This window comes from Ostrea edulis, chromosome 10 (assembly GCF_947568905.1).
Source record: "Ostrea edulis chromosome 10, xbOstEdul1.1, whole genome shotgun sequence".
In the NCBI taxonomy this organism is placed as follows: Eukaryota; Metazoa; Mollusca; class Bivalvia; order Ostreida; family Ostreidae; genus Ostrea; species Ostrea edulis.
The window spans coordinates 12,852,659-12,996,837 of NC_079173.1; the positions used below are offsets into that span (position 1 = coordinate 12,852,659).

Here is a 144,179-nt window from a genome sequence, read left to right on the forward strand (position 1 = left end):
GACGCGTTTCATACCAATTGTTAGACTCTTCTTTTCATACTAGTTTTGACTGCGGTTTGTTCCTTTTACCTGGTCGTGATATAGGTATCCATGCGGGTGTGACAAGTCGGCTCCTCCTAGGCACCTAACACTTCAGGTCTTTCCAGGGGTCCGTGCGTAGGGGGAACGGACCACAAGCAAAACTGTTGAAATCGTGCAATATCAACTTACATATTTTTCAGTAGCCTGACTCGGTTTAAAAAATGATCATACGCAGTGCATGCTCTCGCGTATCGAATCAGTTGAAACACATAAACACGATGTCCAGGTGATGATAGACTATTGCAGCATAAGTATGAGAAGTTAACGATGAAGAAGCTGAAGTCATCCCGTTTGTCATAATGTGAAATACATGCATCTAAGAATGAAGCAAATGTGAAAAAACTCTGTGGTGTCGTTTACTTCGAGTTCACGTGTATATATCGAATCAACATATGAATAAAAATGGGTATTTTTAGTAGATAAAACGTCGTGAATCTCATGTAGCACCTTTTGAAGAAATTCTGCCTAAGATAAAAACAAATCAGTAAATGAAGGGGCAAAATTCTTGCCCATGGGAATTCCACCAGACTTTTGGAAGACCTGACCACCAAAGACTAATTAGATATTGTCAATGAGGAACTCCAGCATCTCTATGATATTAACTTCAGAGTACTTGTGCGTAGAATCAGAATGGCGTTTAACAAAGCAATATTTTTGAATGACTGATCGCAAGATATGAATGTTTGCATGTTCCATACGATGGGGAAAATATGCGTGGTGTAAATTTAAAGTTTTATTATATAATTATTTGTATGACACAATATTTATTATCCTTGACACAAACATATGCCCTTCATTTCACGACTTTCATCAGCACACATTAGTTTACCATTTGTCTCGCATTTTATTATTCGTTATAACGATCTAGTTTGCCAGTACAACCTATCATTGGGTCAAATACTGTATGACGTGTTTCATACCAATTGTTAGGTGGCTCTTGGTACACTGATTTTGACTACGGATAATTCTGTTTACCTGACCAAGATAAAGGGCTCACGGTGGGTGTGACCGGTCGACAGGGGATGCTTATTCCTCCTAGGCACCTGATCCCACCTCTGGTGTGTCCAGGGGTCCGTGTTTATCCAACTCTCAATTTTGCATTGCTTATAGGAGTTATGAGATTGATCACTTCGTTATCTTCACCTTTCATTATATAGTTTTAAACGCTTCCGCAGTGTGTATATGCATTGTATTGTATTTGGATATAGTGAAAAGAACAAAGTGTTATGCTCAACAATTAAAATAGACTTGCTCAAGTCTCTACGTTATTAAGATGTTTATAAAAAATCTTCCCGATCACTCTCTGTGGCGGTTTATTTGTTCTAAGGTATGATAGGGAGCAGATACAGGACATTTAAAGAAAACAATACAGAGGCTTGAGTAAGTTTTTGATTAAATATTTGAATTATGGACATTATTTTCAAATACCTGATAAAACCAACAATACGTGTGGGCATCGGTACGACACCCTATACCAACCCTCCACTAACATCAGCCCTCGAACTCCGTTTGTTTTGGAATGTGATACATATTTTACCATGATTGATTGATTGTATCTTGCTTAACATCTCGCTCGAGAATTTTTCACTCATATGGAGACGAGAATTTTTCACTCATATGGAGACGTCACCAAGACCGGTGACGAGCTTCAAATTTAGGCTATGCTCGGCGCTTACGGCCATTGAGCAGTGAGGTGTTTTTTTTTTTAGCGTGCCACACCTACTGTGTAGGTGGGTCATCCGTTTTTAAGGTCATCTCCGAGGACCCGTGACATTCAGATGCCGAGCGTTTGGCGATGGAACTCTCACTACCTGTTTTTTATCGACTTAGGTCTGTCGCGGCCGGGATTCGAACCCCGGCCTTCCACATGCGGGGCGAACGCTCTAATCTCTCGGCCACCGCGGCGGTTCATTTTTTTTTTTGCACTACTATCTACTAGTATTTTTTCCTTACTAAGAACGACCTCACCATATGGTGGGATACTATGATCAAATACTACGATATGTAAAGCCGGTCAACTCTATATAGAATCATTTCAAAATGCACTGTTACAATCGACATGTGTCTGTGCTGCTTAGTTGATGTAAAAACAACAATTCTTGGTACATGCAAGTCCGAAATATATACGAATATATCTATAACAAATTATCAATAATTTTAATTTCCATCATGTTCTTAAATCTAATCATGATATGTTTCGTAGTACGCTACTTTTCCCTGGATTAATTACTCAATATATTTTCAATATACCCCAATTTCCATATCATATTTGCTTCATAGAGCAAATTCACGTCAGGAAACAATAAAAATAAGATTTATCGACACATCCTATTGTTATTGTTAGAAATGATGTAACGTGTGTAGCTTTACTCACACTAAAACACATGACTTGATATACCGCTAATTGATCGTTTTGGAAACAGGAATAATTGTCACACTTTAAAAGTCTTTGTCAGAGTGCTTGGGTCAAACCTGTCACACCCAATTGCAACGATCACGAACTAGGACTCGTATGCATGACTCTTGCTTCGGTGCTTTGAAAAATGTTTGGTGGAAATATCTTAACATATTTTTCGATAACGGATAATGAAATTGACCAAAGCACAATTTCCTTTAGCAAAACTTTTACAAAGAGGAACTGTTATCTGGGGGCGAAAAAAAATGCTCCGTAATACATTTTGGAAAACCCTAGTCATGATGGCAATTCATTTTCACTGGGATCACGATTTTTAACAAAATGAAGTGTTTAGACTAGACAGCTTAATTTTATTAAAATAGATACACTGAATGACTTTTGTGTTACTCCGTGGGACCAGCGTAACAGGTTTGTGTATACACACAGATATTTAATTTCATTAATCATGTCCGTCTTGTCCCCATGTGTAATTATCATAATTCCTCTATCAAGCTTTCCACATATTTTCTTAACTCCACCTTCATTTTAAACTTCTTCAGTTAAATGGGCTAGCAACAGATGGCGAATATACGTCTGCCCGAGATGGACTTTTTATACAGTGCTTTGCTCTTTCTCACGTTTTGTTTGCCTTATGGTAAGATTTTAATTTTATGTTAGCTTCCCTTTAATTAGCATACAAATATTTTGCATTTACATATTAGCGATTTAATTAACGTGCAACATCATGCAGACAGATTTCAACTTTGGTATCCAACAATATCACTTGAATTTACACCGAAGTTAAACCATTTTAAAACCATTTTTCTCGAAGGGTAAGACTCTTTTCTGGTCTATTCGTATTAAACCAGTACTGTTGGACTATAAAGTATGAATTGCATACAAGATGAAATGCTTACAATAAATCGATATATTCATTGCAAAAAGAATTACATATGCAATTATTTAATCATAGATAATGATCATACCTTTTTAATATAAAAAAGAAAAACTTAATTTTACATTACGAACCTGAAGTTCATTCGTCCTAGAGAGACATACCGCGAAATAAAATTTGGAAAACGAAAAATATTCATCATCTCCAAATGTTCCTTTGAAACATTCTCAATTATACGTTGAATCAAATCTAAACCATTTATATATTTCCTGTCTTCCAAATGTTTCGCGCTTGCGCGAGGTTCTCTGATTATATCTAAAGACATCTCTTTTTAGCAAATAAGGCAAAAACATTCCGCGAAATGTCATTCAGGTACAGGTTGGTAACGGAGATTGTGTCCGACATTTTGATTCAGCCAACGTTATCGATGATCTGACTCGTTTATCCTGCCTTGCACTATGCCCGTTTTGAATGGTATATTATCCTACTATAGTTTTCTAAGTAATAATGACTTATTATCAGTCCATGGATATAGACTTTCTGAAACAAAAATTCTTTTGATGCTGATTTCATGAACAGTTATTTAATATTAACTGAAGATTTCACGAACTGTAAAGTATAGAGTATATACTATGACATTAGACCTGCCGAGTACCACAGCCATTCCCGATCAGCGGAGAGTGGGATAAATTAGATCCGCCGAGTACCACAGCCATTCCCGATCAGCGGAGAGTGGGATAAATTAGATCCGCCGAGTACCACAGCCATTCCCGATCAACGTAGAGGGGGATAAATTAAACCCGCCGAATACATTGTACGTAATCCACTCTCAATCATCATAGAGTGGGGTCGACAACACCAGCAAAAGCGGAAGAATGTGTCCCTCAAGACGATTCAAATCTCTCTCTCTCTCTCTCTCTCTCTCTCTCTCTCTCTCTCTCTCTCTCTCTGAAATAGCTCAGTTTTTTTTAGGAGGACCCAAATTAAAAAACAATGTAAATTTAACTATACTGAAACATTTAGCTGCAATTTAGAAATACACTAAAAAAATATCACATTGTTCAATATAGTATGGACATTCAAGAAAATAATGATTTACATGTTCTGTATGAAAACCACAGTTTTGACAGCATGGTTGTGAATTAGAACATTATTAAAAAGTTTAGCATTTAAGACATTTGCATTATTCCTCAGTTGAGAAAGAATATTTCCCTGCATTTACCAGAATTGAATAATTCATTTATTCTTTGTAAAAAATGGTTTTCAATTTTTTTAAAAACTTTTTTTTTCTGTTTTTTTTTTTTTAAATTTGAAAATAAGGAGATGTTTAGAAAACTCCTAAATTTGAAATACATCCGATCATAGATAATGTACCTTTGATATGATAGATTTTTATTTTGATCTACAAAGTCCCATTTCTTGATTATTTTATCTAACCTCGGCTTACTACGGAAAATACAACTATGTAGAAATCTTGGGTAGTTATACCCCAACCTCGTCCAAAACTCTGAGGGCAAAGGAATTAATTACACGCCTTCATTGTTTTCCTGTTCAAAACTAATACAATTTAGAACCAACATTTTAACTGTTAAACCAACTCTCATATGCGTGGTTTATTGACCGATCAAAAGGTTTACGAACTGTTGACCGGGCAATAATCTGTTCTATTTCTATTGAATAGGCATGTCACGTGATTCTCGGTCTGCTGCTTTGTTTACGTAATGACAAGGTTCACTGATTTGACTGATGATGAAATACAGAATTTATTAATTAAAACACTGTGCAGAAACACGAAAAATGTAATTATTAAATATAAATAGCATATTCTAAACTCAAGAAAACGTTGATAAAAGTACGCAATCACATTTGTCTTGTTAAAAATTCAAGTCACCAAATCATGTGTATCTTGTAAATACAACTTAAAAATGAAAGTTTATTACAAAATACTTTTGGACGATGTCCTCGGACAACACCTGTTTTGTTTGACCTAATAACGGTTATGTTGCCCGAAGCCGGGGGCTGTAGTCAACGGTCAAACAAAATAGCTGTTGTCCAAGGACCCAGTCAATAATTGTATGCTCCCAACTGAATGTCATTCTTTATATCTGCCAACTGAATGACATTATCTCTCAACCGAATGACATTTTTTATGTCAAGGGATTTGTCAACTGTAATCTATCCCTTATACCAAGGATTCTTTCACCTGAATTCCATTCTTTATGTCGATGACAAAATGGCCAGGGATCCGTCTTTATATAATCTAAAATAGTCTACACGATCTTCTTTGGTCACGTTGAAATAATGAGGGATAGCAGTCGGTTACCCGTTGGCGTATGCATTGCAGGAGCAGAGTATTCACATTGCAGGAGCAGAGTATTTACATTGCAGGAGCAGAGTATTCACATTGCAGGAATTGAGTATTCACATTGCAGGAGCAGAGTATTTACATTGCAGCAGGAGCAGAGTATTCACATTGCAGGAACTGAGTATTCACATTGCAGGAATTGAGTATTCACATTGCAGGAGCAGAGTATTCACATTGCAGGAGCAGAGTATTCACATTTCAAGCAGCGAGGGAACTGCTACAGAAGCTCAGGAACAAAACAATTGGAAGACCTTGAGATTGAGAACACTTTAGACTGTTGATGATAACACTTGGGTGTAATTCAGTTTTCCTCAGGACTCTCTAATCACCGTTTATATCAATACGTATTTCTTGCGTCACTGTGTAGGGTGTCGAGGACGTATATGTTTAGGTTCTTCGGAAAGCTTTATGAGCCATTCAACGATATGGCAGTCATTGAAATGTTCGGTACGTTAATGAATATGAGGTATGTGTCGTGAAATGTTCAGTAAGTTAATGAATATGAGATATGTGTCGTGCAATGTTCAATATGTTAATGAATATGAAGTATATGTCGTGAAATGTTCAGTACGTTAATGAATATGAGGTATGTGTCGTGCAATGTTCAGTACGTTAATGAATATGAGGTATGTGTCGTGAAATGTTCAGTACGTTAATGAATATGAGGTATGTGTCGTGAAATGTTCAGTACGTTAATGAATATGAGGTATGTGTCGTGAAATGTTCAGTACGTTATTGAATATGAGGTATGTGTCGTGAAATGTTCAGTAAGTTAATGAATATGAGGTATGTGTCGTGAAATGTTCAGTACGTTAATGAATATGAGGTATGTGTCGTGAAATGTTCAATTCGTTAATGAATATGAGGTATGTGTCGTGAAATGTTCAGTACGTTAATGAATCTGTCGTAGAAGGGTGACATGGATTGAGGACGTGTTTTCTAGAGAACATACCTGACATTGTCTATCGTGCAAAGTACTATCGCTTATGACAAATTTTGAGAACTTCATTTTCAAGATCAGAGAGGGTTACAAATAGTCAAAAATGTTTCTGGAACGGCAAGACGATCCAAACTCTCATTTTTCAACATCAATTGTTGTCCATTCAACCTTCACGACTCCTTTTAAATGAGTGAAATAAAATTGATTTTTAAACGTCAAACGGCTCATAGGTTATAGTGTAGAAAATATATACATATCTTATCTCAGAATCTAGGACAAATAAGAAAAAGTTCAAACTGTAAGGTAGATTACAGGAATTACAATTTACATTTGTTGGAAAGACCAATGCTGCAACTGAAAAAGATAAAAGAAGACAAACCATACACGTTTGGAAGCCGGGGATCCGGGACTATTTTCAATGATCGGATTTTGTTTTGACTTGTATGGTGACGGTGGGGTACATGGATACACGATACATTGCTATCTAATCCTGTTAGTGTACATGTAGATTCTGGAGATCATCAGAGTGGTCACTGGGTACCAAATCGCCGAGAGAATTTTGACCCTGAAATGGCTTTTTTATTTTGAGACCCCGGTATTCAGAATTTCGAGAACATGAAACTCCAATCTTGATATATCTGAAGACATATGATTACAATAACAGGATTTATTTTAATGCACACACATAACTCTTAAAGGCCTATCCAACGATGAGGCAATGTTAGTGTCTGCTTCAGTTGACACTGTTTTACTTAGGGTTGTCATATTTAGATTCTACCCTCAATATCTTTCTAAAGAAGTCATTCAACCGTTTTACTGAAACTTTGATAGCTTGCATTTAATGACCCCTCCTGACTTTCGGGTGTTGGTCAGTTTTGGACGCTGTTTTCCGTGACTTTCCTTTAATATTTTACATGACTACTTTTCTTTTGACTTTCTATTTCCCCCTGTGATTGTCTGTACAATAAACCAACTTCAATGTAAAAATTGGTCAAGATATAGAGCTCACGGTGGGTGTGATCGGTCGACAGAGGATGTTTACTCTTCCTAGGCCCCTGATTCCTCCTCTGGTATATCCAGAGGTCCGTGTTATCCAACTATCTATTTTGTATTGCTTATAGGAATTATGAGATTGATCACTGTTCGTTATCTTCACTTTCATATTAGTAGTCATGTTCTGTTTTGATCTTTTTTTTTATCTCCACTAATTGATAAATCCAAATTATCTGAATGTTACTAAATATACATCGTCCAAATATTACTAACGCACATCTTCCAAATCTCGGTAAATGTACATATCATGACAGTTGGATAGGTGTGTTTTTATGTAACTTCATAAAACTTAGAATGTCCCATTCATCACTAAGTTTTCGCTCTCATTCTTTATTTGAGATGTTCTCTGCTGTCCATCTTACGAATATCATGCAAAGGTATCCGAGTTATATCGTAGAGGAATGTCGATGTGTCTTCTGTACATCAGAACATTCCATATTATTGAACTTAGGAATGGTCTGCTCCCCGGATGTAAGTTTTTGACGTCTTGGAAATTAGGGATATCTTGCAACGTAATGTTCTTGACGTCACAGAATTACTCACATCCATCTTTACAAAAACTAAGCATAGAAACAGGAGAATGATATCATTCTGTTCGTGTCCTTTCAATTGTTTTCTCACGCATTACTCAGATCGTCATTACATATACGGAATGAAACGAGTCATGTAATGGGAGCTATATGTGTTGGGGCAGTTTACAAACCACTGTGAGGTTTATGAGTCACCTACTCAAATCCAATAACATTTTTTACTGTTAACTTCATTTCTTAGCATTCAATTGTTTAACAAAATTGTCACATTTAGATGAAAAGTGAAGATAACGAACAGTGATGAATCGCATAGCTCCTATAAGCAATACAGAATTCAATGTTACATGTAATTTTGGTTCTAGGGCAGTTTAGAATCTAGGGCGACGATTTTTATTCAATGCTTATATATTCTCAAATCATAATGATAAAAACTGTAAACCCGGTGTTGATCATGAAAATTTTAACAAATATTTTATGTTGCTCAGGAACTCTTGATTTAAGGTACATTTTCTGTTCATCAAACTAAGTTTAAAAAATTTCCAGTCAGAATCAACTATTAAAAAATATGTTTGATATGCTGATTAAATGTATACACTGGGGAATTCTAACAAACGCATCACTGTTCGCTATCTTCACCTTTTAATACATAAAACATGGACTATTCATTACTCGGTAACAGTTGAAATATTAGACCAAAGACATGATTATTCGGATAAAATAGTTGAAACAAACAACCAAACGACAACAACCTTTTTTGCTAACAACAGCATTGACCTTTGGTTGTATCCTTTACCTTAACAATGGTGAAAAAAGCTACTTAAGGAGTGAAATGTACGCCCTTTATTGTGTTTGCATCGGAATGAAGAAAAACTAACATCATGAAAAATTATATAACTCTCTCGTTTTAAATCCTTTAGGTCTAAACCTAATAAATCATGAAATTAAATCTTGCGAATTCGCAGTGTTGGTGAATTTATGGGAGAACGTCAGCGCCTAGCTTTGTATCAGCGCCGACATATACGCATCGTTACTTGGCTATACATAACTTGGCAAAGTTAGTTCATCATTCGGCTTTAAAATCTCATTTGGAAGACGATCTGGCATAAGGATGGATTGCATGAAGTTTTGGACTATTTTTGCGCGACCCACTTAACATTGACGGTGTACATCAACTTCTTATTAATAAAAAACCCACTAATATTATTTTAATGTACAAATAACGAGGACAACATTAAAGACAATGAATTGAATTGACCCAGATAATATGATTTAGGTCATTAAGACGTAGAATTTGGTTGCTTCATCAAATCTGCAGTTTTAGTGACATCGTACATATGTACATACATGTTGAATTTTGGGTACCTTTATTTTCGGGGAAACCAATTTTCTTTGACATGTGATTTTTTTTCTATTTCGTTCGGATAGATACTTTATAGATTGGTTACTAAGATGTGTAGCTAAGTATCTTGATCGTTATCTTAAAAATATCGTAACCTTTATTTACAGATATTAACTCAGTGATCTTGGTAATTGGAGTTGTACATTCTTTAAGGCAATTTTCGCGATATATATATGTCAAATTTGATCCATCGCGAATAATTGAAAATTACACAGCAAACAAAATCATTCATGACCAGTACAAATTATGGAAAAGTGTTTCATGTTAATGTGCATATGCGAGTGACAAGCTTAAGACTCTAAACATGGATGTGGAAACATGCATTGAAAAATGCAATGCACCTTATGTATGTATTTCATTGTAATATATTTCTCCATAGAAACATTGACATCAAGACAACGTATAAACCTTTCCCAATTATCTCTATATGTAGGAAAGAAACAATAAGAAATTATTCATCTGTTTTATTTTACTACAGGTGTAATTCTGATAATTATATCAATACGTTACTATTTTGTATTGTTATTTCAATACTTGTTCATTTGCATTAGAGTTGACATTAAAAACTGTTTAAATTTCGATGATAAACGATATTCCATCAATATACTAGAAAGTAAAAAGTATTAAATACATTCAACATAAAATGGAAAAATTTCATCTTTACCGGGGAAATACCATATCTAAAAATATAATTACTTTGCAAAATTACGCTTACACGTTTGGTAATTATTTTTCGAATTAATATGACAATTTGATGAATGGTGAACAAGAAACCTATTTACCTATGTCAAAATTTGATTACTATGGTATCATAATGAAATGAAAGTAATAATTAACAAAGTCCATTAAGAGCTGACACGCATAATTAGTATAACATTTTAAGTTGAACATACCTGTGCTCCCGACGCTTGAATTTCACGCTTTCATATTCTTTGACGTTCGTCAATTTATCTTCCTTGTGCTTTTTTTTGTACACGTGTGTATAAAACAAAATAATACGATTCGAATTTACGAAAAACAAATTATTAAATTGCATTATTGGACTTATCGATAGTTTTGAAGGATCGTATTGGTGTTCTTCTGTTTGTTCGACCCTTCACAACATATCGTATAGATAATGTTACAATGTATTCTTTATTAGAAAAATAATTTTTTTTGTTTCAATTATAATCATGCATATTTTGTTGCTGTCATTAAGTTTAAAATCCTTGTTTTCTTTGTCCAGTTTTGTCTCAGTGTGACAATGAACTGTCTATACCGCTGGGACTAGAGACCTTCCGGATGAAATTCCCTTCGGACAATAAAACCGTATACGGAACGTAAGTAATTCAAAAATCATATGATGGATGTTTATATATATACAAAAATATAAGAATTATTTTTGTGGCATTGTACATGTTTTGATTCCGAAATATTATCAATATTTTGTATCTTCCAGGAATAGCAGTCGACTTACATTATATACTGCCCAATTGATATGCCCAATATCTACTATTCTCATGACCCCTATATAAGTGTGTTTCCGGTATTTTATATATACAACTGTATATTTTTATTGCGTCATTTACATAATAAATGACAAGTTTCAATTCAGTTGGTGTTGGGTTTTGCCTGCCTTAAACAGAAACAAAGCAAATTCTCCTTGGCAATGTTTCTAATGTCGGAAATAAATTATGAATAAAAAGCACTAGAATAACCGACAACACGAAGAATTAGAAGTTCAGAATGAGTAGACGAACCTCTACCAGATTCTGAGCTTCATCTACTCGTTTGATCATGTCCCTAAAACTTCAGCCATATTTCCCATTTTATTGCTAGCTTAGAAATAAATGTTAATTCATACATACATACATACATACATACAAACATACATAAATACCAAGGATAACCCATGAAAGCTCGAAAGCTTATTTCCAATGGGGTCCTCTTGATGCACGGATGTTTGCGCTAGGGGGTTATTTATGTGGGAGGAAACCGGAGTACACGGAGGAAACCCACGTGTCCGAGCGGGCGACAGCTATACCCTCTCACATACAACTACTGCCGATCACGGGGATCGAACCCGGGCCGCAGAGGTGAGAAGAGAAAGCGCTACCCGTACACCCTGTTTACTAGTTTCACATGCTAGACTACATTGTATGTACTGATTTACAGTGCGGTGTACTAGTCTAAATTTACGACGCTTTACATGCACCTTTCATGCCAGAATAGCAATTATTTGACTTTGACCTGTATCCGACATAACCAAAACTCAATGATCAGTATCCTGTGATTCTATAATAATTTATTTTAGCCTCCTACCTTAGACATCGGTACGGGAACATCTGATGGTGATTTGGCTTTCTAGGCTGCTAACCCCCTGTTTCTTGAGTTGGTCCACATTCATTTGTTTACTTTCCTTTGTTCGTTTTTTTCCCCATCAATTTATTTATAAAATATTTTTGAATATCATCTTTCATCTTTTTGTTTTATCTATTTTTAGTGCACTGTAACGAGATATTTTCACAGAGTACGAGTTAATTCTTGAGCTGATTATCATAGTTAACTCATCCTACCTGATATTAACTAAGTCTATCATTACTGCTTTGTGCATTGTGGATCAGCCCATTGAACAAACACGCCGTGTCTTAATTTGTTCTCTAGAAAACAATGATTAGCAAGCCAAAAACATGGAATTTGCAATGTAAATACGTATTCAGATTTAGTGTGGTTTTAGTGCATGAGTTTTTATGTATCTTTACCTATTTTATATCAACCTTTACATTTGTCCTGAAGTGAGAAGTCGTCCCGAAAATTTGACAATCTAATTGTTCGTGTCGTTTGTCATTTAGTGATATATATATATATATATATATATATATATATATATATATATATATATACAGAGAGAGAGAGACAGAGAGAGAGAGAGAGAAGAAAGAGTACCATACCAGTGGAACGCTGAACTGTTTAGATATGAACGGTTTGGATTAGGGGAACGAACGCTGAACGGTTTGAACGCAACGGTTACCAGGTCTTCGTTGAGAAGAAACGGTTTGGGTCGAGAAAGGAACACGTTGGACCAAGGTGCAAACGAACGGTTTGACCTCGATTTCAAAGTCTGCATCTCAGATTCTTTCGGCACGGCTTACATACATTGTGATAATAAAGAGATAGAAAGATAGGAGAAGGTTTCTCATCTAGAAAAAGGTTTGATTAATTGTTTATTTGAAAAGTTTAACATTCGAAAGTGGAAGGAGTGGGGATGAAATCAAATAAAAACGTGTACATTTACGTGTACATGACTTAAAGTACACATGAAAATATTTCCCTTTCTGAACAACCTCGCAAAAATCCTCTACTACACGAATTTCTTCTTTTCATCAACAAAAATATTTTCTGTTTCAAAATGCAAAACATTTCCCCCAAGTTTTCTCTTCCCTACCCTCTCTCTCTCTCTCTCTCTCTCTCTCTCTCTCTCTCTCTCTCTCTCTCTCTCCCCCAGTGAGCAGACCATGTCTTTACAGCACACTGAATCATATCTATAAACCAGAAATCTGTCGAATCGATAGCGATTTTATTTTTTCCACCATGACCGTATGCTCTGTTGATCTACAATACGCAACTTCCGAAATACCAGCTCTTCTGTGATGGAGGTACGTTCAGTACTCTGTTGAACGCTTGAGTGGGTACAATATGTATACATCTATTATATAGACTAGGTATGTAAATAATGATAGAAGTTATTTTAAAAAGCGTCAATTTTGCTTATATCAGTCGTTGGTATACATCAAACTGACCATATGAAGAGTGATATTTGTTTGAATTAGGCCATTAGATTAAATGAGAAATCATTTTTTTTATATTTCCTCTCCTGTACGAGTGATATTTTAATCGAAGAAAGATGGTGATCATCAATTTTTGTTTGAGCTATTTTATCATCAAATACTCAAACTTACTAAAATTGTGTGTCCCAGCAGTTTGGGTGGTTGGATGATGTCTAGTAATCATCCTTTATGCAATATATGAAGGCAGCGATAAGCATTTGTACCCACCGTGTGTGGACGAAGGTACGTTTTGCGTCTCACTGTGCGTAAGAGTTCCACAAAGTAAAAGAAATATTGGGCAACTCTGAAGTTGTGTATTGCTTGACAATACTATGCAAGTTTTCGATTTCGATTGGCCGTCCTGGAACAAAATGAATAGTTTGACTTGAAACTAATGGTTTATCGAGAACGAACGGAACGCTGAACATTTTGAACGAAAAGGTTTGGTGTGGGATCGAAACGGTTCTAGCCGAGAACGGAATGCTAACGACTCAGTCTACTTGGTATACTAGTATGCTTCAGGGTCTATCTATTAATTTATCTATCTGTTGTCTGTCTGTCTGTTCGTTCATCCCTCCCTAGGTCTGTCTGCATGCATAATTGCGTGAATGTGTATATCTATGAGAGAGAAAAAAAAACACCAAAAAACCAACAATCTATGATTAAACATAATGACATTTTTTCAGTTTATTACACAACCACAATTTTGTCTTTTTCAGCGTAGCTTTGATTACAGGGACACTGTAATAAAATTTCTCTTGTTTAAGAGATGATCTACAAGATTTTGTCACTGATGATAATATAAATAGACGTCAACACTTTTAAAAAATCACTAATTTTGATGGTGGTGGTGGAGGAAACTTCCTTTAATTTCGTGATACATATCTTATTTACCCCCCGAACAAAAAAAAGAATAAGCTGCTTCAAAGAACAGTTTTTCAAGATCCTGCGAAGAAACTGCTTTTTTCCCTTTCTTATCCAATGAAAAAGTAAACATTTTACAAAACGATATTCAAATTTATCAAATTGAATGTTTACCAGTGATAAACGTATATGTCTGTTTCGATTCGTTCAATTTCATGTTAAAAGGAACGACATTTCAATTTCATACTAGTATATTATACAACATAGTGATATAAGGAATTTAGGTCTAGATGGTTTGTATCATAATGGGTGCATAAACAACGGAATTATGGGATACGTTTTGCAGATCGGCTTAGCCAATCACGCATATTACCTCATACTTCCGTACAGTCTATACATGTACATGTAACACGAGCAACCTAAACATATTTTTTACTTTGGTCATTTGCTGCCACCTTATTTTTTATGATCATAAAGTATGCAGGCATAATTGCCCATTGAGTGTATGAAACAAACTTTTGTTTTTAATTATCAGGTTTCTATTATGTGAATGGCGATTTGTGACAGATAGTCCAGAAAAAGGAATAGTGTATCAGCTCTCTAATATAGGCATTGATTGTGGAGATACGCTGCTCGTTTACACTGGTGAGTTGTATATCAATCTTTTATTCATAAAGGACATCCTTTCACGATAAGAGTTCGACAATTCTATCAAAAAGACATTTTGGTATGCATGTGTGTTCGACTGATTGATTGATTAAATATTGTTTAACGTCCCTCTCAAGAATATTTCACTCATATGGAGACGTCACCACTGCCGGTGAAGGGCTGCAAAATGTAGGCCTATGCTCGGCGCTTATGGCCATTGAGTAGAGAGGGATCTTTATCGTGCCATACCTACTGTGACACGGGGCCTCAGTTTTTGCGGTCTCATCCGAAGGACTGCCCCATTTAGTCGCCTCTTACGACAAGCAAGGGGATACTGAAGACCTATTCTACCCAGGATCCCCACGGTATACATGTGTGTTCGAGATCAAAACCCATAACAACAAAATAATAACAATGAAATGATTTTAGGGTAATCACTGCGGTGCTAATAATGAGATCTTTTTAAATACATGTATACTTATCCTATTCTGTGATTTTTATACACGATATCGTTTTCTCGGTTTAAAAAAAAAAAATCAAATATCTATATCACAATGGTGAAGGTTTTGTCAGGCGCGAATATAGGGGCGTGAGATAGGTGGGCTGGATCGAGGTCCTAACTCACTATAGTTTTGTACTCTCTGAACTTGGTAGAAAATAAATATACATGGTATGCGCCTATTTGTATGCACTTCTAATCATAATTTTTAGTCCCTAATTTCAACTGAACCCCGAACAAAATTTGCACGAGGTGATACCCACTTCCTAAGAAAAAAATTCTGGATCCGTGCATGTAATGCAAAATGTATATGTAGCTGCGTTAACTCAAACGGTAGCACCATCAACGTAATATCATCTTTTCTTTATTAAAGGTTATACATGATATGAATGTTGATTTTGTTTTTATATTTAAGATACCCCAGACTACGATAAAGGAATATGCTGCACGAATTGCAATAAAGACGCTCTTATGACGCCAGGAGCATTGCTTAAAATGTCGTTGAATTCTGATGGGACTACAAATGCTCACGAATCTGGCTTCACTCTGGATCTGATTGCTGCTAAAGGTTTTGGTAGGTACACAATTTGTGAGTGTCCATAAAGCAGTAAGTAGATGGTCGGTTGGATTGTCTGTTTTACGTCCCTTTGTTGTTTTTTTCACTCATGGTCGTTATAACGATCTAGTTCGTCAATACAACCTCGCATTGGGTCAAATGCTGTCTGACGTGTTTCATACCGATTGTTAAGCCGTTCTTGGCACATTGATTTTGACTGCGGATAACTCCGTTTACCTGATCAGGATATGGGGCTCAGGGCGGGTGTGACCGGTCAACAGGGTATGCTTACTCCTCCTAGGCACCTGATCCCACCTCTGGTGTGTCCAGGGGTCCGTGTTTGCCCAACTATCTATTTTGTATTGCTTGTAGGAGTTATGAGATTGAACACTGTTCGTTATCTTCACCTTGCATATAGACGTCACCAGCTGTAGGTGGACTGCTATGCGTGTCTTTCAGAGCCGTATCAATTGAGGTTCTCTACCATGACAACGCCTGTTGTGACGTGGTACCTCCGTGTTTAAGGTGCATGTCACCCGAAAGACTCGAAACCTTCATTTGCAAATTTAATGTGATGCAATGGTGTGCCATCTGGTGACCTTGACTTGGAAATTTGACCTACTTTCGTGAAAATTTTTACCTATTCAATATGTCCTGAACTATCTAAGGTAAATCGTTCATATCTTGTATATACATTTCTTAGACAAGACCTTTTATAAAATGTGCCGATAACAGACAGTGATCAATCTCATAACTCTTATTCGGAATACAAAATAAAGAGTTGGGCATTTCATATTATGTCCTATTGACTTTGTGAGCTTGAACTCTGAGTTTGGCCTACTCTTAAGAAGTATATCGGGAACTTTTTTAGGTAGGACTTTCATATTTTGTATAGAGATTCTTTATGGGAAGACACTGTGACACAATGGTGTTTGATCTTTTTACCTTAGAGTTGGACCTACTTTTAAAAAAAAATTGACCGATTCAATATCTTCAGAACCATTCAAGGCAGGGTTTACATATTTTGTTTGTAAATTCTTTATGGCACGACCATGCTATACTTTAGTGTCGATCTTAAACAACGACAGGGCCAAAGTGGCTCGGATGAGCGATGTGGTCCATGAGTGTCTTGTTGAATGTTCTTAATATTTCATGTCAGGGTACTCAAACTTGATTTATCACTAAGTAGAGATTTTCAAGAGTTCTCAGACCTTACCATATATAGAGGTTATATTCTCCCAAAGTGAAGTTTAATGTTTGATGAGCAGAGATATAAAGAAAACAATACAATACCAAAAAGGATTTTCTTTCAGAAACTTGCCCCACCCAGCCGATTCAAGTGACTTCAGAGAAACAGCAGATTGCGTCTCCTCAATTTCCTGGTCAATATCTTGCGTGAGTCTCCCTCTTTCTTTCATGTTTGACAAGATTGTAGATTCATTTATTTTTTAGGGGTAAAATGTTTGCGGGATAACAAAGTGTTTTTTTTTTTTTTTTTTTTGAAGAAATTCAAATTCTTTTGTATATCAATACCACTAAATAATATATAACAAATCCCCTACATTTTTATTATTTTCAATTATCATGTCTTGTATTTTGTTTTTATCAATGTTTTGCAATGAAAACATGTTTTGCAATATTTCATTGTGCATTTAGCGAAGCGGCACAATGTTAACATATGTCTGTCATGAACTGTCAGGCAATTATGTCGACCTGTCAGATAATTATGTCGACTTGTCAGAAAGAAATTCTCGTTCATATTTTCTCATTCTCTTTTTATCATGATATGCTAATACTATTTGCTGACATCTACTTTCCATCTCAATATCTGACAAGTCAACATTACGACCTGACAGGTTGACATGATTATCAGACAAGTTAACAATCTTCTGACAAGTTTGACAAAAATATCATTATGTCGACTTGTCGGAACATTTTGTCGACTTGTTAGATATTTATGTAGGCTTGTTAGATCATTATGTCGACATGTGATATCATTATCTTCTTATGTGGATGATATGATAGCATATTACTGTCATCACCTGTCAGATAATTACTAGTATGTCGACTTGTCAGATAATAATGTCGATTTGTCATTTGTTTATGTTTACTTGTCAAATAGTCTTGTTCACTTGTCAAATAATAAAAGATTAGAAATGGTAACCGTAAAAATGCCTTCCGCTCACAATGCATCATCGATATAATGATCTAACAAGTCAATATAATGATCTGACAAGTCGATATAATGATCTAACTAGTCGATATAATGATCTAACTAGTCGATATAATGATATGACAAGTCGATATAATGATCTAACTAGTCGAATATACTGATCCGACAAATCGATATAATGATCTGACAAGTTGATATAATGATCTGACAAGTCGATATAATGATCTGACAAGTTGATAAAATGATCTAACTAGTCGATATAATGCTCCGACAAGTCGATATAATGATTTAACTAGTCGATATGATGATCCGACAAGTCGATATAATGATTTAACTAGTCGATATAATGATCCGACAAGTCGATATAATGATCTGACAAGTTGATATAATGACCTGACAAGTTGATATAATGATCTAACTAGTCGATATAATGATCCGACAAGTCCATATAATGATCCGACAAGTTTATATGATGATCTAACTAGTCGATATAATGATCTGACAAGCCAAATACAACCCCAACCATGATCATCATGTCGACTTGTCAAATTTTAGTTCGACTTGTCAGATGATTATGTTGACTTGTCAGATCGTGATGTTGACTTATCAGATATCAAACCTGAAACTAGATGTCAGCAAAAACATTAGCAAATCAAAATTAAAAGACTATTGGAAATGACAAATTGGTATAATCTGCCAAGTGATGGCAGAGATGTGCCACGATAAGATGGCATATTTTGGGTGTGAAAGCATTTTTACGGTTATTATTTCAACTTCTAATCGGACAAGTAGCCAAAATAATCAGACAAGTCAATATTATTTACTAAAATGTTGACATAATCATCTGACAAGTCGATATGATTAGCTAACAAGACGACATTATCACCTGACAAGCACGATAGCATGTGAACATACATTGATTTTGTTGTTACAGTAACTTAAACTGCAAAATAGAGCTTACAGCCCCGAGTGGAGTGACCCTTAGATTTGAATACATTGATGTGGAAACGCACACGGAGTGTCACAAGTCTTGTTGTGATGTCATTCACATCTATGAAGGTGATTTCCAGTTCATGAAAATGAAACAATTCAATACTGAGCTCTGTTTAAGAATGTGTGTTTGTTAGTATGTGATCATCGCTCACAAACACAGGGAGGGGACATCTTCAAAAGATTCAATTATTTGAAACTATTTAAGTTCAATGGACAAAAATCAATACATCCGAAACATTATCAATTATCGCATGATGGTAATTCAGTTACAGAAAATAGAATGTTAACACTATCTGCACGAGGGTATTCCAAAGTTGTATGTATTGGCAGTGCTGAACGATTTTTACCGTCAGAATATATTTTTTTAAAAATCATTCTTGGTGTATGGGGATTTTGTAACAGCCATGTTTATAATGCAGGTACTATAAAACCAGGGAATGAACCGATTTCTTCGATATGTTATAAAAATAACTTCAAGCCCGACTTAATGTTTGAGAGCACTGGGACGACCTTGACCCTACAGCTGGTTACTGATGATCAAGTTCCGAGGAGAGGATTTGTAGCCATAGTTCAAGGTATCGATAATTCTTTTGCACAAATAACATGACCACATCAAACTGGTTATGGGAGCTTTTGAATAGAGTTGAGTACGCGTGCGTTCTTGAATCATTGGATGCATGTCAGTCATCTTGGAAATCGCAATTTTCCCCAAATTCTTTCTCGCATGCTGATGAACTTGTATCCAGGGGTCCGTGTTTGCCTAACTATCTATTTTGTATTGCTTGTAGGAGTTATGAGATTGATCACTGTTCGTTATCTTCACCTTGCATATGGAGTATATATAAGAATTAATTACAGAGTTATGTTTTGGTTTTATCCCCCCATAACACACACAAACTGATAAGATGTTCCTTAATTGAACTTCATTTTGTAATTTAAGTTGTTTCTTTTTATGAATACATGTATATAATTTTTCATGTAAAGTTGAAATGTTAGTGCGACTCGAGAAATGAAATACATTGAAGCGAAATAGGGTTGATTCTACCAAAAGGTAGCAAGATAGGGTTAGTACTGCCAAACGGTAGCAAGATGGGGTTAGTACTGCCAAACGGTAGCAAGATAGGGTTAGTACTGCCAAACGGTAGCAAGATGGGGTTAGTACTGCCAAACGGTAGCAAGATAGGGTTAGTACTGCCAAACGGTAGCAAGATGGGGTTAGTACTGCCAAACGGTAGCAAGATGGGGTTAGTACTGCCAAACGGTAGCAAGATGGGGTTTGTACTGCCAAAAGTTGACAAGATATAGGGCTTACGGCGGGTGTGACCGATCGAGAGAGTATGCTTACTCCTCCTAGGCACCTGATCCCACCTCTGGTGTATCCATCGGTCCGTGTTTGCCCAACTCTCTATTTTGTATTGCTTCTTGGAGTTATGAGATTGATCACTGTTCATTATCTTCACCTTTCAATGGTTATTACTGCCAAAAGTTAGCAAGATAAGTTAGTACTGCCAAAAGTTAGCAAGATAGGTTAGTACTGCTAAAAGCTAATAGATATGAATGAATTAATGCAACGAATCCAGATATAATTTATGTGCTACATTGTACTTGTATGCAAACTATATATCTGATTTGTTATGTATGCAATTTTCTTTATGACATAGTGTTTCTGATTTCAATTGTGAGTGGGACCATTGAATAAGACATGGCTCTATAGTTTCAAGTCTTAAAAGCCTCAATCAATTAATTGTTGATACATGTAGATCAGACAATCAAGAACGCGCTCGTTCAAATAGCAATCTGAGACATCACTACATGTAGTTTGTAGACGATGCGCCAAAATTGAAAAAAAAATTACTTGAAGGCGATCAGGATTCCGTATTCTGCAGGTGACACGAGGTCACATATCTCAATGTTATCATACAAACGCCTGTCTGATATTTGCTTCTAGTGAAGACAGGTTGCCGATCACCAATAAATACCGACATGTATCATACAATTGTACAGTCTACTCCTTAAATATGTCCGGGTTAGATTCACGTATACTTTTTGGATCGATGTCAATCATTCGTCATGTTCGTCATCCCTCTTTGTTTCGATTTTTTCTTCTCCAGAACGACTTGGTCAAATTAACTAAACTTGACAAAAATTCTGTTAACCTTGTTTTAAGGGTTCGTTTTAAAACGATAGAGATCAATACAAAATCATGAAAATGTGTTTTAAAGGTCCTCTGGAAAACACTGTACTGAATATCAGTTTTATCATATACAAAAACGTGTTAGAGTTTGTTTGTTGAAACCAATGATAAATATCTAGGGTTAAACTTTGATATTTTGGAAAGTTAGTAGATTTTTCTGGGTTCAGTAAATCAAAAATAGCATAGCATACGAAAATGTACCATTTTGTTTGCCCTTTCTCAACTCTACATTGACCATTCAGATGAGTAGAAAACCGCATATTTTCCTTCGGGAACTCACATCTTGGTAGGAAAAATAAAGACAAAAATCCGAGAAAAAAATCCGAAACTGTTGGATGAGGGCAAACCATTGACGTCATCCCGGATGCAACTGCAGCTGTTTTGAATGGAGATATCGAACTAAGCAATTGCGATTGAAGTAATTTGCTTCTTGTGTCAGGAAAAATCCATTTCTTTTAGATTTTATAAGAGCGATTAATATGCTATGAAATCAATAAAATGACTGAAAGTTGATCTTGCACTTTTGCAAAAATTAGAATGTGCATCAATTGTCCATGTCAATTACAATTTGAAGAATTCCCCAAATCTATATTGAGATACTGGAATATGAGAGTTGACATTATCTGTGTAATGTTTAGTGATCCGTCGGTGGTATTCCCATGAACTCAAATTGTGTTCCTTTATTAGCTAAGCTTCTTTTGTATTATTATGAGGTATGAGTTTTTCAAACACTTCTGCTTGAGAAAAAGAAATTTCTTGTTGTTGCCTTCATCTCGACATTTATATACATTGACAATGTTTTATTTATTATCAATGTTCTCTTTCATTTATAATTGATTTGATATACCCCAGCGAACTCGAAATGAAAGAGACGACAGAGTCTTCCACATACGCTTCATATTTGGATGTTTTACTGAACATTGATGTCAACAGGCTGTCAGCAGGTGCTGCAATACCAATGATATGAACTTTGAACCATAAAAAAATTAGTTTAACAACTGTCTGGATACAAAGGGCAATTTCATTTGTTTGTGAAGACCCATAGAAATGTATTTGTGAAGACCCATAGAAATGTATTTGGCGATATAATTGTGTAATTCATCGGGTTGAGTTCAAGGGAGATTTTTCTTCCACCAGTCTTATTGACCTTGAGTATCTGGTCCGCGAGTAATAAGAACGTATCTATCACTTTCATGGTGTCATCTTAAAACTGCACAACTTTTGTACAACTGTTGTATTCTGAAATACATTTTACGTTTTACTCATCCTTATTCAAAACGAAAAAAGAAACTCCAACGAAAAAATCATATTCCTACCCTTGCGCCATGTTCACTTTAAATCTTTTTAAATATTCTTATAACAAACTAAAATTGCGTAATACGAAACCTCCAAAACTGGTAAAACTACATGAATCTTTCACAACTTATTCAACAATATATGAAATTTGAAAACAAGTTTTTAAAAAAAATGGTTTGATTGAATTTGCTCCAGATGTACATGGCATGGAATAATTCATGGTTAATGATTAAATGTGGATAATTTTACATCACATCGATAAAAGATAAATGTAAATTTTGTCATGCGTAGATTAGTTTTACAAAGGTGCTAGTTTACAAACTCAGTGATCATCGTTATTACATATTATGGTTCCCGGAGTATGTGACCGGTAAACAGGAAATGCTTACTCCTCCTATGCACCTGATCCTACCTCTGGTTCGTCTAGAGTTTCGTGTTACACTTAATTTGTATTCTTTACGGGATTTATGAGATTGGTCACTGTTCGTTTCCTTAACTTTCTATGGCAACATAACTAGCATATCATGTTAATATATTTAGGAAATTTTAGATAATATTTTCTCAGAAAACTGGATTCATCAGTTTTTTAGTGGATAATATTTCGTGGATTTGTCAAAATTGCAATGTAGTTTCCTTGAAAAATACATTTTGTGGAAAGCAACTTCGTGTATTCTTTATAAGCTAGATTTGTACTTTGTTGATTACTTGATTTAGTTGTTTAATGCTTAACCACGAAAGCAAACAGAATTGATGGTCAATAAAAAGATGAAACCATTGTATGTGAAATAGTTATTTTTAGTGAAGAGAGTGATATAAAAAAAGTTTTCATAAAATAATTAACTGTCACATATTAACCACAATATGAATCCGAAAAGAATTAAATGTCAGATAGGTACATGTTTGCCTCGGCAGTTAAGATGTGTTCACAGTGATTGAAATAAACCAAAGTGCTGTGAGTGACATATATTTCGCTAATAACAATTCATTAATTATACATTTCCAACTAAATGCCACGCAGCAGCTGTTAAATGCCTCTAACTGAAATACGACCTTCAGGGTGATTTAAGTGACAAATACAAATTAAGAGTAAAGTTTCTGTACAACTGAGCCAGCTTTGAAATTCTTATTTGTCATCATTTCAATTGTTTTGGTTTTGAAATGATAGTTGAAATAGATGGCAACGTTTTGACATGTGAAAAATCACAGGGAGAAAGAAGCTGGTTTAAGCTGGCATTGACTAATTAGAGGTTAAACTGTTCACTGTCTGAACTCCTATATACATTGTTATTGATTTAGTGTCAGGTCTTCTCTTTTGCTTTGCTTACAATGTACTTCATATATTCTTCCTAAAACACCTAAAAACCTAAACAAAAAACAAAAACCAATGCACTCTGCTTGATCTTTCTCTATATTTACTTATACATGTATTTGTAAGGTTTTACTGTTCTTCATGTGCATGTATCAAATATGTAATTTGAACGTAATAAATAGTGTTATTTCACTGTCCCATCAATGTAGTCTAAAACGTACTTTTGTAAATTATAGAAAGTTACGTTTTTGATACTTCAATTTACTAGTGTGGACATTTTGATATTATAGTTAACTATAAAGGAAACTCGTATCTCTATCTTAGTTTGGTTTACCATAGAAATCTCTCTCTCTCTCTCTCTCTCTCTCTCTCTCTCTCTCTCTCTCTCTCTCTCTCTCTCCACTTGTTCAATTTGGTATAATTTTGGATACTTATTGAAGAATGCGTATTCCATTTTCATTTCGTGAAATGTTTGTTCACAGAAGTGTCATTTCGTTGTGTTTTAATGGTTTGAGAACGTGCAAGCTATTTGGATGAAATGTATTAAAGTAACTCTTGCATCGAAATCGATGCTGCATTTTGTAATGGTTGAGCTTAGAAATGGGCTCCAGTGTATCGAATTATACAAAAAAATAAAGTAACATTCTGCGAATGATTTCCAATAACTTGAATGCACATTAGCTGTAAGTCATACACATTCATATTTCAGCTAAAGAAGGCAATTCTACGTTGGTCACTGTAACCCCTGAGGTGACAGATGCAACCGTCCCACTAATAACAGGTAGGATATATGTAAATGTCCCTCAGAAGAAGTAGTGTATATATATCATCTTACCCAATTTCATATCCCTCATATTCTGGATATTAAGAAATTGAATGGAACAAATAGAGACAATTGTTTTGAGATTGTTCACTGTTCGTTATCTTCGCCTTTTCATAACCGAGTTTTGAGTGCATTTAATGCCAACCCACTTCATTCAATAATCCTTGCTCTATCACAATGTATACGAGTATTTCAGGAAAAATGTATTGTAAAGATGTATTGTTTATCTATCAAAACATTGTTTTAGTGATTGACATATTTTCTATAGATACACCTTTTCTATCCATTCATTTGAATATGGAAAATGTTCTCCACCGAGATTGACTAAAATTCGACACCAATCTTTAAAAGATAACGAAATAGTTACCGCACAATTCTGCACGAGACCTCCGCATTGCATTTAGTACCCACTTTGTCGTCGTTTGTATTCGTGACGCTGCAAATTTATATCATTTCATGGCGCTCCGAGTCGTAGCAGTAAAATGCGTTATTACGCCAACGCCTGACGTGAAAATGGACCTCAGTGTAATGTTCTGACAATATAATCCGGGAATTCATTATACTGCACGAATTGGTTTTGATTTATGGAAGAGAAAATAAAAGATGGTTGATCCCATGCAATTAACGAGGTGACCATCATTGACAGATCCAAGTTTTACTAAACTTCTTACCTCTGTCTTAAGAATTCCGTATGTTCCAATTTACAATATGATGCTTCTGTTTGTCTAAATCTAATGTGTTACTAAGTAATTAAAAATTCCTAGATGACGGGGGGATTCGGTAAAAATTGAACGTCATGGGATAACAAAGCTTAAACTTTTATGTAAGTTGCACCTTGATTTATTTACCATATAGAAGATACTCCGTTTACCTTATCAGGATATAGGGCTCACGATGGGTGTGACCGGTCGACAGTGGATACTTACTCCTCTTACGCACCTGATGCCACCTCTGTGTGTTCAGGGATCCGTGTTTTCCCAACTATCTATTTTGTATTGCTTATAAGAGTTATGAGATTGATTAGTGTTCGTTATCTTCGCCTTTCATTGTGCTAAAGGTCGAAAAATTTAACTCATCAAAAGTCAATAATTGCTTAACAAATTTGTAGAACCAAGTCATGACGTCTTTGAAACGCTTACGTATAGTAGATTTGAACTTCGCTGCGACATACCCACATTAGAAAATGGCATCGATATCACATGGACTAAAGATGGGTCTCCTTTTCGACCTGTTTTGGATTCTAGCAGAGTGTACTTCATGGAGGATAAAAGTCTCGTTATATTTACGTCCATTTTGAAAGAGGATGGTGGTCTCTATGTATGTGAAGCTGATAGCCCATTTCATCCAACGTACACTGGGCGGATCATCGTCAAAGACAGAGGTATTTCACTATAAAACAAAGATATTTTACTAGAAGCAGTTTCATATCACAAAATATTAAATTGAACTATGATTAACTTGATTTAAAAATATGATACGTTAATTTATACATACAACCGTAAACTATACAAGAGTTTAATACCTTGAATGAATTAAGAGGAAATCTCTGACTCCTTGAGTAAATATTAATAGGGAAAATACTAATACTTTGAATACCTATTAATAGAAAAACATATAATTCTTTGAATTGTTCTGATCCAAAAGTCGAAACTTTGACTTACTATGAAAAATTCCATTGATTCATGTATATTACTTTTAAGTGAAATATCGTCGATGCTTTGGATATATTGGCCAATACATTATCAAGGTGCAGTGAATAGTAAAACTTTGATTTACTGTAGCTGTACCCACAGTATAATGTTGACATTAGAGATAATCATAACTAAAATATCAATATTAGGTTTGCTATTATGAAAATCTAATGATTGTGGTGTACTTTGGTGTTGTCTATTGAAAATGAATTTAAAAAAAATTCAGTAACCCTATACTTAAATACTTCAGTTACATTTTCTGAGAAATTGCAGGACTGTATAAATAAAATAACGACCCCTAAATTAAAAAACAAGAGATATAATGGATAGCCCTTGTATTTAAGATTTATTTGTGCTGTCTCAAATTAGGACTGAATTGTGACCAAAACACCTGTCTTAATGGAGGGACATGCTTTGAAACGACCAACTCTTACAGATGTGAGTGTGTTCCAGGGTATGAAGGGACACGCTGTGAGAAAGGTAAGCATGTAGATTTCTACAGTCCAGTACATTTAATGTAAAACGTCTTTATGGATATTTCTATTATTAGTAAATTTAAGTCATAAAGAATGAATTTAAAACTCTTTCAGAATTTCATTTTGTTTTCAAAGAAGTTTCCAATATCAAAACAAATAAAACTTGATGACTACTTTTCATCTTCAGAATTTATTCAGATCACATCATTATATATCAAAATGCTTCAACCATTTGTTCATATACCAAATTCAATGCATTTCATACGCTCTCGTGATCTGCCAGTCTGTTTTACAGTCCTTATGAAATATTTCGATTATGTTTGGAAACGTTTTACAATATTCTTTGGGTATATTTGGACATGATAATTTTCGGGAAATGTCAGAATAGAGCCCAGTTTTAAGTTATACCACTGAGAGTAATGTTTCATGAATATATTTTATGATCTTCCTTCAGATATAGATGAATGTCAAGAACTCAACATATGCAACAACGGATCTTGTATCAACACCCAGGGTTCATACAACTGTGATTGTCAGGCTTTATCTGGATGGACCGGGGACTTTTGCGATGTGGGTCGGTACTTTGTTATTTTGATAGTTATCTCTTAATGTTATAAATACATGTATGTTGATAAATATTAAATATTCAAAATATCCGGGTATTATCATGAAAGCAAATTAAGCCAGAAAATGTTTACACCTAATGATCATCAGGAAGTTGAAAATTGTCTCCACACAGACACCGATTTGCTTAAGCAATTAATGCACGCAAAGTATATCTGTATTTTAAGTAAATCTGCATCATATAAAATACAATGTAATTTTATTACTGAGGACATTGCTAATTTTATATTTTGTCCGGTAGTCGAGACCGAATATAGGGTTTTGCTAAATGTGTTAATTTTTCAAAAAGCGATATCATGCATGGTGATGTTTATTTAATTCTTTTATCAAATTTGTATCTTAACAAAACAAGATAGTTCACTGTAATTGTGTTTTAATTCTACAATTTCAAATGTGTATTAAATTCTGTAACAGTAATATTTCTTTGAGTTAAACTCTTGCCGGCAATTGAATTTATCAATATTTGAAATTGATATTATCATAATAATTGACAAAGAACACAGATACGGAGTTGTTCAGCGATACCATTCCAATTTTTATTTGAAATAAGAAATAAATGAAATACACATGGCAAAGAAACAGCATACGTAGAAATGGTCCACAGTAGATATATCAACTACTAGTTCCGAAAGTTTATATATAGATAAAATAATTTAAATGTAAACATACTCAATTTTGTTCCCACATGAAATTATACCATGATTAACATCAAATTCATTTACTACGCAATATTAAAATGTCTGCGGGATCTTCTATATAAGAAGTCATTCTAACGTGATTTCGAGAAGAAGAAATAAACCTTTTGAAAATGAATTCCGAACGTGGTGAACCCTTCTGTTGCAATTGTGTGAAGAAGAAGAAAAAACATGTAAGAATGTCAATGATCAGAGCTATCCGTGGTTTAATAATAGTAAAAAGAGTTGATGCCATCTAGAAATTGTGCAGTGACTGTGCGTTTGTATAAAATTAGTGATCCCGATTTCAAATTTTACTATACCCTTCAACAAATTAAAGGGAAAGAAAGCGAAATACTTTAGCCAGTATTGATAAATTGTTTGCTCTTTTATCCTTGAACAAATACCTATTGTGACTGCAGAACATAAAACGAAATGTACATTCGTAAGCTACTGTAACATATGACATTTTAGTGAAAACCGTCAAACGTTAAGTAATTTTACCATATTTAGTTCAGCATAGCAGTAAATGACGAATCCTGATAATCAAATTTCTTAATCTAGCATGCTGTATCAAAATATATCACCCAGGCATCTGATTCCCCCTCTGTCATATCCAGGGGTCCGTCTTTCTTAATGTTGTATTATTTTTAGAAGTTATGAGATTGATCACTGTTCGTTATCTTAAACTTTTTATCAATGTTAAACTTATAAGGTACCAATTTTGATGCACCAGATGCGCATTTCGACAAATAATGTCTCTTCAGTGATGCTTAACCGAAATGTTTGAAATCCGAAATGACAATGAAGTTTTAGAGCTATTTTAGGGAAAACAGTGCCAAAATAAGAATACAAGTCAACATGACTTGCATTATTTTTTAAATTCTGTATTAATTCTTTGTGAATTGTAAACAATCGATAATCAATAGAAGGTGGTGTTAAATACTACCATATTTGAAACTACCTGCCACATATTGTAATGTATGTTGTTCATACTACAAACAGACGTGAACGAATGTGAAGTCAACCAATCCTTATGTGCACCACATGGGGTTTGCGTGAACACGAAGGGTGGTTTTGTTTGTCAGTGCAACGATGGTTGGATGGGATTCCACTGTCAAAAAGGTAAGGAAATTAAATTATGAAATGTTGACATATTTGCCGTAATAGACATGGATTGTAGGCGGGTGTAGGAGAGAGGGGGTTCTTGTATATGACGCCCAGATTTTGCAGATTTAGAACTCGCTCCCCCTTTGGTTCTACTTCCGATGTAGATATCGCGACCTTAAGATTCCAAACATAGCTAACACATTTTAAACTAGAATGGTTATATTTGAATTTCAGATGAACGACCTCAATTATTCAATAATAATGTTGGACATCAAGCACGATACTTCAAGAAATAGTCCCATTCATTAATTTGTCTTTTTTTCGCACAGATATAGATGAATGCGAGAGCATGACGTCCGTGTGTTCGGGGAATGGTCGATGCTCAAATAGACCAGGTAGCTTTTCTTGTGAGTGTAACGCTGGATGGAAAGGACCGATGTGCTCCGTAAAAGGTATGAAAGCAGAGACAAACACTTCAAAAGCGTAGGCATAAAGTGCAACGTGTGCTTATACCAAAAGCAGAGATGACACCTATTTGTTTGCTGTAAAAGTCAAGTCAATTTGAAAAAGACCTTATATTTTGAAAGATTTCGACGTGACGTAGACAAACTTATTTCCCTTGTAGCTGGTAACTAATAAGACGAGTTTTGATTAATTAACAAGCCGAGTGTAGATCGTTGTCCATTCTGATAAAGATTGGGGATTTGCATTTCAAAGAACGGAAAGTCACAATTAATTGTCTTCTACAAGGAAAGATGAAAATAATGATGTTCGTTCTTTAGAACATATTCGTCACGATTCAAAGTGTTGTAGCAGTACGTCAGTACGTTATATATCCCTGGCTAGTAAAACACAAAATAAATCACGTGAATTCCCTTACCTTAATCACTAAGTAATAAAATATTTAATTTGGTTACAATGGAAATGAATTCGTTATCCAAATCTAGTCAAGGTATTTGGGTATAAACCCTGTGTTGTATTCTAAACATCCCCAGACCGTAAATCCCCGACCCTTGATTGGACGTGGATAGATATGAGTACTGTGAATATACTAGTCTTGTATGTTGTGTGTGTATATATTGTACAACTCGCTCATGTATATTATATATTCAATTTGAACATTTTAGATGAATCCAGTTGTATTCACATTCCATGTAAACATAACGGATCGTGTTTGTTGGATGATACAACAAAGAAGTATCATTGTGTCTGTGCTGAAGGATTTGAAGGTGAATACTGCCAAAAAGGTAAGTGTCATACATTTCAGTCATATATTTTCTAATTTTATCAAAAGCTACAAGAAAATGTGTATATACGAACAGTGATCAATTTCATAAATCCCATAAAGCATACCAATTTAAGAGCAGGACAAAACAGTTCATTGGATAAAGCAGAGGTGGGACCAGGTACCCAGGAGGAGTAAGTATTCCTAATCGACCAGTCACAACCACCGTGAGCTCTCTATCTTGATTAGGTAAATGGAGTAATCCATACTCACTATTATCGATGAAAGACTACAAGATCAGGCCTGTATTGGACTCTTACGGCCTTTGAGCAGGGCGGAATCTTACACGTGCCACACCTGCTGTGACTAGGGGCCTTGTTTGTTGGCGGTCTCATCTGAAGGAACGCGCCATTTAGTCGACTCTCACAACAACCAAACTGACACTCAAAACTTATTCTAACCCAGATCCCCTAGGGAATGTAACCGAATAGTACTAAATAAATATGTGAAGGTGACGATGGAGAGTTTTAAGGCATCCCATTCGTCATAAACTTGAGTTGTCCATTTGCCGTTAACATCTATGTTTAATAAAATATCCAAATATGAAGCAGATTTGAAAGACGCTATGGTATCTTCTACTTTAAGTTCACTGTTTAGGATAAATTGAATAAACATAAGAACGAAAAAGAACATTGTTAATAGATAAAACGTTGTCGATATATCTAAATCTTGAGTTGTAGGCCACATGAAGATATTTTTTCCTCCCATGTAGAAACTTTTGAATGAATTCGTATGTCGATTCGATAAAATTTATGAAATGGATCCCTGTTTGTTATCTTCTCTTTTATTGTTCATTCTCTCCGCCTGTTCCTTTCAGAAAAAAATCACAAAGTATAAATTGGGCAGCTATTTCATCAACAAAAATTGCCGTATGTTGTTTGAATGACAATGAGAAACACTTTCTGCAATACAAAAATTCTTGTAAGAACTTGTCAACTGGTCTGATTGAAAGAGTTAAGGAAAGAGAATTCCGTATGGGATTGACGATGGCAATATACTAGAAAACCAACAAGTGTGAAGTTGTAAGAACACATGCATTTATGAATGTAGTTGACAAAATCCACCATTGTTGATCAAGAAGTTGTTCCAGCAATAGCTGTGGTGAATACGAGCATTTTAAGTGTTAATGTATCTGCAGATGACTCCGTTTACCTGATCAAGATATAGGGCTCACGGCCGGTGTGACCGATCGACAAGGGATATTTACTCCTCCTAGGCACCTGTTCCCACCTCTGGTTTATCCAGGGGTCCGTGTATGCTCTACTCTCTATTTTGTATTGCTTATAGGAGTTATGAGATTGATCACTGTTCATTATCATCACCTTTCATAACTAAGGTATGACTTGAAGCATAAACTACAACTGTATGAAAAGTGATGATAACGAACAGCGATCAATCTCCTAATTCTTATAAGCAATACAAAAGAAATAGAATTGGGCAAACACGGACCTCTGGATATACTAGCGGTGGGATGATGTGTCCAGTAGAAGTAAGCATACTATGTCACATTCGCCATCATTCCTATGTCTTGATCAGGTAAACGGAGTAAACAGTAGTCATAATCAGTAAGCCAAGAACAGCCAAACAATCGGTATGAAACATGCCAGACAACATTTGACCCAATGATAGGTTGTGTTGACAAACTAAATCTTTATAACGACCATAGATTTTGCAAAATGCTCACTTCAAAAGAGAATGTTAAAACCCCTTTAACATCAACTTGATTGACAATAGCCTACCTCGATTTAAAAATTGATCATACGCAGAATAAACTCTTGCGTATCGAACCAGTTGAGAGATATAAACAGTATGTATAAGATATCTTTTGTGATTATCCTGAGTACCTGATCCTGTATCTGGTTTGTCAAAGGGTCCATATTCGCCTTCCTGTAAATTTTGTTTTAGTATTTATATGATTTATGAGGTTGGTCACTGTTCGTTTACACTTTATCGTTTAGTTGCATGGGGGTTGATGTTGGAAGAATTAGTGGCTTTTAGATGAGGCGGGTTTTCCTTTAAAGTCTGATGGTAACAAATTGTTTCATTCAGGGGATCAGAAAAATACCTACCTACTTGTAAGTTATATAGAAAACTTCTCCGTCCACAAAAGATGACTACAGAGGGCTTACACCCTTTATCTTTAGATTAAATTCATTACATTTTACAGACGTAATTCTACGATATACCAATAGTTTACTGAAATGCTTCGAATATGATTTTAAATGCATGTCAACACTTCATATTCGTCCTGTTTGTTTGTTTTTCACTGTTCGTTAAACTTATGACAATATTACAAAACAACATGTATATATTCACTTTACATTAACATCAGATGAAGTTGGACATTGATCAGTGTATAGTCTATATTTATTATGGGTTCCTTGAATATTCAAAGTCTATAGCCTGAACGCAATATTCCTTACATAACATTGCAGACTATAATTTACCATGGTACTATTTGAATCACAATTTATTATCCTAAATCTATAGTAACGTAGGCAACACGTATGTGTCTATTACCGGGTGAAGGAATTTCATTATTGATATTGTTCTTACTGCTTAGATATAGATGAATGCAAGACCATGAAGACTGTGTGTTCAGGGAATGGTCGTTGCTTAAATGAACCTGGTAGCTTTTCTTGTGTGTGCAACGTTGGATGGAAAGGACCGAGATGCTCCGTTAAAGGTATGGAGTCAGAGTAAAACATTTTTAAGAGGCTTAGTGTTTTATGCACAAACACTTCAAATGCAGAAGTGGATTACGTTTTTAAAACAAAAACAAAGAATGACACCTATCAATCATATAGAAAAATTTGACGAAAACCTTGTGAATTCTAAAACTTAAAAATGTAACCTAAATTGATTGTATTGTGAAAATGCTTGTATGATGTGTTATATATTGTACATAAAACTTGTTCAGGTATATTGTATACTGAACATTTTAGTGGAACCCAGTTGCATTCAAATTCCATGTAAACATAACGGATCATGTTTGATGGATGATACAACAAAGAAGTATCGATGTGTATGTGCCAAAGGATTTGAAGGTGAATACTGCCAAAAAGGTGAGTACCATCCATTTCATTCATTGGTTTTCTGATGTTATCAAAAACTACATGAAAACGTGAAGATGACGAACAGTGAAACACAAAACACAAAAATTCCACTTTTTACAAAAATGGTAATAACGAAACATGCAAGGTGAAGATAACGAACAATGATCAATCTCATAACTCCTATAAGCAATACAAAATAGATAGTTGGGAAAACACGGACCCCTGGACACACCAGAGGTGGGATCAGGTGCCTAGGAGGAGTAAGCATCCCCTGTTGACCGGTCACACCCGCTGTTAGCCCTATATCTTGATCAGGTAAACGGAGTTATCCGCAGTCAAAATCAGTGATACCCATTAGAACAGATGGAACCTGATCTTTCCTCAACTTTCTATCTCTCTTTCTTTCTCCCTCTCTCTCTGTCTCTCTCACATATAAAGTAAAACTGTCTGTATTTCTACATGACCCTTGGTATGCATATATTGAACATGTATTATGATATATACAGATTGTTTAGAAAAATTATAAAAAAAATAATATAAAAAAAGTTGGTATGAAGGATCCTTAGGAAAAGGGGGACATAAATTGTAAATTTCAGGACTCCAGCAGCCCTGGGGCCTTAGGGGAGGGGCAAAAACTGCCCAAAATTGAACAAGTTTAAAACAAATTCTGTTCTACAACCGCACATGTGTAAGAAAAACTAAATGCATAGTAATGTAGAGCAGGAAAGCCTTTACCAAAATTGTAAATTTCATGATCCCCGGGTTACTCCTCCGAGACACCTGATCCCACCTCTGGTATATCCAGGGGTCCGTGTTTGTCCAACTTTCTATTTTGTATTGCTTATAGGAGTCATGAGATTGATTACTATATGTTATCTTCACCCTTTTCTTATAACTATTACAAGTTCCTTGAATCTTCGAAGTATAGAGTTCCAAACATAACATGGCAAACTATGATTTACAATGGTGGCATTTGAATCACAATTTATTCTCCAAAATCTATAGTAACGTAGACAACACGTATATTACCAGAGGAAACTATATAATTATCAATGTCTTTCTTACTCACAGATATAGATGAATGCAATACCATAAAGTCCTTGTGTTCAGGGAATGGTCGTTGCTTAAATGAACCTGGTAGCTTTTCTTGTGTGTGCAACGCTGGATGGAAAGGGCCTAGGTGCTCCGTTAAAGGTATGGAGTCAGAGTAAAACATTTTTAAAGAACTGAATTATTGGTGCACAAATATTTCAAATGCGTAAGTGAAAGTGGATTATGTGTTTAAAACAAAAACAAAGAATCACACCTATTATTCATCTAGAAAATATAATTTGACAAAGACTTTTTGAATTCTAATATCTAAAAAAGTAACATTAATTGATAGTATTGTGAAAATGCTTGTATGCTGTGTTGCATATTGTGCATAAAACTTGTATATATTGTATATTGAACATTTTAGTGGAACCTAGCTGCATTCAAATTCCATGTAAACATAATGGATCGTGTTTGTTGGATGATATATCAAACAAGTATCATTGTGTCTGTGCAGAAGGGTTTGAAGGTGAATATTGTCAAAAAGGTGAGTAGCATTCATTTCAGTTATTTTCATGACATCGAAAAACTTCCAAAAGTTTTATATATTGCACATTCAGGTCTGTGTCTTACCTTGTGATGTAAGGAAAAGTTGCTAGTGGTTATATGTAATAGTCCATTCCTTTCTAAATAAATGTATATCTAATTTTGGAGAAGGGGTAGGGAACACAGAATAAGGAATGAAAATATCAAATCTCGAATACGAAAAGGTGAATATAACGAACGGTGATCAATTGCATAACTCATAATGAAAACAAAATTAAGTATAGGACAAACACGGACCTGAGCATATACCAGAGGTGTTGGATCAGAAGCCTACAACTGGTGACACCTCTCATAGTCTTAGTGTGTAACGTACGACCTAACAATAGGCGCTGAACACGTCAGATAGAATATTTGACTCAATGATAGGTTGTATTGGTAAATTAGATCGCTATATCATAAAAGTTGCGAAATACTGCCGTTAAACGAGACTGATGAAACCCCTGTAACATCAATATCTTTGTCGGTAACTTGCAACGATTTAAAAATCGAGCATACGCAGAACAAGCGCTTGCTTGTGTGTCGAATCAGTTAAGAGACATAAACACCACATGCGGGTGTTGATGAAATATTGCTACATAGATATGGGAAGTTAACGATGGAATAGGCTGAAGTCATCGGTTTTCCATAAAGTTACGTTGTTAGTTGCCGTTAAAGTCACCGTTTAATAAAATACCCAAGTAAGAAGCAGATGCTGAAGCCTGTGTTGTCTTTTATTTCGAGTTCACTGAGTTAAATGGAATCAACATTTGGATGAAAGTGATTATTGTTAATAGATAAAGCGTCGTTGATATCAGAGTGGTGTTAAACATAGTAATGTTGTTTTGAATTAAGGATAACAAAATAGTATTATATCCATGCTATATTTTTCTGAAGAAGCAGCTATCAGTGACCGCTAGGAGCAAAGTCTTTAATCCATCGAGAGGGATGGTCGTGTAAAATGTTGAAAATTCATAGGGTTTGCTGTGGCTGATTTGCGAAAAGTTTTGGGATTTCAAATTCTTTAGAATGTTATGGAACCCACATTTGATGTACCCCACGTATGGCATATGTAATCACACAGTGGCAAGATGATTTAAAAGTTTCTCCTTCACAACAGTTGATATTTTCGTAAGGAGCAGAGATAGGGGCTTGGTAGAGTATTTATTGGATGCAGCAATAAATCTTTGTTTGAAAATGGTTTTGGGAAGTTTGGGAATCCAGTATGGGTACGGTAACTCATATTCATCCGTCCCATTGACTGGAATATTGAATGTGTTAAAACTTAAGCATGGTTTTGAAGAATTTCATCTTTGGAAAGGGAAGTATTAGTAGGATTACTAAATATTGAATTAATGCCAAATTGTTTCAAAATACAGTTGTGATAATGAGGTCTACAACCAAAGACAATGTTTCTACAAGCTTTGTCAGCTGGAACGAAAACCAAAAAGAACGAAAATCAGCTAGTCCTCATATAACTTACCTAATTCTTGTATCACTTTTGACTTAGTCAATACAGAAGAGTAGATGGTACACACTGTTGTTTTATTACTTACCTTTGCTTCATCTTCGGAGCCGTCGCACAACTTGTCAATAACATTACCCAAATTTCATTGTATGTTTTCCTATGGGTAGGTGCGGAAAAAATCTCAAGGCTGAAATTTTGCAAAGACTGTTAGTCTATGACTCTTATAGCGATTATCCAATTAGAACAAAACTAAAACAATGATGATAAAATAACCATTGTAATGTTGATGATCCATTTTTTTCCGGGTCCGGCGAAAAGGGAAACATTTTGTCTTAAAAATTTACAAAATAATTGATTCGGATTTATGCTAAAATGTTTATATTAGATGTGAAATGTATACATTTTGAAAACATTTTAAATTTATTTTACAGATATAGATGAGTGCAAAACAATAACCTCTGCGTGCTCAGGAAATGGACGTTGCATAAACCGTCCAGGAGGTTTCTCCTGTGTGTGTGATTCTGGATGGGAAGGGTCGAGATGTTCCATTAAAGGTATAAAGTTAATTATCAAAGAATCATCTGTACAGGACTCTTTTAAATGACACACTGATTTTGACTGCGGATTACTCCGTTTACCATTATCAGGATATGGGGCTCACGGCTGGTGTGACCGGTCAACAGGGGATGCTTACTCCTCCTAGGCACCTGATCCCACCTCTGGTTTGTCCAGGGGTCCGTGTTTGCCCAACTATCTATTTTGTATTGCTTGTAGGAGTTATGAGATTGATCACTGTTCGTTATCTTCGCCTTGCATGTATGTAAAGAAACCATCGCGAATTGTTGAGGGTGGGACCTTTTTTCTGAAGTGGAAAACTGAAAGGGGAATTTTATGACAGTGTAAAACCGGTAAAGTTGTATCCTAGTCATAACCCTCCTGCAAAATTGGCTATATAGCAGTTCCTCCAGGAAACATTGCTACATGTATATATAGCAGGATCATCCAATGGGAATATGACTATACATGTATAGTGAGAACTTCCCCTGTTATAGCGGAAGTGCCTCCACCGAAAATATTCTACAAAGTAGAATTTCCCATTGAATACTATTACTGATTAGTAATTATTGATTATTATTGATTGCTATTAGATACGATACTATACCATATAGAGTACAAAGTTGAGAATAAAGCAAACATGGACCACTGGAAACTTATCATGAAAAAGTGAAGATAACAGACAGTAATTAATCTCATAATTCCTATAAAGAATACAATATCAAGAGTAAAGCTAGGGCAAACACGGACCCCTGGATATTCCAGACATGCGATAATGACCTCCCCCCTAAGGAAGATTACATGTAAGCATCCCCTGTCGATCGGTCACATCTGCCGTGAGCCCGATATCCTGATCAGGAGAACAGTAATCCGTAGTCAAAATCGGTGTGAAAAGTCTAATAACCGCTATTAAACACGTCAGACGGCATTCAACCTAATGGCAGGTCGTAGTTAGATATTGAATCGTTATAACGACCGTAGAATTTACGAAATGATGACTTTTAACACGAATGTGTAAACCCTTGTAACATATACTTAATTGTCGGTAGCTTAGTTCGATCTAAAAGTGGATCATACGCAGAACATGATTTTGAATCAGTTGAAAGACATAAATGTCATGTGCAGGTGAAAATGACATAATGTTACATAAGTATGGGAAGTTGACGATAGAGAAGCTGAAGTAATCCAATGGTCATGAATTTAGTTAAGTAATTAGTTTGCCGTTGACATTATGTTCAATAAAATATCTAAATTTGAAGCAGTGTGGAAGACTGTGGTTTCTTTTATTTCTAGTTCACTGGGTTTTATTGAATCGATATATAAATGAGCGTTGTTAATAAATAGAATTTCGACATATCTAAATTGCCTGAAAAACATATTTTTGTCTTCTCGTGTAGAATCTTTGAAATAAATTCTGCCTCATAATAAAACAAAGACAGGTCAACTAATAAGGGAATTCAATTAGTGCCCATCAGATTTCCAACAAACTGTTGGAAGGCCTGATTACGAAGACTGCATACATGTATACTGTTAATGAGGATCCCCAACATCCAACAGTGGTACACACCAAAACCATCATCTGTCTGGCAAAATTTATATGGAAGAATATATATATTTAATACTTTACGCTCTCTATTATGGAAAGATTTGATGCAATCAAATTTATGTTGATGTTATCAAAAATTTCCAGTGAAACCCAGCTGCATTCAAATACCCTGTAAAGATGGTGGCTCCTGTATTCTGAATGATACCACTAACTCGTACCGTTGTGTGTGTGCTGATGGATTTGAAGGTGAATTCTGCGGAAAAGGTGAGTAACATACTACGTGTCCGACAATTTTGATTCGCGTTACGATAAGCCTGTTACTACTTCAGTAATGTATTTAAGAAAGAACCATAACTCATGATTCTGAGCGATTATTTCCCAAGTATTTTGTAAGACGAGTTTTTGATTGGTTGATAAGCCGGATGCAAATTTTCGCACATCTTGTTAAAGCTGGCGGGTAAATAACTTGTCACAAATGCATTTTGATTATCATTTGGTTACATAGGAAGTAACTGTGTTATCCGGCCCCAATTAAAGGTGTGTGGGGATTTACCGGGGTTGTATTCCTTACACTGCGAGGCGGATGGGTGTATGGCATACACCCTAATACAAATCCCCGGACATTCTTAATTGGACCTGGATAACTGATACTATCCTTTTAACGTCGCTAATTTGTCAAGGTTATATGTTTATATTGACATGCACTTGACAATGTTCAATTAAATTCCAAAGCAACATTTTGGTGTCGAAAATTTTGTTGTAAAGTTGTGATTTACTATTTCGATGACAGAATAAATAAAGTATGATATAAACTTTTGTTATTGATATTTGTGTTAGAAAACCTATTCAGAGACTCTGAATACGACAAAATAACATCATTATCTTCTCGCATAAAGTTTATTTCTATATAGTACTATATATTCAATAGAACCGAAATCTTTATTTTGATAAAATCTTGAATATCATTAATGATTATGGTTAAAATTACATACAAATCTATGATAATGACACATTTTTACTACAAAATAAATTGTTTTAGATTAAGAGCTGGCATTGCGTTAAAACTGTGAAAGACAACTGAAAAAAAATCTCATTTACACATGTTTCACGTTAAGAGTACCATGGTTGCATTTCATGTATTTCAGTTGATTGATTGATTAAATATTGTTTAACGTCCCTCTCGAGAATATTTGACTCATATGGAAACGTCACCACTGCCGGTGAAGGGCTGCAAAATTTAGGCCTATGCTCGGCCCTTACGGCCTTTGAGCAGGGAGGGATCTTTATCGTGCCACACCTGCTGTGACAAGGGACCTCGGTCTCATCCGAGGGACCGCCCCCATTTAGTCGCCTCTTACGACAAGCAAGAGGTACTGAGGACCTATTCTAACCGGATCCCCACGGGATTTTTTCAGTTGAACATTTTGTTCAATATTATCTCTGCAACACAAGCGTTTAATCACAGGACTTTATTTACATGTGGAATAATCTGCTAATAAATTATTTGTTTTGCATTTTACCAGTTTAACTATTGTTTTAAAATACTCTGATAGTTATAGGTTTCTATTGCACTTCTGATCTGCTATAATGTGCTCAATACAATATTTATCATTAGTTTCCATCATGTTGGTGGGGAGTATCAGAATGAAGTAGAAAATTAATCCTTTCATATAAAAATCAACTCATACAGGGTACAGAGGTGTTTTCGGGTTATCAGGTGCATAGGTGTTATTGGGTCCAAAGGTGTTATCAAGTTACATGTATCAGGTACAGAGGTGTTACAATGTATCAGGTTATCGGGTACAGAGGTTTCATCAGATGCAGAATTGTTTTCAGGTTATCAGGCACATAGGTGCTATCAGGCACATAGGTGCTATCAGGTACAGAGGTGTTATCAGGTGCAGAGGTGTTATCAGGTTATCAGATACAGGTGTTATCGGGTACAGAAGTGTTATTAGGTACCTTGATAACCATCCATCCCTTACAGTAAATACACGCACCTGGATAAACATCCATTTCTTACAGTAAATACACGCACCTGGATAAACATCCATCCCTTACAGTAAATACACGCACCTGGATAACCATCCATCCCTTACAGTAAATACACTCACCTGGATAAACATTCATCCCTTACAGTAAATACACGCACCTGGATAAACATCCATTTCTTACAGTAAATACACGCACCTGGATAAACATCCATTTCTTACAGTAAATACACGCACCTGGATAAACATCCATTTCTTACAGTAAATACACGCACCTGGATAAACATCCATCCCTTACAGTAAATACACGCACCTGGATAAACATCCATCCCTTACAGTAAATACACGCACCTGGATAAACATTCATCCCTTACAGTAAATACACGCACCTGGATAAACATTCATCCCTTACAGTAAATACACGCACCTGGATAACCATCCATCACTTACAGTAAATACACGCACCTGAATAAACATTCATCCCTTACAGTAAATACACGCACCTGGATAAACATCCATTTCTTACAGTAAATACACGCACCTGGATAAACATCCATCCCTTACAGCAAATACACGCACCTGGATAACCATCCATCCCTTACAGTAAATACACGCACCTGGATAAACATTCATCCCTTACAGTAAATACACGCACCTGGATAAACATTCATCCCTTACAGTAAATACATGTACCTGGATAAAAATCCATCCCTTACAGTAAATACACGCACCTGGATAAACATTCATCCCTTACAGTAAATACATGTACCTGGATAAACATCCATCCCTTACAGTAAATACACGCACCTGGATAAACATTCATCTCTTACAGTAAATACATGTACCTGGATAAACATCCATCCCTTACAGTAAATGCACGCACCTGGATAAACATTCATCTCTTACAGTAAATACATGTACCTGGATAAACATCAATCTCTTACAGCAAATACACGCATCTGGATAAACATTCATCTCTTACAGTAAATACATGTACCTGGATAAACATCCATCCCTTACAGTAAATGCACGCACCTGGATAAACATTCATCTCTTACAGTAAATACATGTACCTGGATAAACATCAATCTCTTACAGTAAATACACGCACCTGGATAAACATCCATCTCTTACAGTAAATACACGCACCTGGATAAACATCCATCCCTTACAGTAAATACACGCACCTGGATAAACATCCATCCCTTACAGTAAATACACGCACCTGGATAAACATTCATTTCTTACAGTAAATACACGCACCTGGATAAACATCCATCTCTTACAGCAAATACACGCACATGGATAAACATCCATCCCTTACAGTAAATACACGCACCTGGATAAACATTCATCTCTTACAGTAAATACACGCACCTGGATAACCATCCATCCCTTACAGTAAATACACGCACCTGGTGAACATCCATCCCTTACAGTAAATACACGCACCTGGATAACCATCCATCCCTTACAGTAAATACACACACCTGGTGAACATCCATCCCTTACAGTAAATACACGCACCTGGATACACATCCATCCCTTACAGTAAATACACGCACCTGGATAAACATCCATTTCTTACAGTAAATACACGCACCTGGATAAACATCCATCCCTTACAGTAAATACACGCACCTGGATAAACATCAATCTCTTACAGCAAATACACGCACCGGGGTAAACATCAATCTCTTACAGCAAATACACGCACCTGGATAAACATTCATCTCTTACAATAAATACATGTACCTGGATAAACATTCATCCCTTACAGTAAATACACGCACCTGGATAAACATCCATCCCTTACAGTAAATACACACACCTGGTGAACATCCATCTCTTACAGTAAATACACGCACCTGGATAAACATCAATCTCTTACAGTAAATACACGCACCTGGATAAACATTCATTTCTTACAGTAAATACACGCACCTGGATAAACATCCATCCCTTACAGTAAATACACGCACCTGGATAAACATCCATCCCTTACAGTAAATACACGCACCTGGATAAACATTCATTTCTTACAGTAAATACACGCACCTGGATAAACATCCATCCCTTACAGTAAATACACGCACCTGGATAAACATCCATCCCTTACAGTAAATACACGCACCTGGATACACATCCATCTCTTACAGTAAATACACGCACCTGGATACACATCCATCCCTTACAGTAAATACACGCACCTGGATAAACATTCATTTCTTACAGTAAATACACGCACCTGGATAAACATCCATCCCTTACAGTAAATACACACACCTGGATAACCATCCATCCCTTACAGTAAATACACGCACCTGGATAAACATCCATTTCTTACAGTAAATACACGCACCTGGATAAACATCCATTCCTTACAGTAAATACACGCACCTGGATAAACATCCATCCCTTACAGTAAATACACGCACCTGGATAAACATCCATCCCTTACAGTAAATACACGCACCTGGATAAACATTCATTTCTTACAGTAAATACACGCACCTGGATAAACATCCATCCCTTACAGTAAATACACGCACCTGGATAACCATCCATCCCTTACAGTAAATACACGCACCTGGATACACATCCATCTCTTACAGTAAATACACGCACCTGGATATACATCCATCCCTTACAGTAAATACACGCACCTGGATAAACATTCATTTCTTACAGTAAATACACGCACCTGGATAAACATCCATCCCTTACAGTAAATACACACACCTGGATAACCATCCATCCCTTACAGTAAATACACGCACCTGGATAAACATCCATTTCTTACAGTAAATACACGCACCTGGATAAACATCCATTCCTTACAGTAAATACACGCACCTGGATAAACATCCATTTCTTACAGTAAATACATGGCGTTACATGTTTCTCCGTCGTTATCCTGTACTTGTATTTCCAGATATCAACGAATGTGTGACTTTATGGAGACCTTGTTCTGGCCGCGGGAAGTGTGTCAACTCTTATGGCAGTTACTTCTGTAGGTGCTTTGCAGACTGGGAAGGGAAAAGATGCGAAAAAAGTAAGCAAGTTAGATTAAACGGATATCATAACACTTTTTGCATATTGATTGTGATTTTCTCTCTCTCGGAAAAATGTGGATGTAGAATACAGCAAACCAGCATTTAGTAATCTGTAGAATTTGCTCACTCGAAATCCTTTCGAATATCTATTATCAAGAAGAATGCATGCAGTGTAAATATTACAAGTATAGCTCTTTCGAATACCTTTTGATACGAACACTTTCACCGTCGGTGATTTGCAAATAAAATAATCATGAATAAAAATTGTTTGCAATGTGTGTATTTTCTCTCCCTTTATGCATGATTATTTCTCTCATATCTACGTATGTAAGATACAGATATTCTATGAAAGAAAGGTATGTAAGATATTTCTATCTTTCATATCACGTGACGTTTATCTTACATATCCTGTGATGTCACAATCAATCCACAACTAGCTTGCAACTTGCCTCGCCTCGATTGACGAACACTAGCGTCTGCAAAGCTCTTGTACAAAAAATGACAAATTGTAATGTCCCTGATAATCTCCAGGTGTATGTGACCGGACACAAAAATACACATTCCTTGAACAATTACTGCACACTCAACAACAGTCACAAATTCCTCATACACCTATGTCATCCGGTGCATTATGCCCGTACACAGAAACCCAGCCCACACGGTCTATTACTTCTAGGCCTACCTCCGCATTCACTCTGTCAACGTCTACTGTCCGTGTCTCAGGTGAAATAAGTGCCTTCAATGTCCAAGAGACTCAAGTCCTTGCACGCGTGAAAAACGAAAGTCTAGCCATGCCCATATTCACCAACAAAAACCACTTGGAATTCCTCTTCACACACTCGTCATTAAATAACTGCTCAATTAATATCAATATCAATGCTCCTCTAAGAAGAAAAAACCCGTGCAGTTGTGAATGCATATTCTGATTAGGTCTGTCAAAATGTTTCGCGCTGATGACTGTCGAGTTACGTCACGCACCCTGATTATTGATTTATTCAAAGAGGAATAACTCTAATACAATTCACTTATACACTCGTCGGCCGATTTTTTGTTGGCAACGTAGTTGCCAAAATGAAGGTCGTAGAATTCGATTCTGGTGTTATTTTTAATGTACAACGAAAAATTAATTAATTGGAAAATTCTCAAAATGGCGTCGCTACGCACAAGGAAAACGGAAAACTCTAGAAATATGAGAGAAAAATACTCTCTTATGAGTTGCCATGAAATATTAAGGTGATTCCACCCTCGGGGTTGCAAAAAAGCGGTAAAACCCTCGGCAAAGCCTCGGGTTTCACAGCTTTTTTGCAACCCTCGGGTGGAATCACCTTGTATTTCATGGCTACTCATAAGTCTTATAATCTTCTTAGTTACATAAAACAATTTTAGGCCTACTTTTTTGCATTGCAAACAATCTTACATTAATGATATATCCAATTTTGTATTCAAAGCATACAAACATTTCTATCTAGATATTTACAAGGCTAGTATACATGTTTATTTTAGTCTAATAAAGTTTGAATCTTCACCCTGCCCAGCATCTTATTTTGAATAGTTTTTATTTTCAAGTCATGTTGTTTAAATTCCCGTCTATTCCACAGGGATTGATCCATGTTTGTCGAATCCTTGTCCGAATAAATCAGTGTGTAATATGAAAGGGTATTCCTATAAATGCACCTGCCTGATCGGATGGGAAGGACCGAACTGTGACCAAGGTAACGAGAACTTTAAAACAGATTGATCATATCTCTTAAATCAATGAGGATCATGTTGTACTTTACTTCAGTTAAATTTAATTTATACAGGAGACGAATTCACTTAAATTCAATTGATGTCGAAGAAGTAAACCTTTATTTAGTATGTTATTATATTTGTTTCAGAGGTAAAGAAAGCTACAGGTAATTAGAACCTCGTATCCCGTGGGGATCCGGGTAAGAATAGGTCCTCAGTACTCCTTGCTTGTCCTAAGAGGCGACTAAATGGGGCGGTCCTTCGGATGAGACGGCAAAAAACCGAGGTCCCGTGTCACAACAGGTGTGGCACGATAAATATCCCTCCTTGCTCAAAGGCCGTAAGCGCCGAGCTAGGTCTACAATTTGCAGCCCTCCACCGATTATGGTCACCATATGAGTGAAAATTCTGAAGGGAAACGTTACACAACATAGAATCAATCAATTAGAACCTTGTATGCCCTGAAGGTGTTGTGATTGATAAATCTGTCTACTGTTCTTTTCTCCGTGACAACGAGTCTTCCACTGACCATTCGGTTAACAATAAAGAAGTATGGCGATGACAGAAACGTATTTATTACATAGTATATTTTGTCTGCAGCCATGACAAAGTACACACTCACAGAAAAATGTCAATGTCTTGCTCTTATAAAAAACAATCATAGGTTTTTAAAATTTGTCATTGTATGAAGATCAAGATATAGGGCTTACGGCGGTTGTGACCGGTCGACAGAAGATGCTTACTCCTCCTAGGCACCTGATCCCATCTCTGGTATATCCAGGGGTCCGCGTTTGCCCAACTCTCTATTTTGTATTGCTTATAGGATTATGAGGTTGATCACTGTTCGTTATCTTCACCTTTCATACAATGGTACCTTCCCGATCTAAACACAATAAGGATACATTTCCTCAAAGTGAAGGCTGGGGTTTAACAGCGTATGGGATGGATCTCCTCGTTATAAATGCTCTTCTTCTACCAATTAGTCCTTGTATACTTCAACTGTTAGGATGTTTTATATATGTTAACTCTTTTTCATAAAATGTCGCCATATACTTCACGTTTATGATCAATGTAATTTAAAATCCACATTTTCTTAAATTGAAAAGTTAGTGTTGAAAATTTTCAATAGGGAGTTGTTAGAGTTATCGATAAATTGATTTTTTACGTTTAGGTACCTACAATTTCTATCAGTTCTTGCTTGATATAATTATTTCACTTATTGAAAAGCACCGACTCTAGTATGTGCTATCAAATTTATATATATTTTTTTTATTCCTCTGGTCTCAAAAAAGGACAGGTACAAAACTTAACATTATGGGTTTTTTCTTCAGATGTCTACTGTATCCCTCCGCTATAAAATATAGTCCCTTCTAAAAGGTGCATGTGGTCTTTTGATTTAGAAATGTAAATTATCACAATGCACAGGAATCATCTACAGCATTAAAATAAAGTTTTCGAAGACAATTTAGAATATGTAAGCCTCATTCAATTTGTTTGAAGCCTGTATACATTATTATGTCACATGTTTATACAGTTCAATTTTGAATTACTAGATTGATGTTATCACTTGTTAGCCAAGAAATGCATCACTATCTGAAACATACTTCTGTTAAATTCAAAGGTCCATGTGCCGTTAAATGTGAAGGTCAGGAATCATGTTATATGGAACACAATTGCACACACTACGAACATTGTTACGCATGGAACGCCGCCCAGTGTCACTGCACTCTGATGATATGTTCGTTTGGAACGTTTTGGAACTCCAAGATCAACACTTGTGACAGAGTTCCAAAGGTACTCTGTAAATCTGGTATGAACTGAATATGGTTTTAAAATTGCATATTTTCATTTATGTATCAAGTACTGTAATAGTGGTTATTTACGCATGGGAGAAATTTACACTAATTACACTGTCACGTAATAAGCGCGTAAATTTCCCCCACGCGTATAATCATGAATATTTGATATAATATATATTATATTCAGTTACCGCGTATTTTCCCTTTACGTGTAATGTTGGAACGCGTACTCTCAGTGTAAATAACCACTTTTACAGTAATCATATGAAAACATATAGGAGTTATGAGATTGATCACTGTTCTTTATCTTCACCTTTCATATAGAGAACTACATAACGGTTACAACTCCATGTAGCGCTTATAATAAAAATATAACATAAATATATTATCCTAATACAATATACAATGACATCATAATTATTATAATGTGACTCTATTTTCATTAATATTTTGAAAAACTTTTTTCCAGATCCATGTCTTACTCTAGGCTTTCAAGCAACCTATCCGAGTAACTTCAATTGTCGCACATTCTATATGTGCAACAAAAACAAGCAGTCATTGGCAATGTGTTGTGCAAAAGGATATTCATATGACCATAAACATCAGGGATGTAAACCTAGTCCACATTGCAACTTAGAATGTTCCGAACAACCGAAGACCATCACAACCGTAGCCCCATCGCCCACCTCAGTTCCTTTGGAAAGTAAGAATATACACCGTATTCGCTGTAAACCAGATTTTGTATTTCATTGCTGCCTACTTTTTTGCTAACAGCTGATGTGATGTAAACTCAGTTGACAACGTTTAATATTCGCCTGCAGGCCAACAGTTAGAATACGCGGATAACAAAGTGTCTGTTTCGATCGAGAGAGTTAATTTAATCAATTGGGGCTTTATTTCAAATGAGCAAAATTTGGTTTACCACCATCTCATTTTATTTTTCGTCATATATCAACATGCAAGATTTGCTTTGTTTGATTTTTCATTCGCTATTGCTACTATTTGCAGGGAAATTTCGCCTTCGTTTTATTTTCGTCTTTATCTAATCCTTATTCTAAGTGAGCAATTTAAAACTGGGTGAATATAATTTGTTCATTTTTGTAAAGTACCAAAAACTGCTTTGGGCAAATTTACACCATAGAGAAATAATTTTCCAATGCATATTGAGGAAATATAACCCGAAAAAGGCCATGTAGATGTATATAGCAAATTTGGTGAATCTTTGTACTTATCCATGCTTCTATTTAGTGTGTTACTTTCGTGCCATTAATGGACGTCCTGAGAAATACTACAACACGATATCCCGGATACAACAAGACTGTCCCCTAGGAACGGTGTTCAAGTCTATGTACTGCGTCTGTGTAGAAGATGTAACATTCACTAGTCGATGTACGTTTGTCTTCTCTCTTTACTTCATTCCATGCCATCATTCGGATGCGAACACCTTCAATTGAGCATTCATTTATTACCAGATGCTATCTTCCACATTTCCTTAAGTTCTTAAAAGCAATATCATTTTCGATCAATAAAAAAGATAATGTTTTGCGTGATCATATCAGGCTTACAGACTTGTACATGTAATACTTTAAAATAGATCAAATGTTGTAAGTCAATTTGTTTACTGCTATTTTGTTAGTTAACTATGAAACAACATTTTCTTTCAGTGTGTGTTCCCTTGGTGTATGTAGATTTTGCGGGAGATGACATCAGAAACCTATACCGCCAAAACTACATCGAGGTGAAAAATGTGTTCCAAGTACAATTCCGCAATGTAAAAGTGTTCTACGGACTTTTTAACGAGACTTCGTCTAGTATACAGGTTCCACGACTCAGTACAGTTGCATTGTCTCGTCTAATGATACAACTTCGGTTTTTTTCTTCGAAATCCATCGGACCTAGATATCAGAATTTGGTATCAAATTGTCACTCCTCTGCAAAACCTTGGGACATTCCTCAACTTGCCCGAGGTCAGACTCCGTCCTTGGCCATCGTGGCTGATACAGTAGATAAACATTTGACCTTCTTGGGGTATAGTGATGACTGGAGAGCTAGACCTGTGATATTTGCCTTACCATATAAGGTATGCAAGACTTGAATACCGCTGCTTAATGTTTAGTGGCCTTCAAATTCTATGATGATTATCTAAAACGTATTGTGACCGAGTTCATGAATAAGCAGGCTATTTCTTTATACATGAAATATATAAATTCACTTCGTATAGATGGCTTATTTGTTGGACATGGTTCAAGTGTTAAAATCATAGTCCTCCTAGACACCTGATCCCATCTATGGTATATTCAGGGATCCGCATTTGCCCAACTCTCTATTTTGTGTTCCTTATGGGAGTTATGATTGAGTATCGTTTTACGTCCCTCTCAAGAATATTGCACTCATATGGAGACGTCCCCACTGCCGGTGAAGGGCTGCAAAATTTAGGCCTATGCTCGGCGCTTATGGCCATTGAGCAGGGAGGGATCTTTATCGTGTTCTTATATGAGTTATGAGATTGATAACTGTTCGTTATCTTCATCTTTCATCGCTACTGAAATTAAGTTGATAAAAGAATATTGTTGAAAGTCTTGGTATTTTATGATTTCTACTTTAATTTGTTTTAGGATAACGCTTGGAATAATGTAGAACTTACGTTTAATGGCAACAGCTTGCGAGGAAGGATACGCTCACAAAATCCAAACAATACAACTTTTGAAAGTAAAGATGAGAAGCCATTATCAGGTGATTCATTAATGTTGATATCAGTCAATAATACGTGAAGTAAGACGATGCACAACCAATACGGTTTAAGTTGTATGCAAAGGTAATTGGTTGGGGCAATAGACACAATTACGTACATTTTTTTTTATAATGAAACTACAAGTTCTGTTGGTACATTCCTGTCTGCAAATAAACATGTACCAAAGAAATTTCAATATTATGTCCAAACAAACCAATATACAAAATTAAAACATGTCGAATGTATGGTTTGTTTACTGAATAGGGAGAATAGCAGCATCGTTTGGCCCTCTTATCCTGGGAAGGTGCACAGACAATGATGCGTTTTCTGGTTATATGGATATGGTATGAACAATCATAAAGTTTTCATATGAAATGGAGTTCAGTGATCATTTCTGTAGTCATCTTTGAAATTGCTAAATACCTAATCATTTAAAAAAAGGAGAAAAGTTTTGACAATTTTTCTAAACATCATTCCAAACAACAGTAAGATATTTCAACTATAACAATATTAACTCTACATGCACTTGCTTACTTGAGAGTACAAGGAACATTTCATGTCTATTTTCGTCCATAAAAATTGCTGAGATCCTCTTCTTTCAGGTTAAAGTATATGACTGCATTCCGGCACCTTGATCTCATCTTGAAGAAATTCCACTCTGTGTTTCCCTGACTGTGTCTGGATTTTTTCCACATGGTTTTCTATCCACTATTTATAATCTGTGTTATGTGTTATTCCACATCCATCATTTTCAATCTAGCCAATGATTTATATTTTGTTTATCTATGATGTACGTTATGCAATAAACATGTACAAATATGCAATTCATTTTTATGCTTTGTTTACAAATCAAATTGAACATTTATTTTTAAGTTTATAGTTTCCTTTTATTATATAACGAGGTCACAGCCATACCAAGTTACTGTAAAAAGAACTATGAATATTCTATATCTGATCCAGTCTAACAAAAGTCAGACCCTACTATTTTGCTGCATTAGTACTGATGCAGTAAAATATTACCAACTGACTTTGGTCAAACTGGGTCTGATTTGATTTCCAGAAATAGCATTCAGTTATATTTATTAAACACACGTGCAGTTTTATTTTGATAAGGGGTGTATGTAAAATTTTCTAATAGGCATTAATTTCAAGAAAGTGTTGCATGTAGTTATGCTGAGATGTAATAGTACAAATGCTGGGCATTTGTGGGAATTGCCATTCTATTAAAAAGCACATATTCGTACACAATGCATGTATGTACATTAATACAGTATGAAAGTTGTGACATATAGAGTCCTGTTTTTGTAACTTAAGAATTTTACTTTGACATAAACTGATTGCACATCACAAAGATTAGGCTTCAAATAATTCAAATTAATGTCATAAATTATATATGCCCAAACCATATATTGTTCTTAATCAGTGTTTAGCGTCCATTGAACATTTACCTTGGGATATTGGTGAGTTTCTATGTATATCACTACATGAGTGTATAGTTCTCATCAACTGATTTTAGAAAATTAAATCGTCGATGACACATTGATGTCTGTTTGCTTTCTCTTGCCGATTTAATTTGTTCTCATTGTTATATCGTTTTCTTTTCTAAGTCCGTTAGCTTTATTTCATGATTGCGTAGGGAACATTGGACGTCACAATAAACATTTTACCATCACATGAAACAGTACAAATGCCATGATACCGAAGGCAGATATCAGTTTCATATCGTCTCGCTCGTGCAATATTTGGCATACTAAAGCACACTCACATTTCACGTTGTCTCTAAGTTCAATTGCTAGAAGAATGTAGAACAAGCTGCGTGCAAGTCACATTGTATATAAGTTCATCAGATGGGGAAATGCAAAAACAATCCGTGTCAAAGTAAGATAGTTTGCGTCTTTCAAATAGTTGTGGATATAAATGTCAATGTGCAGGTCAAACACTTTTTGCCGCATCGCATCTTCCACGTCATACATATGAGCTCGAAGCATGTCTATAAATCTATACCACTGCAAGTGAAACTCTTGCAAAGCAGGGGCCTCCGTGGCCGAGTGGTTAGAGCATCGCACTCCAAATCACACGGCCTCTCACCTCTGTTGGCGCGGGTTCGAATCCCACTCGCGCTAATAAGTGAGAAAGGCAACTTGCAAAAGATATTTTTCAACACGCATTAGGCCCTTTGATCGTGTCTTTAATTACACAATCCAATAATATAAAACGTTTTGTTGACGCTTGTAAAGATGATTGATTAATTGTATCTTGCTTAACGTCTCGCTCGAGAAAAGAGGAATGGAAAGTGTTTCTTTGAAGGATCTCCACTATTGATCGACATAACGTAGTATCCCTCCTCTCATCATATCTGTAACATGCTCCTTTGTAGCGTGTGTTTGGAAACATATATCTTCCTGTCCCTGTAACCAGAAGATCATGTGGTCTGCTTTCATTACGTCCTACTTCTGAACAAAAATCATTCAGAACCCTTTACAATTTCCTTATCGCCATCGTTAACATTCATGAATCATCCTCGATATTCAGTGCAGAAAGTTCACTTTCTTTGTCTTTCTTTTCACCTGCATTTGGTGCATGGTATCTGTGGTAGAAAACCAAGAAAATTTCGTAGTATTTAGTTTATCAAACTCTAAGTGAACGTACCCTAACTTTGGGTAGAGAAATGAACAGTGTTGGTCAATGGTATTCATGTTTTTTTCTTTAATTACATTCATCCACCTATAGGCATTAGCCAGGGCGTTCCCTTTGTGCGTACAATACCCACACGGTCGAACTCGTCCAGTAGTTATCTTTCTTACATAATCCTTAAGGTGTTTGGTATACTCAACGTTTAAGAATTTATACAATTTCGGTACAACGAGGTGTGGATGTTGGCACAGGTCCTCGTAAATAATGCTTTTCAATCTCCCTTTGTGGCAGCGTTTCAAGTTTTCAAACGCGGCCAAATCCCATGAAATTCTACTGCACAAATTTTTGGCTGATACATTCAGTTTTCTATCCTCGTTAATTTTCTGCTCGAATTGTGAGTTCAATATGCCACGTGGATCACGTATTATGTGAACGATCTTCAGTGTAGGGAGCCATTTTAAGAGAATTCCAGCCTTAAACACCGGAAGTCGAACAGTTTTTATGGTTCGTGTCCTTGCGGATTTACATCGTACCCGTAACAACTCCGTACACTTTTTCACGATTTCTAGTTCATTTTCAGTGCTTATATTTGATATACACTGGTGATAATCCATATGTTCCGGTGTATGTTTACCTATGAAAGGATCTGTCAGAGAACTTAAGTCGATATGATCAAAGTTGCAAGTGAACCAGTGGTAAATTAACTCTGTAGAAATAGATTCGAGGTCACGTGTTGAAATCAAGCTGTAAAATAAAACATCCAATTTCTTATATTTAGTAGCAGCAAACTGAATTATTACTATTTATCGAAAAACTTATAAGTAACAAGAACGTTTTGATAATCAACATTCATCAATACACGGACCCCCTGACAAACTTGACTGAAAATACCCGGGCTGAATTTAATTGGCCCTTCGCTTCGACAGAAGAACCAGTCAAATCCCGTCTTTCACATCCTTTAAATTTAAAAAAAAAATGTGTCGGCCATCTTGAAAGAAAAATGTGGTAAAAAGCTTTAGGATGGACATTTGCTTGTATGTCCTGAAAATCTGTCCAAGAAAATCCGACACAATGTGTTTAGTGATGTTTTTGCTGTTAAAAAGCTGCGTGCTGAAGTACAAACTACTTGGAGCTGCACCTATCCGGAGTCATCCCGAGGAGTCCTTGTACTTGTGTTACCGCTGATATAACAAATAGAACTCAGATTGACTTTGATTTAGAAAATAAATTAGAGGCATTCAAGAAAGGAAGTTTTATCTCAATTAAGAGCTAAGCTGAATGTTCAACTGGTACGACCCTTTTCCAATGTTCAACAGTTTCAGTAGCCCGTCCAAACTGTAACGCTGAGGAAGTTGACGGACACGAGTGGACTCAGGAGCCCTGGCATTGTGAGGATGTCCCACGGACACGAGTGGACTCAGGACCCATGACATTGTGAGGATGTCCCACGGACACGAGTGGACTCAGGACCCCTGGCATTGTGAGGATGTCCCACGGACACGAGTGGACTCAGGACCCCTGGCATTGTGAGGATGTCCCACGGACACGAGTGGACTCAGGACCCCTGATATTGTGGAGATGAATGGCATTATAAACCCTCAAACCAGACAACGATTACTACAGGCCATGCAAATTACCGCTTAAATTAGCGTATTTATTTTCCCGAAATACACCCGTGAGAGTAGCCTAGTTGTCGATGATGTAACACGTAAAATGCTTTTTTTTGCTAATCCAAAATTAGATAAAAGGCATGACTTACGTTAAAGACAATGCCGATTACTGATGTTTAAAGAAATAACCTTACCATATAGATGTAGTGTTTAGATAGCGATCCATGTAAACATTTCCCAAATTGCCGAATTCATACTCGCTTACCTTGAGTTACATTTTGGGTATTTACATCACTATTGGTATGCATTAGTGGCTACAACATATATGGTTTGAATGGTAAAACTCAGGATTTGTCAACATTGAAATGAATGTTATTCATAGTGAATAATGGTAAACAAAAGTTGAGTTTTTAAGGATATCTAATACCAGTTTTCACAATCAGTTGATTGAGGGTCACATGTGACGTCACGGTACCATGTGACTACCTAACTAATCAACGAGATTTTTTTTTTACAATCGGGGCTTAGATTTATATCCGTATTGTGACTAATTATCGCAAAATCTATCGAGCTAACCATTAGAATGACTTGCTTTATGCATATAAGAAAAACAAGCTGCATATTATTTTGGGTACTTCGGAAATTTGCACTATGCAGTATGAAATGTTTGTACATGAATTGTATTGTTACAATGAGGAAGGTGAAATTCGTTATCCCTGGGTTTGGGATTAGGGTGCAAGGGTGGGGCTTTGTGGATGATATGTTCAAAATGTACAATGTAGTATATTTTAGAAAATCAGTTTAACTCCTGGATGTCAAACAGAAAATCTGTTTGCATGACTATAATGAGCGATGAGTCCTCATTGAAAATCATGATGTCATTTGCTTTTTAGAACTTAAATCAGAAAATAGAAAATTGCATTTTGCTGTGATGTGAGAAAAAATTACTCTCCTATGAAAGAATTGTAAATTATCATCCATACCAATTATCTTTTATCAAGTACAAGTTATGGCATAAAAATGTATATTAAAAAACACCACAAGTGACAAAATGATTTATAAAGACCATAGATGTTCATACTCAGGTGATCGTTAAGAACCATGGGTCTTTTGCTTCCCTATATATTCTAGAATAAAACTTTGTTCCCTTATTGTGGCCCCACCCTGCCCCACGGCGATGATTTCAGAGCAAATTTGAATCTGCACTATCAGATGATGCTTGTAGATCAATGTGACTTATCATAAAAGTAAGGCCCTGTTGTTCTTGGAAAGAAGGTTTTCCCTACATATCCCCATTTTAAGCTTTGATTCCCAATCGTGGCTTCATCCTATCCCCGAAGTCATTATTGAACATTTGTGAATCTGCACTCCTTAAGGAAGCATTCACATAAGTTTTGTCTTTCCTAGCCAAATGGTTCTTGATTAGAAGTTTTTTTATTTACATGTACCTCACACTCTTCTACCCCCCCCCCCCCCCCCCCCTTGCAAAGGGGCATTGTGCCATGGATCCTGAAATGAACAATCTCGGAAACTCTTTACCGAAGAATGAATAAATTTCTTACAAGGATAATATTGTTCCAGTGCTTCTGGAAAAGAAGATGAAAATACGTACAGATTACAGACAGATGGGCAGACAGATGATCAGGCGAGCTAAAATGGGTGGCACTATTTCGAAAGTAATGACCAAAAGTAAATTTAGGTGTGGCCATAGAAGAAATAAATATCATATAAACAAACAGAACTCAGTATGCTTCTACAGAATGTCTTACCGTTTTGTTCCGTTTAGAAATTGTGTTGTGTAGAGCAGCCGTGCAGTTTGTGATATACCATGTAAAGGTTCAAAGATGTGGAAATCACCAATAGTACGGCGGGCGAGGTCAAATGTCAAGGTCGATCCACTTCTCATATAACCAACTATTAATCTCATTGGCGTCACAACCAAGTCTTTTGTATTGTATTTTTCTGCAATTAAAATCACGTGAAAATGAAATATTTTAGAGAACAGTTTTCACTAAACGGGTGTGTACTAGTAATGTGCACATGCTTTAGACACATGAGACTTGATAATATATTCGCGAAGATTTTATTCGCTTGCATATTCGCGAAGTTGTCTTGACACCGCAGTATTGTTAAAGAATATTGTACTGTATAGATTCCCATCATTTTACGCAATACTACACAACACGGGCTATCGCCAAGTCTTTCTCATTGATAAATCCATCATGGTAGACATCGTAAATAATGTACTGCCATATTTATTTAATTACAGCATTTCTTGTAGTGGAGATATAAACATACGGATGCGTTCATCTTTTTAAGCTGCGTCCCATTCCCCAATAAGTTTTCTTTAAGGACATACGAAACGTTTTCGAAATTTTCTCTAAAATATTTTTCTACCTCCTCGATACGAAGAGCTCTTGTATGATTTCCTAAATAGCTTTAAATTTTATATATTGTAGTAATATTTCCGTAATTCGTACATCAGCCTAGGTAGCTCAATGGTTATATTACGTAACTAGCAATGCAAGGGCCCCGGGAGTTCCAAAGATTGTCTCTCCTTCAAGAGCTTTCTGTACAGTTTTACTGCAACAACCATTTTTAATATACTAAATTTTGAAACCACAAATATTTTGCAAATTATCAGGAAGACGCACAATTTAAGTTGTGAACGTCCTTTATTTTTGTCTGTTCCATGTCTCGTGTTGCTAATATTACGTGTAATAAAATACATGTCTAAAATAATATTATTACCTAATCCTGTTAGAATTGATAAAAAAGCATTCTATTCTTGTACTTATAAATCTATCACAATATGTAATATGTCATTGTACAACATATCTATGATTCTGCCTATCCTCGCACCAATGGTGATAGTGATATTGCTGACTTTCACGCCAATGGTGATAATGAAAATTATGATTTCCATACCAATGGTGACAGTAAAGACTCCGACTTTCATACCAATGGTGATTTTTGACTCTCACAACATTGATGATTACAGTGAAAATTTACACCACTAGTGATAATGAAAATGTTGAAATTCACACCAATCATTTTGATATATACATACCTGATATGTGGATAGGCTTTGGAGAAGATAAACAAAACAAGCTGTTCATTTGCAACACATCGATAGTAGAGAGCAGTCCTTTTTCTGCAAGTTAAACAGGAACGTTATTTAAGATCAATTCTATGTAAAAATCAAAGAAATCAGATAGGGTCTGGCCACTCAATGTCACAGATTTCTTTGATTTTCACAGTATTAACTTTTCTTGCACCATCTTACATAATTTCAACCCCACCACCAAATTTCTACTATCCGTTGCCATGGAAACCGACAGCAGTCTATGAGGGCTAATTGAACTGCAAAATTCAGCCCGTTTTGCCCATGTTTTGTTCTTGTGGTATATAAAAAAAAATTAAAAAACTAATTTTCTCCATAAATCTCGATTGCCCATAAAATGCCCTCCTTATTTATGATATCTATATCCACCCATGGTAAAGAGTGTGTTACTGACCGCTGTACCAATGTATTATAATTTGGCACTTTGCCAAAAAGTGATTTTTTTGTTGGATTTCATTGATGAATTTAGATAATTTGGAAAATACATACAGCATAATCAACTGCCATCAAAGGATGTCCATATCAAAGACTCTTAATATATATAAAAAGATTGATGGTGAAACGTAGTGCAATTGATCTGTAGTAGCATGAAAACTGTAGATTTGGGCATTTTGCCAAAACGGGATTTTTTGTTGGATTTCGTTGATGAATTTAGATAATCTGGAAAATACATACAGCATAATTAACTGTCATCAAAGGATGTCCATATCAAAGACTCCTAATGTATATAAAAAGATTAATGGTGAAATGTAGTACGATTGATCTATTGTAGTACGAAAACTGTAGATTTGGGCATTTTGCCAAAAATTCATACTAATGACAAATAATACAACTTACACCATTTTCAGTTAAATTGAACAATATGAGCAATTGATATTTCAAAAATAAACATGGAGAAGTTTAACATATTAATAAAAATTAAAGTGATTAAAAAAAACCATGTAAGTAGATTTTGCAATCATTTCCATAAACGAGCTATATTATATGTACTGTATTGCCATGTAAACTATTATCAATAACTATAAAAAAGTATTCTCAAGATATTGGGTAAATACCAATAAATTGTTCATTGTACTGCCTTGTATTTGCTGACCTTTGACCTGGAAATCATTAGGGTCATCTACTATTCATAACCAACCAACATATGAAATATCATAATTGAACAACAGGCCCAAGATATTGGGGGGACACCATTGCATAGAGTACTAGCTACATTGCACCTAGCCATTTTTAATTGATTGATTTATTGATATTTTCCACCACACTCAACAATTTTATCCCTCTTTAAAAATTACATATATCAAACCCTTATACATCATAAAAATAATTATTTCTATTGTTTTCAAGGATTAAATAAATACCAAAAAATTTCTAAAAGCTAAAACCTAGCTCAAAATAATTTTTACAATTGTTGTTTTTATAAACAATAGCGTTTAATTTTTGATTATTCAAAATATAACATACATGTACATATCTTGTCCAGCTGTTGTTAGAGGATCGGTTTCCATGACAACCGTTGTTAAGTCAAACCTTTGCATGTCCTTTTTGTTTTATATCTATCATAATATTGTTACACACAAAGTTTCATAAAAATCTGTGACATACCGTGGCCACTGAATTTTGATAGTTACATAGAATCAGTCTTAAAACTCAGATTAAAAATAATCGCGATAATTCAGAAACTATATAAGAATATCAGATAAATCAGAAATATTATTAGAATATCAGATAAATCAGGAACGTGGTTAGATTACGAGATAAATCAGAAACATTATTACGATATCAAATAAATCAGAAACGTTATTACGATATCAAATAAATCAGGAACGTTATTACGATATCAAATAAATTAAAAACGTTATAATTACATATCAAATAAATCAGGAACGTTATTACAATATCAAATAAATCAGGAACGTTATTACGATATCAAATAAATCAAAAACGTTATTACGATATCAAATAAATCAGGAATGTTATTACGATATCAAATAAATCAGAAACGTTATTAAGGTATCAAATAAATCAGAAACGTTATTACGATATCAAATAAATCAGGAACGTCATTACGATATAATTTAATTCTTATTGTATCCTTGTCTCTGATTGGTCAAATTCCAATTGAGGAACACGGGTTATTTTTGTATAACCTGGTTTGGTCAGCTGGTTTGGTATGGGGACACACCCCCTTGACAACCAGATGTCGGAACTATTTTTTTTTCTCTCTCTAAACTTCTATGGAATAGAAAGTCAACGTGCACAATAAGATACTTCGGTTTGATACACATGTTGTTTTCTCGTTGTCAATATTAGCATCTAGGCCTACTTGTACGCAAATCACTTTTGTTATTTAAACATCTTTCTCTGTATGTATGGTCGAATAAAACTATTGATAGAGTAAAACAAATATATTATATTCGAATTAATGATGTTCCAAGTAAGCATTACCCTGTTCATTTTGAAATACATTTCTCACTGGGGAAAAGAAGGGGGTGCGTTGTTTCATTCCTTGATCTGTCTTTCAACAAAGCAAGCAAAAATTCATACGTCACATTTTATCACATGACGTCAGACACATTGACATGTGGATGCTATTTGTTACCTGCTTACATATTTTCTTGTGTCGGATTTACTATTAGCGATAACATTGCATACAAGGGTAAGTTTTCATTTAGTAGAAGTTTTCACAGAGTTGAAAGCCGTAAATTATTGTATTTTCTGATATTTGAAGATTTATTTTGGGTAGGCCTAAACAATGCAATTTTCCGTATTTTCTCAATCTGTCGGAGATGAGCGACTTCAAAGTCGATCTCTATCTCTAAAGGGCAGCGAAATACTCATTACATGGATAGTCGGGAATGTTATCAGAATATCAAATAAATCAGGAATGTTTTTACAATATCAAATAAATCAGGAACGTTATTACAATATCAAATAAATCAGGAACGTTATTACAATATCAGATAAATCAGGGAAGTTATTTAAATACAAGATAAACCAGGGATGTTTTAGAATATCAGATAAATCAGAAATGTGATTAGAATAAGAATCGTCAATATTTACTAACTGCAAATGCCTACATATTTATTTGACATATTGTATGGTTCTGAAGAATAATTTTCGCTATTAAAAAGAAAATGCCATAGTATTCTACGAAAATACACTGATATTTGACAGTTTTGAACATTATTACTGATACCCCGGTATAATTCAAGATGTACGATATTAATGACAAAATAATAAAACGCTACCATACAAAACTAGACCATTGCCGGGATGTGATCAGAAATCCCCACAGAGAGAAAAATTAAACAAAATAAACCTGTAAATCATTACGGGTACCTTGAATGCTTTCGAATATGAAGTAAATGGATAAACTGCCAAAGCACACGAGGACATACGCCATACACACAAACAAGCAGTGTCGGCCCGGATTTACTCGCCTCACGCCGGGTGTCATCTTAACGCCGATCTTACCAACATAGATTGAACGTCCAAGCTGAAGACATTACCGTGACACGCAGTAAGATAAAATCTGACTGTGTGAAGTTGCCAAATAAAATACATGCACCAATGAGGAGTGTATGTTAATCTATATTTATAATGAGTGTGGTATCTGATGACTTGGATTAACATTTAAATGATCTTTAAAACAATGACCGCGTCAATTCAAAGCTGATAGAGGCCAGGACAGACTACAAAGCTATTGGATCGTTGAACAATGTTTGATTTCCAAATACAAGCACTTAAAAGATATTGCGTTAAACAGTAAAAAATTAAATACTATATTATGCATAAGCTAAGTTCAGATTGAATTTCAACATATATTTATGCGTGCAGTCAGATTTCTTCTGATGACAAATCTAATTTCCTTGCATTAGAATTTTTTTTTTTTTTTTTTTTTTTACTGTAAATCGATTTCCCTTCCATCAAATAAATTTCTTCTATCAATTAATTTCTTCTAACCGTAAATCTATTTCCTTTGTATTACAAAGTTTTTTCGGTATGTAAATCAATTTCCCTTGCATTAAAAATGTTCGCAGTTCATCTTTAGGCAGTAAGTATTATTTACCAAAAAGAAAATTCACCATGCGAAACAAATGATTCTTTACCATGAAAAAAATATATATACAAAAAAAAAAAAAAAAAAAGGTCCATGGGCAACAACGCTCACCCGAGTCAATGTATTCTATTCTACCACGGTTATTGCAAAGATCAAAGGAATGTCGCGGTCATTATTCTACGATATACCTTCATACATATTGACTGATTATGAGAAATTTACACACATCTCGCTTGCACTTTTGCTAATGCAACAATAAAGTCAATGACCGATAACTCAATTTCATAATCATAAAAGTTAATTAATACACATGTATATGTTGCAAAACAAATTAATAAATGACTGAAATTTTTTGTCATTCAATGTAAATCAATCGTCTGCATCCCGATACCGATACATAGGCCTATTCTGTTTCGGATACTGCCATCCTGTCATGAATTGACCTAATTCGTAGTTATAGAGGTAAACGTTCGGTTGTATATTTCTGATCCGTAGTAGAATAGAAATAAAGTTCTTGTTTTCGTGGATGATGCAGGATATAACTATTCGGTCTCGAAAGTTTGAAATACGGGATAAAAGCCTCGGCTTTTCTCGACCTCGGAGGTTATCCTGCAACATACATGAAAACGTGAACTTTATTTCTTAAATAAACTACAGACAGTAGAAAACAATGAAAGATTAGTCTCATACTGATTGAGCATAAACTGAAAGCATCCACAGATTTCGTGCACCTTGTAGAACGACCAAGAACACACACTCTTATACTCAGGGAAAAGCAACTCACGTGATTCTCGTATGAAATTTACACGAATTTCATGCTGATATTTCGCTCGAGATGAAAAATAAGACGCACGATATTCACATGAATTTCATGCAAAATATTTTGCAGGGAAATCATCTGTTCAATTGTGCAAATGCACAAGTTGGTTTCAAGGCTGGAGATGATAATCCAATAAATAAAGTGGAATTTCGAGAGAGATTAGGATAGTAAATGAAGCTATCCTAAATAATGTAATTTATCAATTTATGCATTTAGAACATGGACATTTATACAACATGATTTGTAAGTTATATTGTTCCTTCTTGGTTAAATGTACGTGTATTATGTACATACATATCATACTGCAACGTTTTCATGTGAAATACTGCAGTTACCGAAAATAACAGAATATCATGCAACAATATTTTGATAATAAAATCGGATGCTTTTTGCATGAATATCATGCGAATAAATTTGCATATATTTACACGTCATGCGAATTTTCATATGGATTACTGAACGATATTCGCGCGATTTTCCAACGAAACGAAACTCGCATGATTTTCACGCGAGCCACTTTTCCCTTGTGTAGGGAGAAAGGAAGTTAACCAAATACCCTACAAGTAACTATTTCAGGCACAAAACAAGGGACCTTCAAGTGATGTCAGGTTAATAGATTATTTGTCCAACAGTGACCTTGACATGTTGTAGAAAAGGACTTGGGCAAGGTTCTTCATACACTCCCACGTGTAGATATGCAACGTGTGGCAAGGTTCTTCATACACTCCTACGTGTAGATATGGAACGTGTCTCTACCAATTAATCCCATGAATAAATCCCCACTGACACTGGTAAAAAATAATTAAGAACAAGACAGATTAGTCGTCCACAATGTAGTTCCATAGTATCTGTCATTTAGCTCTCTCTTGGAGCTGAAAGCTTGTCCGTCTTCTTCCTGTATGCCTGTTACTCCTCCTGGGACATAGGCCGCCGACAAGCGATCTCCAGGCGTCTCTATCCTGGGACTTCTGTTCGATCTGTCTCCAGGTCTATCCCATTTTCTTGGTGTCGGCATCAAGATCTCGCCGCCACGTGTTTTTCGACCTGCCTCTATTTCTCTTTTCTTGGAGATTCCAGGTCAGCGCTTGTCTTGTGATGCTTGACACTGGTTTATACGGAACATGTGCCCATTCCAACTCCAGCGTCGTCCTAGAATCTTTTCTTCTGCAAGGAGTTGGTTGGTTCTCTGCCACAGGTCTTTGCTGCTGATGGTTTTCAGCCAGTGGATTTGGATCACCCTATTTTTGCATTTTTATGATTATATCCCCTTTGAAAAGGACATGGCCCTTCATTTGAACAAACCTGAAAGCCCTTCACCCAAGGATGCTTTTGACCAAGGTTGGTTATAATTAGCCCAGTGGTTCTGGAGAAGAAGTCGAAAATGTAAAAAGTTTACGGACAAGACAGACAGACGACGGACAACATGCGATCAGAAAAGCTCAATTGAGCTTTCATCTCAGGTGAGCTAATAAATAACATGAGGTTATGAACTGAAACACTACACATCGGTTAACGTGCTTCATGAGGTGAGCCATCATAAAGCATTGCAGTTCATATCCTAATGTATTTTCAAAACTGAAATTTATTTCTTGTACATGTACTTACATTTTCTATTCATTTTTATTGGAATATTCCCAGTCATTATCTAATATGAAGATTCATACACATGTTGTTAACATTCATGAGAAAATTACTCCCATTTCAATTGGTAAAAATATCAAAGACAAAATCATGGGAAATGTAAATATTATATAATATAAAACAAAAATAAAATTCAAAGTGTTGCATTGATATTACAATTGAAAAACCCACTACATGTACATGTATATAGCCATTACAATGTAAACGAGTATCGAAAACGGTGCATAATACGCCCCAGTAATGCTTATACAGGGTGTTTTTCTTAAGCCATAATTTGTAGAACTTTGCTTCAGGTAGTATCAGCCATCCTCAGGCTGTGACATACTTTCTTTGTATCATATGAATAAAAGATCTAGCTTAAAAACTGTGACAGGAGGTAAATAGACAAACCACGAGTTCTGTGTGTAAAACATATCCCCAACTATCTGTAAATATTTTAAACTTCAAAGAAAAATTGTTTAGATCAAATCAAAATCTTTGCACTATACATATCATCAAGATAATTACAAGCACCTTAACTTCAAAACTGTGAGAAAAATTATAAGTAAAAACAATGTCCTTTATCTAATATAATATTTCCTCAAAATGGACTAAGTTCAACAACCTGTAATTATCTCAAAAATTGAAGAAAATCAAAATCCTTGCCACATGTACATCTTCAATGCCCATACAAACATGCTGTAAAACAAAACGGTCCTCACTTGAAAATTGTAGGAGGAGTTAGGCAGACAAATTATGTACCCTCCATATAACATTAATTTTCAAATAAAGGGGCAAAACTCCTGCAAGAGAGGTCGAAATGAATCAAAACTGCAACATGATCTAGAGTGACCCACAAAGAAGCTACATAGCAAGTAAGTTTCAGTTTGATTTATGACAGAGAAATGAAAATAGAAATAGAAGCAGATGGAAGGACGGACATACAGACGTCGCTGTACCATAATATCTCCCGTCTAAAGATGTGCGTATAATTAAGTGAAACATGAATAAAATGAAATCCACATACACTGTACATAGTATATCACAATTAAATTTCTATAATGAATATTGCATTGAGTGCATATATAGGAATAAAAACAAAATATCTTCATTGTCACCGGATTCAGTCTCTATCACTTTAATATTCAAAGTTATGTCAAATTTGGACCATAATTACTTCTTTATCAAGTAAAAATCATGTAATTGGTGAATATATATATTCATCTGCTGGACATTTCCTAGACGACCAGCTATGTTCAGTTGCTTGTCACAGTTTAGCAGCCATTGATGTGTCGGACAGGACCACTTCCTCCACGTGATCCAAACACCTCTTTACTTCCTCAGCAAACTTATCTGAGCTGGCTATTTTACTGGTCTTCCATGTTGTCACCACCATCTCAATACTGTAAACAGAAGGTGTCTCATTACATCTCAGTACTGTAAACAGAAGATGTCCCATTACATCTCAATACTGTAAACAGAAGGTGTCTCATTACATCCCAATACTGTAAACAGAAGGTGTCTCATTATATCTCAATACTGTAAACAGAAGGTGTCTCATTATATCTCAATACTGTAAACAGAAGGTGTCTCATTATATCTCAATACTGTAAACAGAAGAAAGGTATCTCATTATATCTCAATACTGTAAACAGAAGGTGTCTCATTATATCTCAATACTGTAAACTGTAAACAGAAGGTGTCTCATTATATCTCAATACTGTAAACAGAAGGTGTCTCATTATATCTCAATACTGTAAACAGAAGAAAGGTATCTCATTATATCTCAATACTGTAAACAGAAGGTGTCTCGTTATATCTCAATACTGTAAACAGAAGGTGTCTCGTTATATCTCAATACTGTAAACAGAAGGTGTCTCGTTATATCTCAATACTGTAAACAGAAGGTGTCTCGTTATATCTCAATAATGTCAATAATGTAAAGAGAAGAGAGGTGTCCCAATTACATCTCAATATCATAGACAGAAGGCAGGGGACCATTTCACATCTCAATATCATAGACAGAAGGCAGGGGACCATTTCACATCTCAATATCATAGACAGAAGGCAGGGGACCATTTCACATCTCAATATCCCCCCCCAAAAAAAAACCCCAAAAAAACAAGTTACCTCATTGCTTATCAGTAATGTAAACAGAAGGCAGTTGACCTAATTGCACTAAACGGAAAACACACAGCTGACCCCATCAAATTTCAGTAATGTAAAGAGATCACAATCTCCTTACATATCAAGACTGTAAACAGAAGACATTTCATCCCATGACATCACAATCCTATATGACAGTTCACTCCATTACAGCAAATGTACAGAAGCCTTTTGTTCTGGAGAGAGATGGATTTTCAATTTAACTGGAGTGGATGCCAAATCTTCATTTTCTCTATTTTTTTTTTCCTGTTGGAAATAATTTTAAACATTTCATACTTATAAGACAAAAATTATTTGAACATTCTTTACAACCATGCATCTGCATGAGCATACTCACTAGTTTTGTTCCATATGATAGAAACAGCCGTATCCGTCACTCGTCATCGCTGCCACGCCCCCAAACACTGAGGTATACCCCACAAAGCTGGTGGACAACTCGAAGTTACCACCCCCTCCACTGAAAATCAAATCAATCAATTAATCAAACTTTACAAGTCAATCCAAATTGAAAATGAGTTTGTCTTCATGACACTGATCCAACAATTGTTACCAAATCTGACTGGTTCCTCAAGATTAACTCCCCTGGTTTTAAGAGTTCTTACAGAATATCAAGAGAACTGAGACATTCACCAATACTAAACTTAAGGCTATTTCTACATTCATCTTGGATTTTGTAGGGTAGCAAGTGGGGCAGACTAATGGATGGACCGAGCAACACAAAAGAAAAGAATCCCATAGTCCCGTCCTTTTACATCAGAAATGAACTAACTCACAAAGTCTAAAACCAGTTACAAAAATTATTAATTTTGAAAAAGACGAAGTTATCAGCTCGGGTATTGATGGGGGTCATCGGTGCACGAAGAAACCACAGTACCCATATAAAACCTAGATGTCCAGGATCATGTACAATCACATACAACCATTGCCTATTACCAGGACAATCTCGTGTGACAGTGGTGTGAAGAGAAGGACAAACTCAGGTGACACTTGTGTGAAGCAAAGGACAAACTCAGGTGACAGTGGTGTGAAGCGAGTGTCCTATACACTAGTGATGAAACGATTGTCGCCGACAATCGATTGTTGATTGTTTTTGGCTCTTCGATTCTGATTATCGATTCTATTTTTCATAATATATTGTCGCCTGTACACTAATTAATATCTAATCTGAGATCCATGGACTCCACATTGAAAAGTGGGAATTCAGTGACACCAGCTAGTGTGTATGCTGCACATATATCCATAAAACTAAATAGAAATAACCCCCAAAATAATAAATATTTATCAACTACATGTAAATACCGATTAAATCGATCATTGATCGATACAGTTCTTCCGATTATGACCGATTATCGATTATGAAATTTTTTCAATTTTTCAACACTACTACACACTGCAGCTACTATGACATCCAATGAATCATTAGTAGTTAATTTAACTGAAAGTTATTTAGATATCACTGTGATGGCAACCATCACATAACTGCTTTGTGTTATTATTTGCTAAGTTCAAGGTACATACATTTTTTTTTTGTGGATCTTTCAAATACAGGTCAACAAAGCCAAAACTCAAACTTCATCGGTACGCCAATGATACAAGTTCATAGCATGTACAAATTTCCAATTGAATAGTGGTAAGGATAGCTAAAAAAAGTCTAGAGAAGATGGCTGGATGGCTGTAATTAACTACAGGTGACTCTCGATAAAACTTCTCGAGATTGAGAGTTCGAAAGATCGAAATTCGGAAATTGAAGGTCCGCCGGTATGGTTCAGATTTTACAGTAACCGGAAATGTATACCAAAAAGATCATATGATATCGTTTTGACATGTTTTTCTTCATATTCGTCAGATACTTTGATATAAAAATAAAAAACTTATTTTGCATTAATAAAAACATTTCAAAGTTTATTTATTTATTTGTTCTTTAATCATGCTTAGATAGGCATACAAAACCAAGTTCAGATGACACTTAATTTACTATCGCAAACTAAACAGAGCACAATGTTATGTAGCTTTACCCAAAACAAAAATTCTAACGAATGAGTAAAACGATGTTTTAGAGTAGCTTTACACAAAGAACTTGAGAAATTTAAAAGTCTCTAAATCTCTAAATAATGTATAAAACTTACTCACTCGTCAAAACAAATTCTAGATTTCATTCATAGTTGGATTATATATAATTTTAATCATCACCACTCAAACCCCAGTGCAAGGTGTAAACTGACCAATTAGCCAATTATATACTCAAGTGTGTCACCTCCACAAAGAAGCACTGGTGATGTTTCAACTATGTAAACACCTAATTACACCTCTGGCATTCAACAAAATCCAGGTAAGGCCCAAGCAGAAATTATTACACGCTTGGGTAACGGTGGGTATACGCTACCACCACTTCGAGAGATTGAGAGTAAAAAACAATGAAATGTGTTTTACAGGACCCAACTTCACTTCGAGAGATCGAGAGATCGAACGTTCGAGAGATCGATAGTAAATATGCTTTGTTATATAGAGAAAAAAATTGGGACCATGATTTCACTTCGAGAGATCAAGAACTTCGAGAGATCGAAGTTCGAGCCATCTCGAGTCACTTGTATACACAGGACCCTAATAATCAACACTTGTTTTTACATATCAATAGTTGTAGCATAATTGTCAGCTCAAGTTGAACTGGACCCAGACATTAATATCAGCAAGTCCTGTGTAAATGCATTTCATCACCACAACCTCAGTGTGCGAATTTAACCATGGACCGATAGACAATAATGTCTATAGAAAATTGAGTCGGTCTATAAAAATCGAAATAGCTATAGACCGACTTGTCTATAGGAATTCTGAGTAAAAAAAATGATTCCCGCCACTTATTAAACATATACCAGTTTATATGTATTACGCTGATGTTTCTGTTCACCCCTTAGCTGTAAAATTTGAATCAGATTATTCCATTTTCAACAGGAGGGGGGGGGGGGGGGTGTGTATCAATTTGATATTTACTTCAATATACCCCATTTTCGTGCAAATGTCCTTTTTAGAACGGTTGAAATAAGTGGAAGGTGCACACCCTGGAATCAAATGGAAAAGCGGTCAGTAAAACAAGTTCCAGCAAGGCTAAAGTCGCAGAAAATAATGAGAAAACAAAACCTGGTAGAAGTGACTTAGATGAAGAATCAGACAGTGAAACTGAGCGGGATCAAAATGAAAAAGAAAACAAAATTCTAATTAAACATCTTGTGCATGAAATTAAAAAAGAATATAATTAAACTATGAATGAATTACCAAATTGAATTTGTGTCTATTATTTATTTTTTAATAACAATGAATATTGCATATTAAATTTCGGTCTATAGGAATTTGTTGTGGTCTATAGGAAATGAAATAACTATGGACCTAAAGTCTATAGGACTTTAAAGTTAGTTCGCACACTGCAACCTTTAGCCATCTCCAACTAGGACAAAACAATGAAGACATTGGTCAGAACTAGCTGTCATTGACAAGGAAATGCATACATCTAAATACTGAAAACACATGCATACAAGCTGATTTTAAATAATTGAAGAGTCACTATTGATATTTTGGTGAAACTTGCCTTTTAGTAAATGATTTATCTTGGAACAGAAGAGGCTTTGGCATTCCAAGTTCCTCAGCTAATACCGCCAGCCCAAGCAAATGTCTGTCGCACCCTACAAACAAAATAAAAATTACTATTTTGATCTTCAAAATGATTTATAATTGCCATAGGTGACTGACAAAAAACTTAAGATCTATTGAGCTGCACAAAAAACTTCTTCATAATAATTATCATAGGCGGTGTTCGACCTTATAGTTTTTCTGTTGGCCCAAGATCAACAAACTGATAATCGGGGGAGGGGGGTGTCAATAAATTTAAAATATTGACTGTCTTTTGGGCCAGTAAAAATCATGGTCAATTCATAATTAAAATGAAAAATAGTTCAGGTCCTCAGAGTACTGTAGTGTGTATTTTCTGCAATAAAAAGATCATTTTGATCCTTCATTTAATTTTTAATTTTTTTTTTGTCTTTTTCAACCCATTTCAGTTTGGGTTTTTTTGTGTTCAAAACTTAATTATACAGTTGAATTCGATATATCGAACACTGATACCCCAAATACCATGGATATGTCGAAGTGATTCAGAAGTCCTAACCACTTAGTCTTCAAGAATTTTACCCTCGATATCTCAAATCATCGGATATCTCAAAGTTTTTTTTGGTCTCATCGAGTTCGAGATTACGAAATTTGACCAACAAATCTTTAAAAAATGAAGATTCACATTCAAATCTGATAAATACTCATAGAGACAGCAAAGTTTTGTGTTGTCTGTCAGAAACATATTTTCTAATTGTAAATTCCAAGGATTTTTCGCAGACTGAAAGTAATGGCCATGGGACAATCTCTTTGAGGTCTTTTTTGAAAAAGCAATTTGAAAAATGGAGATCTATTTCTATCTAATTCAATTCGTGTTTAGCTAGGTTGGAAACAATATCAAAGAACAAGGTACGGTTGTATATATAAAAAGGCCCAAAAAATTTCTCTCCATAAAATGTGTCTGGAATTAACCTTAATCAGCGTTTTAAGAAAGTAAAATAAATGCCAGGTATACTATGTCAACAAAATCAGAATGATAGTCCTAAATGGATAGCATTATGACATCATGAATAAGACATTTCCCGCCTTTTTCTCAAAATAAGCCTGAAAACTTTCAAATGTCATACAAATCATTGCTCAGGAAAAGATGTGCGCATTTGTCGAGCAAAATGAAAATGATATATATTGTGTATTATTTTGAGATGAAAAACATGCTTCAATATGAATTTGCTCGACGCATGCGCTGTGTGTTTTCTAAAAGGAAAACCACCTGAATTTGTGGATATTTTCATTGAAAATGGCATTTTTGCAATTTTATGCCAACTTCAAGCTCTCGTCATATGACACAAATCATTTTGCTGATCAAACTGAGTGAATTTTGGGTTTGCTAAACTATTCCTTAATTGAATGCCAGAATTTGAGCTCCATGTGAAATCATCAATATTTTGGGCCAGATGACTGTAGAAACTGTACCTACTTCTTACTTATTTTTGTGTTGATATAAAGAATGAAGGAGTCAAAGGTTATACAGATTTCAGATTCTTCTAAAAATTGGCTTTTTCTGGTACATATTTTCGTTCAGATGAAAAGAACATGGCTGGATTTTCTTCTGACCTTGTAGATTGATCTAATCTTTGATTGATTGATTGAATATTGTTTAACGTCCCTCTCGAGAATATTTCACTCATATGGAGATGTCACTACTGCCGGTGAAGGGCTGCAAAATTTAGGCCTATGCTCGGTGCTTATGGCCATTGAGCAGGGAGGGATCTTTACTGTGCCACACCTGCTTTGACACGAGACCTCGGTTTTTGCGGTCTCATCCGAAGGACTGCCCCCATTTAGTCGCCTCTTACGACAAGCAAGGGGGTACTGAGGACTTATTCTAACCCGGATCCCCACGGGATCTTTGATAATACATGATAAGTTATAATAATATTAAAGACGAAAGACTGACACTTTACTTAAATCACTAATTACCATTCACTTCATATTTTTAGTCATGAGTATAAGGACAGACAAATCTGGTATAGAAACAGTAACTCTCCTTAGTCACCAGTCCTGTGAACCGATAACTCTACTGGTCACCGGTCCTGTGAACCGGTAACTCTACATGATCACCAGTCCTGTAAGTCGGTAACTCTACTGGTCACCAGTCCTGTAAACCGGTAACTCTACCTGATCACTAGTCCTGGGAACCAGTCACTCTACCTGGATACCAGTCCTGTGAACCGAGAACTCTACTGGTCACTAGTCCTCATGTGAACCAGTAATTCTACTGGTCACCGGTCCTGTGAACTGGTCCTTCTACTGGTCACCGGTCCTGTGAACCAGTAACTCTACCTATTCACCAGTGCTGTGGATCAGTAAGTTAAAATGCTAAGCTGTGAACACCGATCATAGGTGACTGTCAAAAACTTAAAATGTCCATGGGACTGAATGAAAATGTTTAGAGCTTTCTGGGGTCTGAAAATCTGCATGTTGACCATCCGAGTTTTGTCATTATGCAATATAATCTGGGCAATATTCCTGTATGAGTTTCAAGCGGCTCAAGAGGCATCTGTGTTTCAAAAAGAATCCAATTTCTATGGATTTTTAAAATAAAATTCAACACAGGTACGGTTATATCCCTCTTGCAAGTATAGAACTTGATAGAAGAAAATTCCAATATATCAATGTACCTTTTAATTCCTTGGCTTCTGTCATCAGTTTGTTGTGTTTTCCTGCAGCCTTGAGGTATGCAAATTTCTGATCGCTAACCTGCAGAAACACAAATTTAAGAACCAGCCATTGTACGTTATTGACATGTAACAAGGCCATTCAAAATAAATAATTTGCTTCATGTTTCTTCAACATGAAAATATAACATTTTTATTATGTATTATGACAGACTGATTGTAAATATATATACATTGTACAAACACATTTGTACACTGCTGTAAGTTTCACTGTATGTCAAACATTCTAGGACAGGAGGAATCTTCATGTAGGAATAACCTGGCCTGGAGGTTATAAAGCTTTTACCGTACTCATGCTCAAACTCAGCCATGTTTGTTTTGAGTACAACTCTAAACAAGCTCCAAAGCATAGTACTCAAAAATCTTGAGCATGTACTCCAGCTGAGTGTGAGAATGATTCTATAAAAGTTTTATAACCTTCACTTTTGGATATGAGTACGAGTTAGAGCACAGACTTTGAGTTTGTGAGTATGAAAATGTGCTCAAAAAAGTTTAAATTATAATCTCCAGGCCTGATATCTCATTTTTTTGCAATCAAAGCCCAAGTTATTCGTACTTATTCCTACATGTAACCCTTGATTTAATATGTAGGGAAGATAATTCTGTTATCAGTGGCTACTTTGGGCTGAATATGAAATATATCAGAACTCTAATCAGGACTTGAAAGAAACATTACTATGTACTGAGGTTTGTTAATGATTGTCTACAAAAATATGTTGGATTGATAATGTCAGTAAGGTAAAGCCTCAGGGTCAATAGAAGGCAAGACAAAGCAAAGTTTTCTATTGGATTCTAACAATCTGACATACATGTATTTCCATAGACAGTCAGTAACGAACCTGATACATGATTTGTTTTATTTGGTATGTAAATATATACAAGAAAGAAATGCACCATGCTGTCGTCTAAATATTGCTAACTTAAAGGCATAAAGAGAAAAAAATTGTGTGGTTAATAATGATTCCAGTTTCCTGCCCTATATTTTTTGATCGCCTGGCAAACTAATTCTTTTAATATAAAGTTTGGAATCAGGATCCAATTCTAATATAAAGTTTGGGAGCAGGATCCAATTTTTATATAAATTTTGGGATCAGGATCTAAGTTTTGTATAAAATTTGGGATCAGGGTCCAATTTTAATATAAAGTTCAAGATCAGGATCCAATTTTCATAATTGAATTATCTGTCATTGGTTGATGATGCCATGCAGGTTTAAGATGTCAAAAATTACAGAGAGTATAATAGTTTTGAGTGACATTGAGACAATATTTCAGTTTTTCAAATAATTTAAAATATCTAAATGGCAAACATGTGACGGGTTTTATAAAATGACAGAATGTCCTCCTACTAATCGTCTAAGCCAATAAAAACAATTTGTTTTACATGTAGTATCAGACCAAGGGCACTCCAAAGGGGAGTATCAGACCCAGGGCACTCCGAAGGGGTACATCTCTTGCAAAATTGGATATAAACACATGTCATGTCCAAATATTCAGCATCAATCTGTGTAAAAACTATACCGAGGATGATTTATTGATAAAGTCAAATATAAAACATTAAAATATCAGTTTGCATTTTTAAGGGATCATCTTTAAAGTGGAAAATCAAGAGTTACAGTACATAGCAGTCACCTGTATGAATATACATAGACACGTCAACCAATTGAGAACAGTGTTATGAACATGTGATAGTAAATCAAACTTTCCAACGTAACAAATATCAAAAGCCTATGTCAAAAGACAAAAAAGTTATGGTCCATACCGAAAAAAAAAGACAAAAAATTTCTATCATTTACCTTTACATAAAAGATCAAGGACATATGTCATCAAAAATGGTACGTGACATACGGTCTTACCATGGTATACCAACATACCAAATATCAAAGGCCTATGTTAAAGACAAAACAGCTATGACCCGGCCGTACAAACTTTGTATGAGAAGCAGAAGAAGAAACGGAAGAATTAAGAAGAAGAATTCACACTCAGACAATATGTGTCCTTTTTGGGAATTAAAGGAATACATAATATATATGCTTACTCCTCCTAGACACCCGATCCCACCTCTGGTGTGTCCAGGGGTCCATGTTTGCCCAACTACCTATTTTGTATTGCTTATAGGAGTTATGAGATTGATCACTGTTCGTTATCTTCACCTTTCATATGTAACTTGAGATTGACAATTATAATGAGGCTGATGAAGTATTTAGAATCCTATCCTTACTGATGCACTGCGGTCACACATAGCTTTACAGAATTCTACGGCCTCAACTGTACAGGACCTCAGAGTCTCGGTCCGGGCATGGTAAAATCTTCTGGTTGTAGCCGTTTCATACACAGGGGCTGGTCTGTACCAATATTGAAAATAAACATTGCTTACTGTATACAGTCAAACATATGCTTATAACAAATAATATATATTGAATTGTTGCTAGGATACCATCAACTATTACAAGTAAAACATTAAATCTATTGGGAACCCGATTGATTTTAGCCAGAGTTGACACCGCTGAACTTTTGTGAAAACTGATTCATACAGTCCATATTTACCCCCCCCCCCCCCCCCCAAAGTATACAAGAAGTTAGAACATCCTCAGTGTCCTGATCAGACTGTGGCAGTAATACCTGGTGAACCTTTAGTCTAACTTTAATCATAAATGACCCTGTCCACATGATGCATTAAGGAAGTGTATGTGTACTGGCTGACGCTGTCCACATGATGCATTAAGGAAGTGTATGTGTACTGGCTGACCCTGTCCACATGATGCATTAAGGAAGTGTATGTGTACTGACTGACCCTGTCCACATGATGCATTAAGGAAGTGTATGTGTACCGACTGACCCTGTCCACATGATGCATTAAGGAAGTGTATGTGTACTGACTGACCCTGTCCACATGATGCATTAAGGAAGTGCATGTGTACTGACTGACCCTGTCCACATGATGCATTAAGGAAGTGCATGTGTACTGGCTGACCCTGTCCACATGATGCAGGAAGTGTATGTGTACTGACTGACCCTGTCCACATGATGCATTAAGGAAGTGTATGTGTACTGGCTGACCCTGTCCACATGATGCATTAAGGAAGTGTATGTGTACTGACTGAGGTTAATCACAGTAGCAGATCAAAGGACAAGAAGACACAGTGATTCTTACTTCACAACCTCCATTATATTTCATTTAGTGGCTGTATGTCAAGTAAAAAACAGAGGAAAGAGTGATTCTTATAGTATCAGATCAAAGGACAGTGACCTCCATTATATTTCATTTAGTGGTTGTATGTCAAGTAAAAGACACAGAGGGAGGAGAGATTCCTCTAATTCAACACCCCCCCCACCACCACCACCACCACCACCACTCCCCCCCCCCCCCCCCCCCCCACGCCGAAAACGAAAAAATAATTTACAAGAGAGGTACAATGAGAGCAATAGACACAGGTATATATATCTAAGAACCATAAGAGCATGAACTGTCAAGATTCAAACACACATTGTTCACATTCATGAGGAAATGGCTCATAATCATTAATGATATCAATTTGTAAAGATATCGAAGACAAAACCATTGGAAATGTAAATATAAGATATCCTTACTTGTTGTGCGTTTTATAGTAAGCATACTGCAGGGCTAGCTGTATATGTGTATCTGGATGAAGTTTGTATTTTCGTAATTTTTTCCTGCCATATTTTGCATACACAAAGGAGGTACATGATAGATTACTGGCCTACAAACAAGAAACTGTACAATACAAACATGCCTAGTTAATACTGAAATCTGTTCCAGCAAGTCCCAAAACAACAAGAGGCCCATGGGCAACATTGCTCACCTGAGTCACCTAGGCCCATATCTGAAGACTTTCCATATATATTTGCATGAAAAACCTTAGTCCCTATTGTGGCCCCAACCTACCCCTGGAGGCCATAATTTTTACAAACTTGAATCTGCACTATGTCAGAAAGCTTTCATGTAAATGTCAACTTCTTTGGCCTTATGGTTCTTTAGAAGATTTTTAAAGATTTTCTCTATATATTTCTATGTAAAACTTTGATCCCCCCTTGTGGTCCCATCCTACCCCGGGGGCTATGATTTGAACAAACTTGAATCTGCACTATGTCAGGAAGCTTTCATGTAAATGTCAGCTCCTCTGGCCAGTGGTTCTTAAGAAGATTTTTAAATGACTCTACCTTAATTTTGCATTTTTGTGATTATCTCCCCTTTGGAAGGGGCAAGGCCCTTCATTTGATAAAATTTGAAAGCCCTTCACCCAAGGATGCTTTGTGCCAAGTTTGATGAAAATTGACCTTGTGGTTCTGGAGAAGAAGTAGAAAATGTAGAAAGTTTACAACGACACTGACACCGACGACAGACAACGGACAAATTTTTATCAGAAAAGCTCACTTGAGCCTTCGGCTCAGGTGAGCTACAAAAAAGCACTGAATGTACAATAAAATCAATAGATAGCCTTGACATGAAAATATTGCCATCTTTCAATCCAGTAGAAATTTAGGAAATACAAGGTAAAAATTTTCTGTGGAAATTAAGAATGTAATTAATCATCATATAAAAATCCCCTCTTTCAATCCAGTAGAAATTTGGGACATACAAGGCAAGATTTTCTGTGGCAATTAGGATTGAGAAGGGACCTAACTCTGCAAATCAATGCTAAAATTTATAGATAGATAAAGTATGGTAAGAATAACAAAATATCTTTAGACAATAATAAAATCTCCTACATTATCATATAATGTCCTAGATTACATACAAAGTATATTCATCATCCCCTCCCTTTAAAAAAATCACTGATCATCATATCTAATAATAAAGAATTTTATGAACAAAATCTTTATAAATTATGGATATCATTTGAGGTAAAACCTAAGTTGTTGTACTTACATTAGCTAAAAAGAATTTTTCAGCTGCTAAGATTGCCTCCAATATCACACTATCCACATGAAACTTTAATTCTTTTGGTTTAGGGAGGTCTCTCACTTCCATGGAACCCTGCAACAAAACTCCAACAATCTATCGGGAATTTCTTTAAAAATATGCTTACCTTTCAATTTGAAATTGAATATACCTAATTAAACATATGCTTCAGCCATTACTCAAACTTTACTTTTTAACATATATCACTCATTCTCTGTGATTGCATGGCTCAGAGCTCCAGATAAGGTGCGTATCAGCGTAAATACTCATTAAATTTTACCAAATACGTATTTAAGTTGAAAATCATGCGTACAATTACGCATTAGCGAATGTAAATACGCTATACACTCCCAAAGTAATGCGTATTTGCGATACATGTAGTATGATATAAATATGAATTATCTATTCACATAAATTGAGGTTAGCCCAGGGCTTGATCATACATGATATTTAGCACTATGAAATACGTTTTGATGACAATCACAATTTTGAAAAATTGGAAGAGTTAACTCAAAACACTATTATATAGGCCTACTTGTTATACTTTCTTTCTTAAAGAGTTAGTGTGCGGTCGAAAGCACAGGGAAAAAAAACTTGTATTATCAATCGTGAACGAATGATTTACAGAATTGGATCATAATCATGTGACTGAGTGTCTGACAAATTTAATGCATCAATGATAAGTATCAAATTCCCAATGACAATGAAAAGTTTTAACAAAAAGAACTACAAAGGATTTTCCCCGTAAATAGCTGGAGTGGCCTTTTAGTATAAACTTTAAGTTAAAGTTTAACGTTTATCTGGTGACATCTTCTGTGCAAAAGAGCAAAGATAATCAGTAAATTAACAAAATACTCTTTTGAATTTTTCTGAAAAGTGAAATATTCATTGATTTGAAAATCAGGGGGTAAATATTCTTTGTGGTAAAAAATTATCTGGAGCTCTGAATGGCTGCTTTCATACCTATGTCTAACTGTGATTGGCTGCTTTCATACCTATGTCTAACAGTGATTGGCTGCTTTCATACCTATGTCTAACAGTGATTGGCTGCTTTCATACAATCATGTACCTATGTCTAACTATAAAATGAATAACAATGTAGGCATGTCTCGTTACATCATTTACTAATTAGGGATTTTTTTGCTGCTAGGTATTATGAAGGAAATTAGCATATCTTCACTATTTAATTTTTTTTTTCAAACGGAAGTACATGTGCACTACTGTCGCAAAATCACATTAATAAAATATAATTTTGTCCTTTTCAACTTCATCACCCATCTGCATGGTTCAGTGAACTAAGGTATATGCAAACCACATGGTTTTTCAAAATTTTCTTTATGAGTGAAGACTAAATTCACAAATACAGTGAAATTTCTCAGTACTAGCTACCTGTTTGGACTGAAGAAGAAAATGGCCAATTTATAGGGGTGAAAAATAACAGGTGCGTTAAAGACACTCACAACATTTCTCAATCATACACCATTTTTCGTGACATTTCGGGTATACTCTTCACTTGCATACTATCTTCTTTCTTTTTAATAAACAGATATTGAGGTAATTATATTACCAGGTTTGTTTACGAGATTGCATTATCTGATAGTGTCTGGTTGTGGCTAGTAAAGATGTAAAGTCAGCTATTATATTTTACAGAAGGTTGTATATATGGACATTACTAAGTTATATTGTAGCAAAGAAAAGGAGAAATTCTTTTAGATTAATCAGAGATCGAACTCGGTACCTACGCATTACTGGATAGGTAATCTAAATAGGTCAATCTACATACGAGGTATGGCAATATTACTACACAGTGACTATAGAATTTATACGTAATTTGGAAATCATAAGAGAACTCTTCTGCATATAGAGGAAGTGGAAAATATATAAGAGAAAAAAATGTCAGAAATGTTGTATGTGACCTTAATCATAATTAAGACTGTTCACTTTCATATAGCCATTAATAATCTATTTTAGAAATGAAGCTAAATTTTATCTATGTTAAACAAAATAACCTAGAACTTGCAGCAGTTTACAATATAATCTGCGAATTTAAGGGTTGTCATGGAGGAGGGGGTGTCCCCATACCAAGTTAGGTTATACATATAACCCCTGGCAGCCCTGTAAGGCCGCGTGGCCACATTCGCCAACAAATGAATTATTATAAGTGTAACAATACAGTGATACATCGATTGCATTGATCATGAGAGTTCATGATACGCGTATCGTATCGTCAGGTATATATCGCAATACGGCACCAGTTGATTTTATTGACATACATGTACTTTAAAAATCTACTTACGACCTAACAAAACATTTGAAAATGACAGAAAACGAGGTAGAATGAATGTTGAGATGGTAAACTGAGTTGAGATGTGTATTCTATAATTAACACTGTGATCGAGGTACATGTAAAAAACACAACAATATGTAAAGATGATAGTTTATTCAAGTGCATCGTGATACGTATCGTATCGTGAGGTGGCTGGCAATACTCAGGCCTATAAATCATATTGATAATTTTCACTTGCCCTTGTTGTCTATAATAAATATAACATGACTATCTCTTAATGGCTGGGAATATTCAAACAAAAATGACAATAAAATGTAAAAATAAAAAATAAATTTTAATTTGTTTTTGAAAATACATGAGGGAATGAACAGCAATACTATTGACTTCATGCCAGACTACTTTTCAGAAAGCTTTCAAATTCACTTTAGTCAAGTCAAAAAATGGAGTTTTAGTAGAAAGTAACCTAGCTCAAATCTAAAACCTCTGCTGGACTCTAACTGACAATCTATGGATCAGCAGTCAACACATACACTGTAACTGACTGAGCTTGGCAATCAAATTTAAAAGGAATTTAATATACAGATATTGCTCATATTTATATTTTCATTCATGTTTTCAAAGGAAGTCAGCCATTATGACAATGTAATATACCTCCTTAACATAAAAAGAATTACAAACTTACTAAATAGTTCACACACTTACTTGCCATTTACCCTTTGACCTTTGAACATTGAGATCGATGTAGTAGGTGCCAGAGACCATTACCATTCCATCAAAAGGACCATGCTGAATAAACAGTGTACAAGAATGAGTTAAACTGATTGGTTAATTTGGTTACGTGACTGAGAAACTGCACACGTATAATGTTTTGAACAATATCGATACACATACAGTATACTGTTTTGAACAATATCGATACACATACAGTATAATACATTTACACATATGTCAGGCATGGATCTAAAAACATTTCAAGGGATGGGTGTTGAAAATCCTCAAAATAGCAAAATGTGACCAATTTTTGTAAAACATTGTTTACCCCACCCCCTTAAATCTGCCTCTGCAGGCACATGTATATTGGATAATTTCAATTCTATTTCTACCAATAAAGTACATGTACATCTACATGTAGATATATGCAGTAGCTGCATGAAAACTAGAAAGACACAAGTTTCAACATAAGTAATTTTTCACCTGATTAAAAGTTACAGGATTTACTAAATTCATTTGATCTTGATATTTATCTGTAATCATAGTGTTTACAGAGTGTGCAAATGTTCAGGAAAATTCCATGCACGAATCTCTAAGAAAATGACGTGATAAAATCATATCCAAAGACAGATGGATGGACAGACATGCTGATTCCAATATCCCCCCCCCCCCCTTCTTATTTGCAGAAGGTATAAAAATAAAAGGAAAATTCTCATAATTACATCACAGTTGCATGCAAAAAGTCCATTTTTGTAGAATATGTGGCTGACGCCTTTGTCAAACCAACGGTCCCTAGCATTTCTGCCTCCTCCGGAATAAGTAAACATCTAAAAGATACAAACATATTAAAAACACTTTTTAAGAAAAAATAAGCATACTTAGTACAATTGATATTGTTTTGTCAATTAAAAATCTAGAATGTATACATATGAGGGTGAGTCAATAAGTAACCAGCCTATTCCATTTCTGATTGACTGATTTTCATGCCTTGTTTCAATACATGTTAACTTTTATACCTGGGTAAAAAATTGCACGCATATCGAGTCATTCTTTAACAAGAGATGTTTGTAAAACACATATGCCCCCCATGGTGCAAAATTGAAAAGGGTTATACACACACACCATTTAATTGATAGTAGCATCATTAATTCAAAATATTGAGCAAACAATATCTTCCCATGTCAAGAGTGGATTCACCATGTGACCTAAAAATCAATAGGGGTCATCTACTCCTTATGCTGTACCAGTGTACCAAGTTTGGTGTCTATCAAGCAAATAATTCTTAAAATATAGGAGACAATATACTACCATGTCCAGTTCAACCATTGACCTTTGACCATGTGACCTCAAAATCAATAGGGGTCATCTACTCTTTAGGATGTACCAGTGTACCAAGTTTAATGACTTGCAAAGGGTTCTCAAGATATTGAGTGGACATTATATTTCTATGTCCACCCATACCAAAAAAAAAGTACAAAAAAGTATACTTTAATGATACTTTTATACCATATAAAAGTATACTTTTTAGACAAAGGTCAGAAAAAGTATACTTTTTTTTGTACTAGACCAGGTTGCCTCTGAAAGCTAGTGACCTTTTTCTGTACTTATTTTGGACTTTGTTTTTATCCAGTGTACTTTTTCTCATCTTCGCAAGCCAAGGGTGACGACCGTGGATCGTCACCCTTGGCTAGCAAAGATGACATCTGACTTGAGGTTCATTGTTAGTGGGAGTTTGCAATAACTTTGTTCATTATGCATGGTCCGGTAAATGTATTTTACACTAACTAATACAAGTAGTTTGTTCTTTGTTTTAGGAAAATTTTTCACTCATATTTATAAGGAAGGTTCCTTTGTAAATAATTTTTAAGGTCAGGGGTCGCCCCATGAATTTCAGTCACTTCCTATTCTAACCATTTAATTAAGAATTGATGTGACAACCAAGGATCGAATACGTGACATTTGCAGTTCGAAACAGATTCATTAATACCATGAAAATTTTAAAACTCACCTCTGAATAATCTTTTGGTTCATAGTCGTCCAAACAAACGACATACAAACTGGTCTCTATTGTCTTTAGATTGTGGAAGTTTTCAGGATGCAAAGCACACAATCTACTTCTCATCTGCCAAATAAACAACACAGCTACAGTCTACTCCGGATATAATGAAATTCAAACAGACAACACACCTACAGTCTACTCCGGATATAATGAAATTCAAATAGACAGCACAACTACAGTCTACTCCGGATATAATGAAATTCAAATAGCCAACACAGTTACAGTCTACTCCGGATATAATGAAATTCAAATAGACAACACACCTACAGTCTACTCCGGATATAATGAAATTCAAATAGACAACACAGTTACAGTCTACTCTGGATATAATGAAATTCAAATAGACAACACAACAGTTGCTACAGTCTACTCTGGATATAATGAAATTCAAACAGACAACACAACTACAGTCTACTACGGATATAATGAAATTCAAATAGGAAACACAGTTATATGAGTAAGTGCATCCAGAGACGACAATCTTCTGTCAAGGATCCAAAACCTCTCTTATCCACAGATCACTGAGCCCTAATTTCATATCAGCTATTTCAAGTCATCAAACCTATCCTTTTTTTTTTAAATACAAGAGATCCATTGCCCTTCATGGTCACATGATTTAAAAGATGCAACTAAAGGGCCTCACAATGTTGCATTATTTGCTGAGTTCAAGGACCATAACTCTTTCAAAATTGGGTCAACAAAACCCCAACTCAAAGTTCAGTGTTTGTTCCCCAATCTAAACCATTCGTTCCGAAACCATTCAGTGTCCTTCCACTGGTGTAGTAGTATTCTTCAAGGTGTGTACCATTTTGGATCCCATCCTAAAGTTTGAACCCCTAGCCTAGGAGTTGGAAATTTTACAAATATTGGTTGAAATCTACATGCTTTTTTATAACCGTGTACATTAAGTATTTCCTAGTAATACATAGACGTAATGTACCCAATTAGGTCTAATCCAGGCCCCGGGCCTAGGAGTTATGAAATTCACAATTTTGGTTAAGGGCCCCATGCATATTGTTTGGTATAGTAAAAATACAATATGATATTTGATATTTCATTCAATATCTAAAAATCCCTGCATAATATGATAATGTTACAAACCAAATCAAAACTAATTGCACTTGACTTCCAGATCAAATGACCATAATTCGATCAGGACTGTGGCATATCATTCTTTGTGTCAAATATTAAATGCTTCACCATCACAAATTTAATGGTCAGGTCAACTATTCACACTTTTCTTTTATTAGTACATGTACATGTATGCACCACAGTTTGGTGGCTGCATGAAATCCTTCCTCGTGCAGCATTTCTGTATAAATCATAACTAGCTCCATTTTGATATACTTGGACAAATTCAAATGACCTTAATCAATCATAGTTGGAAATGAATATGACTGAATATCTGTTAAAATCTCAGTTATGTAAAGTACATTATTATTTAGTGGTTGACATAAGAGATCATTCTATTGCCTTCCCTCCTTCAAACTGAAAACAGTCTTAAATTTGATGAATTAATTAGTAAAAACAATCGTCAACATATTAAGCATTATTTTCTGTGTTTCCAGTTCTCGTTTTTCTATCAAAGAAAAAAAAGTTAAAATTTGTCAACAGACCTCTGCCCATTTCTTTCTGGTTTCGCCTGTGAGGGCCCCGAGCCCTGGCCCCTGGGGCTCTGTATCACACTGGTCCTTTATCCGTGTCAGCTGGTGCTGAATCTCCGGGGCTCTCAGAGGTTCCTCGTTTTCGTCCACCATGTCCATAGAGAAGAACCGTCCCTTATATAATACAACAGCATGTACTGGTGTCGGACCCTCAGATTCTGTCAAGAGAATATGATCACTGCAACAGTTTCTTATACGAATAGTCATTGGGGAGATATTGCAATCATATATTAGAAGTGAAGAAATTTCTACGCTTAAAAGAAGTCTGATATAAAATACAGTTATAACAGCATTATGACAATCAAATTTATGTATTATCAAATACTATAGTTGTCTTATTTAAAATATTCATTGCTTTAATGGTACAATTCTTACCTATTAATACTAATTATAGGTACAGCTGATCTTGTACAATGTACAGTAATTAACTTGTTTTATTCGTACAATAATTTAGTAAATTACAGGTAATACCCGTTTTATTGGTACAGTATTTTACCTGTTTTGAAGTGGGCGATAAGTTGATCTCTGAAGACACCTGGCACTCGGCATGTGGAGTAAGCTTTTCTCATCTGGTTCATACAAAGTTTTCTGCCAAGATTGTCTACTTCCACTTTCAGTTTCTCTCTGTAAAATTGAACTCCAATCTTCTTAAATCTTTCTTGTCTTAAACCATTGATTACAAACTAAGAGGAAGGATTGATTGATTAAATATTGTTTAACACCCCTCTCGGGAATCTTTCACTCATATGGAGATCAATGTCACCATTACCAGTGAAGAGCTGCAAAATTTAAGCCGGTGCTAAGCACTTGGCCTTTGAGCATGGAGGGATCTTTATCATATATGCCACACCTGCTGTGACACGGGACCTTGGTTTTTACGGTCTCCAAAGGGCCACCCCATTTAGGTGTCTCTTACAACAAGCAAGGGGACTGAGGACCTATTCTTACCTGGATCCCCACAGGAATAGGAGGAAAGAAACTATTGCATTTAATTTAACATAAGGTCTTTCCCATTTTGAATAAGTACCTTTCATGCGTTCTGCCTTCACTCATCATTCATAAACCTTTCAGCTAGCTGCGTTTAGCATTCACACTGTTTAATTACTTTACTCTGTTGATTACTTTGTCTTTTTATTGATTGCTTTACTTTCATCGTAGATCATCTTACGTTTCGTTGATTACTTTTTCGCAGATGTACAGTTACTTTTTTTTTAAGTTTGTCTATGTTTGTACACATATGTGCATGCATTCTAATGCTGTTGATTATGAATAATTATAATTATAAGAACTGTAACTTGGATAGGTGTTTACATATAGGTGTGTATATACATGTACTGTATGTATGCATGCATTATCCACCATAATTGCCATTTACAGATACAAGTACATAATACAATATCACTATCGTCATAATTATAGGAAACGCTATCGCTATGCCATGTCATCACTATCACTATTGTTATTTGTTTTACAGATGGGCAATAACCATTACTTGCAATTGTTGATGTGTTGCGCCGATAAAGAATTCGAAATCTGAAAAATTATAAAAATAATAAAATGCGATGTTTATTGAATAATGAAAAAAGTGCAGTAATTACAAAATAATGGTACACTACCTTCGTATGAGCTGCCAAAATCTGGTAGAATAGTGCAGCACAATCCCGGCCCTTTCCAGCTGTGACCCACTCTTTGGCATCCAGTAGTGTTTACTATAGGGGCCAATACCCACCAAATTCATAAAAGGGGCCAAGGGGATTCCCAATTCCAAGTATCCCTTCTCTTCCCACCATCTCTCTAACTGTAATGAGAAATTCAGAAAATGAAGGAAAGAAATTGCAAAATATATAACAATGTAACTATAAATTTGTACAGGCATACTTAAATCTTATAAATCAAGTTTACACACAACAGTAAATAGTAACTGCATGTTAGTCCCTTTCAGCTCTGATTCATCATGTTGAGCACCCCTACCCCTTTAAGTGTCTCCTGGGACTTTTTTCACCTCTCAAAAATTAAGAGCCCCCCCCCCCCCCCCCATCTAAATACAGTACGACTTACCTTGAACCATTAATACACGTACGTGACTATGGCATGATCTATTAGCGACAAAAGTCAACACAAGGGATTAAAATTCAAATGAGTAAGTAACACCTTTATCAATAATGAAATGTCAAAAACTTTCTTAACTTACTGTGTCCATTTGATATTTTGTGTTAATACAAATAGAGTAAATGTACATGCCAAAATCAAGCATCCATACTCCAACCACAAACTGACGAATAAGAGATACATTAACAAAAGCTACTTCTAGAATACTAAAGACTGTAAGTACTTGGATACACGTCAATCCACTCACAATTCAGTGACCTTTTTTGGAGTAAATTAGTAATTTCACATTGAATCTCTCACAAATCAGGCTGAATTCTTTTCATCAAATTGTCTGTCAACTAAATATACCTAGTTTTTAAGCAAGAGCTGTGTTTCTTTGTTATTATTTTTTTTTTCTGCAAGCCAATCTTATCTTATTACTGATATTTACTCATGTTAATAAATACAGTAAATAAATGGAATTCAAAATAATTCTGCAAAGTTATATTTTATGATCTTTAAAAAATGTGTCCTTTTATCATCATGGTGATTGAAACTATATATAAATTCTAACAAATAAAACTTGGATATTTAAGGGAAAAATACAATTATGAGATGCTAAAGCAGCCCAATTAAGCTATACTTATATCATGTACTGTGACGCTTTTCGCCAGCATTCATGCATGTACTTCTTGAAGCATGTTAACCCTTCCCATACCGAAACAAGATGTGTTTGTGAAACACAAATGCCCCCGATAATGGCCAATTCCAAAGATGGTCAAGGTCAAAAGGACAAATATCTTGGTACCAGTAGAAAGATTTTGTCACAAGAAATGCTCAAGTACAATATGAAAGCTCTAATATTTACCATTTAGAAGTTATGACCTATGTAAAAAAAAAATTTAAAAGTAGGTCAAAGGGTTTAGTACCAACGGTAAGGTCTTGTAACAAGGAATACTCATGTAAAATAACAAAGCTCTATCACGTACCGTTAAAAAGTTATAAGCAAGGTTAAAATTTTCAAAAAGTAGATTAAACTTCAAGGTCAAGGTCACTGGGTCAATAATGTTGGTACCCACAGAACGGTCTTTTCACAAGGAATACTCATGTGAAATATCAAAGCTCTATCACTTACTGTTCAAAAGTTATTAGCAAGGTTAAAGTTTTCAAAAAGTAGGTCAAACTCCAAGGTCAAGGTCACAGGGTCAAAAATGTTAGTACCCATGGAAAGGTCTTGTCACAAGGAATACTCATGTGAAATATCAAAGCTCTATCTCTTACTGTTCAATGGTTATTAGCAAAGTTAAAGGTTTCAAAAAGTAGGTCAAACTCCAAGGTCAAGGTCACAGCAGTGTTTTCCATTCATTTCATTTGAACAGGCCCATTTAGAATTGTAACAGGCCAGGGGGGGGGGGGGTATGAAATTTTGGAAAATTAGACGCAAAATCCTGCATTCTGAGGCATTTCAGGGGGCAAAATGACCCTTGTTCATATGCCACTTTTCAACCTACATTTTTAAATATATACCAAAGGGTTGAACATTTTTACCTCAGACAAGTTAGTCACAGTGGTGTTAAATACACACCTTTCCGATGTTTTGACTGGAAGAAATCATGTAATGTATTCGTTCGACGCTTCATTATTTTTCACTGCCATGTGCTTCTCACGCGCAAGGTGAGAGTTTAAAATATCGTCCAATCAAAATCGCCGTTTCAAAAAGCTCTCGATAAAAACATAAACAAGGAAGAAATATGAAAGATATTTATAGCCAACCAATTGCTACCGCATACATTCTTTGCAAAGATCGATCGTGTAAATGAACATCACTGAAATTGACAACATATTATTTTTTGATTTTTTTTATATTTGAACCGGCCAGAAAATCGTTTGAAACGGTCAATTTGGCCGGCGGCCGGTTCTTAGGGAAAACACTGCACAGGGTAAAAAATGTTGGTACCCACGGAAAGGTCTTGTCACAAGGAACACTCCTGTGAAATATCAAAGCTCTATCATTTACTGTTCAAAAGTTATTAGCAAGGTTAAAGTTTCAGACAGAATGACAGACAGGACAAAAACAATATGCCCCCCCCCCCCCCCCCCCCGATCTTCGATCTCGAGGGCATAAAAAGTTATAACTAAGTTATAACTAAAGCATAACTTAATTATACCTAGGTCTTGAGGTACAAAAAAGTTATAACTAAAAAGTAACTTTTCTGGACTTAACCATTTTCATGCATAACTAAAGTGTAACTTTTTGAACTTTGTCATTTTCATGTATACTAAAATGTAATTTTTCTGGACTTAGCCATTTTCATGTTTAACTAAAATGTAACTTTTCTGGACTTAGCCATTTTCAAGCATGTCCAATATACATGTAAATGTACCAGTTATGGGACTTTGTCATTTGGGAGTGGGGGTTACCAATACTTTTTGACACTTTAATTTTTCATGAAAAGTGTAAATGGACATTACACACTAGAAATTTCATCAAATGTCAAGTTATAAAAACAAAAAAATTTAACCCCCCCCCCCCCCAAAAAAAGAAAGACTTCAGTGTTCGAAATTGGTTTAAAACTTGGTATAGACCACAGCTCTATGCCAAAACAAAATGACAAAGACCTCATCGAATTGGCATATACCGCAACATTGAAAAAAAAAATAACACAAATTTAAAACATTGTTATTTACTTCTAATGTACTTAGAAAGCATATTTTCTTTCCATTTCCATAACAATGTACTCCTTTCATCATAACGTTTATCAGACGTCGACTTTTGGGATAACTCTATTGCTTTAAACCTAGAAAATTGGCGTAGACAATTTGATCTATCCCAATTACAAATGGCATATATAGACTGGTGTCATTTGACATAGACTCAGTCTATCGGTCTATGGTTAATTTCGAACACTGAGACTTACATGTATATATGCAAGTATAATGTATATACAGTAATGCTAAATTTTGTCTGACCCAAAGTTTCTGCAAGTACAGATACTCTATAATTAAAATGTGATTGAAAGGTGCTTCATTTTCTCAGATATTCCGATATATTGCATTAAAGTATCAAATAGACAAAATAGGCAGTGATACTTCAATCGCCAAACGCTCGGCATCAGGTGTGAATGTCACAGGTCTTCGGAGATGACTTTAAAAACGGATGTACTGTGTCACAGTAGGTGTGGCACGCTAAAGAACCCTCACTGCTCAATGACCGTAAGCGCCAAGCATAGACCTAAATTTGAAGCCTTTCACCAGTATTGGTGATGTCTCCATAGGAGTGAAAAATTCTTGAGAGGGACGTTGAACAAGATGCAATCAATCAGATAATATCAGGTTGCGCTTTCAATGCCCATTTATCCAGTTTCTCTCATTCCTAAATTTACTCTCACTCCTAAATTTACTCAGTTTCTGTCATTCCTACATTTACCCAGTTTTTCTCATTCTTCCATTTACCCAATTTCTCTTATTCCTACATTTTCATTTTACCCAATTTCCTCATTCCTAAATTTACCTAATTTCTCTCATTCCTACATTTACCCAGTTCCTCTCATTCCTACATTTACCCAGTTTCTCTCATTCCTAGCCTTCTCCAGTAGTTTTTCATGAAGCTTCTTTCCTACTCCGGAAGCAAACTGTTGGACAATGAATTCTGTTTGTCGATATTCTTCATCCGAGACATGTGGTTTCACTGAAAGAAAATAAATCTAAAACTGTCATAATGGGACTAATTACTCCTTGCAAGACACATTCGATGGTGGAAAATAGTAGTGAATTTGTGCCCACTGAAGAATAAATAGGATATACTCTTGACAAAGATAACATTACACCTATGTCTTTTCGGTCATATAAATTTGGGTAGGATAATATTACACCTGCCCCCCCCCCCCCCCCCCCCCAAAAAGATATCAGATCTGTATTATGAATGTATGGGTAGACTGATGGACGTACAAGGTGATTCCGACGTATACCCTCCTCTAAACAAACTTCATTTGCTGAGGAATAACACAGATAGATATAAATCATCTTCAGTTTTTACAAGAAATTTCATGGATTTAAAATGATTAAAAAAATTGAACAAACATGCTTTAAAAGTGAAATTATGATTAATTTTAAGATTAAATCATATGAAATGAAATTAATCGCATCAATAGCACAATAGCAAACCAATATGTTGTAAGAGATATAAATTGGTTTGGGGTATAAGTTTATGCAATTTGTAAAGCATAGGATATTCCAGCTCATTACATACCCACATCGGAACTGATGATAAAATAGCTAAGTCATTCCTTAAGCAAATATCAAATACCAATAGCATCGGCATGATTAGCTTATAGTCATTAAAGATTTATGCTAATAAAAAGCAAAGAAAACATTGATAAAAAGCGTTATCTGCACCAAGTTATGATGAAATCCCAAAATGATATGGTGAACATAACGAACAGTGATCAATCTCATATAAGTTACTAGCTCCCAACAAACAACACAAAATTAAGAGCTCCAGGGTAAACGCAGATCCCCGGCATACCAGGGTGGGATCAGGTGCCTAGGAGGATAATTAATTCCTTATAATACAATTTACCACTTGATAAATATGCTTTTGGGATGAATTATTTGAAATGAAAAATGAACGCCTTAATGACTCCTGAATGCGTTATGCAGTAAGTTTAAGTTATTGAAAAAATGTAGTTCATAGTCATATGTTGCACAGCCAATCAAATTGGGTGTTACAAATGAAACAAAATTACAAATCTATACTCTTTATCTATGAAACAAGACTCCACCTGAGTCCAGGTATCTCTGTAATGTATGATGGAGATCCGGCACTGGCAGGGAGGGTAGGTCCGACTCCAAACTGAACGTCTTCTCATCTTCTGATGAAAACAGAAGATCGGGGTCTGGTATTTCCTTGAATTCACCCATAACAGAATCTAGCTGTATCTGCGACAATAATGTGTACAAATTAAGTTGCTTACAGAATAGAACTGGCATATATTTGAACAATTTATAATTCTATCTTTGAATTTCTTTTACTTTCAGTGTATATGCAGAGGCATTGTGGGCAGCGAAGCAGACCAAAAACACTTTGCTTGCGAAGACGCTAATGCGGTGGTTCAGGAGTTTATTAATGACAGTTCAGGAGTTGATTATTATGCAAGGGTTGCTCAATAAAACCGTTTCTTGCCCATAAAACTTGACCTAACCCTAAGCAGCCCCCTCACCAGATGCATTGCCACTACTGTGGTGGTGAAGACCAAGTGTTTAATGGTGCAATTGTAACAATTTCTTTTATGAATTTGTAGTAAAGTAACTGCTTGCAGCAGGCTATGAACACTAAGGTCCCGAACTCCTGCACTGTCGCATATGCCAAACTCTCGAACCATAGCACTCTCAAACTGCCGCACACCCTGCACAGCAATTCTCAAATTCCCATGAAAAAATAAGTAGGACTCAGAAAATACATTAATAAACATGTTATAAAATTGTTAACAGTGCTTAATTTCTCATGTAGAAACAAATCAGACATAACAACCATTACACATGCTGGTTGGGAACACTTCCCCAATGGAGAGATTTTCTCGCTAAAACGTGATTATCCCCCTTTAGCGTGAAAGTAAACATTACCATCAACAGGTGTTTTGGTGTCTTTATTGAAAATAATGGCAAATTCCGTGCAACGCTGAATAAGTGTGACACAAACTCAACACGACGCAAATTGTCTCTATAAAATTTACAACACAGTCAAGAAATATCATACCAACATTGCTACGTTGAAGAGGGAAGGAGGCCGAAATCCAATGCACATCGCGAGTGCTTTTGTTTTGATTTATATATATTTGCAGAAGCATCAGACATTTTAGCACTTTTTCTTCTTTTCATGTGAAATACGAAGAGATGCACTCCATGAGTGTTTTTCTCTCAGTTGTACGGGATATATGTACTATCGCAGCATTGCTAGAGTACTAGTACCGATTCATTTTAATCGAAACTCGACCTACTTTCACTTTTATTTTAAGAATAGTTTTCTTTACAACTTCAAAACTTTTCATGCACTTAAATGGTCTTCAACATTCTTACAAGAACAATCAAACATATCAGATGTATGCTTAACATAGGCCTACCTTTTACCCATCTAGTTCACTGGAGATCTGAGATCAAAGTCCATTGAGAATACACCTAGACAGTATTTTCATTTTAAAAAACGAAAGTAACACGGTCGTTCTTCGGAATTTCATGTCTGCATTCATAATTGGAGTAATGTCCGTTTTTTGGAAGCGTATTTTTTATTTCTACATTAAAGGAGAATTAGGAAATTGAAAAGAAAAGCTGGGACCACAATGCTTGTTACTGAGGTACTGTTTTCTAAACACGACCTTTTTGCACTTCGATTCCTAATCTATATTGATGTCATAAAAAGCTGTTTTTAAATATTTACAAAGAATTTTAAATTCCGAAGTAAATTCCTTATTAAGAAATGCTGTGCGTTAAAACAATGTATTATATGATAATAACAAAAGCAGCTGGATCAGTAGCATTCATTATATTTTGAATAAGTTGGATGTACAATGCCCTATACATGATAAAAATATTGTTTCAATTGTTGCTAATAAGCTGTATGAAAGATTTAAATATCAGTGGTGTAATACACTCTCAGACAATGCAGACAAACAATTTGGTAAATTACGAACCTATGCACTATTCAAAACAAGATTCTGAAGAGAAAAATATTTTTTCAGTAATTCGTAGTCGAGCATGTTTTGCAAATGTTTCACAAATTTCAGAATCAGTTTTCATTCTTTGGCTATTGAAACTGGACGTTACACACAAATACATGTAAATGAGAGAATATGTACTGTCTGCAAGTCTGACTGTGTAGAAGATGAATTCCATTTTGTATTTGACTGTATAGCATACCAACACTTAAGAAAACCATTCATAGAGTCCATGAACATTTTGTGCAAGAATTTTATAAACCTGTGTACAATAGACAAAAATTTATCTGACTTATGAGCAACGAATGTAACAATATTATTGAAAAATTTGCCAATTACATATATAGCTGTTCATTACTAAGAAAAGTTTATTTATCATGACCTTGTAAATTTTATTTTTTCATCTATCTTTTGGATAATCACTCTTTTATGGGCTTGTATTTTTTGTATGCCCTCTGGGCCCAAAAATGGAAATAAATTACTTACTTACTTACTTACTTCAAATTGACTCACGACTGATTTGTCTGTTGGTGTCAACGCAATATATAAAGCAACACAAATCAATCATTACACAATATCATGTCTTCTAAAAAAAAAAGTTTAATACATGTACAAGTAACGGAAATAGATAATGACCTTTTTGCACTAGATATATAAGAAATTTCTGATATATCAAATTTGAGAATTTAAAAAGGTATAGTGTGTGTGTGTGTGTGTGTGTGTGTGTGTGTGTGTGTGTGTGTGTGTGTGTGTGTAAATAAATTTTTAAATCCCAATTTAAATAAGTTTATACATGTCACTAAATTATATTAAGTATTATTACATTAATTGCTTTCCATAAGGTTATTTTAATAAACCCATGATAAATTATATTAGGTTATGTCTAGTATGGATTTCCATAGATTGTCATAGTGACTAGTGTTGTTTATGGGTGATTGATTTTGGAGGTGTTTTGGTTGGTTGGAAGTTTAGGTCAGGTGATTTTCTTAGAGTTTTTTCTAGTCTATTCAATTATCTTTGAATATAACACTTTTGTCATCGCATGTTTTTAAACTTTTTAATTTTTTCAGCAAAATCAATTCATTTCATGCCTAAAACTACTTTACATGTGTTTTAAAAGGAACAGTTTGCGTAGTTTTCGAGTTTGATAGCGATGAAATTCAAATCTTGCGATATGCATATTTTCTTCGATATTTTACGCGCCATTATCTGTGACGTCATATGCGACCTCGAGCGAGAAGATTTGAAAACAGTTGTTAGCCATTTCATAAACAGATTAGATTTAATTGACAAACAATTATCACATTAACGGCTTGTAAATAACACTGCATTGGGGTGTTTTGTGCCATTTAAGGGTGTACTTGCTGTCAGTAGACATGATTTGGACTGTGTTTTTTTTTTCAATTTTCGAAGGAAGGTATGAGGGACAAGACGTGAATATTTTTTGTCGGCACAACGACTTTGCCATAAAAAACCCTAGTAGAATTTGTCCCTATACTTTTTATACGCCCGTCGAAGATGGTATGGCGTCGTCCGTCTGTCTGTCCGGACCTTGTGGGCAGGATACAGACTGAACCATAAGCCCTAGGGCTTTACAACTTGGTACATTTAATCACCATGATGAGAGGAAGATGCCTATTGTTTTTCAAGATGAGAGGTCAAGGTCGTAGTATCACTTATTAGGAAAATCTTGTGGGCAGGATACAAACAGAACCGTAAGCTCCAGGATATTATAACTTGGTATATTTGATCACCATGATGAGAGGAAGATGCCTATTGTTTTTCAAGGTCAAGGTCGTAGTATCACTTTTTAGGAAAACCTTGTGGGCAGGATACAAACCGAACCGTAAGCTCCTGGATATTATAACTTGGTATATTTGATCATCATGATGAGAGGAAGATGCCTATCGTTTTTCAAGGTGAGAGGTCAAAGGTCAAGGTCGTAGTATCACTTTTTTGGAAAACCTTGTGGGCAGGATACAAACCGAACCGTAAGCTCCTGGATATTATAACTTGGTATATTTGATCATCATGATAATGAATTAGCTCACAGAGGACAGTGCTAACTTCACTAAAATATGAATCCCACTAAAATATGCTTTACTTGAGCAAAATCTACGGGCGTATTATGCCACGTTGGCGTTGCTCTTGTTCAAACAAGCTCTTGGACAAAGACATATATAAACTGCGAGAAAATGGTTCTATCGAAGCTTCGCACTGTTACATATAGGCCTACCGCATATGCTTTCCGTTCTGCTATCAAATTCAATACACACTCGCATCAACTGACCTTCACCTTGTAACAACATTAAAAAAGAAATTTAAAGATAAAATATAATAGAACTTTCAATTATAAATAATAAAATATGATATTTCCCAACTTTGAATTGAATTATAATGCTTTCATTTTTTTTTTTAAGGAGCGCGTACGTGTTTACAACAACAACACGCCGCGCTCCCACTTCCTAAGTAACAATGTGTAGATAACAAAAAATAATGATTGATAAAATTGCTTGAATAAAATAATTTAAAATCATTGTGATTTTCACAATAAGTTTGATCATTTTTATTATATATTTTTTTCCGAAATGCACCCGTGACAGTAGGCCTAGTTGTCAATGCTACATAATCGTATTATAATTTAGGCCTATCTAACTTCTCCAAAAATAAATTTAATGATAATTGCTCTGTTTATTTTAGAAAAGCAACAACGCTAATTACAGTTGTTTACAGAAATGGCATTACCAAATAGTGTTTAGACAGTGATCCCATGTAAACATTATTTACTCGCAAATTTATGCAGATTTCATACTCGCTTTCCTCGCTACATTTGGGTCGCTATTTGTATGCACTGCTGGCTAAAAGATATAAGACTCGGGAAATTTGTCAACATCGAAATAAATGCTATCCATGGTAAATAAATTAGGCCCCTAAAACCCGAGTTTTTAAAAATATCTAACACTACTATTACAACAAGTTAATCGACGAAGGTCTCATATGACGTCACTGTACCATGTGACTACCTATCTAATTAACTAGGCTTTTTGAAATCGGGGCTTAGATTTAAGTCCAAATTGTGGTTAATTATCGCAATACTTCAGTGAACGAACTATTACAATTAATTTCTATAAGCATAAGGAAGACAAAATGCATATAATTCTGTATACTTTGAAAACACGAGATGTGTCCTTTAAGCTGAATGGTTGTATTTCCTATATACACTGCTATTTCTTTTTATGGGACTTTAATCATTGCAGTGCAGGTCAGTTTATTTTAATCACATTGATGTCAAAGTATGAATGATATGATATTATCAATTCTTTGCATAGTATACTTTAAATATAATTAGGAATATTATTTCTTGTATATACGTGTAGCGGTACCTGATGTGTTGATTGGTCGTACTGGTCTGGTACTGCAATACTATATATACAGTATGTATCATGATATGAGTAAAATAAAATATATATTGGGTAAAGATATATGATTAGGAGTAACATACACGTGTGTGTATATTCTGCATGTATAGTATCATCTCACGATCTGTATGTATTTATGATGTATTCATTTTGTATTGAATTAATAGTAAAGATTGGCAATTTATATTTTATTCTAATCAAATCATGATACATATAGTAAAAGTAATTTAGTTTTACCATTTCTACAACACTAAGATAATTTCTGTGATATGAATATAGGTGAAATTATCTGTCTTTGTTTCATGTTACTGTGTCTTCTTTTATTGTGTATTGAATGTAAATACATGTTTGTTTCAGACTATTATAATTTACAGTGCCATCAATACAATATTGAAAACAGCGATTGTGGTTTTCTTTATGGTAACTTGGAACCCGAAAACATTTATATACAGCTATGAATTAGATCACTGTGACAGTTTCCAAAACAACGAACTGGGCCTACGTGTTTGTTTTTTTTTAATTAAATTATTATTTAAATATTTGGGTTGATGTTGACGGATTATATCGACAGCTATGAATATACTGCTGTCCAAGAAACTTGTTTGTCAATCAACATGTTTACAAATGTATTGATCTAGGAATGCAGACGATTGATTTATATCACGGTGGGTGTGATCGATCGACAGGGAATGATTACTCCTCCTAGGCACCCGATTCCACCTTAGGTCTGTCCAGGCGTCCAGGTTTGCCGAACTCTTTATTTTGCATTCCTTATAATGTGAGTTATATGAGATTGATCACTGTTCGTTACTTGTATATTCACCTTTCATCGAATAATAAATAGTCTTTAGTCAAAAAAATTATGAATCTGTTTTACAACATGCATTGATTGATTTTTATGATTATAGAACTGAATTATCAGTTATCTATAATATTGTTGCATTAGCAAAAATCGAAGTGCAAGCGTGATGAGTATCATCAGTTACTACGTATGACGGTATATCGCAGAATAATGACCGCATCATTCCTGTGATCTTTTTTTGAAAATAATTTTTAAATGGTAAGCTACGTGTAATTAACAACTCAACCTTATGACAAACGGGATGATTTCAGCTTTCCCATCGTCAACTTCCCATGTTCATGCAGCAATATCCCATAATCACCTGCATATGGTGTTTATATCTCTCAAATGATTCGATACGAAATACTGTAGCTTGTTCTGCATATAATCAGTTTTTGAAAAAAATCGAAACAGGGGTTCAACAGTCTCGTTTAAAGTAAGAATTTCGCAAATTCTATGGTCGTTATAACAATCTAGTTTCTCAATACAACCTGTCATTGTGTGAAATTATTTATTCATTTCATTCGCTCAAACCACACTGGAAATGATACATGAGGTACAATACAGGAAGTTCATGTATGAATACAAGTAACGTCAGAGGAATGTATATAGGTATGCAAATAAACAAAGTGAAATATATACATAAATATGTACAAAAATTTGAAGTTATGTGTCAAATTAATCAAAGGGGCATTGGCTGTGGCAACCTTTTTTTCTCTCAAAATCTCTCAATGGCATAGGGATATATATTAATGACTACCAGGGAAATAAAAACATTTATTTTGTACAAAAACAAGAGAAACCTAATAAAACTATGTTAAATAACCGCGTTTAGGGTAAATGAATATGTAAGGAAGAATAATTGTCTTGCAAGACAATAATCATTCAATCACCAAAATTAAATAATCATGTTCCAGCTTTGAAGATAAAAAGTGTTTGAAAGAATTTAAAATGCTGGTGTTATTACTGAAATACATAAATTAGAGCAACTTTCCTTAAATTTGATTTTGGTGGGGAAAATGACAGCTATTGCCCCTTTAAAGCGAAGCCACTTTTGATCATTAAATCGTCTTCCTCGCTGACTATAAGTCCATTCTGTCCCATTTACGCATTCAAAGTTCCACTAAATGCACCTCTTACACAGAGGAGTTCTTACATCCAAACTGGCGTATTAACTGGATGATTATTCTGACATTGAGAGCACGTGTAAAAGGGCAATGATGATAAAATAGTGCAAAGTTAAAATTTGCATTTCCATCGAAATTGGATAGGAAACCTGTGTCTAGACAATGAAAGGTGAAGATAACGAACAGTGATCAATCTCATAACTCTTATAAACAATACAAAATAGACGGTTGGGCAAACACGGATCCCTGGACACACCAGAGGTGGAATCAGGTGCCTTAGAGGAGTAAACATCCCCTGTCGACCGGTCACATCCGCCATGAGTCCTATATATTGATAAAGTAAACAGAGTTATTCGTAATCAAAGTCAGAGTGCCAAGAACGGCCTAAGAATCGGTATGAAACGATACAAACAGCATTGGACCCATTGATAGGTTGTATTGGCAAACTAGATCGTTATAACGACAACAGAATTTGCGAAATGCTGACTTTAAACGAGACTGCTTAAACCCCTGCACCATCAACTTGTTTGTCAGTAGCTTTCGTCGATTCAAAAATAATGCACAAAAGAAAAGACTGTAAGAAATTAAATGATTTATATTTATAATCGACTAAATTCCTCAAAGATTTATAAATAATCATAATGGTGATAAAGGAAAAATAATTATTAAAACATAACCACAAAGTTCTATACCAAAAGTTCCATGCATGTTTACAAACCATTGTGAGGGGGGGGGGGGAGTGTTAATTTACAAACTGGACAGTGCAGATGGCGAACACAATCGTTTAGAGAAAGAAAACCATAAGTGTGAAAAACATATTTTTGAAAATGAGAGGTTTTGATAAATTGTTCATATTGTAACTCCAATAGGATTCCCCTGACTAGAAACGATGAGGAAACTATTAATAAGTACAACAAATACCCACATATCTAGTTTTCAAAAATGTAATGGATTCATGTCATCACACGCCCAACCACACAATAGTGTATCAGATTGACGATTTCTTTAATATATTTTAATATAAGTATAATTATATGTTTCTTACAAACTGTATTTATCTTGCTCTCGTTCATCAACATTCATTGTCTGGTACTCGTGACTTGATTCCCCATTGTAGTAGGTTCTTCAGAATTAAATGAAATATTAAAATCATGAAATAAAACAAGCATACGGATACAATCAATAAAGAAAATGTTAACTCCGATCTAAATTATAGATTTTACATTCGTCACGACAAAGACTAATCTACAGCTGAAAGTCAGTTTTCTAGTCTCGGAGTGTCACGGACATTATTCCAAAGACTAAATCTACAGCTGAAAGTCAGTTTTCTAGGCTCAGAGTGTCACGGACCTTATTCCAGAAAAAATCTCTTTCTAACTCTTCCTTTGGATATTCGATGTAAGATTTCTTTTCGATAATATCCAATAGTATAGCAGGAATGTATACATCGCCTGATCCTATGTCTTTGTACATAATAAGGAAAAGAATGTTTTCATTATCGCGTAAATAAACGCTCTCCATCCTTGCTACATTGAGCTCAAACATACACCAGTAGGATTTGATATATTCCGGTGACAAAATAACAATAGTTTTGCGGCTCTTGTTGATAGCAGAAACAATATTTTCTGCAATTTCAAAACCGGGTAAGAAATCTCTGCTGTGGAGACATAGCGTGAACCCGCCGTTTTCTTCCAATTCTTTTATTACTTCATTTTTAACGAATTGTAAATTATTTGTTGCATAAGACACAAATGCATCAAATCGATACTCCTTCTCTGCCAATGCCTTGTATCCATGAAGTCTGCTCTTCGTTATGTAGAACAAGTAGCGGATTCTCCATCTATATCTGTATACAATTCTACCCATTGTCAGCATGAGGAAAACTATAATAAGAGAAACTGACACAGTTATAATTCCGGAGTACGAGGCACATCGCTTATTCAGCTGTTCAACTATATGTTCAAAGTCCGTGAAGTTGTATACGGTGTTGTCATAGTCGAAACAAGTGTATTTTTCTATGTCAACAAATTCCACAGATCCGTCTTTTATTCTTTCGTACATCCATTCCAATGAGGGAAGGGTTTGACAAACGCACATTAATGGATTATGAAGCAAATTAATATTCAATATATTTTTCTTTCTTCGAAGTATTTCATCAAACTGACGTCTACCATAATTTGAGATCGAATAAATCTGATTTCCAGATAAATCAATTGACACAAGATTTTTCATGTGATCTATTCTGAATTGAAAATTGCTTATGGCATTTAAGCTTAAGTTCAAATGACGTAATTCTTTCATAGTGCTAAAGATGTGTGGTGGTAAGTTACTTATTCTATTATTTGTCAAGTCAAGAACAGTTAAATGTTTTGCGCTATAAAATGTATCATCTTTTAAGGTATCTCCAAGAAAATTATTTGCTACGAAAATTTCCTTAACAGTAGAAAGGTTTGGGAGGAGAGCAGACGACACATGAGTACAACCATTGTTTGATAAATTTATGAACTGTAAACAATTTAACCCAGCAATAGGCCCTTCCCATCTCTTAAAAATATTATTTTGCATATGAATTGTCTTAATTTTGTTTTCTGTAAGAGACCAATTTTTAATTTTGTGTCCTATCATGGAATTTCGAGCATCAAGTGTTTCCAAGTTTGGAGGCACCGGGAAAGCTAAGACTCGTTTTAGAATGGAATGCAACTTTGACTGTTCTTTCTCGAATCTCTCACTTGGATCTCGATATTCAAAAACATGGCTTTCCTTTCTCGTATCATCACAGTAAAATTCCAAGTACTTCTCATATCTTACGTCGCCATGTGGCAACAAATTATAGCTTACGTCAATGTACGTTAAGTTTTCTAAAAACTGCAACTCCAATAAATATAAACCGATCGTAAATTTATTCTTTGACATCAACAGTCTTTTCAGAGATTTTGGTAAATAGCCAACGGCATGAGTTTCAAACAGCTCTACACGATTATCAGCAATATTTAATTCTTCTAAAGAAGTGTTACTTAGGTGTTTAAAGTCTTGTATCGTGAGTTGAGTCCCCATGCCATAAACACAATGTAATTTCTCAAGATTAAGAGTTTTTATCAAAGTCAAACAAAAGTCAGGTGTGATGTTTTTCAAAACTTGAAATGTAAGTTCATCATTAAAGGATAAGTTTAGTTCCTCCAAATATGTGAGATTCGATAATGCTCGTTTTTCTATCGACCTTAACTTACATCCAGACAAATCAACGTGTGACAAATATGGAAGATACATAAAAAAATCTTTCTCAATAGAACGAATTGCACAGTATCCAGACAATCCAGACAGATCCAAATGAGAGAGGTGTTTTAAATTAGAAAATCTACTGTCAAATTTGTTATTGAAAAGTCCATCTATACGAAGATGTCGCAAAGACTGCAACATTGTGATGGCCGCTGATGGGTATTCGTTACGATAAAAGAGATCGTTATCAGAGGAATTTCTCTTCAAATCTAGCGACTGTAAGTATTTCAGGTTTCTAAACATTCTTGGCGGAAAAACAGATTCGTTTAAGATAAAGGTGTTGTAAGAAAGATTGAGAGATAACAAATGTGATAGGTCTTGCAAGGAAATTGCACGGAAACTTGAAATATTATTATAAGAAATGTTAAAGTGCAATAACCCACGAGGTAAACATTTCCGACACGGAGAAGAATTGCTAAGCTTATTTTGGCTTAGATCAATTGCCTTTACCGATGAGTTGAAGACTGGCCACGTGGTTAATTTCAAATTTGAGCAATCTGCTACTATGCCAATATAATTCCTAGTATATTTGCATTCAGCTTGAGATCCGCACTCCACCCTCACTGTTTCCAATGTTATCGTTAAAATGATTTTCAACAGCATGTTTTGGTGGGTAAATAGCATCTGAAAATATGAAAGATAATCAGTAATAGCAACTGAAAACTTGTGCATATGCACATCTAAGTTTGAATTTTAAAAAATTCTATTATTTTCATTCAATCATTATTTAAATAATAAACTGAGAGGTTACAAAAGGTTTCTGAAAATTGATTGAATGGCAAGGCTCTGTCATTCATTCAATTGACGGAATGGCACAGAGAGAGGAGCGACAAGTCGTTACAACGAAATCAAGATTTCAGGAATCAATCACATACAGAAATAGAAAACTAACACTCAATTTCCAAAAACATACTGAAATACAAAACAGACTAGTTTGAAGCAAAATCAATTGATAATTATCAGTCATCTATCAGCGAATCCGAAGGAAGCTATAATTGACACTTCATCCGTCCATTTTCGGTCGCGGTTGCATAGTGATAGATCGTACGCTTTGTAACCGAAAAGTCGCAAGTTTGAGTCCCACTTGAGCCATGGTCGTGTCAAACCTAAGACGTAAATAGAGGTATTTATTACTACTTCTTTAAACACTCGGCATTTAAAAACGAGTCACGAGTTTTTCGGATATGACCTTGAGATGGGAGTCCCCGTGTTGAGACAGGCGTTGCCACGTTATAGAACCTTCAGTGCTACGGCCGTTCGAGCTAAGCTTGTGGTACTTCACCTACAACTGGTGAAGTCTCAATATGAGCGAAAAATTCTCATCATCCTCATCATCATCAATCCCGCTTCGGGTGACGTCGTTGGGGAGGCAAGAGGGATGAAGCAGCAGATACCCTTCTCCACTCGGTTCTGTCTTGGGCCGTTGTGATGAGTACTGGCATGGATAGTGTGGTCCACTCCTTCACATTATCTGTCCAACTTTTCCTTTGTCGGCCGTGGCAGCGTCCACCCTCTACGGTGCCCTGTAGTACGGGTTTTGCGAGGCTGTCATGACGTACGATATGACCAAACTAGGCCATCTTGCGTCTCTTGACCATCTGTAGGAGAGTTTCTTGGGGGCCCACCAGGCTGGTGACCTTGTCTCTGACGAACTCATTGGTTTTGTGCTCCCAGTAGTGAATGCCGAGCAGTTTCCGTAGGCACTTGTTTTCAAAAGCCTGGACTTTCCTTTCGGTATCAGCCAGCATTGTCCATGTCTCACATCCGTACAGGAGAATGGGGATTACGAGAGAACTGTATAGCCTGTACTTTGTGTGGAAGCTGATGCTGCTTTTCCATATTCTATTGAGCCTCACCATCGCTGAAGTTGCAGTGGCTATCCTGATTCGGATCTCTCCAGTGCAGGTGCCATCCTTGTATAGCGTTGCCCCCAGGTATTTGAAGCTTGTCACTTCCTCTAAGGTATCTCCGTTCATAGTGATGTTTGCATTGATGTCGCTTGTGCTGTTGACCATCACTTTGGACTTTTCTGTGCTGACCTCCATCCTAGGTCCCTGCACTGTACACCAATCAACCAAAAAACAACCAACAAACCATCTATCCGTCTGTCAATACTTAATTTTGTCACAACTCAGTGAATTTTACAAGGTTTGTGGGACTTTCTGCCAAAGATAGTTTTTTCGGAGTTTTCTTGATAACGCCTTAATAACTTAGGTATTTAAAAGTTGATATGTGGTTATCGAATGAGTAGATACGTATTATATTTCACTTTCGTTACGGTTAAATTATTTTAACAAAAATCGTAAAATTTAGTCACGTGGTTGTTTGAATTTGTCTTTGTACTCCGTCTAATTCTTTTTATTTCTTAAACGTGAGAATTTCATAATCACTTCATCTATTTTTGAGAGATCAAGATCTGTTCGTCATTAAAAAATATCCGATCATGAAGTTTTGTATTTTTATACATATATTACTTGGCGACAGAAGCCGCCGGTTCAAACTTGTAAATTTTGTAGACGCTATGTGAAACGAAAATAACGATCTTTATTGTTCACAATATTGGAGATGAGATTGATCTTAGCAAGGTACATGTAAGTGTAATAGAACCCTAGCTCGAGAATGCAAATGATGAGTTGTTTGATGCGACGATAAACTTAATGATGTCTTTGATTGCAGATTATTTTTGACATACTTTGAATGAAAGTGAAGATAACGAACAGTGATCGATCTCATAACTCCTATAAGCAATACAAAATAGAGAGTTGGGGAAACACGGACCCCTGGATATACCAGAGGTGGGATTAGGTGCCTATGAGGAGTAAGCAACCCCTATGAAAATATATAAAATGCACACAAAAAACAGTCCCTTCCCCAAACATCAAACGATATCATTGAAATTAGACAAGGATCGCATGAGTTGTATAAGAAGCTTTGTAGAGGTGGTAAACAATAGAATGTATGCTGTCTGATGTGCTTCATACCGATTGCTAGGCCGTTCTTGGCACACTGATTTTGAATACGGATGGCTCCGTTTGCCTGATTAGGATATAGGTCTCACGGCGGGTCTGACCGGTCGACAGGGGATGCTTACTTATCCTAGTCACCTGGTTCCACCTCTGGTGTGTCCAGGGGTCCGTGTTTGCCCTACTATCTATTTTGTATTGCTTATGAGATTGATCACTTATCGTTATCTTCACCTTTCATTCTTCTCTAAACAATACAGAGGGGTAATAGTTTACGTGACCCTGACCTACTTTAAGGATCTATCGTTCTGTAAACAATAGGATAGGGGTCGTATGACAGTGTCTCTGACCAATTTTATGCCAGGGTGCCCTCAACCAATGCAGGATATCAAAGAGGAAGAATGGAAGGGGAAAATGCAATGACTTTAGTGCATATGTGTATATTGGGGGTGTTGGTAATCGACAACAGCGTTCACTATCAATTACTGAGGTCCTTAAAAACTCCAATGACGTCAATGGATTTTTAAATCGTGAAATTCTAATAACCTTTACGTAGCAGCGATCCCTATCGTCGTAGGTCTCACGGCGGGTGTGACCGGTCAACAGGGGATGCTTACTCCTCCTAGGCACCTGATCCCACCTCTGGTGTGTCCAGGGGTCTGTGTTTGCCCAACTATCTATTTTGTATTGCTTGTAGGAGTTATGAGATTGATCACTGTTCGTTATCTTCACCTTGCATATGTTGATTATGTTCTGATGTGTATATATTATGAATACTGCCTAATGATGAGGAAGACCGTCCGGGTTGTACTTATTCGACACCGTGTACCGATAATCGTGGTCAGATCAAGTTTTTGTGACATGTTTTCAGTCATGAACTTTTAAAAAAAAAATACAAATATATAGTATATTACCATTCAGAATTGAGTATTGCATCCACTTTTGTTTAACCCACTGATCATGAAAAAAAAAGTTGTCTTAAGAATACCAAAACCGATGGCCGTGAATTTGTACTCAGTATTAAAGAATCTTTATCAGTTAAACAGTATTATTTTATAATAGGATCGGACGGCAGGCACTGCCTATATAAGTCCCCTCCGTAGAAGGGACAAGGTCATCCAAACAGTAGAATATATGAATGCAGTATTACACAAAGGGTATAATGATTTGAACATTGCAATAACATAGATGAATTATGGCAACTTGTTATCAATTCTACTATAATATCGTATGGAATTAATAGGTATAGATATTATAAACGGAAGATATCAAATAGGTAAAACAAAAAAGAAACATAAAAAGAAAGAAAATCGGATATTGGTTCTATGACAATAAAATATAATATTTTTGATAACTTACCATTCTGAAAACAAAAACAAAAAGATTCCAAACAGAAAAATGCGTAAAACAAAATTAATGATACGGCATATATTGCGATAGATGGTTTTCCCCTTATTGCACACGGAAGATTTTACTTATTCATTGGTTGAGCGTTATTATATGGTAAAAAGAGTGAATATTGGTCTCAAATATCATAAGATACCTTCCGCATTCTTGTATGTTATGGTGAACACCTCCGTTGTTAATGACTGTATAATTCTTCCGTAGTACGATATGTAAGTTTTCTGACATTCCGATTAAATGTGATTTAACATAACGATTTCAGACGGATGACATACACTGTGAGAAAAATAGACATTATAAACCGTCTAAGTTAGAAATACGCATTTTAATTACCATTATTACTGGACGTTTGCGAGAAGGGCTGACTTTTACAATCAACGGCTGACTTTGACACGAGTAAAATGGACGGAAACCTTTTCGTGACATATCGGTATACATTAATTTAATGATGAACCGATGCAATATACAGAAATGTTCAAGTTATCTATGGATGATAGAGTTGTAACTACAAACCTGATGCATAATGTACACACGGGCTACAAGCGGAAATGCATGGTGTGACTTCAATAAATTCACTTAAGTAAATCTTTCATAGAATCAAATTGGTTGTTTTAGTATTTGTGATATTTTACAAGACACGTTGCATACTTAATGTACAAACGACAAACGAGAACACAAAATAATCGATGAGATAGTTATAATAAATTGTTAGAGAATGTAAAGAGTATCCACTCACTCCTTAAAGAGACACTACAGCTCATTTTCCACATTTTAATAAAGTGTTTTTAAAAACACGTATTGATACAATGATAAAAATCATATCGATACTGACAATTTTGAACAATTGGATGCATTAATTTACTCTCAACTGTGCTTTGAAGATCGTCCGGAATTCAAAGGTTTCTTCATGCTGACTCGGACTTTTGAATGCTTATTTACATCACGTGGTTTTGAATGACAGCAAAGGTGTTGTGTAGGAATCCCCTTCAATGGGGACCACACTCACCTTTCAAGTATAAGCTAGATTATTTCCTGCTCATTATAATAAGTAATTATATAAATCATAATTCAACAGAAACCCACCTATGTTCTTATTGACCGATGTTTTTACAACTGGTTAACACTTGTCGTGTTCAGATAAAAATAACACCTTTAAAGCAGTTCTTCGCGGCTAGTCCCAATAGCAGATTTAGGGGGGGGGGGGGGGGGCAGGATCTCCCTCCCCTTTTTAACCACAAATTGTGAGTGAAACTCCAAATTTTGCACCCAGAATGGCCGATTACTTTGGCTAATATTTGACTTTCACATCCCCCTTCGGAAATCCTAGATCCGCCACTGAGTTACAATCGTTTCTCCTAGCTCTTTGTTTTCCAACGGTCATACTGATCCCAAGGTAAATTTTATTTCACGTATGAGTTTTGTCTCATTTTATTTTTACCTCTTTTCTCATAGAATCTTTCAAAATTCTGGATCTATCGATATCCACTGCACTACACTTTCTCTCACTTGACGACATGCTGCACTGTTTACTGTCTATGCGCATGCGTCTGAAGACCGAAGGAGGAGACTCGATATTTTTTGTATAGGCCATCAAAAAGTATTAATTTTTACGTTAAAACGAGAGTTTTTAACTTTAGATCAGTGTTATTTTCGCAAAGTTCATGCATTCAACAATGCAACAAAAATTGAGAAAGCCCTGACAAAATTGTCATTTAATGATTTTTGCGCAAAATGAGCTGTAGTGTCTCTTTAAATACGCAGATTTTCTGCATTTTACGCTTATTATTTGGTTGTATCGACGCGATAGATGCATATATCTTCAAAAGCATTTGTATTTACATTTTCTACTGTGTTTTGTGATACTTTGAAGCTTCAGTGTAATGATAATTCCATAGACAACATCTTGTAAATCAGAGCGTGTCATAAGGTTAGTACCTAAAGGCGCGAGTATTTAAATTTACATGGAATGTCGTGTGTATTTCAAATCTTAAAGAATGTATACCTTCATTTTTTTTTATTTCAAATGTATCAAATATAAATAATCAGTGACAAACTTGTGGGGTTTGTGAGTGATTAACTCCATTGGAAAAGATAGTAATTCATATATAACGACGAGTATTTCACATTGTCTTGAAAAATGGAAATCGAGGCATTTCATGAAACTTTATATTTCATCTTTCAAATTAAGTTAAAATTTTGTCAAAATGATTTTCCATTTGGTGGAAGGCATGCGCATGTATGTTTTGTGTTACACCTTCGATAGATATATTTTTATCAAGTGTTCTAATACAAAGTTTTGATTTTTCGTAATTAATTGAACAGAGGAAACCAATTCACTTCTTTAGAATATGCAGATATAGCCGGGAAAATACGGGTTAGACCAGAGAGCTACATATCCACCCGTTATAAAAACCTTCGATTAATGGCTGGAAAAAAACAACAACTGTGTGCACGGTTGATGCCGTAAATCGCTGTATTCTTGCATAGCCGTCTCAAAAACTTCTAACATACTTTCCCACTATACTTGTGTTCAAACACACCACCATACATTTATTAAATCCTCATATGAACCCAAAACTCACAGCTTCAAATGATTTCGTTTGATGACGTAGCTAGCCATGTTCGGTACCCAGTAAATTCGAATCCCTTTTCATTTCCATATTCCTACTCTTTTCTATGACCTAATATCCCCATAAATATTTGTAGGTCATCTGAGTCACTCAGGTGACCTATTACAATTAGTCAGCGTCTGTCGTCGTTAGCCGTGCGTTAACAGTTCAACACTTTTAACTTTTTCTTGATAACTACTAATTTAATTTTTTTTTGAATTAGCTTTGAAGCATCTTTGGGAAAAGGGGGGTATTTTAAAAATTCCAGGACTCCTAAGTCCTAAGGAGGCCTTAAGGGTGGAGGGGGAAAAAAACCAAAAATTGACAAATTTTAAAAAATCTTCTTCAGTCTCTAAAACCTCACATCTGTAAGAAAATAATCTAGAGTAGGACGATCCCTACCCAAATTGTATATTTCATGATCTCCGGGATAGAAGTTCTAACCCCAGAGCGGGACCTGAATTGGTTTATAATATAGTGTTTATGTGTAAAGTATTCAAATGGCATTTTCTCTAATGCTATACCGTGGGCCTCTTGTTTGTTAGATATTTTGATGACAAAATTCCAGTTCAGTTTAAAAGAATTGTTTAAATAAAAAGAATTGTTTGAATAAAAAGAATGGTTTAAACAAGAATTGCTTAAATAGGTGTAAATATTGAATTGGATTCAAGGCTTTCATTGGTCTGCACCGCACCTCCTTCCAAAGTTCTGTTTAAATGTCAGTATTAAAAACGGATTAATCGGAGGCAGGGACCAGACTAATAGGCTTTCACTCAAGAGCGTATTTTACATCCAGTATTCGTGTTTATCATAAATGATGACCGAATACCAACTTCATATTGGATACAATGAATAGATATAAAAATCAATAGGGTTTGAATTGACTGTCACCCAATATGGCTACATCAGCAAAATCATTTGAAGCTGTGAGTTTTCGGTTAAAATGGGGCTTTAATGAATGTTTGGACAGACGTATAGTGGGAAAATATGTCAGGAATTTTTAAAATATATTTTGAGACGGCAATGCAAGCAGATTTTTCAGCGTCGTAAATCGAAGGTTTTTATATGGAGTGGATCTGTAGCTCTCTGGTATATTCCAATAGGTACAGATGATGTACATGCAATTCCGAAATGTCGGTACGTTTAGCTTGCCTTGTGTTGTACCTTTGTGTGTTTGATTTAATAAAGCTGTATAACAACTTTATACATTTTTATAATAAAAGAAATCGCAAAACTCCTGCATAATAAACTTACATTCGATTCATCATGATGCAATGACTTTAAATCTGCGCGAGTTAAAATTTGTACACCTAGCTATGCATGCAAAGACTTAATAGCCTTGTTTTTATTTTTTGATAATTGTCGGACAAATGAAAGAAGTTCAGGTGGTTTGAAATGTAACATGCCTACCGTAACAATATACATGTACTAGTGTATACCAACAATTCAATATTTCATATATCTAGCGCTACCGTGCTTCCATACAATACGCAGGTTTAAATGTCCAAGTCAGTCGTTGACTGTAAAAGTCAGCCCTTCTCGCAAAAGTCCAGTAGTAACTAGTAGTAGTAGCTATATGTGTCCACTACTCTCCTACTACATTGTACAACTAATACCTCAATCATTGCCGTCAAAAATACCGGGATACTTACCCAATGCTACTGTACTTTCAACGTTTTATGCATGAAGTGGGTTTTGGAATATAGAGCTGGTTAATGAAAGTGCCAATCGTTTTGGGAGGTACTGATATCTTAGCCTTTCTTTCAGAATTATTTTGCATCCGAAATATTCTCAAAGACTTACCTGGCGTGGAATATCTAGTCAGTGTTATGAAAATGTATTAATGATAATAATATTAAAAATACTTTATTTCGTGAAGGTAACCTGATTAGTGCACGCACTATTCTTCTCCAATGCCTTCCACTTGATGCATACAATTATATATAAGAATAATCACTTAACACAGAGTCTCAAAAACATGAACACAAAGTTTATGTAATAAGATTCAGTCTATGTCACTTAATATAATCAAATATTAGTAATAAACAATCATAAAATTTAATACTCCAGATTACGATTAAAAGACAAATACATACAAAGTATATGGTTATTACGAGAAGAAAAAATCATAAAAGCATACTTAAGTAGTGGTACGGCACCTGATAATGTATTTTTTAACATTATTTTTGAAAATATGTTGAGACGGAGAGAACCTTATGTGTTGTGGTAGTGTGTTCCATAGATTCACACTTAGATATTGTAAAGAGGTCTTGAATAATTGCGTGTTAAACTTTGGTAATCGGAGATCGTGATTTGATTCAGAACGCAGACGACAAGAAGCAGAGGATTGAAATTCAAACAACTCGCCAAGATAATCGGGACCCAAACCGCGAAAATTTTTAAATAGCAAAATATATATTTAACTTCAAGTACACGAAGTTAAATTTTACTCTTGCTGAGCTTCAAGTTGATCTCTCTAGAACGTTGTAACATATGTTCAGACTGCGAAGCTTCTTGGTGTACTCATTGATGATAAATCCCTTTACACCAATCATATTAATCAGTATGCAAAATCGTAAACTGCAAATCATTTACACTACGCAAGATAAAAAGTTTCTAACCCTACATACCAGAAAGCTTCGTGTACTTGAAGTTAAAGATGTGGGACATGTTATAAGAAAGGATGGTCTTAACGTCTTGACGTCGACTATGAAAAAGTTGGTGCTAAAATCAATAAGTCAGTCTACTGACCAGAGATATAATTACATGTAGTGTGCCAGAAATTACCGGAAAGAGATAAAATCAGTATGCCAGATCCTACCAACAAGATATATAATCAGTATGTCCCAACCCACCAACAAGAAATATAATTGATATGTCCCACCCTATCGTCAAAAGATAAACTTAAGAGATACTATGGCAATTTTGTTAAATATTCATCCTTTTGTGCTCAGTGAAGGATCAGTGTTTATCTTACCACAAGAGTCGGTATTGTATGCAAGGTGAAGATAACGAACAGTGATCAATCTCATAACTCCTACAAGCAATACAAAATAGATAGTTGGGCAAACACGGACCCCTGGACACACCAGAGGTGGGATCAGGTGCCTAGGAGGAGTAAGCATCCCCTTTCCCCCATAGTAGATCCCCTGCGGAAAAATGGCTATATAGTAGCATTTCCCCCTAGGGGGAAAGACTACGATATAGTAGATCTTCCCCCATAGCAGGGTCACTCCCTCACGTTTTTGGTTTTGATTTTAGAAAACAGACTATGGAAAGGCAGTCGTGCTTTGTACAACAGATATTGATATTGCATAGATCTGAGTATAGAAAAGTGTATGTTGTCGATAGTTTGACTGTAGATACATGTACATGTATTTTCATGGAGAAAAAATGCAAAGATATGTTTTACGGTATTACTGAGAAAGTATAAAACAAACGAAATTATTTTTTTTAAAAGGCATTCTCATTGAAAACATACTCAAAGATAGGATATCTGTATTTTGGAGTACATTTGCAATATTAATTTGATTTATTGGTACATTATATTTCTAATATTATATCCATGTTTGAACACATCTGATGAAAAGCGCATAAAATTATTAGAATCTTTTATCATTAATGGACAAATTTTACGGGCCTCTACGAGGCGGTCGGTATGGATACGCAAGTTGTAAGAAGCTGTGCGTTTCTACTGCGCTATTTTAACACATCGTTTGTGAATTAGAAGTGTTTCTTAGTGAAGAATTTGTTCATATATCAAGAAAAACTTATAAGCAAATACAAGAAGAAAAGAGAACGCATTTCCTGATAGCCATGGTAACGCAATCTGAACTGCAGAACAAAAGGCATTATGTAAAAAGAAAGATTGTATGTACCATCATTTTACATACCTTTTATATTCTCATGAGGATTCATTTTCAATGTTTTGAGGTAATGAATGTACAATGCATTATTATTGTCTAAAACACGTTTACTTCGAATTTGTAGATGAAACATATGGTTCGAGGCCGTTCTTTTGATTCTTTGGTCATTTTGTATTTTCGTTTGTATATGTTGATCATAAGGGCACCTGTAAAACCACGGAACAAAATCGAAACGAACCTAGGCCTACGTAGGAACAATACGAAACCAACCTAAGTCAGGGGTGGATTCAGGTAATATTTCCAGGGGGTCCAAATATTTTAGGTATACACAAAATTTTCCCAGGGGGGTCCAACACTTTTTTGGGTGCAAATGTATAGTAAAGAATTGAAATTTCAAAATTCCACGGGGAGGGGTACTGGGCAAAAGATTTTAATACAAGATGGACGAAATATTACCCCGAGTCTTCGATTTCATTTTTTAAAACAATCTAGGATCTTTTAGGATAGCAGATACATGTAATATACATGTATGAACATGTACATATAATAAAATGAGATGGCAAAATGAATAATAGTTAAGTTTTTAGCTCAGGTGAGCTAAAACATTTTAGGAGTGCATGTTAAAAATCAAAAAAATTTCTAGAATATTCTTCGTATGGGAATAAAGTATGATGACGTTGTCCATCTGTCAGATTCAAAATAAATTCATCTTTGGAGACATTTTGTAAACGAATATATATAAATTAAAGTACTGACAGTACAGCTGGGAGTTGGACCGCCTGGAAGAATTACGGTTATATATCGATAACATGTTCACATCTATTAATCCACCAATGACCCGAGAACAGTCGGAGGGGGGGTGTTACTCTAAAAAACCTCTAATTCAATTTAACAATTCCAATTTCTCCCAATGAGGTGTTAAGAATCATGTCTAGCGGAAATTTGGAATGAGGGTTAGACAATCAACAGATATGCTTTACTCCACTATCTGTATGAACAGCTTTTGTGTTAATTAAATGGAGAGAAACAGTTTTGATTTCTCGTACGATAAATACTTATTTGTTTAACTAACAAATTCTCTGTTGCCTAAATAAGTGCTGTTTTACAAGCACGAAATATTCTGATTTTACATTCTAAATATATGATTGTTTTATATAACATTCGACTGAATGAAATGTTTGTTGAATAATAAATATTTCCAAAATTCCTAATCAAGGGAAATCCAGAAATTAACTCTCCATTTAGGATTAAAAAAAGAAATGAATAGCCAGTAAAGGATTAATTTCAGAATGGAAAAAATATGTATGGGAATGGTCCGCCCTAAATGTAACCGGAATGAAAAGAGGGGGGTCTACTATATAGTAGGTTTTCCTAGGGGGTAATCTGGCTATAAAAGGGGGAAATCCTACTATATAGCCACATCTCCGTGGGGGAAGATCTACTATATAGCCAATTTTCCGGGGGGAAAGATGGCTAGGGGGAAAGGCTACTATATAACACTGGTAATTTTGTCGGTTATAGTAATTCCAGGGGTCTAATCCATGCCACCTCTCATAGCAACCACAAGAAATGAAACTGTTTTTACTCAAAAATTCGATTCAAAATAGCTCTAAAATTCTGCTTTTGTCGTCATCAATCCCAAAGTTCTTTCTGATCCAGTAATTAAAACATTTATGCCATTGACCCACTGTAAAAAAAATAATCCTCATCGACGCGTACAACTAATAATTATATACTTTCTTTTACATAAATCGAATAAAATCATATGAACCTTTTTTTTGTGTTAACACATTTGTTTCAAATACATGTGACAGCATCACACAGAAAGGTGTAGACAACGAACAGTCTCATAATTCCTATAAGGAATACAAAGTAGAGAGTTGGGCAGATATACAAGAAGTGGGACAAGGTGCCTAGGAAGAGTAAGCATCCCCCGTTGACCGGTCACACCCGCCGTGCACCCTATATATTGATAAGGTAAACGGAGTTATTCGTACTTAAAATCAGTGTGCCAAGAACGGCCAAACAATCGATATGAAACAAGGCAGACAGCATTTGATCCAATGATAAGTTGTATTGACGAACTAGATGAAGATACATTATTTGTCGAAATGCGCATCTGGTGCATCAAAATTGGTACCGTATAAGTTTTACATGGTTATAACGACCATCAATACAATGCTACGTAATACCTACCTACTGTAAATCTATACATGTACATTATTATCGCATTAATTAAACATATGGTTCACAAAATATGATTAATAAAATACGGTAATTAATGAGGGTAACTCCATATTCGCAGCTTTATCTGATACAAGTTTTAAAAGTGTATTCATTTCCATTTATTAGAGTTAAAACTAACAAATTATCAAATAAAATATATTATTATACCTCAGTATGAGAATTCTATGCAATGTGTAATCTATTTGGTCTAGACAGTCACGTTCCAGGGATAATAAAACTTCATATCTCCCTCTTAAACATGATATCTCCCCATCATATTTACCCCTTGGGTAACATCGTGCATTTTTCTTATATTTTACGGCAAGGTAGACGTAGTTTATTATGACGTCACAATAAGTCCAAGTCTTTCTACTTTCATAGTTCATAAGCCACAAATATGCGGGTCTCCGATACACAGTTAAATCGCTTGGTTTTGGTTGATACAAACACAAGCAAGTAAATCAGCATTCAAGGAGAATGGAAATACAACAACTGGTTATCATATCACTATATTTCGTTGTTTGTATCTTCTACCGTAATACTTTAACGGCACGGTGTTACCGTTAGGACTACCTCAGCTAATGCAATGTACAGATGAGAGGACTCCATTTTCAAATACACTTTTGTAGTCTTGCTTTGTTTCGGTATAATAAACAAATTATTGCATGATAGTGAGGGAGATATGAAGATTTATTCACCCAAGAAAAACCATATTCCCCTCGGGTGTTGCCCTCGGGGAATATGATTTTTCTTGGATGAATACGTCTTCATATCTCCCTCACTATCATGCAACAAATGTATATAAGTTATGACACTTTTTAAGATACGAGGCAGCCATAAACATAATCATACATCAACGCCAGAACAGTACTATCAAAATTTCATAAAATCTGGTCATTACGATAAGATAGCATTCATAACAATTTCATGAAACTGTTCTTTCACAAAAATATACAAAACGTCTGCAAAAATCTACCACATAATAAACTTCATAAAGAAATTAACAAAAACAGAGTTATTGTCCTTAAATTCAATATTTTGAAGCATATCATTGATTATTTATCTATAACTTCGACTTTTGAAATAGTTTATTTTTAACAAGATTTTTACCACAACTTTCGGAAATGACAAGACAAAGACAACATTTATGTTCCTATCATGCATAAATCTAAATAGATCATCTGATGACATCATAGGGGAGGGGTGGAATTACTTTAAAAGATTCATATTTATGATCGACTAAATTTCACAAAGATTCATAAATAGTTAAACAGGTAATAAGTGTATAATTATTCGTATTTTTGAAAATGTTTTCATAACTTGTTCATATTTCAACCTTAAAAAGATTCCCCTAATTAAAAAAAAATAAATTACGAAACCAATAATAAATATAATAAATACCCACATTTCTAGTTTTCTTTTTAAAAAATGTAATATATCACATGTACCTCTCATCACACGTGCAAATTGACGATTTCTTTCACATATCTAAATATAAGTATCTATGTTTTGTTTGAACCAAAATATTGTCTTTTAGTGTATGGTCTCTTAGATAGTGATTTTCTTGCCCTACGTATTCTAACATTCATTGTCTAGAACTCATTATGATTTGATTCTTCATTGTAGTAGATTGTTTAGGATAAAATCAAATATTAAAATCTGAAATAGAATAAGCATAAAAATACAATCGATAAAGAAAATGTTAACTCAAATCTGAATTATAGACTTTACATTAATCGTGACAAAGATTATATCTACAGCTGAAAGTCAATTTTCAAGGCTGAGAGTGTCACGGACATTATTCCAGAAAAAATCTCTTTCTAACTCTTCCTTCGGATATTCGATGTAAGATTTCCTTTCGATGATATCCAATAGTATAGCAGGGATATATACATCGCCTGTTCCTATGTCTTTGTACATAATAAGGAAAAGAATGTTTTCATTATCGCGTGAATAAACGCTCTCCATCCTTGCTACATTGAGCTCAAACATACACCAGTAAGATTTGATATATTCCGGTGACAAAATAACAATAGTTTTCCGGCTCTTATTGATAGCAGAAACAATATTTTCTGCAATTTCAAAACCAGGTAAGAAATCTCTGCTGTGGAGACATAGCGTGAACCCGCCGTTTTCTTCCAACTCTTTTATTACTTCATTTTTAACGAATGGTAAATCATCCGTTGCATAAGACACAAATGCATCAAATCGATACTCCTTCTCTGCTAATGCCTTGTATCCATGAAGTCTGCTCTTCGTTATGTAGAACAAGTAGCGGATTCTCCATCTATATCTGTATACAATTCTACCCATTGTCAGCATGAGGAAAACTATAATAAGAGAAACTGACACAGTCATAATTCCGGAATACGAGGCACATCGCTTATTCAGCTGTTCAACTACATGTTCAAAGTCCGTGAAGTTATAAACGGCATTGTCATAGTCGAAACAAGTCTATTTTTCCAGTTCAACAAATTCCACAGATCCGTCTTTTATTCTTTCGTACATCCATTCCAATGAAGGAAGAGTCTCGCAAACGCACATTAATGGATTATGAAGCAAATTCATACTCAAGGTTTTTTTCTTCCTTCGAAGTATTTCATCAATCTGGCGTCTACCATGATTTGAGATCGAATAAATCTGATTTCCAGATAAATCAATTGACACAAGATTTTTCATGTGATCTATTCTGAATTCAAGATTGCTTAGTGCATTTAAGCTTAAGTTCAAATGACGTAATTCTTTTATACTGCTAAATATCTGCGATGGTAAGTAACTTATTCTATTATTTGTTAAGTCAAGAACAGTTAGTTTTTCTGCGGTATAAAAGGTATCATTTCTTAAGCTATCGCCAAGGAAATTATTGCCTACAAAAATTTCTTCAACACTCGAAAGGTTTGGGATTAAAACAGATGACATATAAGTACAATCATTGTTTGACAAATCTATGAACCGTAAAGAATTTAACCCGGCGATAGGTCCTTCCCATCTCTTAAAAATATTATCCTGCATATGAATTGTCTTAATTTTGTTTTCTGTAAGAGACCAATTATAAATTTTGTATCCTATCATGGAATTTCTAACATCAATTGTTTCTAAGTTTGGAGGAACCGGAAAAGCTATTATTCCATTAAGAATGAGATGTAATTTTAGCTGTTCTTTCTCGAATTTTTCACTTGGATCTTGATATTGAAAAATATGCCTTTCCTTTTCTACATCATCACAGTAAAATTCCAAGTATGAGAAATATCTTTTGCCGCTTAGTGGCAAAATATTATGGCTGACGTCGATGTAAGTTAAGTTTTCTAACAAATGCAACTCCAATAAATATAAACCGATGGTAAATTTATTCTTTGACATCAACAAGTGTTTGAGAGATTTTGGTAAATAGCCGACGGCGTGAGTTTCAAACAGCTCCACACAATTATCTGCAATATTCAATTCTTCTAAATAAGTGTTACTTAGGTGTTGAAGGTCCTGTATCGTGAGTTGAGTCCCCATTCCAAAAGAACAATGTAATTTCTCAAGATTAAGAGTTTTTATTGATGTAAAAACAAGGTCCCGTGTAATATTTTTCAGAACTCGAAATGTAAGTTCATCATTAAAGGATAAGTTTAGTTCCTCCAAATATGTGAGATTCGATAATGCTCGTTTTTCTATCGACCTTAACTTACATCCAGACAAATCAACATGTGACAAATATGGAAGATACATAAAATAATCTTTCTCAATAGAACGAATTGCACAGTATCCAGACAATCCAGACGTATCTAAATGAGAGAGGTGTTTTAAATTAGAAAATCCGCTGTCAAATTTTTTATTGAAAAGTCCATCTATACGAAGATGTCGCAAAGACTGCAACAATGTGATGGCCGCCGATGGGTATTCGTTGCGATAAAAGATATCTTTGTTTGAAGAATTTCTCTTCAAATCTAACGACTGTAAGTATTTAAGGTTTTTAAACATTCTTGGCGGAAAAACAGATTCCTTTAAGATAAAAGGATTATAAGAAATATTGAGAGATAATAAACGTGATAAGTCTTGCAAGGAAATTGCACGGAAACTTGAAATATTATTATGAGAAATGTCCAAGTGCAATAAACCACGAGGTAAGCATTTCCGACACGGAGATGAATTACTAAGTTTATTTTGGCTTAAATCAATTGTCTTTACCGAAGAGTTGAAGACTGGCCACATGGTTAATTTCAAATTTGAGCAATCTGCTACTATGCCAATAGACTTCCTAGTATATTTGCATTCAGCCTGCGTTCTACACTCCACTTCCACTGTTCCCAATGCTATCGATACAGTTAAAATGATTTTCAACAGCATGTTTTTGTGGGTACAGAGCATCTGAAAATATTAAAGATAATCAGTAATTACAACTGCAAGTAGTGCATGTGCACATCTAAGTTGAACATTAAAAAATAATAGCTTTTCAAAACATTTATAAACATACAAGACAACTTTCATCCTTGCATTTACACAGTTGGGAAGAATAATTAAAAATAACATGAGTAGCATTTTAAAGTAACAGCAATTAAATCATTTGAAAAGTGAAGTTATTCAAAAAGACATTTCCATTATGACCACCTTTTCAGAAAGACATTCATGTGAATAGTATAATTGTAAATAGGCTAAAATATCATTAAACGTAAAAGGTAAACCTTTCCTAGAGAATGGAAATATACATCTCTTGACCAATATATTAATAAGATTAATAATATTTTCATGTTCAGTCAATAGGCCAAATATTAATGTTTGTGAATCAAATTGCACTCTTTTCCCTGTCTTTTGTAATATCCAAAAAACGACAGGCATGACCAATTTCTGGCAACAATTTGACAGTTAACAAATAAATGTATAATGGTTTCTGGTTCTTCCGAACAGATGGAGCAAGCATTGTTATCGAACTTTTTTATCTTATGCAGATATTTATTCAAAAGGTGTATTATTCTGTATGTAAACCATACCAGTCCAGTGTCTTTAGTGGTTAACATAATATTTCTATGTACTTTTTTCCAATTAAATGTAGATGGTAGATCTAGGTCAAGTTCCCATTTTGATTCACATATTGGTCTATATTCTTCTGTGTTACTAAGATAATCGTATATAGTTCTAGATCCTTTTTTTTCTTTAATCAATATTTTAATAGCTATGGACCGATAGGGCTTTAAGGTTTGGTTTAATGTCAGATGTCGAACATCCGGCCAAGATCTCAGTATTGCTTCATAATAAGTAAAAGGTATCTTAACTAAATGTTCATTGCAGATATGTTCAAACTTAATAATGAAATCACCATCTTTATCTAATACATGTAAAACTTATACGGTACCAATTTTGATGCACCAGAAGCGCATTTCGACAAATAATGTCTCTTCAGTGATGCTCAACCGAAATGTTTGAAATCCGAAATAACTAAGAAGTTTTAGAGCTAAATATAGCCAAAAACAACGTGCTGAGATTAATTTGAGATTAAATGAAAGCCTTTGTCATACAGTTTCTTGACAAAGGTTGTTTTATTTTGTATCTTAATTTTATCATTGTACCATAAGGGTTCAAGAAGAACTTTGTGCAAGTTTTTAAGTTGAACAATATTGATAAATTCAGCAAAGTAAAGTTTCCTTCCAAAAAATATTACTTGTAGAAAAAGCTTTTTGCCTAGAGTAGTCTCCTCCATATTGAAAGAGATGTGAGATATTACATTGTGTAATTTCTGAGAATAAGCTTGACCATGCCGAGTTTTTGATGAGCAATGCCAATCGCCTTATCCAAGTTAATTTAAGAGATTTAATAAAGATGTCTAAATTGATCATTCTACATCCACCTCTACCCAAGTCCAACTGCATTGTTTTCCTTGCTAATTTATCATTTTTCCTCCCCAAATAAATAAAAAAAGAAAGATTTTTCTAATTATTTTATCCATAATGTGTTGGGTCTAGGGAGAGATAAGAAGAAATTGGCAATATTAGAGAGCAATACGCTTTTTATAATTGTAATTTTACCAATTTTAGTAATATTTGTTATTGACCATTGAATAATTTCTTTATGGATATTTGCCAATTTCTCATCAAAATTCAGCTGCTCTACATTCTGTAAATCTGTTATATATTTTATATCTAATATATTAAAAGGCTCTGTGATCCATTGTATTCCAGAGTTGTTATTCACAGTGTCAATAGAATAAGCTTTAGAACCTATCCAAATGGCCTTGGTCTTAGAAATGTTTGGCTTTAAACCAGAGAATTTTGAAAACTGAAAAAGATCAAGAGGAGATTTCAGACTTTTTCCAGACCCATCGAGGAAGAGAACAGTGTCATCAGCATATTGCAAAAGACAATTTTTTTCTTTACCTATTTTCATGCCCCTGATATTATTGTTTTGCCGAAGCATATGTCCCATCATTTCAGTACATAGATTAAATATATATGGTGAGACAGGATCACCTTGACGACAGCCTCTTCCAATTTCAAAAAATTCTGAAAAAATACCATTTTGTATAACACAAAGCTTGGCCTTATTATAGAGCACTGAAATCCATTTGACAATGGCAGGCCCAAAGTAAAAAAAAAATGCAATGTATTGAATAAAAATTTCCATGATACAGAGTCAAAAGCCATTTCAAAGTCAATAAGCAAGATCATCCCAGGTATCTTTTGTTCATGAGCATATTGCAACACATCATATATCACGCGATTGTTCTCACCAATAAATCTACCTTTAAGGAAGCCCTTTTGGTTTTCATGAATAAGGAAATCTAAAACATTTTCAATTCTATTTGCAATACATACAGAACCAATTTTATACGAAACATTCAAAAGAGACATTGGACGGCAATTTTTAAGATATTCTCCAGGTTTGTCTTTCTTGGGAATAATGTTTATTACCCCTTGTCTTTGTTTTATTGATAGCTCACCCTTTTGAAATCCGGAATTTAGAGATCTAATAAGAAAGCTTCCAATATCTCTCCAAACAAAATTATAGAATTCAGTATTGAATCCATCAGTGCCAGGACTTTTATCTTTTTCATATTTTGTTTAGGTTGATAGAGCTTCCTCTCTAGTAATGATATCTTCTAATTTGTTTGACACATCAAAGCTGAGTATATTTACATTTTCTTTGTTAACAATATTTTCTAGTTCTACATCATGTAGATTATTATCTTGATTAGAGTATAGCTTTGTATAGAATTGCTCAATTTCCAGTAAAATTTCAGACTGGGAGGTTATTGACTTACCACTGTCATGTATAAGTTTGTTTATAGTTTTATTAATATAGTTTCTTTTTTTCTAGATTTAAGAAGTATTTGTTGGTTTTTCCCCATGCTCAATCCACTTTACTTTAGTTCGAAAAAAAAAACCTTTAATGTATTCTTTACGAATTTCCTGAAGTTTATTTTGAGCAACATGTAATTTTTCTAATAGCCCAGGTGAATCTTGAGAATTTATTCGAGTTTCTAAGTGATTTATTTCGTTCTCAAGTAACTTAGTGCTTTCCTTTTGGGGGTTTTCTTGATAGAGCTGTAACGTATTGTTTCACCCCTTATACAGAAAAGCGGCTGTTCATAGAAGCTTTGATAAATTGTAATTGATCACAGTCAATAGAATCCACTCTAGAGGGGATATATGGGGAGGCAGTATATTGAGTTATTTTCTTAATAATGACTTTCACAATGTTAACATATGAATTATCTTTCAGAAGGGAGTTATTAAATTTCCAAAATTTTGAACATAAAATATTATGAAAATATGTTTTGTTCATTTTTATTTAATCATTCTATAGATAGTAACTGAAAAGGTCCTTTATTGTTACTGAAATGTGATTGAATGACAATGGTCTGCAGAATCGACTGAATGCATACATTTGGCTCCACTTGTTTGGCACGCTGTTTTTGGCTATATTTAGATCTTAAACTTCATAGTTATTTCGGATTTCAAACCTTTCGGTTGAGCATCACTGAAGAGACATTATTTGTCGAAATGCGCATCTGGTGCATCAAAATTGGTACCGTATAAGTTTTACATACAAAAAAGGCAAGTCTTTACTACAAAATCAAAATTTTAGGAATCAAAGTTCCTTATTCGAGACTGAATTAAAAAAAATCATCATATTTGGTATTTCAGCATACGGAAAGTTTAACATTCACGTCTATTATCATCATGAAATGACTTTCACATTAAGGATTGGTGCATCTCATATTCATTGGGAGGCAATGAAATGTGATACTAGTATTTGCATGCAACAACTATAGAATGCAGACATTCTTTTAAAGGCAGAGGTTTTTCTCAGGTAAGTTAAGTGCGGAGCAAAGTTAATTTCTGGCAGGTGTGAAGTGCCGAGGGAACCCTACTAGTTTGTGTATACTGTCTTGCATTCACAGAACGTTATCTACATTACCTGTACGTTTCGTAAGATTTATAAATTCAGGATAGTCATTTTTCGTGCAGGATAATCGAAAAGTGGATAATTTAATCTAATGAATCTATCATGTTAAAGCTCGATAAATCTATTTTTGTATAAATGAGGACGTTAGCCATTGCAAAATTTGACAGAATATTCTTTAATACAATCATAAATACTGGATAAGTCTTCTTGTATTTGTTTGACTGTCATCGTCGGCTATCTATCGTTATGACGTGTGACTAATTTCTGACGGGAGTTCCTACGTACTGTGGTAATTTGTCTACCAAACATCGTTCCACACTCCCCGATGACTCAACATATTCCAAAATTGCTTATGTTTTTTTCCTGTACGGAACACTAGAATTCTTTAACAACCAATTTTGTTCATGTTACTCGTCCACAACGCATGACTTATAAAATTCAGGACAATCGGATATTTCAGCAGTTCCTTCAATAACTGGTTCAGACGTAGAATATTTTCTTTTTTATGAAAGGTGAATATAACGAACAGTGATCAATCTCATAACTCCTATAAGCAATACAAAGTAGATATCTGGGCAAACATGGACCTCTGGACACACCAGAGATGTGATCAGGGCCGGGATTCATAAAGATGTTTAAGTTATGCTTAAGTATAAGAAATTTCTTAAATCAATAAATAAAACTTAAGTAACGCTAAGAATGAGTATTTATCTTAAGTTTTATTCATAAAACAACTTAATTCTTAGAAAATTCTTAAACAATTCTTAAAAGTAAGTGTAGTCTGTAGCAGACTTAAGTTTTCAGAATTTCTTAAGTTCACAAATAAAATGGCTGCCAACATAGTTCACAGAAGGAATTTTAGAGAGAGAAAAGACTGTTTACAGCAGTACAGTGATCGTGAACTTATCGAACGTTTTCGGCTTGATTCAGGTGGAATCCTTTTTGTGGAATCACTTATTCGTGATCAAATATCTAGTGGCTCTCGGCGTAATATGGCATTATCCTCTCTTCAGAAAGTTCTTCTTACTTTGAGGTTTCTAGCTACGGGCAAAATGCAGCTGTGCAACGGCGATGACATGGGTGTTTCTCAGCCAACTGTCTCACGGGCCATTACCGTAACACTGGCAAGCCTTACCTCCCCTCTTATGATCAGTCGGTTTGTACAATTTCCATCTAGCACAGCAGAGATTAGAAGAAACCAAGAGTCTTTTCACGCAATCGCGGGCTTCCCAGGGATAGTAGGCGCCATCGATGGTACCCACATTCAAATAATTGCACCACACGAATATGAAAATGAATACGTCAATAGACATAACTACCACAGTATTAACACACAAGTTGTTTTTGATGCAAAATATAGAATCATTGATGTTGTTGCTAAATGGCCAGGCTCCACTCACGATTCCCGAATCCTTAACGAAAGTGGTTTGAGAGTCCTGTTCGAAAATAATCACATCCCCATTCACACACATTTGCTTGGCGACAGCGGATATCCCTCCAAATGTTGGTTATTGACTCCTTTTCTGAGACCAAACCAACCATCGCAGTTGAATTACAACAGGTAAAGATTTAAAATCTTCTTTCATACACAAGACACATGCACACCTTTAAATATTCTAAATAAACATGATAAACGAGTCTTTGCTTTTCTCACATCCATATTTCCCTCTTGGTATAAACAAATTCTGATTGGTGTAAAATTAGTTCGAAACTTAGCGCCCCCTATTTGAGAAACAATCGGGTGGATCCAACAGTTTCCAAATGGAGGGGTGTAAACATGAAACTAAATAAAAACCACTTCAATATTTGGTTTTATTACTATTAGTAGTATTAGTATTATTATTCCAATTTACATTTATTGTAAATTTTCTCCTCTTTCTTGCATGTATTGTTTAAAAAATGGGGGGGGGGGGGGGACTTGTGGGATTGACAAAATAAGTATGTAAAAGTGTTTCAACATATAAATTATAAAATATATATACTGGCACTTTCATGAATTGAAATCAAATACAGACACTGCATCATGGATATGGATAATATTAGTTAGGTAACGTCAAATTCAGAATATAATGTCACATAAATGTGATGTAAACAGCTGTCAATTCTTTAGACTGTGCAATTTCAGCTTAATTGGCTCTTTTTGATTATTGCAATTCTTAGAATTTAAATTCCTTTTCTTGCATGTAATCTATAAAATAATAAAATATATATCTACTTTGATTGTTTTATTTCACTGACATGTAAATAAAGAGTACATTATTAATTATTTTGTAAATAAAAGGGGGAGGGTGGTACATGTCACATGCACCTGACTATCACATACTCAGGTAACACAGTACCAGAATATATATTGATAACCAATATTTTTTTAAACATAAAATTCAAACTTAGAAATTATTTCGATATAAACATATAAACATATAGCATAACGAGATGTGGGGAATTTTCTTTTCTTTTCTTCTTCTTTTTTAACAATTTGAAAATAGATGAGCATTGACTATTGGGGCGGGTGGAATATTTTTTTTACTACAATAATTCATATGAAACATGCTTTTATGAAAGTTTTGTCATTCCCGGTAGTGTTTTTTTTTTTTTTTTTTTTTTTTTTTTGTTTAATTTAATATTAACAATTAATGCCTACAATGGGGATTTACTATAGAAGTCTTCTGAATGATTTTTTTTTGTAATTCGCATCCAAGATATTATGCTTCTCAAATAACAATTGGTCATACTTAAAACATGCCCCCCCCCCCCCCCCCTTCTCTCTCTACACATAATGATATCAATATTAACATATATAACTTGATTGTTGTATTCATGTGATTTATTATGTGTACAACAACCAATTTTTTTAAATAAGCAAACCAATCAGATTTTACCATACTGATTTATAGAGCTCACAAGAAAACAAGATCTGTGGTGGAAAGGGGTATGGACAACTGAAGAGGCGATTTCATGTACTACATGGTGAAATCCGCTTGTCACCTGAGAAGGCATGTCAGGTTATTTTGTCCTGTGCCATTTTGCATAACATTTGCAAAGATCGATGCATTCCATGCCCACAAGATCATGAAGATGATGGTGAAGATCAACAAGTTAATGTACATGTACCACACATATTTAACAACAATGGCAATGATGGTCTGAGATACCGACAACAGTTTGCAGAGACTCACTTTTGAGTTGCATTGGGAGTTGTGTATGTATTGACTGCATGTATGTAACTAGAAGTTGAAGAGTGGATCATTAAAGTACAAAATAATGAAAATGATGAGATATACATGTACTTCCCTATAAATTTTTAAACCTCATTATGACCTTGGGGTATACCATTTTAACCAATTTGAATCTAAATAATGATGTAATGATGCTTGTGTGGGTTGTGGTGGTATACATTAAACAACAACACCAATCAATGTTTAACACATGAGTTAATTTATATTTTTTCCAGCTCTGAACATATATATAACATTTACAAACAAACATACACACACACATACATACATACATACATACATATATAAAAGATAAAAAATCAACAACAAAAACTCATTTGCCAAGCACAATTTACAATCAACATCTTTACTTTAACAGTGCTTAGAAATGATAGATTATAAATGAACTTCAAATTTGGCTACTGATTTACTATATGGTATATAATTGATAAATAGATTTATCTTACTCGACTATTACTTTAAAAATCATAGACTGAATAAACTTCATATGAATATTCAAAAACTTAACAGAATGCAAAAAACATAAAATAATAACAAATATCAAATCAATGCAATGCAAAGCATACCTATGTGTGACACAGAACCTTTAATAAATATTAATCTATATACAAATAATCATATATTACCATATATTGACCACTTATCCACAGAAGGAAATTATAAAAAAAAAAAATGAAAATACATTGTAGTTGAATACTAATCGAACACTCCAAAATCCACACATAAATTTTTAAACTACTAAATTTTAATTTATCATGATAATTCATATTTTAAATGTACATTCAAACTGATGTAAATTTTCATTACTCTTAGTCATCCACTATCATACAAAATGCATACCATCTGAATATTCAGCAAATACATTATATACATGTACATAGATGAGATTAATGACCATAATGATTCTATAATCTATGAATAACTTAGAGATATGTACAAATTATCAAATTATACATAAATTAAAGCAGGTTAAAAATAAAGGCATGTGATAATCTTTATGAGCTACTTAAATTACAGCTTTTTTAAATAATAATATGTTTCATATAGTAATGAAATAATATATCTACTTAGGAAAACACCACACTGTCTTACAAATGTATTACATTTTGACCATGCAATTTAGCTATGGGGTTCTTGAGGGGGAAAATGCCCAAGGATGTATTGTGCCAATTTTGGTTGAAATTGGCCTAGTCATTCTAGTAAGGAAAATGAAAATGTGAAAAGTTAAAAGCCAACAACTACTTTATATGGAAAGTGAAAATTTTAACACACATATCATTAATTTCATCTATTGAGTATCTACTTATTAATGTTGAAATATGAAACATAAAAAACTTAACTTATTAATTATTAATATCTATTATGACAAACACAACAATGTCTGGTAAAGTATACTGAATTTCTATGTCTTTCAGATATCATATACAATAATAGTATGAAATCTAAATGTTTTATCAGTTACGGCATCATATTTACATGTCTATTTAATGTGAAAGAAAGAAAACATGTAGTTAATAATCAATGGTATTACAAATGGTATGGTAAATTAGAGTTTATACCTATAGCCCCAGAGGGTGACAACTGAATTTAATGATCTTGCTGGAGAGGATTTAAAAAAAATATTCTTTGTTTATAATATATCCATGTTCTATGTAAAATTTTATCATAGATTCTAGCCCACCCTTAAACCCAGGTTCCTTGATGGTCCTACAGCTGTTATATGATTCTGCACTACAATAGATTGCTTGCTTGTTAATATTACTAACCATGGCCTTGTTGTTCTTGAAAAGATTTACAAAATATTTCCCATGTATAAAAAAAATGATCTATTCATGTGGCCCAACTGTGTGCCAACAGACAATGGACAGAGTTTGATCAGATTTAAAAGGTCACTTGAACCTTTCACTCAGATGAGATAAGAACATGTACATATAGTACATCAATTAAAATGCTTTTAAATATAAACAAGAGGCCCAGGGGCCACATTGCATTATGTCAGGAAGCTTTCATGTAAATCTCAGCTTTTCTAGTTCAGTGGTTCTTGAGAAGATTTTTAAAGATTTATCCTACATATTAGTATGTAAAACTTTGATCCCTTATTGTGGCCCCATCCAATCGCTGGGGGCCATGATTTGAACAAACTTAAATCTGCACTATGTCAGGAAGCTTTCATGAAAATTTCAGCTTTTCTGACCCAATGGTTCTTGAGAAGATTTTTAAATGACCCCACTCTATTTTTGCATTTTTGTGATTGTCTCCCCTTTGAAAGGGACATGGCCCTTCATTTGAACAAACCTGAAAGCCCTTCACCTAAGAATGCTTTGTGGCAAGTTTGGTTGAAATTGGCCCAGTGGTTCTTGAGAGGAAGATGAAAAATGTGAAAAGTTTACGACGACGACATACAACGGACAAATTTTGATCAGAAAAGCTCACTTGAGCCTTCGGCTCAGGTGAGCTAATAAAATTCATTCCTCTTGCTTTAGTTTTTTTATCTTTAATTCCATATACTGGACTTCCAGTTCCAACTTCCTGCAAATTAGCTCCTCGATTCTCCTTTTCAAATCAGGCTGACTGCTTCTATTTTCAGAGGCCTGCAAACTTGTAGTCATGGATGTTAATGGTAGTGAAGGCTCTTGTACAGATGCGGCGACTAGAGGGCTAGAGTTGAGAATGAGGGGATCCATACCAGGAGGTCCCTCAAAGACATTGATTCCCCTGTGATGAAAAGAGATTAATTAAATGCTTACTTAGTATTCTCCTTTCTATATCTTCTGCAGCTCTTTTGAATTATTAAATTATATGATTGCATTGAATGTTTATTACAATGAATGTTATTCTTTTTTATGTTGATGTTCATATTCTATACAAATCGAATTAATACAGAAAAGACAATTCTGTCATTGAAAAAATTGAAGCTAATTTACCCCAAATTCTAACATTTGAATATACACAACATGACTGAGGTTGATTATATGATGAATTTAATGATTATTTTAATAATTGTTTTTTATTATAATTATTTAGATGTTAATAAAAAGATAATAATAATAATCCATTCATATAAATGGAATTACAAAGATACAAAGAACAATTCTATCATGACAGATTTCAAGTAATTTCATCTATCCTTGCAGTGCATGAATCACTGCATTCATGTACATATAATAATTAATGATGATGATGAATTATGACAGATAACTACATACAATACAATATAAGTGAATATGTAGACAAATTTTCTTGTATTTACTCACACTGGTTGACTCCCTTCTCCAATGTTTAATATCTGCAAGAGAGAGGAGTCAATCCCACCATCAATCCCACTGAGGCAAGCATTATCCTCTCCTACCACACCACACACTGTTGTGGCAACTGCGCTGAGAGGTTTTGGTGGTGGGCCCCCGCCTAAAATATATTCATATACTATAAAGAATATTCCTAGATGCCATAGTAAATTACTGTGAGTGAAAATACATGTAGTAAATATTGTTCCAAACTGTTAAAGATTAGTACATTTATAGTAATGTTGATATCCTGTGGGGCACCTCAAAATATTTTCATTGGAGTTATCCCCCTTTTCTCACCTTGGAAACGTAAACAATATTCAGACAAGCACGGAAGTAGTCAAGTCATAAGGCAACAGTTTGCTAAGTGCTTTACCTACTTCATAATGATATTTATAGTCAAATTCGATGCATAAGAAGACCGCTTTTCTTTGGTATATACCAATGTTGACAGATTTGAATAAAGCTTTACGCAAGTTCAACAAGTGTGCATGTACACACGCACATATTTATATATATAGACAGTTTAAGTATCTAAGTTCTATCAATAATAACCAACCTGTCCCAGTCACAACTCTTCTGTGATCTGAGATTTCAGATTTAGATTTGGAGAAGACGTTGTGCCACTTCTTCTCCACTTCCACCGCTGTCCTAGCTGGACCCACCCCCATCGCGGCTAGTCTTTCGGCAATACTTTGCCAAGTGCGGTGCTTCATCTCGGAGGTTAAAGTGGGCCCTAATTTCCCCCTCAGGATATGCTTGTTCTCTTCTACTAACGAAGCCAAGGCAAGCGTTTCATCAGCATTCCAATTAGGCTTTCTTTTCGTCTGCTTGGATTCCATGATGTTGTTGTTGACATCACTATCCTCAACTTTTTACCTCTTTTGCTGGAGAGTGCGGTAAAAATTCCGGGAAATCGTTCGCGTTGCCATAGAATTTCTACTTAAGTGTTTCATTTTTCTAAGATTGAAACTTAGTTAAGAATTATGCTTAACATTTTTATGAATTAATACTTAAGTATTTTTCTTAGCTAAGAATTTTTTTACTACTTAAGTATGAGATCTAAGAATTTTCTTAGAATCTTTATGAATCCCGGCCCAGGTGCCTAGGAAGAATAAGCATCCCCTGTCGACCGGTCACACCCGCCCTGAGCCCTATATCGTGCTCAGGTAGACGGATTTATCCGTAGTCAAAATCAGTGTGCCAAGAACGGTCTAACAATCGGTATGAAACACGCCAGATAGCATTTGACCGAATGATAGGTTGTATTGGCAAACTAGATAATTATAATGACTATAGAATTTGCGAAATACTGACTTTAAAGGAGACTGTTGAAACCCCTGTACCATCAACTTGTTCGTCAGTAGCTTGCATCGATTTAAAAACTGACCATACGCAAACAAACTCTTGTGTATTGAATAAGTTGGGAGATATAAACACCATCTGCAGGTGATAATGGAATATTGCAACATAAATATGGGAAGTTGACGATGGATCCCAATTTCAATTACACGCAAGAAAGAGCCCTTATATCGGCTAATTTCTATTCCAATACGTTAACAGTTGCATCTACTTTTGTCTATCACCAATATCCCCATTCCCATTCTATTGACGTCATTGAATTTTCTAAGAACCCCAGTAAGAGGCTTCCGTGGCCGAGTGGTTAGAGCATCGCGCTCAAAATCACACGGCCTCTCACCTCTGGTGGGCGGGGGTTCGAATCCCGCTCACGCCGGTAAGTGAGAAAGTTTCCCAGTTTACTTTCGGAAGGTCGGTGTCTCTTCCCAGTGACATTGCTTCTGGGTTCTGTCTTCCACCAACAAAAAACTGGGTGCCACCAGATAACTGAAAAAAATGTTGAGTGTGGCGGAAAACATCAAAACAAACAAACAGTAAGGGATTCGGAACGCTCCATTGTTCAAGGACATTTCAGCATAAAGTAGGTTAGAGTCATGGTCATGCGACCCCTCTGCTATTGTTTAGAAAAATCATCCTTAAAATATGTGAGAGGCACGTGTAATATGCACACTTTTCTATTGTTTAGAGAAAAATACGAAACAATAAATGCTATTATTTATCACCGCTATACAGCGGCTGATACATGTACTACTCGGATGCTGAATATTTGAAAACGACTTTACTTTATACTCAGAAATATCTATTTCTCTGGCATGCACATCATACATTCAAGGTTTGTAATGAAACAAAGTGTCCAAATCGTTTGAATTTGTTTTAGTTGAAAGAGTTATTCTAGTGAGAAATAAAATATCATTGTCAACAACCCTCTCTTCCAACAGATTTTGTACAAAATTATAACTTACCATTTTGAAAACGAAACAAAGGAACTGATATTGCAATAGATGGTTTTCCTCACATTGCCCACGGAAGATTTTATCTATAATTGGTTGAACCTTATTGTGGGGTAAAGAGAGCGAATCGTGGTTTTAAATGTCATATGATACCTTCCGCATTCTTATATGACATGATAAACATCTGCTTTGTTAATAGTTGTATCATCCTTCAGTAGTATGATATGAATTGTTTTGACATTCTGATAAAATGTGATTTAACATAACAATTCCAGACGGATGTCATACACTGTGAGAAAAAAAGGAACAATATCAGCCCTTCAAGTTAGAAAGACGCATATAGCATATAGCTACTACTACTAGTTACTACTGGACTTTTGGGAGAAGGACTGACTTTTACAGTCAACGACCGACTTGGACATTTAAACCTGCGTATTGTGTGGAAGCACGGTAGCGTTAGATATATCAAATATCGAATTGTTGGTATATACTAGTACATTTATATTGTTACAGTAGGCATGTTACATTTCAAACCATCTGAACGTCTTTCATTTATCCGGCAATTATCAAAAAATAAAAACATAAGGCTATTAAGTCTTTGTTGTATACCTAGGTGTAAAATTTTAACTCGCGCAGATTTAAAAAGTCATTGCATCATGATGCAAGGTGAAGATAACGAACAGTGATCAATCTCATAACTCCTACAAGCAATACAAAATAGATAGTTGGGCAAACACGGACCCCTGGACACACCAGAGGTGGGAGCAGGTGCCTAGGAGGAGTAAGCATCCCTTGTTGACCGGTCACACCGGCCGTGATGATGAATCGAATGCAAGTTTATTATGCAGGAGCTTTACGTCTCTTTTATTATAAAAATGTATAAAGTTGTTATACAGCTTTATTCAATCAAACGCACACAGGTACAACACAAAGCAAGCTAAACGTACCGAGATTTCGGAATTGTATGTACATCATCTGTACCTATTGAATATATCAGAGCGCTACAGATCCAACCCGTATAAAAACCTTCGATTTACGGCGCTGAAAAATATGCTTGCCTCAAAATATAAAAAAAAATCCTGTCACATTTTCCGACTATACGTCTGTCCAAACATTCATTAATGCCCCATTGTAACCGAAATTCACAGCTTCAAATGATTTCTTTTGCTGATGTAGCTATATTGGGCGGCAGTCAATTCGAACCCCTTTGCTTTTTATATCCATTCATTGTATCCAATATGAAGTTTGTATTCGGTCATCATTTATGATAAACACGAATACTGGACGTAAAATACGCTCTTGGGTGATTGTCTATTAGTCTGGTCCCTACCTCCGATTAATCCGTTTTAATACTCGCATTAAAACAGAACTTAAGGAGAAGGGGGGGGGGTGCAGACTAATGAAAGCCGTGAATCTAATTCAATATTTACACCTATTTAAACAATTCTTATTTAAACCATTCATTTTATTCAAACAATTCTTTTTATTTAAACAATTCTTTTTTAACCGAACTGGAATTATTTCATTAAAATATTTAATTAACAAGAGGCCCACAGGATAGCATTAGAGAAAATGCCATTTTAATGCTTTACACATAAACACTATATTATAAACCAATTTAGGTCCCGCTCTGGGGTCAGAACCTTTATCCCGGAGATCATGAAATATACAATTTGGGAAGAGACTGTCCTCTCTATATGATTATCTTACAGATGTGAGGTTATAAAGAGGAAGATTATTGAAAATTTGTCAAATTTTTGTTGTTTTTATTCCACACTTAAAGCCTCCTTAGAACTTAGGAGTCCTGGGATTTGTAAAATATCCCCATTGTCCCAAAGATGCTTCAAACCTAATTAAAAAAGAATTGAATTAGTAGTTATCAAGAAAAAGTTAAAAGTGTTGAACTGTTAACACACGGCTCACGAGGGCGGACGCTAGATAATTGTAATAGGTCATATGAGTGACTCAGGTGACCTATAAATATTTATGGGGATATTAGGTCATAGAAAAGAGTACGATTATGGAAATGAACAGGGATCAAATTTACTGGGTAACGAACATGGCTAGCTAAATCATCAAACGAAATCATTTGAAGCTGTGAGTTTTCAGTTCATCTGGGGATTTAATGAATGTATGGAAGTGTGTTTGGACACAAGTATAGTGGGGAAGTATGTTAGAAATTTTTGAGACAGCGATGCAGGAATACAGTGATTTACGGTATAAACCGTGCACAGAGGTTTTTTTCAGCCATTAATTGAAGGCTTTTATAACGAGTGGATCTGTAGCTCTCTGGTCTAACCCGTATTTACACTGAAGCTTCAAAGTATCACAAACCACAGTAGACAATGTAAATACAAATGCTTTTGAAGATATATGCATCGATCGCGTCGATACACCCAAATAATAAACGTAAAATGCAGAAAATCTACGTATCTAGGGAGTGAGCGGATATTCTTTATATTCTCTAACAATTTATTATAACTATCTCATCTAATATCGATCATTTTGTGTTCTCTTTTGTCGTTTGTACATTATGTATTACTTATACGGTACTAATTTTGATGCACCAGATGCGCATTTCGACAAATAATGTCTCTTCAGTGATGCTCAACCGAAATGTTTGAAATCCGAAATAACAATGAAGTTTTAGGGTTATTTTAGCCAAAAACAACGTACAACGTGTCTTATAAAAATATCACAAACACTAAAACAAGCAATTTGATTCTATGAAAGATTTACTTAAGTTAATTCATTGAAGTCACACCATACATTTCCGCTGGTAGTTCGTGTGTATATTATGCATCAGTTTTGTAGTTATAACTCTACCATGCTTAGAAAACTTGAACATTTCTCTATATTGCATCGGTTTATCATTGAATTCATGTATACCAATATGTCACGAAAAGGTTTACGTTCATTTCGCTCGTGTCAAAGTCAGCCATTGATTGTAAAAGTCAGCCCTTTTCGCAAACGTCCACTACTACAACTATTATTTCTTTTACTACATTAAAACTAGTACAACACTTTCCCAATGTACTGTACTTTCGACGTTTGATGCAATGGTTGGGTTTGGCATATAGAACTGGATAATGAAAGTACCAATCGCTTTGGGAGGTAACAATACCTTAGCCTTTCTTTTGGAATTATTCTGCATATATATAATTATGTATTCTTAAAGCGCTGTTGATATCTTATAAAAGACTTACCTGGAGTATAATGTCAAGTTAATGCTTTAGTAGATAGGAAAACCACCAGAGAACATGATTTAAATGTAATCCATATGTTACATTGTTCTAGAGATATCAACTTAAAGCTCAGCAAAAGTAAAGTTGAACTTCCTGTACTTGAAGTTAAATATGTCGGACAGGTTATAAGTAAAAATTGTCTCAAAGTCTACAACGAAAAAGTTTATGCCAAAATCAGCATGTCAGGGTCTAACAACCAGATATAAAATAAGTTTGCCGGAGTCTAGAGACAAGAGATACAAATTCATGTAGCATACTGAAGCTTACCGGCAAGAGACATAATCAGCGTACCGGAGCCTACCGACAATAGATATAATCAGTCATATATATGCTCAGTATACCGGAGCCTAACGACAAGCTATATAATTAGTATGCTCCAATCTACCAACAAGAGATATAATTAATATGTCCACCCTACCGACAAGAGATAAAAGAGAAACTTATGAGATACTATGGCAATTTTGTATAATGTCCACCTTTCTGTGTTTAGTAAAGGATCAGTGTTTATCTTACCACAGGAACCGGTAATTCTGTCTGTAATAATGATAGTAGAGCTCTTAACAATACTACCCCCTCATAACAAGTACAAGGATTGAAACAATTTTTACTCCAAACTTCGATTCAAAATAACTCTAAAATTCTGCTTTTTTGGTCCCTACCCAAAGTTCTTTCTGGTCCAGTAATTACAACAATTATGACATTGATCTACCATAAAAATAATACTCATCAACGGATATAACTCACGGTATTCGAAATTTTTTGCGACCACTTGTCGGCTAATTCTCTAATTTGTCCTGGTGGCCATGAACAACGTTACTTTTTGTAATATATTCCGTTTTACATTCATCGAATGAAATTATATGAACCTTTTTTGTGTGAGCACGTGTTTTATATATATTTAACAGCATGAAAATATTTAAAGACATCAGTTGTTTTTCCATATTCAGATATAACATTTGACTTTCAAACTGACTAAACGGGATACTGGAAATGACGTTGTCCATGGCCAACCAGCCAAATATCCCACGATCTTCCAGTCACAAAGTTAACACTCTTTTCACTGAACCACAACAACCAGTTTCTTTGATTTATTGCTCGGCATTCAAAAGCAAAAGAGAATTAATGTATGAAATGATACAACCATTTTATCAATACATAAGCAAATATTTATACAGCTTGCTGCTCAAATTTAAGGAACAGATCAATACATCTTTATACTACGAGGTACCTAGCTACTGTAATCCTCTAACTTATCATCTCATTCATTAATCAGATAGTGCACAAAATGCAACTAACAAAAGACTATAAGAAATTAAAAATTCATATTCATAGTCGAAACAATTCCACAAAGAATTATCAATAATTAAACAGGAATAAACATATCATTCACAGCTAACCAAAGAAATTCCATATCGAAAGTTCGGTATATGTTTGCAGCCGAAGAAAAATTCACCCCTCACTTATTAAGAATTGGATTATGAGGGAATGGTAAATTTATGAAACTGGACAGTGGAGACGATCACACAATTGTTTCGAGTAAGAAACCCAGAAGTGCGAAAAACATACTTTTCAAAATGTGAGGTTTTGATAAGTAGTAGTTATCCCATATGATATTGTTGGTTATGTGCAGATACCTGATGGGCGTGGTCATAATGACACGAGGGAGTGTAAGTGACTTGTACCATAGTTTACTATTATTCATTATATTTTATTATAGCTTTCCGAAGAGCGGTCGCCTGGTGCTATTTCTATTTTTTTGTTTTTACATTACACTTTGTACACCATATATTTTTATCAAAATGACTTTCTATCACCGAAAAGTGTATGAACATTAATTGTTTTTTAAAAGCCAGTTTTAAAATGCATATAGATGTTTGGACTGTTGGTTTTGATATTTTTATTTCACATTTACTCATTTTCCGACTTCTAGTAAATACAATTAAAATTCTAAGAACCCATATTTGTGCATTTTTCTGTTTAAAAAAGCAACATATTTAATTGATGATGGCGGTTACTCTTTTAAAAATCCTATTTGATATCCTTCATTGTAATACATATTTTGACTAAATTGGCTGAAAAACATTTACATGTATATACATGTACAATAGATTAAAAAATTGGTGAAACATAAGCGGAAAAAAATTAAGAATTGTAAGGCACGAAACCCTTAAAGAAACACGACAAGTTTGATTAGCCGCCGCTGTTTACTCTGACCACAAAACAAGTTTATCTCTCAAACACGTTCTTATCACGTGACTGGGTCTTTTATATAACTCTATAAATTATACCCGTATTTCTACGTACACGTGTTTCTCGACTTGAGGAGAATATGGAAATATAAAGTCTTTGGGACGAAACCATTGACGATATTATCTGGTCTCAAGCTTCAAGTGAGATTCTGTGCGAATATCTATTTAGAGAACTTAGTCTGAGTCAGTTATCCGTGTTTGATATGTGCAATTTTGATCCGGAGGAACCTCATACAGTGGACAATGATGTTGTGTTTTCGAGTTTGTGGGCGGGGTGTGAAGAAAAGTGTGGGTTATGTACAGATAAGCCACACTTTTAACAAAAGAAAGCACGCCAAACTATGGTACAAACTGTCCATATTGCTTCAATAGGAATCTCCTGATTAAGATAATCAAACCAATAAGTGTAACTAGTTCTAATTGTAATGGGGATCATTACGAGTGTTACTGAAACATTTCCCCATTTAAAAAGTGGTGTCATTGAATTCGGCACAACCAATCGTATTACATTCTAAGTTTTTGTAGTATGTACCTATGCTGTCGATATCATTCCATTTTTCTTATTCATAAGAGATTTACTGGTTATCGAAATATTAGCCAAACAAAAGAAATCCATGTGCTTGCGCGTTCAAATGATTTTGATAATGCCACTGAGTAAACGGTCCAAAAATAATGCGACATCAATTTGAAAACATTTCATTGAAATTCTAGAACATTAAAGATCAATACCTGGAAAAAAATAAGAAAAGGAAACAAAATAAAAACAATGTTCCCAAAAGTTGTTTGGAAACGATAATAAATGCCAACAATTCTAGTTTTAAGAAATGTAATGGATACCTCTCATCATATGTCCAAGCACACAGCAGTGTATCACATTGACGATTTCTTGCATATTTAAATCTAAGGATATATGTTTCTCTTAAAGCAAAATATTGTGTTTTGGTGTAATGTCTTTTAAACTGTGGTTTGCTTCCTCTAAGTCAATAACATTTCATCTTCTCGTACTCATTACGATTTGATTCTTCATTGTTGTAGATAATTCAGGATTAAATCAAATATAAAAAAAATTAGAAATAAGATAAGCATAAGAATACAATCGATAAAGAAAATGTTAACTCCGATCTAAATTATAGATTTTTCATTCATCACGACAAAGACTAAATCTACAGCTGAAAGTCAATTTTCTCGGCTGAGAGTGTCACGGACATTATTCCAGAAAAAATCTCTAACACTTCCTTTGGATATTCGATGTAAGATTTCTTTTCGATAATATCCAATAGTATAGCAGGGATATATACATCGCCTGATCCTATGTCTTTGAACATAATAAGGAAAAGAATGTTTTCATTATCGCGTGAATACACGCTCTCCATCCTTGCTACATTGAGCTCAAACATACACCAGTAAGATTTGATATATCCCGGTGACAAAATAACAATAGTTTTGCGGCTCTTATTGATAGCAGAAACAATATTTTCTACAATTTCAAAACCGGGTAAGAAATCTCTGCTGTGGAGACATAGCGTGAACCCGCCATTTTCTTCCAACTCTTTTATCACTTCATTTTTAACAAATGGTAAATCATCTGTTGCATAACTCAACTGTATGACAAACGGGATGATTTCAGCTTCGCCATCGTCAATTTCCCATATTTATGTAACAATATTCCATTATCACCTGCATATGGTGTTTATATATCTCAACTGATTCGATATGCAAGAGCTTGTTCTGCGTATAGTCAGTTTTTAAATCGTGGTAAGCTACTGACAAACAATTTGATGGTATAGGGATTTCAACAGTCTCGATTGAAGTCAGCATTTCGCAAATTCTATGGTCGTTATAACGATCTACTTCGTCAGTACAACTTCGCATTGGGTCAAATGCTGTCTGACGTGTTTCATACCGATTGTTAAGCTGTTCTTGGCACACTGATTTTGACTGCAGATAACTCCGTTTACCTGGTCAGAATATAGGGCTCACGGCGGGTGTGACCAGTCAACAGGGGATGCTTACTCCTCTTAGGCACCTGATCCCACCTCTGGTATTTCCAGGGGTCCGTGTTTGCCCAACTATCTATTTTGTATTGCTTATAGGAGTTATGAGATTGATCACTGTTCGTTATCTTCACCTTGCATAAGACACAAATGCATCAAATCGATACTCCTTCTTTGCCAGTGACTTTTATCCATGAAGACTGCTCTTTGTTATGTAGAACAAGTAGCGGATTCTCCATCTATATCTGTATACAATTATATCTATTGTCAGCATGAGGAAAACTATAATAACAGAAGCTGACACGGTTATAATTCCGGAATACGAGGCACATCGCTTATTCAGCCGTTCAGCTAGATGTTCAAAGTCCGTGAAATTATAAACGGCATTGTCATAGTCGAAACAAGTGTATTTTTCCAGCTCAACAAATTCCATAGATCCGTCTTTTGTTTTTTCCTACATCCATTCCAATGAGGGAAGGGTCTCGCAAACGCACATTAATGGATTATGAAATAAATTCATACTCAATATTTTGTTCTTCCTTTGAAGTATTTAATCAATCTGGCGTCTACCATGATTTGAGATGGAATAAATCTGATTTCCAGATAAATCAATCGACACAGGACTTTTCATGTGATCTATTCTGAAATCAAGATTGCTTAGTGCATTTTTATAAAGCTTAAGTTGAAATGACGTAATTTTTTCATAGTGCTAAAGATGTGCGGTGGTAAGTAACTTATTCTATTATTTGTCAAGTCAAGAACAGTTAGTTTTTCTGCGGTATAAAAGGTATCATTTCTTAAGCTATCTCCAAGGAAATTATTGGCAACAAAAATTTCTTCAACAGTCGAAAGGTTTGGGATGAAAACAGACGATATATAAGTACAATCATTGTTTGACAAATCTATGAAACGTAAACAATTTAACCCATGGATAGGTCCTTCCCATCTCTTAAAAATATTATTTTGTATGTGAATTGTATTAATTTTGTTTTCTGTAATTGACCAGTTATGAATTTAATATCCTTTCATGGAATTTCGAACATCAATTGTTTCTAAGTTTGGAGGCACCGGAAGAGCTCTTATTCCATTTAGAATGAGATGTAACTTTAGCTGTTCTTTTTCGTTGTTTTTACGCGGACCTCTATATTTAAAGTTATGGCTTTCCTTTCTTGCATCATCACAATAAAATTCCAAGTACTTCTGATATTTTACGCCGCCACGTGTCAAACAATTATGGCTGACGTCGATGTAAGTTAAATTTCTAACAAATGCATCTCCAATATATATAAACCAATCGTAAATCTATTCTTTGATATAAAACGTTTTTTGAGAGATTTTGGTAAATAGCCGACAGCGTGAGTTTCAAAGACTATCAGCAATATTCAATTCTTCTAAAGAATTGTTACTTAGGTATTGAAGGTCCTGTATCGTGAGTTGAGTCCCTATGCCAAAAGTACAGTGTAATTTCTCAAGATTAAGAATTCTTATTGATGTAAAAACAAGGTCCCGTGTAATGTTTTTCAGAACTAGAAATGTAAGTTCATCATTAAAAGATAAGTTCAGTTCCTCCATGAATTTGAGATTCGATACAGCTTTTTTTCTATTGACCTTAGCTTACATCCAGATAAATCAACGTGTGACAAATATGGAAGATACATAAAAAAATCTTTCTCAATAGAACGAATTGCACAGTATCCAGACAATCCAGAGAGATCCAAATGAGAGAGGTGTTTTAAATTAGAAAATCCGCTGTCAAATGTTTTATTGAAAAGTCCATCTATACGAAGATGTCGCAAAGACTGCAACATAGTGATGGATGCCCATGGGTATTCGTTACGATAAAAGAGATCGTTGTCAGAGGAATTTCTCTTCAAATCTAGCGACTGTAGGTGTTTCAGGTTTCTAAACATTCTTGGCGGAAAAACAAATTTGTTTAAGATAAAGGTGTTGTAAGAAAGATTGAGAGATAATAAATGTGATAAGTCTTGCAAGGAAATTGCACGGAAACTTGAAATATTATTATGAGAAATGTTCAAGAGCAATAACCCACGAGGTAAGCATTTCCGACACGGAGATGAATTATTAAGTTTATTTTGGCTTAAATCAATTGCCTTTACCGAAGAGTTGAAGACTGGCCAAGTCGTTAATTTCAAATTTGAGCAATCTGCTGCTATGCCAATATAATTCCTAGTATATTTGCATTCAGCTTGAGATCCGCACTCCACCCTTACTGTTTCCAATGTTATCGTTAAAATGATTTTCAACAGCATGTTTTTGTAGGCATATAGCATCTGAAAATATGAAAGATAATCAGTAATCTTATGTACAATATTTTTAAATGAACCGAGACCTGTCTCATTCAATATTGAGTATTTCTAGAAACTGGGGCATCAATGCATTTATTTGAGTCTGTGAATCAAGGTGCAAATTGCGGATAGTACTCTAGTACTCTGTAGTTGGTGTCAAACACTCGAGATGACAATGTTGATAAAAAAAAAATAACACAACATATCTCGAAAATTCTAATACCCACTTACATTTGTAGCTCTTTTCACTACAAACACTAACCAATGGAAATATTAACAAAAAGGACCAACTTTGTCTCAACATTGTTGCCAGAACCACCATGTCACCACTATCGAAGATAACTTGAATAAGGTTATGTTGTACATGATATCATGATTATCCTATACTTGTGCAATGGAAGAATATAATACTCTTATGAATAACCATGAAATATAAAGTAATTCCACCCGAGGGTTGCACAAAAGCTATGAAACCCGAGGCTTAGCCGAGGGTTTTACCAATGTGTTGCAACCCTGGGAGTGGAATCACCTTAGTATTTCATAGCAACTCATAAGAGAGTATTTTTCTCTCATATTTCTAAAGTTTTCCGTTTTCCTTGTGCCTAGCGACGCCTTTGTGAGAATTTTCCAATTAATTAATTTTTCGCTGTACATTAAAAGTAACACCAGAATCGAATTCTACGACCTTCATTTTGGCAACTACGTTGCTGACGAAAAAAAAATCGGCCGACGAGTGTATAAAGTGAATTGTATTAGAGTTATTCCTCTTTGAATAAGTACACAATAAATCAATAATCAGGGTGATATGTGACGTCACTCGGCAGTCCATAAGCGCGAAACATTTTGATAGACCTAACCAAAATTCACAACTGCACGCTTTCTTCTTAAAGGAGCATTGATATTGATATAATCGATAAGTGAGCAGTTATTTAATGACGAGTGTGTAAGTTTCAGGCTAGTTGTGTATTGATTATTACGTCATGGGATGACAGATAAACGTCACGTGATATGAAAGATAGAAATATCTTTCATACCTTTCTTTAACCCTTTCTCTACCGGCACATTTTAGAGGTTTTTAAAGACTAAATGATAGTATTTTTAAATCGATTTAAATCTGCATGGATCACGATTTGGGGTAGGCATATGACATGTAATTTTGTTAGGAATTGGACAGGGAACAATTTTTTATAAAATTTGTCAATGTATCCCATGACCTCAAATAGGTCTACAGGGTCAAAGGTCATATAAGTGCACATTTTTGCAATCTTTTTTCTCTGAAATATATATATATTACGACCCCTCTCACTAGATTAGAGTCAAATATAGGAAATTCTAAATGTATGAGCTAATGTGCCTTTTAATATACTACAAAAGGAACAAAATCAAACTAATCAATTTTATTGACAAACAAATATTTTTGGTTGCTAAGTAACAACACTCATAGTACAATTTTGACCATAATTTGCCTTTCTGCATCCATTCGACACAATTTAAACGTAATTACAAGCCATGATGATTAGTAAAAGTCACATTATTTTAAAAATATAATCTTTAAATAGATCTTAATCATTTTAAAAGGTTTTTAACAAAAAATAGGATGAAGAGAATTAAGGTCAAAGGTCATCAAATGAAAACTTCGTACTTTAAATACTTGTCCATCATTTTCTAATAATATGACGTTTTGCCATTATGTTCCATTAAATAGAATAAGTATTGCAACATTAAAACAAAGATCTTTCAATTATTGTTAATCTAAAATAATCTATTTTTTATTCAATTATATTTGGTTGCTAAGCAACAACACCTTATCAAATGTTATCAAAAAGTACTAACCATTTTTCCTCTCCAAGTTCAACATATACGAATGTTCAAGTACTTACTTTCAATCACTAGATTTAAATGTACTTGCATCATGTTTAACAAAAATTTTCTTATATTCAACCTCTTGAAACCTATTTCTAGACACAATTCTTGATAATGAGTTGTTCCTACAGGGGCATGCGTTGACCAATATCTGTCTATCGACTGGAACTTCACAGCAGGCGTGTATAAGATAATGCACAAAAATCTGGAAAAAAGGTATTTCTTAATACTTAGTCCTAAATACTAATGTATTGCCAAAGCTTTTGAATACTCAATTGGCTCTGTAAATGTTTTCGATAACCAAGGCCCTCTGAAAAGTATACATTTAATTACTTATGAAATTTTATCAGAGGTAATTGTAGTACACATTTAATAAATGAGTTACATTCACAGCCAGATTAATTTTGGTAAAGGTAATCTTTTTACTATGCATTTTATTATTCTTTTTAAACTGGAAATCACTGCCACAATATCGGTTTTTAAAACTAGTAATACCTGTACAGTTCCTCTTCAGTGAGATGCTGCAAACTTCCTTGGGAAGT

The 144,179-nt window shown here is 35.0% G+C and overlaps 5 protein-coding genes and 2 long non-coding RNA genes across 9 annotated transcripts; 2 read left to right on the forward strand and 5 right to left on the reverse strand.

Moving 5' to 3' along the window:
• Positions 1–3,063: 3,063 nt before the first annotated feature.
• LOC130050957 (fibrillin-1-like) lies at positions 3,064–51,047 on the forward strand. Its single transcript, XM_056152009.1, has 30 exons — positions 3,064–3,131; positions 10,884–10,977; positions 14,864–14,973; positions 15,891–16,049; positions 17,345–17,426; positions 19,139–19,263; positions 19,617–19,772; positions 24,706–24,777; positions 25,928–26,200; positions 26,880–26,990; positions 27,441–27,560; positions 29,290–29,409; positions 29,724–29,846; positions 30,522–30,641; positions 33,243–33,365; positions 33,625–33,744; positions 34,807–34,929; positions 35,195–35,314; positions 37,249–37,371; positions 39,063–39,182; positions 43,845–43,964; positions 45,564–45,677; positions 45,843–45,860; positions 47,315–47,503; positions 47,962–48,195; positions 48,741–48,881; positions 49,157–49,572; positions 50,108–50,225; positions 50,488–50,567; positions 50,826–51,047. Exons 1-30 carry the CDS (start codon positions 3,080–3,082, stop codon positions 50,856–50,858), a joined length of 3,909 nt encoding a protein of 1,302 aa, XP_056007984.1. The 5' UTR covers positions 3,064–3,079; the 3' UTR covers positions 50,859–51,047.
• A 1,684-nt stretch (positions 51,048–52,731) lies between these two features.
• LOC130051108 (uncharacterized) lies at positions 52,732–61,105 on the reverse strand. The gene is made up of 4 exons (XM_056152465.1): positions 60,934–61,105; positions 57,538–57,621; positions 56,237–56,429; positions 52,732–52,810 (listed from the first exon to the last, which is right to left on the reverse strand). The coding sequence occupies exons 1-4, from the start codon at positions 61,049–61,051 to the stop codon at positions 52,732–52,734; spliced, it is 474 nt and encodes a 157-aa protein (XP_056008440.1). The 5' UTR covers positions 61,052–61,105.
• Positions 61,106–64,075: 2,970 nt separating this feature from the next.
• LOC130050958 (peroxisomal carnitine O-octanoyltransferase-like) lies at positions 64,076–92,316 on the reverse strand. Of its 2 annotated transcripts, none has more exons than XM_056152010.1 (16): positions 92,081–92,316; positions 91,107–91,263; positions 89,889–90,013; positions 85,854–86,035; positions 84,734–84,861; positions 84,190–84,395; positions 82,523–82,636; positions 81,237–81,341; positions 80,506–80,589; positions 77,484–77,591; positions 76,184–76,314; positions 74,814–74,937; positions 72,539–72,617; positions 69,841–69,934; positions 66,598–66,717; positions 64,076–65,497 (listed from the first exon to the last, which is right to left on the reverse strand). In XM_056152010.1, exons 1-16 carry the CDS (start codon positions 92,126–92,128, stop codon positions 65,362–65,364), a joined length of 1,941 nt encoding a protein of 646 aa, XP_056007985.1. In that variant the 5' UTR covers positions 92,129–92,316; the 3' UTR covers positions 64,076–65,361. The 2 variants fall into 2 exon arrangements, with proteins under 2 accessions (XP_056007985.1, XP_056007986.1); XM_056152011.1 differs by lacking the exon at positions 64,076–65,497 and adding an exon at positions 66,439–66,506 and having other exon boundaries at positions 92,081–92,297.
• Positions 92,317–100,173: 7,857 nt separating this feature from the next.
• On the reverse strand, positions 100,174–106,213 carry LOC130050959 (uncharacterized). 2 transcript variants are annotated; one of them, XR_008799343.1, is made up of 3 exons: positions 106,021–106,213; positions 102,149–102,322; positions 100,174–100,305 (listed from the first exon to the last, which is right to left on the reverse strand). It is a non-coding gene; the product is annotated as an uncharacterized LOC130050959 (long non-coding RNA). The 2 variants fall into 2 exon arrangements; XR_008799342.1 differs by lacking the exon at positions 100,174–100,305 and having other exon boundaries at positions 101,889–102,322.
• A 10,320-nt stretch (positions 106,214–116,533) lies between these two features.
• Positions 116,534–117,239, reverse strand: LOC130051109 (toll-like receptor 4). Its single transcript, XM_056152466.1, has one exon. The coding sequence runs from the start codon at positions 117,122–117,124 to the stop codon at positions 116,534–116,536; it is 591 nt and encodes a 196-aa protein (XP_056008441.1). The 5' UTR covers positions 117,125–117,239.
• Positions 117,240–126,076: 8,837 nt separating this feature from the next.
• LOC125655778 (uncharacterized) lies at positions 126,077–129,231 on the forward strand. The gene is made up of 2 exons (XR_008799344.1): positions 126,077–126,350; positions 128,975–129,231. It is a non-coding gene; the product is annotated as an uncharacterized LOC125655778 (long non-coding RNA).
• On the reverse strand, positions 126,566–130,826 carry LOC125655780 (uncharacterized). The gene is made up of 3 exons (XM_048886303.2): positions 130,231–130,826; positions 129,642–129,792; positions 126,566–129,102 (listed from the first exon to the last, which is right to left on the reverse strand). Exons 1-3 carry the CDS (start codon positions 130,511–130,513, stop codon positions 128,853–128,855), a joined length of 684 nt encoding a protein of 227 aa, XP_048742260.2. The 5' UTR covers positions 130,514–130,826; the 3' UTR covers positions 126,566–128,852.
• Positions 130,827–144,179: the final 13,353 nt, after the last annotated feature.

What these genes read in the sequence shown, in the direction of transcription:
- LOC130050958 (XM_056152010.1), bottom strand. Translation starts at nt 92,128, where the DNA reads ATGTGCATTGGATTTCGGCCTCCTTCCCTCTTCAACGTAGCAATGTTG. An exon ending in AGAAGCCAAGGAATTAAAAG is followed by an intron (nt 69,935 to 72,538) that starts GTACATTGATAT and finishes TTTTGTTTGTAG; the next exon opens with GGTGCGACAGACATTTGCTT. An exon ending in GATAAATCATTTACTAAAAG is followed by an intron (nt 66,718 to 69,840) that starts GCAAGTTTCACC and finishes TTTGATTTTCAG; the next exon opens with TGGAGGGGGTGGTAACTTCG.
- LOC130050957 (XM_056152009.1), top strand. Translation starts at nt 3,080, where the DNA reads ATGGACTTTTTATACAGTGCTTTGCTCTTTCTCACGTTTTGTTTGCCT. An exon ending in ATTTGTAGCCATAGTTCAAG is followed by an intron (nt 19,773 to 24,705) that starts GTATCGATAATT and finishes TTCATATTTCAG; the next exon opens with CTAAAGAAGGCAATTCTACG. An exon ending in AGATGAGAAGCCATTATCAG is followed by an intron (nt 50,226 to 50,487) that starts GTGATTCATTAA and finishes TTTACTGAATAG; the next exon opens with GGAGAATAGCAGCATCGTTT.
- LOC130051108 (XM_056152465.1), bottom strand. Translation starts at nt 61,051, where the DNA reads ATGACACCCGGCGTGAGGCGAGTAAATCCGGGCCGACACTGCTTGTTT. An exon ending in CATATTCGAAAGCATTCAAG is followed by an intron (nt 57,622 to 60,933) that starts GTACCCGTAATG and finishes TTTAACTTGCAG; the next exon opens with AAAAAGGACTGCTCTCTACT. An exon ending in AAAGCCTATCCACATATCAG is followed by an intron (nt 56,430 to 57,537) that starts GTATGTATATAT and finishes TTTTAATTGCAG; the next exon opens with AAAAATACAATACAAAAGAC.
- LOC125655780 (XM_048886303.2), bottom strand. Translation starts at nt 130,513, where the DNA reads ATGGAATCCAAGCAGACGAAAAGAAAGCCTAATTGGAATGCTGATGAA. An exon ending in AAGAGTTGTGACTGGGACAG is followed by an intron (nt 129,793 to 130,230) that starts GTTGGTTATTAT and finishes AATATATTTTAG; the next exon opens with GCGGGGGCCCACCACCAAAA. An exon ending in GGAGAAGGGAGTCAACCAGT is followed by an intron (nt 129,103 to 129,641) that starts GTGAGTAAATAC and finishes TTTTCATCACAG; the next exon opens with GGGAATCAATGTCTTTGAGG.
- LOC130051109 (XM_056152466.1), bottom strand. Translation starts at nt 117,124, where the DNA reads ATGACTGTGTCAGTTTCTCTTATTATAGTTTTCCTCATGCTGACAATG.